The sequence below is a fragment of the Phoxinus phoxinus genome (assembly GCF_949152265.1).
Source record: "Phoxinus phoxinus genome assembly, chromosome: 4".
Classification (NCBI taxonomy): domain Eukaryota; kingdom Metazoa; phylum Chordata; class Actinopteri; order Cypriniformes; family Leuciscidae; genus Phoxinus; species Phoxinus phoxinus.
Genome location: NC_136879.1, coordinates 6204215 through 6348393, shown reverse-complemented (window position 1 = coordinate 6348393; position 144179 = coordinate 6204215). Strand labels below are relative to the sequence as shown.

The window sequence follows — 144179 nt, the reverse complement described above, 5'->3', positions numbered from 1 at the left end:
CGCGTTCAGTCTGTGTTCACAGCGGTGTTTAAAATCTGCTGCATTCATTCACAGTCAGAGAATGTTTCTAGTCGTTAAGTGTGTCCCCAGCATTACTCTGCTATCAGCGGCTCAGACCTCCGTTACTAACTCTAAAATGACGTTTTGGAATTAGCAACGGAGGATGGGTTTAGATGCGCAAGGAATTAGTCCTACATACAAGAGCGTTTTAATGACAAAAACTTTACAAACGTCTTGAAATACATCATCTGAACAATATTTCGAGGTGTGGTAACTGTAGTATAAGCGGAATAATTGACTCCAGGCCGTTGAATTATTAGAAAAATAATGCACACCCGAGGTGTAACGGCCACTCCGCTTCGCGTCGTGACCGCATTACCACCTCGGGTGTGCATTATTTTTATAATAATTCAACGGCCTGTCGTCAATTATTCCTTACCTATTCTATTGAGGAATGAGACAAACAAACAAACAAACAAACAAATAGGATAGCTTATATATACATTTTTCTTTTTTGGGGGGTGAGAGTGATTCCCACCCCTTGTTTTTCCCATGTGCTCCTTTGTTTTGCTTTTTATATTATCATTGTTTTCACTTGCCTCATTATTGATATAGTTATTGTTTGTCATCCTCTGATATACAGTATAGTTCTTCTAACGCCTCACCTGTCATTTTTTTTCTTTTTTCTCAGCAAGAATACCAAAGCCATTGGGCAGCATTGAAAGTCCTCAACCTTTTATTACTCAGCATCACAATAAACATCTAAGTTGCATAATTCTAAGGTTATTTTAACAATAGTTATACAGTGACAGAAAATAAAACATCAAATGAAAGAATGAAAATAACTCAAAGAACGTAAGGAATAAGCTACTAAATGATTTGTGTGCCAATTAACAAAAATGTCTTAAAATGTCCCTGACCTGTCAATAAATAAATAAAGATTATAAAAAAACTAAATTAAATAGAATTTCATCAATTTTACAAAGAACAGCAATACCTTATAAAAGATAAAATTGTATTTGCTTACTCACGGTTGAGAACAAGGAGCAGTATGATGCAAAGAACAGCCGTAATCAAAAACACACCGGTTGACACCATTATTGTTCCATGGCCACCCAACTGTTCTCTTAAAGTCATCCAACAGTCATTCACCACACTGTGACCTTTATAAAGAACAAGACATTAAGACAAAAATATAGTAAATGGAATACATTTGATTCCCTGCAACACTGAAAGGCGCTTAAATATGTACATATTACAAGTTTGGGTAACACTTTAAAATACGGATCCTTCGTTAATGAATAACTACACAGGAACAAATGAGTAACACAATGTTAACAATCTAGTAACTACAGTTAACTAACAAGTAACTCTGATTAACAAATTAGTAATTAATAGCACACAGATTTAAGTGGTAGTTCACTAATAACTAATCAATAACTACTATTTTTCAATACTTCCCAGAGAAATAATGAAAAAAATTCACAATTCATGCAAAACTTAATAACTAATGCAGAAAAAATTACTAGCACTAGATTAACATTACTGCTAGATACTGTACACTAATTATAAATATGTAATAGCGTAGCAGACTTATGATTTGGGAAAGCTGTCAATAATTAGCCTATGCACTGCTGTCTTTTAGAGAACTATTCATAAACTAAATAATTTTTAAGAATTGTTTTTATAAATGCACTTGTCTGGAACACTTACCCTGTGGCCGATTTTCCGGCATTCCTCTGGACTGGCTTTGAATAACTAGACTCATCATGGTGAGTACTGAACATACTGAGTCATCAGCCATCCAAATACCAGTTATTTTATTATTTAACCTACTTCTCAAAGATGTTTTTATGTATGTCTCTTTGCTCATATGTAGATTTATATATAAATATGTGTGTGTATATATATCCTGTGAATGATTCTACCCTTTCGGGCTGGCTCTTCATTAGTAACTACAGCATGGAATCATGATAACTAGTAATGACTCAAGTGTTACTACATACTTCTATAGGAATTATTAATTATTTGGATCCGTATTCTAAAGTGAAGATCATGTTAACTAACTAGTAATGACTCAAGTGTTACTACATACTTCTATAGGAATACCAAACACAAGTCATTTCAAGCGTATGAGATATAGGGCCCTATTTTAACGATCTGAAACGCAAGTGTCAAAGTGCAAAGCGCACGTAACTTTGTGGGCGGATCCCGGCGCTGTTGCTATTTTCCCGGCGGGATAAATGACTCTTGCGCCCGACGCAAATCTAAAAGGGGTTGGTCTGAAGTAGCTTCATTACTCATAGGTGTGGTTTGGGCGTACCGTGAAATAAACCAATCAGAGCGTCCTCTCACATTCCCTTTAAGAGCCGGCGCACTTGTTCCATGGCGGATCGCTATTATAACGGCGGATTTGCCAGCGCACGCCAGAAGCGGTTCACAGCCGAGGAGACCGACGTTCTTGTCAGGGCCGTAAAACACAGAGAAGTGACATTGGGGATGATGGGAGAAACCCACCCAAATTAGCTTCGGTTAAACAGGCGTATAATTTGGGTAGTAGGCCTAAATGTGTAGCCTAATCTAGATTTTTATTTTATTTTATCTAGATAGATCTTTTTCACATCTTCACGGACACAACAGTGATTTCCATCGTGTGTTAATATTTTTCAAAAATGAAAACTGCTGCATCTGTTTATATTAGAGAATCAAAGTGGATGCGCGTTAACATTATGGCCAAGCACGCGCCCTTAAAACACCATATCACTAACGCGCCACTGTCTTTAGACTGTTTTTTTCCCTGGTCAATGGCGCAATTGCTTTCTAAAACTGGAAAATAGCACCAGGGCAGTTTTGCGCCGGAACACGCCTCCTCTTTGCGCTGAACCGCCCCCGCGAGCGCAAGTTCATTTCCTAATTTACCGACGTGCGTCTGTGGAGGGAAAAGTCCGCTGTGCGCGGGTGCAAAATAGGAATGATACATGCGTCGGTGTTCAAAGTCAATTGCGCTGGGTGCATTGTTTGTGAACTTTTAAATACTATACTTTTAGAAAATTTCTTTAGAAGTATGCATTAACACTTGAGTCATTACTAGTTAGTTAACATGATCTTCACTTTAGAATACGGATCCAAATAATTAGTAATTCCTATAGAGGTATGTAGTAACACTTGAGTCATTACTAGTTAGTTAACATGATCTTTACTTTAGAATACGGATCCAAATAATTAATAATTCCTATAGAAGTATGCATTAACACTTGAGTCATTACTAGTTATCATGATTCCATGCTGTTGTTACTAATGAAGAGCCAGCCCGAAAGGGTAGAATCATCTAATCATTCACAGGATATATATACACACACATATTTATATATAAATCTACATATGAGCAAAGAGACACACATAAAAACATCTTTGAGAAGTAGGTTAAATAATAAAATAACTGGTATTTGGATGGCTGATGACTCAGTATGTTCAGTACTCACCATGATGAGTCTAGTTATTCAAAGCCAGTCCAGAGGAATGCCGGAAAATCGGCCACAGGGTAAGTGTTCCAGACAAGTGCATTTATAAAAACAATTCTTAAAAATTATTTAGTTTATGAATAGTTCTCTAAAAGACAGCAGTGCATAGGCTAATTATTGACAGCTTTCCCAAATCATAAGTCTGCTACGCTATTACATATTTATAATTAGTGTACAGTATCTAGCAGTAATGTTAATCTAGTGCTAGTAATTTTTCCTGAATTAGTTATTAAGTTTTGCATGAATTGTGAATTCTTTTCATTATTTCTCTGGGAAGTATTGAAAAATAGTAGTTATTGATTTGTTATTAGTGAACTACCACTTAAATCTGTAAAAAAATCAGTAGTTATCTGGGAAGTTTTCAAAAAATAGTAGTTATTGATTAGTTAATAGTGAACTACCACTTAAATCTGTGTGCTATTAATTACTAATTCGTTAATCAGAGTTACTTGTTAGTTAACTGTAGTTACTAGATTGTTAACATTGTGTTACTCATTTGTTCCTGTGTAGTTATTCATTAGCGAAGGATCCGTATTTTAAAGTGTTACCCAAGTGTGTTATAAAATGTTGTATTTATACAAAGAATATCCTATAGAAATATATCAAAATGATTGGGGGTCAAGGTATGCACACTTACCTGCAGCTGGCTTTTTAGTAGATTCGAGGTATATGTCAATTCTGAAATTTTCTTTGTTTTCCTCATTTTCTTCATCAGGCTCGAAAACTGGGTTGCAGAAAACATTCTGTGAAAGTTAAAACAAAGTTTAGAACCTAAACTGAACGTTGTATAAAAAACAAATAAATTCTACCATGGCTACAACTACTACTTACAATAACATTAATAATTTACCTCATATCCACCTCGGTTCCCAGTTGAAATGTCAGAGTCCATCATCTTTGCATTTTGAGAAACCATTTATATACGTTTAGTTATCAGAAATCTTGAGGTATATTACTTTAAGCCATTTGGTTGTGAAAATGAGTGGTTTAAGAATGTATCCATAAAAGAAAATGCCTGAACATGTTTTAAAAGGAGAACAAAAGTTGTTGTTTTTTAATCCATTGAGTGTGTGCATAGATTAGAATGTTGTTTTTATCAAATATATTTATTTTTGTTTCTTTGTAATGCTGTAATATTATGGTCCAACATCTTGTGTTGTTAAAAGAAAGTGGCTGGTATTCAGAACGTTCTTCCCAACTATTCCCAAAGCCAAGTCAGCTGAGAGGATTGAGCTCCGTAATAATCCTCTGCTTTATACACACATCTACACACATACCCCCTCCCCAAAACCCAACACGCACGCACACACACACACACACACACACACACACACACACACACACACACACACACACTCTCACACACATAGGCATGTGTGTGTTTTGTGAGGGCTCTTCATAGACATGATTTTTATACGGTAGGCTACAAATGTTACACTCTGTCCCCTATTCAAATCCATAAACAAAACTATTACAGGAAATATTTTGCATTTTTACATTTACAAAAAATAAATCAATAAATAAAATACAGCAATCAAACAAAAACCATCTGGTATGATTTATAACAGGGGTTTATCAAGCCTAATTTGAGACTTTTGCTCCAACCCTAATCAAACACACCTGAAAAAGCTAATTAAAGTCTTCAAGATTACTAGAAAGCTACAGACAGGTGAGTTTGTTCAGGGTTGAACAATATACTGAAAATGCAAAAGGTATATAAACATAATGACGGGATATTCCCAGTGTTTTGTGTTGAGCACATCACTGCATTGTTGGTTGATAGACATAATACTCTTCATTTGATTTTTGGGACAATTGGGGGAAAAAACTTTTTTTTAGTCCCCTTTCTATTGACAAAGTGATGAGCTGAATCAATACAGTATACTTTTAATGACCGCAACACAGTATAAAGAAACAATTACCTGTTATCTTAATGTAATCCACACAGACCCACATAGCAAGCAAGCTTGGCCTGAATGTGGCATCAAGCTTGCACTACTGACCTTCTGTCAGCCAGAGCTGGGCCATGTGGCAATGATGAGGGCCGATTGTTGATGGGAGGAGTGTGGCCCAGATCAATCCAGTGATCATCTGGTCCAAATCAGGATTATGAATTTATACTTATTTATACTTGATTTGAAATTATAAAATTTAATTATGTTATGATTTGGCATTTCAAAAGATACATTTTAAACAATACTACAGTTTAAAATATTGAATTCACAAACAATTCTGTGATCATTTCAATAAATAAAATACAGCAATCAAACAAAAACCAGATCGCTGGGCAATCTGTTGACCATGAAGTGCTTACTCCGGTGCCCAGGTCAGATTTCATACCTTCTGCACCACTCTGTTTTACTCTCTTTAATGTTCGATCACTCAACAACAAAGCATCTATTATCCATGAACTTATTCAAGACCAAAACATTGATTTTATGACTCTATAACTGAGACTTGGCAGAAGCCTAACGACTTTTTTCATTTAAATCTAACAATACCAGCTGGATATGCTTACACATGCAAGCCTCGCTGTACTGGTAAAGGAGGCGGTCTTGCACTTATTCATCGTGACAGTTATAAAGTTTGTCCAATTTCTATATCGGAGGAGCCATCATCTTTTGAAATATTGGCTGTACAGCTTAAAGGTTCAACTCCCACTATTGTTGTCTCGATTTATAGACCACCAAAAGCATCTGCTATGGACATATTTTTTACTGAATTTTCTACCATTTTAACACATCTGTGTACCCTGTCTCCGAACATCATGTTGATGGGGGATTTCAATATTCATTTTGACAATACTACTAACACACAGTATAATGAATTTAAATCAATTCTGGATAGTGCTGACCTTGTGCAGTTTGTTAAATTTCCAACACACAACAAGGGACATATTTTGGATCTTGTATGCTGTTCAGGTGTTAAGCCTTTTAATTTTATTCCTATTGAATCTCAGATCATAAGCCTATATTATTTAATATTTCTCTTCCGCTGGCAAAAGTTAAGTCTCAACGCTCTGTTTCATTTCGTAATATCAAGAATATTGATTTTAATGTCTTGGATGGAATGATCGACGATCACTCTGTAAACAAGTGTTGTTTTAATTCTTCTACATCTGACTTGGTAAATTTCTATAACAATAGTTTTTCTCAAATTCTTGATAATGTTGCTCCTATGAAAACTCGTATTGTATCCTATGTCAATTCATCTCCATGGTATACCCCTGAACTCCGACATCAAAAGGCTTTAGGTCGCCGACTGGAGAGACTATGCAAACGAACTGGTCTGGAAGTACACAAACAGATGTACTCTGAGCATCTGGTTTCTTACAAAGCTGAGCTGGAAAGCGCAAAATCATCTTTTTATGCAAATATCATTGCCAATGGACAAAGTAATACAAGGACTTTATTCAGTACTTTTAACAAACTGTTGAAACGTCACAAAACTGTTTCACTTTCTCCCAATCAATGTGTATCTGTTTCCAATTTTTTTTTATCTAAGATTGACAATATTCATCAAGAACTACTTAATTCTGACTTAATGTCTAGTGATTATCAAATTGGACATTATCATATTTTTGCCCCTGCTAAAACTTTCTCTAACTTTGAGCTGCCTTCAGTTGATTCCATCACTAAGTTGATCTCAAAGTCTAAGTCTTCTACTTGCTCACTCGATCCTTTACCTACTGTTTTGGTTAAGTCTTGTACTTATTCGATCTCTCCTATTATTACAGCTATAGTAAGTTCTTCATTATCTTCTGCTACTGTTCCTTCATCATTAAAAATGGCTTCTATCTCTCCAATTCTCAAAAAACCTGGTGCTGATCCTAATGATCTAAATAATTATAGGCCCATTTCTAACCTGCCTTTTATATCAAAAATCCTTGAAAGAACAGTAGCAACTCAACTAGAATCACATCTGCAAGATAACGACATTTATGAGCATTTTTAATCGGGTTTTAGATCCAATCATAGTACAGAAACAGCTTTGGTCAAGGTTACAAATGATCTTCTCTTGGCTGCTGATTCTGGTTTCCTGTCTATTCTTATTCTCTTAGATATTAGTGCTGCTTTTGACACTATTAGTCATTCAGTATTACTCGAAAGACTTGCCTGCATTGGAGTAGCTAATAATGTTTTACTTTGGTTTTCGTCTTATTTATGTGACAGAAAACAGTTTGTGATGATTAAGACTGCTCAATCAGAGCCTGTCTCGGTCACTCACGGCGTTCCGCAGGGGTCTGTTTTGGGTCCGCTTTTATTTATTATTTATATCCTGCCCCTCGGTTATATTTTTCGTTCCTATGGTATTTATTTTCATTTCTACGCCGACGACACACAAGTATACATATCCACAAGACCAAATGCTTCTCATCCCCCTTCGAACCTTACTAAATGCTTGCAGGATGTTAATACATGGATGACTAATAATTTTTTTTTAAGTTAAATACAGGTAAAACTGAAGCCCTTCTTGTTGGATCTAGGTCTGTTTTATCTAAAGCTCAATCTTTCCCCTTGCTCATTGATAATTGCCCAGTTAACTTCCCTAGCCAGGTGAAAAGTCTTGGCGTTATTTTTGATGGTTTGCTTTCTTTTAGTTCCCACATCAATAATATTTCACGTACTGCATCTTTTCATTTACGTAATATTACAAGACTTCGCTCTTCACTTTCTCAACACTGTACTGAAGTTCTCATTCATGCATTGGTTACATCTAGGCTGGATTATTGTAATTCCCTTCTATGTGAGATTCCGAAAAAACAACTTCACAGACTACAGTTAATACAGAATTCAGCAGCCAGAATTGTAACTCGTACACGTTCTTTTGAACACATAACTCCAATTCTTTACCATCTACATTGGCTTCCTGTTCATTTTCGTGTACATTATAAAATATTACTCCTTACATTTAAAGCACTTCATAATCTGGCTCCTCAATATCTTACAGATCTTCTTCATTTGTATACACCTCTTAGATCTTTGAGATCATCTTCGGCAGACTTATTGTCTGTGCCAAACTTCAGGATGAGTTCCTTTGGTGGTAAAGCTTTTAGTTGTGTGGCGCCTAAGCTGTGGAATGCACTACCCTTGCACATTCGCCAAATGGATTCAATTTCCTGTTTTAAAGTTCAGATAAAAACCTATCTTTTTAGAATAGCTTTTAATGAAATTACTGTATGATCTGTATGATGTGATTGCATCGATCTGTTTGTGTGTTTTATATTTATTGCTTTGTTCTATATTGTAAGGTGTCCTTGAGTGCCTTGAAAGGCGCCCATAAATAAAAGGTATTATTATTATCATTTAACCATAATCATGCAATATTTCTGTAATGCATGAACTGTTGTAGAGTGAGATTTAAAAGTTGTATGTGAATATTTATGACAGTCTAATGCAGTTCGACTTACCTTAAAAAGCAGCAAAGAACCTGTTATTTGTGCATGTGGAGTCCACCTATGATGCAGCTGATTTTACGTCTTGCTGTTGAACTCACAGTAAATGATCAATCATTAATTCTCAGACCTATCTCTCAAGTTACTACAGGAACAGATCCAAATTCAAACTTTTATTCATGGATATTTATCTCCTTCCTCACTACTGATCGTAAAAAAAAAACTGTCAACTGACTTGCAGCAGCGGCTGCAAACAAAAACTGTAAAATTAACTTTAACAGAAATATTTACAGGTATTTTCTGAATTAATTAATCAGTGGCAGCAACAGAACATTAAACACTAACAGATCTCTCAAGATCACAGAATCTTCATTACAATCCAGTTTGACTTTCTTTCATACAAAAGTTCTTATTGAGAGGTTTAGTTGTTGTCTTATTGTAAAAAATAAGTTTTTTTTTTTTGCAGTATTTGCTTTAGTTGGGCTCTTGACCATTGACTTTTTAACATTAGTTTTTCCTTTTTCTGCTTTAACTGTCTTTCTGATACATATTTGTTATGCCAAAAAGTGCAGGAGAAAATCTCATCAGATGAAGTTGGTCATGTATTGGTGATAATGTGGCATTAACCCTCTGGGGTCGACAAACGCGCCGGCGCATTATGCTGGATTTTTTTCACATAGCAGCAAAATAGACTTAAAATACAGTTAAATGTCTACTTTTTTATGTGTGCACTTACAATCGAAACAAAACATTGTGCTTTTGTAAAATAAAGAAAATAAACGGGTGTGCTTTCTGCCTCTCCGTTTCAGTGCTTAAACAAAACTCAGCAAATGCTATTCACCCAGACATGAGCAATATATCTTTATAATCATTTAAGTGTCTACTTTTAAATGATCTGATTCAAAATGAAATTTTGCAAATTCTGTTTATGTAATCTGTATAAATAGAGAGAGATGTCAGTCATTCTCATTGCAACTCATTATCTGCTAATGTGACCACGCCCACGGAGAGTGTGCGCTATTCAAACGCAAATGATCTGAGGCGATCCATGCAAACCTGTCAACGCCCACATCAGCTCGATAAAACGCATCAAGTTTAATCAGATTCATGTACTTTACGGCGCCTTGAGACCCTGTAAGGAATAATAATAGCGTAGTAGTAATATAATCCTTGAAAAATGTGCCGCAGAAGTGCTGGTTTCGGTTTCATTTCGAGGAGCAACGGATCCAACTGAGGATTGTGAATAGTAAGTGCTTAAGTGCTTTGTTCTTATCGCGATATATGTATGTAAACCGCAAAAACACTGTTTAAATATGTCTATGTGTGAAAGAACGGCACAGATGCTCGCTGTTGTTTACTACAGGCACTTACAACATGCTATTTTTACATTAACACATCTACTTTAGCTTTTCCCAAACTATATTGCTATACTGTGTACTGTTCTCCTTGCATGTACAGATGCAATTTAACAGCCAGCCAAACTCCATCCATAAAGTACAGATGAGTCAGGATTCATCTTAGTCTTTGCCGTTTAATAAGATGCCAGGTACATTACGATTTATTTAATGTTTAGACAGTAGTCTTTTTTACAGTAAAAACAAAATATTGTCACATCAAATAAGCTTTTGTTCACCAATTTCTGCTCATATGTTAAATATATAGTATGGGATGTTTTGTCAAAAATAATGTAGGTATTTTGAATTGTCAACTAAGATGTTATTATTGTCACAATCACAGACTCTGTAACCTCCCTCTCCAGCCATCAGAGGGCACCCTCGCCTGAATATTGACTCTTTCACCACACACTACATTTCCCAACAGCCCCAGCTCAGGCTCTAATCACTATGCCCAGCTGTGTCTCATTGACTAGGCTTTTTAGCTGCACTGCATGCAGCTCTCAGTGCGAAGTCTTGTTTTGCTACTGTGAACACTACTGAGCGTTTATTCCTGTGACTGCCTGTTCGTTTTGTGACCCTTCCGTTTTGATATCTCCCTGTCTGCTGCCTGCCTACGTTACCTCTGCTTTGTCCTCTGACTCTGACTGTTTGCTGCCTGCCCTGATCCTCTGCCTGGTATTGTACTACTATTTAGCCCTGTCTTCACTGCTGTATTTGCTGGTTCTGACCCTTGCCTGTTTGACTACTCTGCTCAATAAATTAAGCTGCAAATGGATCACTCTGACTCAGATGCTTCACAACAGAAGACTTCGCCACCTCAAGATCCAGCAGCTATATCAACCTTGACCGCCGCCTTCTCTGCCCAAGCAAGTCAACTCACTGCCCATCATCATCAGTTGAGTCGTCTCACCTCTTTAACGGAGGAGTTGGTCAAAGCAGTACGAGGGCTTCAAGAGTCATCATCAGAGCAATCACCCCCGCAAGCCGCAGCCGCTGTGGCCCATCCTGCAGTGATCTCTCCCATCACGGGTCCTCGTCTCGCGCATCCAGAAAAGTTTGACGGAGATCCTGGCAAATGTAAGGGGTTCATTCTCCAATGCTCTTTATTCATTGTGCAACAACCCATGCTGTATTCCACCGAAGCTGGTAAGATCGCTTTTGTTTGCTCGTTACTCATTGGGAGGGCATTGGATTGGATAACGGCAGTGTGGAGGGATGATGGAACTGCATTCCCATCATTCAATGTGTTTCTTCAACGCTTTCGTGAGGTCTTTGAACATTCTAAAGAGAGGAAGGGTGCTGGCGATCGCCTGCTGGAACTCACGCAGGGCAAATTTACTGCGGCTGAATATGCTCTTACTTTCCGCACCCTCGCTGCGCAGACTTCCTGGAATAACGACACTCTTAAAGTGGTCTTCCGAAGAGGCTTGAATCATGAACTACAGTCCGAGTTAGCCTGTCGTGATGAAGGTAAAGACCTCGACCAGTTCATGAACCTCACCATTCAAATTGATAACCTCGTAAGATCTCGCCGAGCGAGCCACCGCTCTATTCCTGCTCCCCGCAACGTCCAAATTCCCAGAGCTTCAATCCCCGCTCGCACTGAAGAACCCGAGCCCATGCAGATCAACACTTACCATCTGTCCGCAGAGGAGAGAGAGCGAAGGGTCCTTCATCACCTGTGTTTGTACTGTGGCGAGGCCGGTCATCTTCGTATTGCCTGTCCATCCAGACCACGTTTAACAGCATCGCGACTGGTGAGTCTCAATGTCGATGCATTAAACCCCAACTCATGTGTATCCGTGCCCGTTGTGATCACGGCCAACGGCCGGTCGATTACCACCAATGCTTTAGTAGACTCCTGAGCCGCTGGGAATTTCATATCTGCAGATTTTGCTCGACAACATAACATAACATTAATCCGTTGTCCATCTTCTCTCACAGTCGAAGCCATCGATGGACGGCCACTAGGCTCAGGTCAAGTTTCTCACATCACCCAGGAACTCCATCTACAAACTGGGGCGCTCCACCGTGAGATCATACAATTTTACGTCTTCCACACTCCACACACACCTGTGATCCTAGGCCTGCCCTGGCTTCGCAAACACAATCCACAAATCTTCTGGAGAACCAACCAAATTGCTCGCTGGAGCGATTCATGCCGCTCCAAATGCCTCGTTCAAGTCGCTCCATCACCCGTCCGAGTGATAACTTTACCCATGGGGAAATCCAGCACGAACAACCTCCCTTCCGAATATCATGACCTATCAGAAGCCTTCAGCAAAATAAATGCCTCTAAATTCCTACCTCATCGCGCCAGTGACTGTGCCATTGACCTACTACCAGGGTCCACACCTCCCAAGGGTCGTATATTTCCTCTCTCCCAACCTGAATCTGAGTCCATGAGGAAATATATTGAGGAGGAACTTGCAAAGGGCTTCATTCGACCTTCCACGTCTCCGGTGTCTGCCGGTTTCTTCTTTGTCCAGAAGAAGGACGGAGGACTCCGACCCTGCATTGACTACCGTGCCCTGAATAACATTACTGTCAAGTTCCGCTATCCACTCCCCTTGGTACCAGCTGCTCTGGAATTGCTCCGCACCGCGAGGTACTACACCAAGCTTGATTTACGCTGTGCATACAACCTCATCCGTATCAGGGAGGGGGACGAGTGGAAGACGGCCTTCTCCACCAGCACAGGGCACTACGAATATTTGGTCATGCCTTTCGGCCTGGCGAACAGTCCTTCCATTTTTCAGTCGTTCATAAATGATGTGTTCAGAGACATGCTTCAAAGAACAGTGATAGTATACATCGACGACATCTTGATTTACTCTGACACCCTGTCTGATCATGTACAGCACGTTCGAGCCGTCCTCCAGAGGCTCATCCAGCACCAGCTATATGCGAAATTGGAGAAGTGTGAGTTTCATCAGACGTCCACCACAGTCTTGGGATATGTCATCAGCCCAGAAGGAGTCGCCATGGACGAGGGCAAGGTCAGAGCAGTCCTAGAATGGCCACAACCTACCACCCTGAAAGAACTGCAGCGATTCCTCGGATTTGCCAACTTCTATCGCCGCTTCATAAGAAACTTCAGTTCAGTGGCAAGCCCACTCACATCCCTGGTGAAGAAAGGAACACATCGTCTTCCATGGAATGAGTCGGCCACCCAAGCCTTTAATCAGCTCAAGCAGCGTTTCACCACAGCACCCATCCTGCACCATCCTGACCCTGAATTACCATTCGTGGTTGAAGTGGACGCTTCCAACAGCGGCTTAGGAGCCGTTCTCTCTCAACGTCGGGAATCACCGCCCAAACTGCATCCCTGTGCGTTTTACTCCCGCAAACTAAATACTGCCGAAAGGAATTACGATGTGGGAGATCGAGAGCTTCTAGCCATGAAGGCCGCCTTTGAAGAGTGACGGCATTGGTTAGAGGGTGCTATTCACTCCTTTACCGTTTACACCGACCACAAGAACCTGGAGTATCTACGCACCGCGAAGAGACTGAACCCCAGACAAGCACGCTGGTCGCTGTTCTTTACCCGATTCCACTTCACAGTCACCTATCGTCCAGGGTCCAAGAATACCAAGGCGGATGCTCTATCACGTCAATGTGACCACGAGCTCACATCACAAGATCCCAAGACAAAACCGAGATCGAGCAGATCAACTCCCGATCTGAAATCCCGTCTGCCTGTCCACCCAACCGGATTTATGTCCCCGATACGCTCCGGAACCAGGTCCTGGAGCACGTTCATGCTCTTCCCAGCTCTGGACATCCGGGAATTACCACCACCATCCAGCTGCTCCAAAATCGCTACTGGTGGCCCTCTTTAGCTCAAGACACCACTACCTTCGTTCGACATTGCCAAATCTGTAATACCCAGAAATCATCACGCCAACTACCTGCCGGTCTGTTACATCCTCTTCCCATTCCACAACGCCCTTGGTCGCATATAGCCGTCGATTTTATTACCGATCTGCCTGTCTCCGAGGGTAACACCACCATCCTTACCGTTGTGGACAGGTTCTAGTGGAGGGTGAGGAGGCCTATCGAGTCCAGGAACTTTTAGACTCCAGGCGTCGGGGCAACACCCTACAGTACCTGGTCGATTGGGAGGGATACGGACCAGAGGAGCGTTCATGGGTTAATGCCACAGACATTCTGGACCCCAGTCTAATCACTGACTTCCATCGCGCTCTTCCCAACAAACCTGCTCCCCGACCACGTGGGAGACCCCAACGTCGTCAGCCACCTCATGCCAGGAGTCGCTCGCAGGAAGGGGGCTCTGTCACAATCACAGACTCTGTAACCTCCCTCTCCAGCCATCAGAGGGCACCCTCGCCTGAATATTGACTCTTTCACCACACACTACATTTCCCAACAGCCCCAGCTCAGGCTCTAATCACTCAGCCCAGCTGTGTCTCATTGACTAGGCTTTTTAGCTGCACTGCATGCAGCTCTCAGTGCGAAGTCTTGTTTTGCTACTGTGAACACTACTGAGCGTTTATTCCTGTGACTGCCTGTTCGTTTTGTGACCCTTCCGTTTTGATATCTCCCTGTCTGCTGCCTGCCTACGTTACCTCTGCTTTGTCCTCTGACTCTGACTGTTTGCTGCCTGCCCTGATCCTCTGCCTGGTATTGTACTACTATTTAGCCCTGTCTTCACTGCTGTATTTGCTGGTTCTGACCCTTGCCTGTTTGACTACTCTGCTCAATAAATTAAGCTGCAAATGGATCACTGACTCAGATGCTTCACAACAATTATAGTGTTTGTTCCAATTCAAACTAATGAATCCTTAACTTTGAAATAGATATGATAGAATTTATGCTTTTTACAAAGAAATATTACACTTAAAATATTGTTAAAATTTTAATTGTTGTTGATTTACATGTGAAAACTATTTAATAAAATAGCAAAGGTAGATGTGAACAAAATCTTAATAGGTCAATATAAACATTCTCATTAAATTATTAGGGCCCAAGCCTTGAAAAGGCGAAGGCCCTATTGTTTTTCTTAGGATTCTTCTTCTTCTTTATTATTATTATTATTATTATTATTTTACTACCTTTTGGGGGCCTTAACGTGCTCAAAAACTCTTGAAACTTTGCACAAATGTCAGAACCGCGGCCATCAGGGCCGGACTGAAGCTGGTACCCGGGCGTGGCAGGGGGGCTCGGCAGCGCCCCCTGGAATGGGATTCAAAAACATGTCCATATATCAAACACGCTTGCATGTAATAATATGAAACTCGGTACACATATAGATCTCATCGGGCCGAAAGGCATGTTCTGGCATTTGAAACACTTCTCCTAGAGAATTCATCCGATGACCACGAAACTCGGTCAGCATGAAGTCAAGACATGGAGGATGATAAATTGCCAGGGGATTTTTGATATCTCGAACGGTTTGGCCGTGGCGAGAAAACGAATTTATGGCGAATATTGGAAACAGGAAGTGTGTTATAACATTCTCATACATTAATTGATCTTGATGAAACTTCAGCAGTGTGTTTGTTGTAAGAGGCCGATCACATGGATGTGACTATTGTGAGTCAAAGTTATAGCGCCACCAACTGGTAGCAGGAAGTGTGTCACTTTCAAAATGCTTTGAAATCACCCTCTTATTTTTACAGATTTGCTTCAAACTTCATCTGTATAATGTAAACACACGGCAGATGTAGACCTGTGAAAGGATTATTGATATCTTAAATACTGTTGCCATGGCAACGCATCAAACTTTAATATTCTTGAAATGCTTGAAATTGCATGAAACTCGACAGACACTTTACATTTATTGCCTAGTACACTTGTGCAAAGTTTCAGAAACGGACGTGGTAAGGGGCTCAGTAGCGCCACCTTTAGTCAAAAATGGGGTATTAGTTTTACCTACAGTAACAAAAATCGGTATCTATATTTATCTCCCCGAGCCGGACAACTTTCTAATTTACAGTCATTAGCTCCGACCAACAGAAAGTCAGATATTTTGGTTTGAATGTGTACTTTTTGGAGCATTTTCCCTCTGCGTCTCTGTGTGTGTGTGTGAGGAGGGGGGCTAGTTTAGTTTAACCCTTTCTCTGCTGTGTGCAAATTCTCTGGCACTTTTGGGGCCCTTAACATGCTTGAAAACTCTTGAAATTTTGCACACAGGTCAGAACCCGCGGCCATCAGGGCCGGGCTGAAGCTGGTACCCGGGCGTGGCAGGGGGGCTCGACAGCGCCCCCTGGAATGGGATTCGAACACTTGTCCGTATATCAAAAACGCTTGCATGTAATAATATGAAACTCGGTACACATTTAGATCTCATCGGTCCGAACAACTTTCGTGCTCTAAGTTTTACGCCAGCCCAACAGGAAGTCTGCTATTATGGGTTGTTTTAAAATATATGGTCTGGAATTCCTCCTAGAGAATTAATCCGATCGCCACCAAACTCATTCAGCATAAAGTCAAGACATTGAGGATACTAAATTGCGGACGGATTTTTGATATCTCGAACGGTTTGGCCGTGGCGAGGAAATTCATTTATGATTAAAAAAGAATGCATAAAGTGTGTTATAACTTAGTTATAGTTTTACCTACAGTTACAAAACTCAGCGTGTATATTGATCTTATCAAGACAAACAACTTTCTAATTTACAGTCATTAGCTCCGACCAACAGAAAGTAGGGATGGGAATTGATAAGGATTTAACGATTCCGATTCCATTATCGATATTGTTTATCGATCCGATTCCTTATCGATTCTCTTATCGATTCTCATTGGGTGAGGGAATAAGAACAAATTTGTTTGACACAGACTGAAAACAGTCAAGGAAGAGCTTGTGCCTTTTGGAATATTAACAGTGCTCATTTGGATTCAACCTGAAACAAAACGTGTGTAAGCTAGTGAGTGAGTGAGCGAGAGTGAGTGAGCGAGAGTGTGTGCGCTAGTGAGTGAGCGAGAGTGTGTGCACGCGCGCGTGTGTGAGTGAGCACGAGATAGTGTTTGAATGAGCATGTTTGTGTGAGTGAGTGAGCGTGAGAGAGTGCGTGTGTGAGCGCGAGAGAGTGTGTATGTGCGCTTATGAGTGAGCGAGAGTGTGTGCGTGAGCGCGAGATAGCGTGTGAGCGCTAGTGAGTGAGTGTATATGTGCGCGCGCGTGTGTGTGTGAGTGAACGTGTGCGTTTGTGTGTGTGAGTGCGTATGTGTGCGAGTGAATGTGTGTGAGACGGCACGCGATGGCTGGTCGGAAAGCAACATGGCGTCCCGTTAAATGCCTCATTATACTTCTGTGTCGAACTTCTGCCTCTGCCATGTTTGCCGCGTTCTAAATCAAAACAACGCAGCGCGTGTGTGACGTGATGACACATTTGCAACGAGCGGAACCGATACGCGGAATCGATACGCAGGCATGCTAACGGTTCCAAGGAATCGATTCACTGGGCACCGGTTCTGAAGAAGAATCGGTTCTCGGTTCCCATCCCTAACAGAAAGTCAGATAGTGTGGTTTGAATGTGGATTGTGTCTCTCTCTGTCTCTCTGCCATTCAAAGTGTGTGTCTGTCTGTGTGGGGAGGGGAGGGGAGGGGAGGGGGGGATCTGTGTATGTGTGTGTGTGGGGAAGGGGGCAGAAAGAGTCTATTAAAAATAGTTATATTGTGCCATCAAGTGTTTTATACTATGTATACATGTGTTTTCTTCTTTTAAACAGTTTATTAAACTACACTCATTTCAGTTAATTCAACACGGCATTTTGATGTATATTTAAACATAATCAAAGTCTACTTTCTGTCACAATTAGGATATTATTATTATTTTTTTTAATTTTCTCTGTCTCCCTCTGTCTGTCCTTCCCCTCCCCCTCACTCCACCAGTCTCTCTCTCTCTCTCTCTCTCTCTCTCTCTCTGTGTGTGTGTGTGTGTGGTGCTGGGTGTCTGTTACAGTGACAAGATTTTAACTAGGGATGTCCAGATCCGATCACATGATCGGAAATCGGGCCCGATCACGTGGTTTCAGACTCGATCAGAATCGGACGTTACCTCCCGATCAAGACTCAGATATATATGTATATATATTCTCATTATTTTTTAACACATCTATAGTTATGCGGTGGCACAGAGTTAGACCCTTTTGACTCCACACAGAAACAGCAACGCATGCGGCATGACATCACTTTGTTGACATCACCAAAAGAATTTATGTTATTTATTACTTGATTGTTCAAGCTACCTCACAGAAGTGCTCAACAGAGTTGTTGAATAATAAAATAAGGTGAATTCAATAAAAAATAAGGAACATCCTGGATCTGTTTTTTCGCTCTTCTTTTTTAAAAATGTATTATAGAAGTATCGGATCGGGACTCGGTATCGGTAGATACTCAAAATCAAATGACTCGGACTCGGATTCGAGGGCAAAAAAACCTGATCGGGACATCCCTAATTTTAACCTTTTCATTGCTGCGTGCAAATTTCTGCCTGCATCAAAAGATAAAGAAATCTCTTGGCTTGTCTTTTACACACACACACACACGTGCATTGAAATCTTGACATTGCAGTATGTTCATTATAGCCTTAATAAAATAGTCAACCTAACATATAAGAATGACACTGCTCTGTTTAAATAGTCAGTTGTACAGTTCGTGCCGTTCACAGTAAGCACCACTCCACTGTGATGTTTCAAAGCACATTTTTGCGCATTTGAAGAGGATCATTTTTCAATATTGGAACGTGAGTGAAATACAAAGCCTATAATAAAGAATAGTTTAGCATCCAAAAATTTTAATAACATGTATATTATTATTCTATATATAATAATAATAATAATATATATGTTAAAAATAGGGAGGGGAAAAAAAATACACACACATACGGTATATAATTATTTTTCTTATATGTGCCCTCGATGCGCACTTTTGCAGAACCCACACTGATGCAAGCTCTAAAGCAGACTTCTTCTCGACAGTCAAAGCGGAGTTACGTTATTGCCCGTTGTGCACAGGAACCCTAAAGGCACCGGGGTGGCGGATTTTTATATATATATATATATATATATATATAAATATAGCTGCAAGCAGTGATGGAGGGCCCAAGCCGGTGGCACCGCCTTCCTGGTGCCTTTAGTGCAACTACGTGAACCGTTTCTGGATCGGCAGACGTGGACGGGACCGGCTTGACGGGCTCTGGCGCAGGATCAGCGGGCTCTGGCGCAGGATCAGCGGGCTCTGGCGCAGGATCAGCGGGCTCTGGGCGGATTAAGATCAGCACATTATGGGACTCGGAACTGGACATCCCGTTTCTGGTAACATGGGGCTGGACTCATTGACCAGAACTGATGCGTGTGTAGCCCACACACACAGAATCGCTGCAGACATCACCATCAGCGCAGTGTCATCTTGGATGTACTCGCATGCTGCGTTTTCAGTCACTGGCGGACAGGTGACGGGCTCAGCTTTGGATGGGAAGACTATGGGTTCTGGTTCTGGCAGATTGACGACGGGCTCAGGACATACCGGACTTGAAATCGGCTGAAGGGGAAGATCCTCTACCACGTAGTTCGATCCACACACCCATAGCGTGTGATCAACAAACTCCAGAAATGACAGATGGAGATCTTTTACCAGAGTCAGCTGGGCAAGCGGGTCCTTTAACCCTTCAAAGTCTAAGGGGTTTTAAGTCCGCCTGGCACTATGTTGACATTTTGGCTTCTGGAATGGTCAATATTCATAGCAGAGTGAAGAGAGACATATTTCTGGATTCTATAGATTCTCAGCTACAATGTGGATGCATTGACAACACACTTCTTGAGACACTTGTATGTGTTCTAATGTGATATATCATCAAGAAATACAAAAACAGAAGTTAAATATTTTTGTTTTTATTATATAAAAATATAAAAAATAAATTAATAAAGGATTTTACAACAAATATTTATTCCTCAAAGGCTTTAGAACACCTGCAAAAAAAATTGGGTGAAAAAAAATATTGGTATAAAAATATAAGCGGTGCTGGGTGGAAAAGGGCGAGCGGTCGGGGTCCTGGGTTCAGCAGATGTACTCGGCTGCTCTGTGGTTTCCGGATTTAGACTAAAACACACAGATTTTGTCATTAGTTTAGATTACCACATATCAAAAGTTGTACAGCCTTTCTTATAATGAAATAAAGATTAGCTAGTCATCATCATGTGTGCATTTTTTACATCCAAGTCATAGGACTTCTAACTACAAAATTATTACTGGAGCCTTCATCATAGTATTATATGCACAGAGTAAATACAATGTCTAAACCAACCAAACCCCCTCCCATGTAGACACATAGTACAGGCCTTAGATAAGGCTTACTGCACCATTATTTCTAAAAAGCTACAATAAAATTTTACCTAAAAAACATTACAATAAAATGCACAGAGTAAATACAATGTCTAAACCAACCAAACCCCCTCCCATGTAGACAAATAGTACAGGCCTTAGATAAGGATTACTGCACCATTATTTCTGAAAAACTACAATAAAATTTCCCTAAAAAACATTACAATAAAATAGACAAGCAAAGTAAACGAAATAGCTTATAAATGAAGATGGACTAACGTTACATGCGGCCAAAACGCACACATTATTTGATGGCACTCATTATTTGATTACTGCTCCGTTATTTCTGAAAAGCTAAAATAAAATAATTCTACTAAAAAAACGATACAATATATAGGCTATTAGACAATATATTATCAGCAATATAGCATTCATAATACTTACTCCTCAAATGGATCGATTCCGTCCAAGATTTGATCCTCTTCCTCCGAATCAAACCGATCTGGATCAGATCCATTCTCACTCTCATCGCTGTCGGCAAAAAGCATTTCAGCAACTTGCTCGGCAGAGAATCTTCGTTGTGCCATGTTTTCTTTGAAAATAATCTTGCCAAGTACAAATAAGCGTATCTGATATATCTCCAAATGTGCGCGTCCAAAGACCGTGTATAAAAAAGTTGCGTCAGCAAACAATCCGGCTATCACAGGTGGAATTGATTTCAAACCCCTCCCCTTTTTTACGTTCCTGGCCCATCTGACAACGTCATTTTTTGTTTTTGGTCTGTGATTGGTTCACACACAGATCTGTGATTGGTTCACACACACCAACAGCATTTTATATCATTAGATAGAATAAAGTACAATTTCCTTGTTTTGCGGTAAAATGCTATAGATTAACTCTCAGGAACAAAGGGAAACACGCAAGAACTTCAAAACACACAACCTTACAATGACGACGACCAACACACACTGAGGGAAAACACAGGGCTTAAAAGAACTGGGGTAAATGGGAAAATTAACAAGACACAGGTGTCAGGAATTTCTAATTAAACAGACAGGGAAAAACTAACAGGACTAAACCAAAAATAACAAAGACAGGGGGAAACAAGATCAAAACACAGAACAGAACACATTAACAATGTGACAGCAGTGAGCCAGTGGACCCTATAATACCGAGCGCATCCTTTCTCAATGATCTCCACCAGCGCCTGGTTCTCATGAAAACATGAGGACCTTTGTAAGTACCTGGGACAATGTGGCTTTCCATCATTCTCAAGCAATAACAACATGGTTTGAAGTCCACCCAAGACTGGTAAGTCTCTTCCTTCCACCCGATTCACCTTTCCTCAACCCCATAGAGGAGTTCGTTTCTGCATGGAGGTGGAAGGTTTATGACCATCAGCCACATGACCAGATGTCCGTCCTTGAAGCCATGGATGCTGGTGCAGGGACATCACAGTTCTTGATTGCATCGCCTTGGATAATATCAGATGTGATGTTGATGAAAACATGTGGCCTAACCCTGAAGATTGCAGAGATTAGATACAGTAATTTTGTGCTTTTTTAGTACAAAAAAAAAAGTACTAAAAAAAGTTGTTTTTTTTTTGGGTTCAGAATGCTCTTGTGTGTTTCATGGATATTTTGTTCACTGTAAGCAATACTGTAAAACTTTTTCTGTTCTATCATACCGTGTTTCTACTGTACCTCTGTAGTAAACAGTAAATTATTTGCTTTTTACTGGAATGCTTTTGAATGTGAACATTACTACATGTGGACATACAGTTCCCAACCAAGAAACATAAAAGTCTATGCAGTTTTTGTAATGTCAAGAATAGCCAGTTTTTTTAAACCTGGTGTACTTTGTTTGACTGCATGTACCTTGTGAAGTGAAAACAAGTGTTATTCTTTGACAGAATTATTTAATTGAGTCAGATTTCCAGTGTTCTGGTAAAGTTAGTGTGTGCAGAGAAAGATGTGTTCTATTTTGAAATGAAGAGTTAGTATGTATTTAACAAAATGTGTTTTTGAGAAGAAAATTATCCATTTGGCCAATTGTGTTTTGTAGGTGTGAGTCTGTGTTAAGAGTTTAGAAAAAGTATCTGAAGTATGGGTAGGCGCTTACTAGCGATTGAAAAAAACTGTAAGTCCTATTTGTACCGAATTTTGGTTGTAGTTCCACCAGAGTTCCCCTGGGGGCAATCGCCCAAGTGCGAAATGAATGGGAGTCTATGGAGCTAGATGGCTAAATTTGTCTCTTTCACCCGATTGCCGTTGAGAAATCTCAGTGTGTACATGGGTTATAGGTCGAAAGTTGAATGAGCGAGTACTTATGTCCTTTCGCTTTCTTACAGGTTGAGTTGTTGTTGCCCACAACACGCTAGCATTCTGCTAATGAACGCTGGTCAGTGAAGGACTGATTACGACCAGAGATACCGCTTGATGGCATCGTGGCATCCGAAGCGGGACCAGAATGTCTTCAAGCTAAAACTCTTCTAGCACGTGTGTTTACCTCTGTCCGCTGTGTTGTTGATGCCTCAAGAGAAAAGAAAGTGACTGAAGGATTGCCGTAAAGCAGTATCTCTGGTCGTACGATGTCATTGACATTTTAAAAGACTTTAAAGTGACTCAAAAAAATTTAACACCAAGCAATGTGTAATTTCTTTGCATCTCCTTTCGAATACAACATTCAAATTACTAGACTTCAAATTACTAGAATTATATCCTGAGAAAAGTGGATTTTGAGGGGTATAGCTCCATAGACCTCCATTCATTCTGCACTCGTCGTGTGAGCGCTACACTGGATCAAATAGCCTGTCAAGTTGTCAAAGTTAGACAAAGTTAGACATTCTGCTGGATCTGTCTGCTGCCTTTGATACAGTTAACCACCAGATCCTCCTGTCAATCCTAAAGATGAAGGGCATCTCGGGAACTGCACTCCTGTGGTTCAGATCTTATCTCTCGGGCAGGTCCTTTAGGGTGTCGTGGAGGGGTGAGGTGTCTAAGACCCAACATCTAGATACTGGTGTACCTCAGGACTCAGTGCTTGGACCACTTCTATTCTCCATCTACATGACATCACTAGGATCTGTTATTCAGAAACATAGCCTTTCCTATCACTGCTACGCTGATGACACACAAGTCTACCTCTCATTCGAGCCTGATGATCCGACGGTAGCCGCTCGCATCTCAGCCTGCCTGACAGACATTTCTGGCTGGATGAAGGAACACCACCTTCAAGTTGTAATTGATGACCAATTGAACTTCACAGTCCACATTGCTAGCACTGCCCGGCCATGCAGATTTGCCTTGTACAACATCAGAAGGATCAGGCCCTTCCTATCAGAGCATGCTACACAACTCCTTGTTCAGGCGCTTGTTCTATCTAGACTGGACAATTGTAATGCTCTCTAGGCTGGTCTCCCAGCTTGCACTGTCAAACCTCTGCAACTGATCCAGAAGCTGCAGCTAGAGTGGTCTTCAACGAGCCGAAGAGAGATTGCACTGGTTGCCGGTTGCCGCTCGCATCAAATTCAAGTCACTGACGTTTGCCTACAGAACCAACACTGGCACTGCTCCCTTGTACCTTAACTCATTACTTCAGACTTATGTGCCATCCAGAAACTTGCACTCTGCAAGCGAGCGGCGTCTTGTGGTGCCATCTCAAAGAGGCACAAAATCTCTTTCTCGGACCTTTACCATGACTGTTCCCTGCTGGTGGAATGATCTACCTAACTCAGCCAGAGCTGCGGAGTCCGTAGCCATTTTTAAGAAACTGCTGAAGACGTATCTTTTTTCGGCAGCACTTGATTCAGTAATACTAACACTTATACTAACACTCCTCTATTCTATCTTAAAAAAAATAAATAAAAATAAATAAATTATATATATATATATATATATATATTGTGTTAGATTGAACAGCGAAGGATCATAGCACTTATATACTGTTGTCCTACTGCTAGTTTAATTGCTTCTATTGTTCTCATTTGTAAGTCGCTTTGGATAAAAGTGTCTGCTAAATGAATAAAAGCTCGATCATGCAGGTTTGCACTGCACAACATCAGGAAGACCAGGCCCTTCCTAACGAAGCATGCAACACAATTTCTCGCCCAGGCCTTGGTTATCTTTAGGCTTGATTACTGCAATGGCTGGTCTTTCATCATGTGCAACTAAACCTCTACAAATGATCCAGAATGCTGCAGCCCGTCTTGTCTTCAACAAGCCCAAAAGGGCCCACGTCACTCCTCTGTTCATCTCTCTGCACTGGCTACCACTCGCTGCTCGCATCAAGTTCAAGGCATTGACGCTTGCTTACAGATCAACCACAGGCTCAGCTCCCTCCTACTTTCACTCGCTCCTACGAGTCTACATCCCTACCAGAAGCCTGCAATCGGTCAATGAGCGACGGCTCGTGGTACCATCACAGAGAGCCACAAAATCACTCTCCAGAACATTCTCATTCACGGTTCCATGCTGGTGGAATGATCTCCCTACCCTCGTCAGGAATGCAGAATCCCTGACTAAGTTCAAAAGACAACTGAAAACTCATCTCTTCCGTGAGCACTTGACATAAAAAAAATAAGAAAAAAATAATAATATATATTGGCACCCTTACACAGCCATTACATATTTAAAACAGTAATATCCTACACTAAACCTAAACTAATCTTGACAAACTAAAGGCACCAAGGTGGCGGTGCCACCGGCTTGGGCCCTCCATCGCTGCTTGCAGCTATATATATATATATATATATATATATATATATATATAAAACGCCACCCCGGTGCCTTTAGGGTTCCTGTGCACGACGGGCAATAACGTAACTCCGCTTTGACTGTCGAGAAGAAGTCTGCTTTAGAGCTTGCATCAGTGTGGGTTCTGCAAAAGTGCGCATCGAGGGCACATATCAACCACAAAGTATGTGTGAGCACCCTTCTGAAACCTAAAATGAAAAATTAGACACCCTACAGTCTCATGGACTTAACGGACATGAAATCAGCAGCCATTGTAAGTACACAACACCGTAAATTCCTATGAAGTGTGGTATATATATTCATTGAAATTACTGTAATTTAAAACACTTGTTTAAAAGAAAAAACACATGTATACATAGTATAAAACACTAGATGGCACAATATACCTATTTTTAATAGAGTCTTTCTGCCCCCCTCCCCACACACACAGACAGGGGGGGCTGTCTGTGTGTGTGCCCTCCCTCCCCTCCCCTCCCCACACAGACACACAAAGGGGGGGCTGTCACACACCCACACACACACACAGAATGGCAGGGGGAACTCTGTCAGAGAGAGACAAAACCACATTCAAACCAAAATATCTGACTTCCTGTTGGTCGGAGCTAATGATTGTAAATGAGAAAGTTGTCCGGCTCAATGTGTGCAATATACATACCGAGTTTTGTGACTGTAGGTAAAACTAACCCCCCACTTTTGTCAAAAGCATCTTGAAAGTAACACACTTCTTGCTGCCAGTTGGTGGCGCTATAACTTTGACTCACATTAGTTACATCCATGTGATCGGCCTCTTACGGCGAACACAATGCTGAAGTTTCATCAAGATCAATTAATGTATGAAGACGTTATAACACATCGTGTTTCTCTTTTCTCGCCATAAATTTGTTTCCTCGCCACGGCCAAACCGTTCGAGATATCAAAAAGCTTTCCGCAATTTAGCATCCTCAATGTCTTGACTTCATGCTGACCGAGTTTGGTCAAGATCAAATTAAATTTCTTGGAGGAGTATATCAAATTCCAGGGGCATGCGTTTTCATACAACCCATAATAGCCGACTTCCTGTTGGGCTGGCGTAAAACTTAGAGTACGAAAGTTGTTCGGCACGATGAGATCTATATGTGTACCAAGGTTCATACTAATTCATGCAAGCGTGTTTGATTTATGGACCAAGTTTTCGGATCCCATTCAAGGGGGCGCTGTTCAGCCCCCCTGCCACGCCCGGGTACCAGCTTCAGCCCGGCCCTGATCGCCGTGGGTTCTGACCTGTGTGCAAAGTTTCAAAAGTTTTCGAGCACGTTAAGGGCCCCAAAAATGCCAGAGAAGTAGCACACAGCAGAGAAAGGGTTAAAATAAAGCCCCCCTCCTCACACACACTCACAGACACTGAGAGAGACTGGCAAAATTCTGAGATTTTCTCCCATCAAATCACATTCAAACCAAACCAAAATATCTGACTTCCTGTTGGTCGGAGCTAATGACTGTAAATTAGAAAGTTGTCCGGCTCGGGGAGATAAATATAGATACCGATTTTTGTTACTGTAGGTAAAACTAATACCCAATTTTTGACTAAAGGTGGCGCTACTGAGCCCCTTACCACGCCCATTTCTGAAACTTTGCACAAGTGTACTAGGCAATAAATATAAAGTGTCTGTCGAGTTTCATGCAATTTCAAGCATGCTAAGAGTCTCAAAAACATCAAAAAAGAATATTAAAGTTTGATGCGTTGCCATGGCAACAGTATTTAAGATATCAATAATCCTTTCACAGGTCTACATCTGCCGTGTGTTTACATTATACAGATGAAGTTTGAAGCAAATCGGGTAAAAATAAGAGGGTGATTTCAAAGCATTTTGAAAGTGACACACTTCCTGCTGCCAGTTGGTGGCGCTATAACTTTGACTCACAATACTCACATCCATGTGATCGGCCTCTTACAGCGAACACACTGCTGAAGTTTCATCAAGATCAATTAATGTATGAGGATGTTATAACTAGGGGTGCACCGATCCGACTTTTTCAGTCCCGATACCGATACCGATGCCTGGGCTTTGTGTATCTGTCGATACCCGATACCGATCCGATACTATTGTTGAATTAATAATAAACTGTATACCTTCCTTGAAAAGACTAAAGGCACCAGAATTTACCAACTAAACATAACTAAGACAAAATAACAGATGTATGTAATGTGTTGAATTCTTATTTATTTATAAAACAATTGTGCATTCAAATCGAAAATAGAATGTAATCAAGCTTCTTTAAATAAATGTAAATAAATAAAATATAGCAGTGGAAACACAAAACAGTGTATTGGTCAAACATACAATAGTAATCTGACAGTTACCAAACATTGTAAACATGTAAAAAAAATATTTGAATTCTTATAAATTTGTTATATAACAATTGTGCATTCAAATCTAAAATATAATGTAATCAAACTCTTAAATTAAAATAAATAAAATCTAGCCACAAGAAACAAAACATTCATTGGTTGAACATACAATAGTAATCAAACAGTAACCAAACATTGTAAACATGTAAAAAATATAAAGTGCAAAGTCCTGCAAACAGGAATTTTAAATGCAACATAGCAGCTGAACCTGAGAATAAACAAATAAAAAGTTGGTCGAACAACAACTTGATCACACATACAAATAATAATAACCAAACATTGTAAACATGTAGTGCAGTGTCACACCACCATCACAAACATGGCCTGTGAATGCTCACTTAATCAGCAATGGCAAATTCTTTCTCATGAAGACAAGCATTTCTGCTCTCTCTGCTGTAAGTCTATTTCTCTTTTCATCCACAATGTTGGAAACGGTGCTGAACACTCTCTCGCTTTCTACACTAGTGCAGGGGGCACAGAGGTATTTTGTGGCAGTGGCAGCAAGACAAGGTAATCTGGATTTGTTGACTCCCCAGTACTGGTATGGGTTGTCTGAGGCAGCGACAGTTTTCTCTGCAAGATATCCATGCAGTTGGACTGCAGGGCTCGAGCTGCTTGCTGCACCGGGATCTTCACACTCCTCCACAATTTGGTCAAACTCCTGCATAAAGCTGCTCGGTGCTGCTGCTGCTGCTGCTTCCACCCGAGGGAACTTTTCCTGTGGTTCTGCGGCCTGTGATGCTCTAGCTGTGCTGCTCCTCAGGTCTTCCTCTAGTTCCCCTGTCAGTGCATCTTTTGCACGCTTTGCAAATTGTGCACTTGTAAAGTATCTGAAACAGAAATAAAACATAGGCTAAATATGAAACACTTGATGACACTAAAAAACCTGAGGCTGATTTAAGTAATACATATATTAATTTGTATAAATTATTTAAAGAATGTAAGCCTATATAATTTATATTCTAAATGTTTAAATTTACAGCATCGCATCTCATCAAATACAGTAGAAGTGTTATTGTGGAGAGTAAAAAATAATATTATATATAATTTTATTTTTATATAAAATTATTATTATAATAATAATATATATAATAATATAGACCTAATGTAATTAGGCTACACAATCTTACCTGTCTTTATATCTCGGGTCCAGCAGGGTGGCAAGGGCATATAGGGGTTCATCTTCCACAGTGCCGAAGCGTTTGTTGTGAGCTTGAAGCAGGGTTTTTTTCATTGTTTTGATGCCAGTATCTGCATCGTCTTCTTTAGCAAGGATGCGTTTGAGGACGGTGACAGCTGGAATGACGTCAGCGGTGGAGGCAGTCGATGAGCTTACTTTCCTTGTTAGCTCTTCAAATGGTGCTAGAACAATGCTCGTTTTTTCTAGCAAAGCCCACTGGTTGGAGGTCAGTGTACTGGGCAGGTCATGGTCAGCAATATAAGCACAGAGGACTCGCTTCTGTTCCAGCAGACTCTGTATCATCAAGTATGTTGAATTCCACCTTGTTTTGACGTCTTGTTGCAGGCGTTTAGGTTGCATTTGCATCTGGAGCTGGATATCTTGCAGCCTTGAATACGCAAGTGGAGAATGTTTAAAATGCCCCACAATTTGTCTACCGATTGCAATGGCATCGCTCACACTCTACGCCTCTACACACTCTACACTCTAGAGTTCACGCGCCTAGCCTAATGAACTCTTTACATGAGTCGGTTCCGGCTGAAGTAGAGCCCGTGCAGCAGGGCAGATGGGTGACAGTGAGAGATCGCTCTAGTCGCGGATCAAAAAAACACTTTTCCGTTCCGATAACAAATCGATTTGCCCCGCTCAGTGAAACACCCACTGAGATTTATTCTGATTGTGCCCTAGTTATTGGCGATTCTATTACACGGAACGTGAAAATAGAGACACCAGCCACCATAGTCACATGTTTGCCGGGAGCCAGAGCGCCTGACATCAAAGCAAATTTGAAAGTGCTGGCTAATGCTAAACGTAAATTCTCTAAGATTATTATTCACGTCGGCACTAATGATGTTCGACTCCGCCAGTCGGAGATCACCAAAATTAATATTAAAGAGGTGTGTGAACTCGCAAGTACGATGTCAAGCACTGTAATTTGCTCTGGCCCCCTTCCTGTTCGCCGGAGTGATGAGATAGTTAGTAGATTGTGTTCACTCAATGGCTGGCTGTCTGGGTGGTGTCCGCAGAATAATATAGAATTCATAGACAATTGGAAAAGTTTTTGGGGCAAACCTGACCTGTTGAAAAGAGATGGTATTCATCCCTCCTGGGATGGTGCTGCTCTTCTCTCTAGTAATTTGGCTCATAGTCTTAGAGATAAAACATGACAATCTGGGCCTCAGGTCAGGAAGCAGACAGACTGGCTTAACCGACCGTCTGCTAGCGGCCTCACGTCACCAAGGTCAGATAAATCCCATCACATAGAGCCTCTTTCACCTAGATATCATCATATAGAGACTGTGTCTGTTCCCCGAACTTGGAAATCAAAAATACGTTCAAACCCATCTAAGGTTAAAAATTTAATTGATCTTCAACAAATAAAAAACAGATATAATACAAATGAGCAAATGATAAAGCTTGGGTTGCTGAATATTCGATCTCTTACTTCAAAAGCGCTAATAGTTAATGATATGATTACAGATTATAACCTAGATGTGCTGTGTTTAACAGAAACCTGGCTAAAACCAAACGATTACATTGCTTTAAATGAGTCAACCCCACAAGATTACGGTTATAAACATGAACCTCGTCTGAAACGCAAAGGAGGAGGTGTTGCTGTAATTTATAGTAATATTTTCAAAACCACTAAGAAATCTAGTTGTAAATATAATTCTTTTGAAGTGTTGGTGCTTAATGTAAAAATATATAGTGTAAACGATAAATCACGTTTGAAAATTCTGCTGGCTACTGTATACAGGCCACCAGGGCACCATACAGACTTTATCAAAGAATTTGCGGACTTTCTATCAGAATTAGTATTGGCTGCAGATAAAGTACTAATTGTTGGTGACTTTAATATACACATAGATAATGAAAAAGATGCATTGGGATTGGCATTTAAAGACATTATAAACTCAATTGGAGTTAGACAACACGTGTCAGGACCGACTCATTGTCGTAATCATACTCTAGATCTAATACTATCACATGGAATAGATGTTGATGCCGTTGAAATACTGCAACAGAGCGATGACATCTCAGATCACTATCTAGTCTCGTGTAAATTACATTTAGCCAAGGCTGCAAAGCCGACTCCGTGTTATAAATATGTTAGACCGATTACTTCTGCTACTAAAGATTGCTTTATCAATAATCTTCCTAATCAGTTTCATCATCTCAGCATCCCGGATAGCTTAGAAGAACTTGATATTGCAACAGAAACTTTTAACTCTCTCTTTTCCAGCACTTTAGACACAGTTGCTCCACTGCGCTTAAAGAAGATTAAAGAACATAGTCCAACGCCGTGGCACAACGAGCACACTCAGGCCCTTAAGAGAGCAGCCAGAAAAATGGAGCGCAACTGGAAGAAAACAAAACTAGAGGTGTTTCGGATTTCATGGAAGGAGAGCTCGATTGCTTACAGAGAGGCTTTAAAAGCTGCTAGATCTGCTTATTTTTCAACCCTATTAGAAGAAAATAAACATAATCCTAGGTATTTATTTGAAACAGTGGCTAAACTAACGAAAAAGAAAGCTTCAAGCCCAGAAGCTTCCAAGAAACATAGCAGTAATGACTTTATGAACTTCTTCACTTATAAGATCGATAATATCAGGGACAAAATTATAACTATGCAACCGTCTAATACAGTATCGCATCAGGAAGTGCATTGTAGTCTCCCTGAGGGAAAATTTGATTCATTCATTGCTATAGGAGAGGAAGAATTTTGCAAACTCGTCAAATCATCTAAATCGACAACGTGTATGTTAGACCCTATACCGACTAAGCTGCTGAAAGAGATGCTTCCTGATGTCATAGATCCTCTTCTTAATATCATTAATTCATCTTTGTCTCTAGGATACGTACCAAAAACCTTTAAGCTAGCTATGATTAAACCGCTTGTTAAAAAACAGCAACTTGATCCTACAAAACTAGTCAATTACAGGCCGATCTCTAATCTGCCATTTCTGTCAAAGATATTAGAAAAAGCAGTATCCTCACAACTGTGTTCCTTTCTTGAAAGAAATGATATCTGCGAGGATTTTCAGTCCGGATTTAGACCGTACCATAGTACCGAGACAGCTCTCGTTAGAGTCACAAATGATTTGCTCTTATCATCTGATTGTGGTTGTATCTCTCTATTAGTATTACTGGATCTTAGTGCTGCATTTGACACCATTGACCACAACATCCTTTTAAATAGACTCGAACATTATGTTGGCATTAGTGGAATTGCACTAGCATGGTTTAAATCATACTTATCTGACCGTTATCAGTTTGTAGCAGTAAATGAAGAGATGTCTTATCGATCACAAGTTCAGTATGGCGTACCACAAGGCTCAGTACTAGGACCGCTGCTGTTCACTCTGTATATGCTACCATTAGGAGATATCATTAGGAAACATGGAATTAGCTTTCACTGTTATGCCGACGATACTCAGCTGTATATTTCTTCAAAACCTAACGAAACCTACCAATTCACAAAATTAACGGAATGCATAGCTGATATAAAAAATTGGATGACTAGTAATTTCCTACTACTAAATTCAGAAAAAACAGAGATTCTAATTATTGGACAAAAAACTTCCACACGTAATAACCTAGAGTACTGTCTAACACTTGATGGCTGCTCTGTTAAGTCTTCGTCGTCGGTTAGGAACCTGGGTGTGCTCTTTGATACCAATCTTTCATTTGAAAGTCATGTGTCTAGTATCTGTAAAACCGCTTTCTTCCATCTTAAAAATATATCTAAATTACGTCATATGCTCTCAATGAATAATGCAGAACAATTAGTTCATGCGTTTATGACCTCAAGGCTAGATTATTGTAATGCTCTACTGGGTGGTTGCCCTGCACGCATAACAAACAAACTACAGCTAGTTCAAAACGCAGCAGCTCGAGTTCTTACTAGAACCAGGAAGTATGACCATATTAGCCCCGTTCTGTCAACACTGCATTGGCTGCCTATTAAACATCGTATACATTTTAAAATATTGCTGATCACTTACAAAGCACTAAATGGTTTAGCTCCGCAGTACTTGAGCGAGCTCTTAACGCATTATCGTCCTTCGCGTCTACTGCGATCTCAAAATTCCGGCCAGTTAATAATACCTAGAATATCAAAATCGACTGCTGGCGGTAGATCCTTTTCCTACTTAGCACCAAAACTTTGGAACAGTCTTCCTACCATTGTCCGGGAAGCAGACACACTCTGTCAGTTCAAATCTAGACTAAAAACACATCTCTTCGGCCTAGCATACACATAACACATTATAGACTTATATAATTAGGCTGCATAGTTTAGAACAGCCGGGACCGGGAACACTTCCCGTAAATCCTGATGTACTTGGTACATCATAAGAAGGATGGCGTCTACGCTAATATTAGTCTCTCTGTCTATCCCGAGGTTTACTGCTGTCCACCGGAACCAGGCCGTATCCAGATCTAATGAAGGACCAGCGCCAGGACACGACGACGACGCCGCTGACCTGAAGTGTCAACCAGTCTCTCCTCCTCTCCACTCCGACTTCAACCAACCGGAACTGGACAAATACTCTGATTCATTCTGAACTTCATACACTGTTCACTCATTGGCCAGAGGAGAACTGGCCCCCGACTGAGCCTGGGTTCTCCCAAGGTTTTTTTCTCCCTTCTGTCACCTGATGGAGTTTTGGTTCCTTGCCACTGTTGCCTTACCTTCTGGCTTGCTTAGTTGGGGACATTTAATATTCAATAATATTATAGATCTGCCTTAAAGGTGGATGAGGATGAAATTGTTTTTTTTTGTATTATTTTCATGTTATCACTGTGAAGCTGCTTTGATACAATCTGTATTGTAAAAAGCGCTATATAAATAAAGATGACTTGACTTGACTTGACACTCCGTTGTGACAGTAGTCCCTCATTGACTTCAAGCTGCAATGAGTGAGCAAAGCAGCCTAAGCTCCGCACCCCCATGTTGTCCATGGCCTTTTTCATGTTGCTTGCATTGTCCCGGAGTATGACATGCACTTTATTCAAAGGAATGTGCCACTGGTCTAGTATATCTTTAATTGCAGCCGAAATGGTATCGCTGGTGTGTGAACCATGAAAGTTTTTAGCTTGAAGCATTGCACCGTGTGGTGTACAGCTCGTGTCCAACCAGTGGACTGTTAAACTTAATAGCGACATTGGACACACAGCAGAGCTCCATATATCTGTAGTAAAGCTCATAGCTTTTATATCTTGAATCTCTTTCGAGACGTGTTCGCAAACTTTTTTGTACAGTTGTGGCAGTGCGGTCTCGGAAAAATACTTGCGTGATGGAAGAGAGTACCTCGGCTCTAAGTGTTCCAGTAGGCGACGGAAGCCCTCATCTTCAACAACTGACATTGGCTGAGCATCTAAAACAATGAATTCAACAACTTTCTGTGTAATTGCCGATGCTTTCAAGCTTTCCATCGGAAACTTTTCGCGTCGTTGAAATGCATCCTGCAAAGTTAGTTGCTGGGCTGTATTGTCCGCTCCTTTTGTTTTGCTGAGCTGCAGGAATTCAGCGTGCTCCTTAACATGGTGTTTCTGGATGTGCTTGATTAAATTGGTAGTATTGTACTTTGCAGTTATACCACCTCCCCTCGAAACATTTACTTTGCAGACATTGCAAACAGCCGACGAACTAGTTGGCGTGGCAAGCGTGAAATATCTCCACACAGCCGACTCTCTGGCTCGCTCCATGTTGCTTCTAGCATGCGACACACGTGAAGCAGACAAATGACGTAGGTTCTGCTGCGACAAAAAAATAATAATAAAAAAACTGGATCGGCCCTTGGATCTGTTCATTTTTCCGATCCCCGATCCAGCTATTTTGTCAGTATCGCGGCCGATATCCGATCCTAATATCGGATCGGTGCACCCCTAGTTATAACACACTTCCTGTTTCCAATATTCGCCATAAATTTTTTCCTCGCCACGGCCAAACCGTTCGAGATATCAAAAATCCCCTGGCAATTTATCATCCTCCATGTCTTGACTTCATGCTGACCGAGTTTCGTGGTCATCGGATGAATTCTCTGGGAGAAGTGTTTCAAATGCCAGAACATGCGTTCCCTTTCGTTGTCACTTCGAGTTACGTCGAATGACGACGAATGGGGTTCGCTTAGAAGCCTATCATCTTCGAACAGTAATAAAACAAGCCAATGGCAAGCAAATGCCATGGGTCTGCTGAATTTGCATAGCATAACTCCGCCCCACCTTGTGGGTATAAAGGAAGTGAGCTGGCAACATGCAGATATGTTTTCGCTTTCGGAGCCAAGAGCATTCTTCACTCCACAAGCCATTCTGAGATCATCTCTCTTCACTCTTCGAGACGAGCTACTCTTCAGAAGTGTTGGTGTGACGGCGAATTCCAGCGAGCTTCATATTGCCTGCCGATCTGCGCAGTGGTCTGCCAGTCGTGTGTCTCTCCCTGGGCGCTTCAACACTGCTGTTTGAGTTTTATCTCTCTAAAAGAGCTTCACGCGGCGCGTCTTTTTAAAGACGGTTCGCCCGTGTGTTTCTGGGTGCGATACACAGATTAAATCAGCTGATGGGCACGGACGCTGTCTGATGTGTTTGGGCAAACGCACAGACAGCGTTCGTGGATGCGTCATGTTCTCATTGCGGGGACATGACCATCGCAATGTAACGATCGAGACTCGATGACCTCCTCGAGAGAGAGTCCCCTCATCCACACCCCGATCTATTCTCTCCGCAAGAGGGAATACGGCTGGTGGCCAGGGTGATCAGAGGCTGCTGTGTGGAACCAACCCGACGATCTATCCTCGGTCCACACACTCCTCTTCACATTGCAACCCGTTTGGTATCCGGATGAGATCGCTGACCAGTCCCGGCCAGAGGTCGCGGGCTGGTCCAGCATTTCATTCGATGCCCCGGCAGATGAAATCTTGTCTATCGCCGCATCACAAGGTGGGCGTGAGTACGCTGGAGAAGACTCGGCTGTGCTGCCTCCTCCGGGTGTGCCAGCATTGCCCGAGTCTGAACCAGAACTCTGCCATGCTTCCCCGGGCAGTCGCGAGCATTTGGGCTTGTGTGGAACCCTCCGCCATGTCCCAAGTGCTTAAAGCTGATGATAGGTTTTTGGGGACGCACCGGCACACGTCGGCCCGCCCCCAATTCCTTTCTTCCTGGACGTGCATGAAGAGGTCATGAGATTACTCAGCGGCCTCTTCCGCCTTCTCTGCCCTCGATGAGGTCGCGGCCAGTGGGTACACTGGGGTTCCCCCTATGGAGTGTTCTGTGGCAACACAACTGTGTCCCCACAGCGCCTCCACTGGCGTGGCGGCCCTAAGCACCCACCCACCCCAAAGCATGTAGGTTTTTGTCTACTCCGGTGGCAGAGATCTATAGAGCTGCGGGGCTGGCTGCCACCTCACTGCATGCTATGCCCATCCTTCAGGTCTACCAGGCCAGGGGTGCTCATTGCTAATACACGAGGGTAGGGCTGGTCCGGGGCTCTTGCAAGAGCTGCGTGCCGCCACCGACCTCGCTCTACGAGCGACGAAGGTGACCACACGCTCCCTGGGTCAGGTGATGTCCACATATGTGGTCCAGAGACAAAAACTGGCTTAGTCTGGTTGATATGGGCGAGGCTGAGCGAAGCCGCTTCCTCAACTCCCCATATCCCAGACTGGCCTCCTCGGCGGCGCAGTCGAGGACTCTGCCCAGAGTTCTCGGCTGCCCAGAGCGGACTGAGGCTCTGATCCCGCGGCCAGCTGCTCAGCCGCCGGCTCAGCTGCCTCATTCTGCTCGCCGCCGAGGGCGCCCTCCTGCGACACTCCCTGCCGGCCCTAGCAGCACCCTTCACCCAGGCCGTGCCGTGGAGGTAGTCGCAGGAAGGCGCCCCAGCCCGTACCAGCCCCGCAGCAATGCGGTGCTCCCGTTACGGGCAGCTCAGAGATGGGTTGCAGTTCTTTCTAGGAGGTGGTTGCAGGGCCACTCCTTCCCCCGGTGGAGGGCCGGGGGAAAACCTCTTTTTCCAAAGAACTGTCTCTCCCATCTCTGAGCACACAGAGTTCTCGGACGACAGTGCGCGCCACCCTCGGGTCCCGCCACTCTCGCCCTCCTCTGTCACAGAGTTCTCGGATGACAGTGCGCACGCTCACGGGCCTCGCCACTCTCGTCCCCCTCTGTCGCCAGACCCCTGCCAGAGCACGCCCCTGTGGAACGCTGGTCCTTCCCTGGCCTCCTCTGGCAGGACGCGGCTAATGACCGTGCCCCCACACCGGGCCGCTATGCCACCCACGTCTGGGCCGGTCATTCCGCTTCGCTGCACCCCCGGGGGGACGTCTGTCGTTCGTATGACCCCGCTGGCACAGTCCGTGGGAGCCTGGTTAGAGCTTCCCCCCTGTCCCGCTGGCTTGCGCGAACCATCAGGCTCGGCTATGCGATTCAGTTCGCACGGTCTCCTCCCCGCTTCCGGGGAGTCCGCTTCACTATGGTCGGTGGCTATGCCCCTGTCATGAGAGCGGAGGTCGCCACCCTGCTGGCGAAGGGTGTGATCGAGACTGTCCCTCCAGCCGCAATGAGGTCCGGCTTCTACAGCCCCTACTTCATTGTCCCCAGGAAATCCGGTGGGTTACGGCCAATCCTGGATCTGCGCGTCTTGAACCGTTCCCTTCACAGGCTTCCGTTCAAGAGGCTCATGGCCTAGCGCATTTTCGAATGTGTGCAGCCACAGGATTGGTTTGCAGCGATCGACCTGAAGGACGCCTACTTCATGTCTCCATTTTTTCTCGACACAGACCGTTCTTGCGGGTTGCTTTCGAGGGGCAGGCATTCCAGTACGCTGTTCTCCCATTCGGGTTGGCCCTGTCTCCTCGCGTCTTCACGAAGGTCGTCGAGGCAGCCCTTGTGCCGCTACGGCAGCACGGGGTTCGCATCCTGAATTATCCCGATGACTGGCTAATCCTAGCTCACTCTCGGACCAGGGTTGCGAACACAGGGACCTAGTGCTCCGGCACCTAGCCCGTCTGGGCCTTCGGGTCAACTGGGAGAAGAGCAAACTTTGCCCCGTGCAGAGGATCTCTTTTCTCGGTAGGAAATTCGACTCGGTCGCCATGTGCGCGCAGCTTACGAGCGAGCGCGCGCAGTCACTGCCGACTTGCCTGAGACAATTTGAGGGCAAGAGTGCGGTTCCACTGAAACTTTTTCAGAGGCTCCTGGGGCATATGGCATCTGCAGCCGCGGCAACGCCGCTCGGATTGCTTCATATGAGACCGCTTCAGCACTGGCTTTGCGATCGAGTCCCGAGGTGGGCATGGCGTCAGGGCACGTTCCGAGTACCAGTTACTCCGACCTGCCATCAGACCTTCTCCCCGTGGACGAATCTCAGCTTTCTCGGGCCGGAGTGCCCTTAGAACGAGTTTCCAGGCATGTTGTTGTCTCAACGGATGCCTCCTCCACGGGCTGGGCCGCCATGTGCAATGGACATGCTGCCGTGGGCTCCTGGACAGGTCCCCACCGCCTATGGCATGTCAATTGCCTCGAGTTGCTGGCAGTACGTCTCGCTCTGCACCGCTTCCGGGCGCTGCTCAAGAACCAGCACATACTAGTCCCATCAGACAATACCGCGACAGTAGCGTACATCAACCGACAAGGTGGTCTACGCTCCCGCCGTATGTCGCAACTCGCCCGCCACCTCCTCATATGGAGTCAGAAGCATCTGAGGTCGCTTCGAGCCATTATATGTGTATATGTGCCCAATGTATGTGTATATGTTATATATATGTGTATATGTTATATATACGAGCCATTATATGTGTATATGTTATATATATGTGCCCAAGGTTCCCACCACTCCATTCCGGGACCAGGTGGTGAACCTGCAAGCGCTGCCCCTGGAGGAGGCAGACCCAGCCTTGGCATTGCTCTGTCCAGTACGCGCCCTCCGTGCTTACGTAGACAGAACGCAGTGTTTCAGGACCTCAGACCAGCTCTTTGTCTGTTATGGTGGGAAGCTGAAGGGAAAGGCTCTCTCCAAGCAAAGGTTGTCTCACTGGATAGTGGACGCCATTGCTTTGGCTTACCAGCAGCAAGGTCGACCGTGCCCCCTTGGTGTGACGGCCCACTCCACCCGGAGTGTGGCCTCCTCTTGGGCTCTAGCGCATGGCGCCTCGCTAACAGACATCTGCAGAGCTGCAGGCTGGGCGACACCCAACACATTCGCCAGATTCTATAATCTCCGAGTGGAGCCAGTGTCCTCCTGTGTACTCGCTTCAACCAGCCGGTACTAGGACCCGCTCAGGTGTCTTCGCTTGCTCGCCATTCCACTCCACGGACTGGATACGTGCGATATTCCTCAGGTGAGCCTGATAAGCCCTGAGTTCCTCCAGCGCTGTTGACGTCAACGCCAGAGTTATGCCTCCGGCAGCTTTCGCGTTGGCTAGGTGCCACCATGTGCATGGTTCCCCCTCTGGGCGACCCCCACGTGTGTATTTCCACTGTAAGCCTCTCTCGAGCATGTGTCTTTCCCTTGGCAAGCCAGTCTGCCACCCCTGGGGTTGAAATACTCCACCCTACGGGCTGGACACCCCAGTGTTTCCGTATGCACCCCCCTCCGGGTCATATGTTATTCTTAAGTCCCCCCTTCGGGCGGGCACTGATTGCATATTCCACTGAGATATGCTCCCAGTGTACCTTGGTATTCCTGTGTTAAGTAGGAGTCCTTCGTCCGTGCTAGCACGACAGGGAGCTCAGACTTACGCAGGGCACTGGAAGACAGCCGAGGTGGCGTGATTGGACTGGTAACCCCATTCGTCGTCATTCGACGTAACTCGAAGTGACAACGAAAGGGAACGTCTCGGTTACGGATGTAACCCTCGTTCCCTGAGTAGGGAACGGAGACGTTACGTCTTCCTGCCACTTCCGCTGTACCGCTGGAACAGCCGAGTTCAGCCTTGGCTCCTTCAGCGAAGAAACATATCTGCATGTTGCCAGCTCACTTCCTTTATACCCACAAGGTGGGGCGGAGTTATGCTATGCAAATTCAGCAGACCCATGGCATTTGCTTGCCATTGGCTCGTTTTATTACTGTTCGAAGATCATAGGCTTCTAAGCGAACCCCATTCGTCGTCATTCGACGTAACGTCTCCGTTCCCTACTCAGGGAACGAGGGTTACATCCGTAACCGAGACGTTTCCATACAACCCATAATAGCCGACTTCCTGTTGGACTGGCGTAAAACTTAGAGCACGAAAGTTGTTCGGCCCGATGAGATCTATATGTGTACCGAGTTTCATATTATTACATGCAAGCGTGTTTGATATATGGACATGTTTTTGAATCCCATTCCAGGGGGCGCTGTCGAGCCCCCCTGCCACGCCCGGGTACCAGCTTCAGCGCGGCCATTTGTGCAAAGTTTCAAGAGTTTTTGAGCACGTTAAGGCCCCCAAAAATGCCCTAAAGGTAGTAAAATAATAATAATAACTAGAACGTACATTTCCAGAAGAAAATGTGAATGGTGCTTGCAGTGGCAAAAAACACCACCCGGTAGGTGCAGTGGCAAAAAACACCACCAGCTAGGGTTGCTAGGGTCTTGTACATGATTGTATACGAGCAAACAACCATGAGATACGGCTTATGTGTTTGTATGGTTAGTAGGGAACTCTATATGGTTGCTATGGTGTGCTTACAGTTTATGGGATGATATTTAAAGACTAGTTGACAGTCAAAAAAGCCAAACTCCATGTTTGTACTATTTTCTGGAGCTGAAAATATGGCTTGTAAATGTTGCTTCTAGGTGGCTCTAAACGGTCGCTATGGTGTTTTGAGTGAACACTATATATTGATATATTTTTAACTAAGTTCCAATTTTATTTATTTATTTATTAAAAAGTCATAACTAGATTTCCTATCATTGTTTTAAATTAGATGCACCAGTATAGTCATACATTATATTAGTGCTGAGAATAAAGAATAATCCTAAGAAAAACAATAGGGCCTTCGCCTTTTCAAGGCTTGGGCCCTAAAAAAAAAACCCTTGGTCAACCATAATTGCCATGCCATAAGTGTGTGTAGGTTTGCGATGCCAGACAGCTTGAAGATCTCACAGTCACTCATGGATCCTGCATACAGACCAGACACAAATGTAATCGCACCATGGGGTGCCATGCCGATCATGGCCTTGAATGTAGCATGAGATTTGTATGTGGAAAACACCTCACTCTGCAACAGGTCTGGCAGAATATTTCAGTGCAGTCAAGCACCACTTGTGCGTCAGTGAAAGCTGAAAACTCTGGTGGTAGTTGAGCTCTGACAGTTTCACGTGGAATCCACAGACGTTGGCTTCCAAGCAGGTTGTATAGGAAGTGCGTCCAGGTGGCAATAATCCTGCTGGCTGTGGTGCGGTGAATGTCAAACCGTTCTGCTAGATCCTTGAGAGGCAGCCCCACTGACAGATGCATGAGGAACAGCAGCAGCTCATCTATGGGTTGAAGTTTCTGTGATAATAAAACAAGTGTTAGGTACTGTTATTCACAGTGGTGGAATGTAACTCAGTACATTTACTACAGTGTGGTATTACGACTTTTATTAAAGTAAAAGATCTGGATTATAATTATTGTACACATGCATGCATGCATATATATATATATATATATATATATATATATATATATATATATATATATATATATATATATATATTGCTTTCATTTATATTTGGATTATAATACTAAATATATTCAAAATAAATTAAAAGTCAAAAGCACATTTTGAGTACACAGTCATACCTGGAAACAAACCCTGTTCAAATAGGCTATATGTAGCCTAGAAATCTAGACGCACCCTAGTGGCAGCAAATTTTATTGGTTCCCTGCTACTACAAAGAATGGCTGCTGCTGCTGACGGACAGCTGTCTTTCGAAACGGCTTTGGCCGCTACTGGAGGACTTGGAGTTAAGCTTTTCTTTGAGATAAGAAAAAAGAATGCCACTGAAGTCATTCTTTTCTCTGACTACGTCACCTTCTTCATTACTCTGGTTGGTTGTAGCGCTATCCTATTGCGTGCAGAGGGAATTTGAAAGACAACCGTTTATCCCGCCCCCTCGGATTGAGCCCTGCCAATGTTGAGTTCCCAGACCCAACATCTTGATGTGGGTCTGGCTTGCCAGGCTAGGCTATATGTGCAATTCTAGAGAATAGACTCCGTGCACAAGATGGCGCCTATCAACTTCTGGTATATGAGAGTGCGCATCAGTACTTCCGTTTTAAGCTTTTCCGGACTGCTAATAAAAGTTTTGAAATCGACGCATCTAACTAGTTACGTAATAATGAGTGGATTCAGGATCAAAGAAAGGCGATTGGCCTTCCAACGGGTAAAAAAGTCGGCATTACATTGTTGTGTACCACTTTGTAGTAATTCATCACGGTATAACTCGGAGATAAGTTTTCACTCGTTTCCTGTAGATACTGCGGTACGGGCTCAGTGGCTTATCAAGATCCGAAGGGACAGATTCAGCCCTACAAAAAGCACTCATGTTTGTAGCAGGCTTTTTCAGCCGTGAGACTTCGTAGTGACTGCTGGGGGGTTAAGGAGATTACAAAAAGGAGCTACGCCGGTTCTCTTTTCTTTTATGCTCTACCCACACCAAGACATAATATAAAGGGAGCGTAAGCCGAGGGCAGAGAGCCCTATCCAGTTCTTGACTGCAAGCTCAAAGTCCGAGATGGAAACAGCAGCCCCTGACCATGATTACTGTGTGACTCCAGTGACGGCAATGATGGCAAATGAGATGGCCAACGAGAATGAAGCCTTACATCGGAAGGTTAGGTATCCCCAGCACCAACTGGAAGTGTTACAGCTGCGTTTCCGTTTCGGCATACAACGCTTCGCAGGGTCGGACGAGCACATTCGTTTTTACACCAGGTTGGTTTATAAATTGTTAATCAATGTGCTATGTGGGTCAAAAGACTTTGAATGTTTTCAAAGTAGCAAAAGATTGTATATTAATGACAAGTTGACACTTTAGAGCTCAGTAACTCCCTTAATTTAATAGTTTGCATCACACATATTTCTGGGTCAAAAGAAGGGTAAGAATTGAGTGATTTAATATTATACATTATACATATTATATGACACATATTTATCTTTTATGTTAAATTAATGGCCTTTGGACACCAAATGTACGTCTCGTCTTTGACCCATGTATGAGTTATGTTTAATTTTGAGGAAGCTAAATAAAATAAAATAAAACCTAACATGAACAACATTACATTATTATATTTGCCTCATACAGACATTTCCAGGCCTTTTGGAAACTAGTGGAGCCTGCAGTTAACACCAAGATGTTGCGGATCACCAAAGCCAAGGCTGCATATGCCAACAGCTTCTGAGTTCTCTCAACCAACAACGGTATGCACTAGGGGTGTAACGGTACGCAAAAATCACGGTTCGGTACGTACCTCGGTTTTAAAGTCACGGTTCGGTTCATTTTCGGTTCATTTTCATTTTTACAGTAAGGGAAAGAAATGCAAAACATTAAACTGCTGGTTGTTTACTATAAACTTTTTTTTAACAATTTGTTTACACTTTTTTTAACACACTTTTTAATAAAATATAATAAATAAAATACATGTAAAATAAAAAAAGAATAAGAAATAAAATACTGCTGCAAAGTTCTCCACTAAATCAAATACTCTCAAACCAATATTGGCCATGACGCTAGCTAGCGAGAGGCTGGGCTAAAGCGTGCCGTGTATGTGGTGATCGGGCCGAATTTTTCTGTACGAGCCCGGCCCGCGTCAACAGATGAGCACATCAGCGCGCACAGAGCAACAAGCGCTCTTAACACAGGCATGCATGCACGTGTTTCATTGTCACAGCAACACAAACAAATTTTACCCCTTATAGGAAAATTATGGGGGATATAAAACAGACCAAATTGACCACTTATAACATGTTTCTTCAGTTGTTTTTGAAATAAATCCCCTCCTTGTCAAAGATTTGTAATGTTACATATATGTCATATTGGGCGTTTATGATACATTTTTTTATGTTACATATATGTCACATTGGGCTTTTACTTCTTGGTTGAAAAAAAAAGATTTAGTCTTCTTTGTCTTTGTTTTCTTGCTAAATAACAGTTTTTTTCTGTTTATTTTCTTTTCCCCAACATGTATCAAAATTATTACTTTTCTGGGAAGATAAATCAAAAAACTTTTTCAGAAGTAATCCAGTTTTTGATAGCCAGGCATTGTTTGCGAAACAAATCAAGCCATGAACGGATTTTCCAACACTTATCCCCTGCTTGCCGATTTGACAAATCATCGTTGTCAGTGAAATGTAGACATGCTAGCAGGGTCTGAAAACGGTTGCGTGACATGTTGTCAGCCACCATGGGACACCTTGTGTCATTTTCCCAGTATGCACGATTTCCTGGCATTTGGTGCAGACCCATGCGCAGATAGATACCAATCAGTATTTCGATTTCTTTAACAGTGGTGTTAACATTCTTTTGAGTTCCAGATTTTTGCACACTGTACAAATTTGTTTGTTCCTTTAGTAACTCAAGCATTTCTGATGTTATGAACTTTCTGAAATACTCCAGGGGTGTTTGAAGATTGTCTGGAGGTGTGACACTCGGCCCTTTGAATGTGCACTCAGGGGTTTCAAAATGTTTCCTTCTCCAAGAAAATGTTTTTTTACCCTGGCTGGTTGTATTTTGCTTCCCAGAGTTTATGTTTGGTTGTGCAGCTTCTAAATCCAAATCACTTGATCCGCTAATATCTGAATCAGACCCACTTGATTCATCATCCTCCATGTCTTTCCTGGCAGGAGTGTAATCAGGGTCATCAATGTCTTCTTCCGAATCACTGTCACATCCCTCATACTCACTGTCATCTCTCTGGATAATCTTCAGTACATTCTGAACATCAAAATGTTTCCTGTATCTATTCATGTTATTCTCACTACAAAAAAAGATAAAATAACCTTAAAATAGTACCAACATATGATATCAACATCTTAGTAGTTATAGGTATGCAAAATATATTTCATTAACATTGTTATTAATTTGATTTTTTTTTTTTACATTTGTTAAAATATGCTTTGAAATGAGCAGCAGAAAATATATAACACTAAAATAATTGAATCAGCTAAATTATGAGTGTTAATGCATACTTCCAAAGAAATTTTCTAAAATTATAGTATTTAAAAGTTCACAAACAATATCTCATACGCTTGAAATGACTTGTGTTTGGTATTCCTATAGAAGTATGTAGTAACACTTGAGTCATTACTAGTTAGTTAACATGATCTTCACTTTAGAATACGGATCCAAATAATTAATAATTCCTATAGAAGTATGCATTAACACTTGAGTCATTACTAGTTATCATGATTCCATGCTGTAGTTACTAATGAAGAGCCAGCCCAAAAGGGTAGAATCATCTAATCATTCACAGGATATATATACACACACATATTTATATATAAATCTACATATGAGCAAAGAGACATACATAAAAACATCTTTGAGAAGTAGGTTAAATAATAAAATAACTGGTATTTGGATGGCTGATGACTCAGTATGTTCAGTACTCACCATGATGAGTCTAGTTATTCAAAGCCAGTCCAGAGGAATGCCGGAAAATCGGCCACAGGGTAAGTGTTCCAGACAAGTGCATTTATAAAAACAATTCTTAAATAGTGATGGGTCGTTCGGCTCTTTTAGGTGAACGACGGGAGCTGGCTCGCATATCTGAAGAGCCGACTCTATTTAAAAATATATAGCCTATAGAAATTAAATCATTACGTAATAAAGAAATAATGAATTATTTTAATTTTATTTAAAATAATTGACTAATTCAAAGAAACACAACAAAATAATTAGGCTATCGGCCTAAAGGCGCACACACATTCGTTTCGACTGTCTGATCAGCCTCACATTCTGTTCCTGTCAATCAAACACGCGATGTCAACCAATTATACTGCATGAGGGAGGGCCGAGCACGCACGCACGCACACACACACACTATATGCGGATAAACCGCTGATCGGGCTGATGGCGTGACAAAAAATAATATTTTAATTCAATTTGGGCGGGTGGCGGTTAAACCAATCAAATGAAGAAAGTTTGCCACTAAGCAAACTTGCAAGCTATGAGCCGAGCTGTCAGGAGGAGGCCTAAACATCTCGTAGATGAGACTGACTGGGTTATTTTGTTTCGATATTAGTTATATTTTAAAACAACCAGTCATTGCTGTAGCCTACCACTTGTGGAACATTTAAAAGAGAGGCAGATTATGGATATGACTCAGAAATGACATCGGGCAATGGCAGCGCAAGATGTTCAGAAGAACGTAAGAGCTAACTTCTACAAGCTCAAAAACATCCACATAAAAAAAGAAGGTAGGCCTAAGAAAAATTGTCGGAAAACTTTGCACATTAATTAGATGTGCAAGGCAAGCAGGCAATTTTTCGGGTTGTTATGGACAATAAAAAATGTGAATATTCACGTTGCACTGTTGTGCGGTGGACTTTCATTGGAGTTAAAACGTTTATTTTTTAAAGAGCCGTTTGTGAGTCAAAAGAGCCGGCTCATTTCAGTGAGCTGAGTCAAATGAGCCGGCTCACGAAAAAGAGCCGGATTGCCCATCACTATTCTTAAAAATTATTTAGTTTATGAATAGTTCTCTAAAAGACAGCAGTGCATAGGCTAATTATTGACAGCTTTCCCAAATCATAAGTCTGCTACGCTATTACATATTTATAATTAGTGTACAGTATCTAGCAGTAATGTTAATCTAGTGCTAGTAATTTTTCCTGCATTAGTTATTAAGTTTTGCATGAATTGTGAATTTTTTTCATTATTTCTCTGGGAAGTATTGAAAAATAGTAGTTATTGATTAGTTATTAGTGAACTACCACTTAAATATGTAAAAAATTCAGTAGTTCTCTGGGAAGTATAAAAAAAATAGTAGTTATTGATTAGTTAATAGTGAACTACCACTTAAATCTGTGTGCTATTAATTACTAATTCGTTAATCAGTTACTTGCTAGTTAACTGTAGTTACTAGATTGTTAACATTGTGTTACTCATTTGTTCCTGTGTAGTTATTCATTAAAGCAGCACCAGGTAACTTTTCAACCTTAATAATATATTTCCAAGTCTCTTGTGATGGTACATCGACTTACAATAGGTTGAATGACACGTCTGCCATAGCCTGACGGGGTCTGTAGCGTTTTTAATCGTACTTTTAAACTTCGGGTTTCGGGTAGTAACCGGCGAACAAAGAGAACTACAAAATTCGACTGCTTTACGGCATATACGTCACTTCCACCACCACCCCCACTTCCTTAAAATCGGACGTGCGAGCCAAACTAGCGTTTGTTTGCCAAATGTTATAGTCATGGCCAAAGCAGCACAGAAAAGCAAGAAAGCAAAGGTTTTGTCGGAGGAAAGCAACAAGAGGAAACGAGAAAGTGATCGTATTAAAGGCAGAACGAGGATCAACATTGGGCCAGCGTTTCCTCGCTGGCGTGAGCTGAAGGAGGAGGAGGGGTGCCCGATGTTTTCCAGGGATTATTCTCTTTTTTGAGCGACAGTCCCAGAAAATTCATATTCTTTCGCCGGGACACGAATTGTCCCGTTTTTTTGTGAAAATATACGTTAGCTGCTACTTCTAAAGTAGAATTTCCTGGTTTCAAATTAAACTGTTTCCGTCTACCGCTACTGTGTTTTCTTCATAGTTGTGTACAGTACATCCAATCCTGTGTCCGTAAACGGGTAAAAACCATGGTAAAAATGGGTAAAACCGTGGATTGGCCAATGCCAGGCGTTTACTTTTATTTGATTAGAAGCTCAACTTATCGCCTAGCAACTGCCTGTGCTGTCGGTCGGTCGCGCGCGCGCATCAACACACATCCAAGATGATACAGTGTGAGTTTAGTTGCTAGCTTTTTAAAAACTGTCTATTTACATCTATTGTGTGAAATGGGGAGAGAGACGGACGAGGAGGATAACCACTGTCTATGAGGATAACACAACAAAGTCGGATGAGCCACCAGTGTCAAAGAAAATACTATTTACAACCTACAACTCAGACTCAGACCCCAAAAAATAATAATAATCTGAATGTCCCGGTTTTTCACAAATCAAAGGTGGCAACCCTATGCCCGACCGATGCGAACGTTCAAATATCAAATGAAAGCCTATGTCTAAAGGGCGTGTACACGTTTGATAGGGGCTACATTCTTGCAAGTAAATATATAAGATGTACAAAATAATATTTTAGGATACCTAACATGTCTGTGATATTTGTTTATTTGCAAATCGATTTGTAAAATTTGCAGAATCATCTATGGTAGCTTGATATTATAATATTGACGATATATGGTTATTATATCTACCACTCAAACATTGCATTGAAGTATTATATAGATTCAGTAAAACGGTAACCAATAGACTAGGCTACTATAATGACGCTGGCTTGTAAACGTGAGCATCGCGATCATTTGTCGTTTGAAAAAAAAAAAAAAAACCCATGAAATTATATTCATATCATGACATGCTGAAATATATGCCACTGTACCTGGATGAAGACATTTCACACGCGACGCAAGCAGAGCACCTGCATGTGAACTCCTCCTACAGTGTTCAGGGCTATCATGGTTGTCAACAAATGCACGTGCATGTAGGATGACAGAGTTTACGACAGTAGTAGAGGACAATACTGTTTCCCAACTGTAGGGGGACCCCGAGAGCAAAAAAAAGAAAAGTAACCTAGTGCTGCTTTAACGAAGGATCCGTATTTTAAAGTGTTACCACACTTTCTATAAATAACGGTCACTTTGAAACACTCACGCTGGGGAGTCACCCGAAATGTTTTAAATTTACGTGTGAAATTAATAATGAGTGGATCAAAGAAAGAAAAGTGGACAGTGAATGCCGAGTTTTTAATAACACACACACGCACGCACGCACGCACGCGTCCCCAGCACTTTTAGAAACAGGTGATTCTGTCCCCCGCATTTTTTTTTGACCCAGCACCAATATTTCCGCCTGTGTTCTCTGATTTGTTACTTAGACTTGAGTGAACTAACATTCAGCCAATCACAGCGCGAATCATCTCTTGGATGTGTCTGCCATGAGCTTCAAATCTTGCGTAGCTGTTACTACGGCGTTCAAGTGCGTGAAAACGGTTAGGGCTCTGCCTTTATAAAGCGAGAAAGCGGCAACGAACGTCAATTACACTGAATCGTTCTTCTTCACACCGTTGGAACAAGCCAACATAGAAGTTGCTCGCCATAGAAAAACACCTCTTCAGCGGACCGAATCACAAGCTGCTATTGTGAACGCGGCACTCCGCTGCTGAAGATTTTTTTAAAGGTTTAAAGGGGGGCGCGACCAAAAACGTTTGAGAACCACTGGGCTATATGGATTTTTCGTCATAGGAATAATAGGAATAGTAGTAATAGTAGTAATAGTAAAGGAATAGTAGTATAATAAATGTTTGGCATTCTAAAACACCAGTGATAATGTGATGTACAATGTGCACAGTTCATGGGTTGAAGCCGGTTCAAACTCTTAATTTTGAGCTCTTAAAGTGCACCAGATTGATGCATTTAACCTTAAAATGTACAAAATTTTCTGGGGTTGGGGCCCTCGGAATTCTTTAGTTGGCCCTGCACATCCGTCCCCCGCACTTTTGAAAAGCTTGCTATACGCCCCTGAAGTGAGTATACCACACATTGTATTTGTGGTGCTTATGATACGCAGTTTTCGTGCGCATATGATACGCACTTTATGGCGTGTAATAGGCACGCACTTCACACCCCTAATCCTAACAAAGGGGTTTACACTGCATAGCATATGCACACAAAAAAAAATTTTTGTCGTTTAAATGGCATGAGAAATACAACTCGTGGAAGGCCTATAGGCACTTTCGTGAGATCGTGTTGCATAGTCTGCTACTGGGCCGGCCCTCTTTCATATTTTAAAACCCAGTGTGGCCCTTGAGCCAAAAAGTTTGCCCACCCCTGCCATAGACTGTTGTCACATGACTGAACCTGGGTGTTCCTTAACCCTTTAGAACCGAATGTGTCGTCGCCGACACAGATCAGCGAGCTGTATTCATTGTACCGTAACTCTTCAACCGTTTGCACTATCAAAACCATTCAAATTGCCCCTGACAGTAGACAACATGCGCTTTTCGGCAATATACGGCTTATTACGGTAACGTCATGCTTTCAGTCAACAAATGAAAGCCGGCTTTCTGGCAGAGCGGGAAGGAAGGATTTGAACCGAGAGACGCAAATCGCGGCGGATTAGAGTGTTTTGGATTGCATAAAATAATAAAAGACACGAACAAATACATGGTGAAAGAAGTGGTAGACAGCAGAAGAGGGGATTGGGATGATTTTTAATGAAACTTGGGAGGCGGATGGCCGTTACTTTTTCACGTATCTTTACATGTGGTGTGTGTGTGTGCGTGCCTAATATGAATGGACGCATTTGTATGTGTGCGTGTATGAAAAAAAGTGTCCTAAATGAAAACTGTGCAACCCAATGTCACAAAAAAGACGTGTATAGTTGTATTATACTTCACTCTTCAACTTTAAAGTGTTAGTTTCTTTCGTTCGTGATTTTTCTGTTTTTTTCTAAATAAAAGAAAAATAATTATTCTCGTTTTTTTTATTTTTGTCTATTTAAATTCTATTTACAAACTCACCACACACAATAATGGTCAATAACTGTAATTTGTTGAAAGCTAATCTTTTTCTGAAAAAGATGACACCTTGCACATGAAGATAGCACATTGTTTAAGAATTTTACAGTCAAAAAATCAAAATATGTGAAAAACACCCATTTTAGCTTCAGGTTCTAAAGGGTTAAATATCACCTAGGGACCTCCTGGGTTGAAAGTGATGGATAATGCTTTGAAAAGACCTTTCCAGATAATCACCAGTGTTTGTGACACCCGTGTGACAGTGGGTTCTTATGGATTAATCAGTGCAACGCGGAGACTTCCGACACTTAATATGTTCGTGTGGAAACTCGGAATGGATGTATGTTCCGGATACAAAACTACCCTAATTTACGTGAAAGATTGTATTCAGTGCACATGTGCACCGTACCGAAAGTCCTGTACCGAAACGGTCCGGTACGAATACATGTACCGTTACACCCCTATTGGTTACCCATTCGCTATCGCATTCAGTACAAGATACTTCTTATTACATTCAAAGCACTCCATGGTCTTGCCCCCAACTATATTTCTGATCTCATCCATACATACTCCCCTGTTCGCACACTTATATCTTCTGATACCGGTCTGTTGACGATCCCACGGCACAAACTAGCATCGTTTGGTGGAAGGGCATTTTGCACAGCTGCCCCAACTCTCTGGAATTCCATTCCACAACATGATGTTTTATTAACAAAGTTCGGGAGGAGCACGTTCAGATAATTAACGCAAGTGGAGAGCACTCAGCAATCAATGGTAAGAGGTATATATACACTCAGCAGTCTCACCTCATTCCATTGACAGTTTTGCACCACCCCTTTTCCACGCTTCTAGTCCTAAGCACTTACATAGGGGGGAGTACTCTGGGTTCGGGCCGAACTCCGAGCTCGGGGCCCTCCCTCCGGACAGCACGCCAAATACGCATCAAACTTTACCCCCTCAAATTATATGTAAGTGTGAACTCGTGAAATATCCGTAATCTCTCATCACTACTTATTTATTATTATTCACTACTTACACAATATTATTCATATTAAACAATTTAATCAGAGACTCTGATATCAGTGAATCAGGCCACTAAAGATAACTATACAGTTACAACAGCCAGAGACAAACTAATGAAAAGACGTCAAGAGTCGAGAGCCCAATTAAGATCACTTTAGAATGAAAGAAGTATAGATTGTAATAAGTGAATATGCTGATATCTTGAGAGATCTGTTAGTGTTTAATGTTCTGTTGGGATTTAAAGGGTTTCAGTATCGTCTGTTTTGTGTGAAATAAAATAGCTGTAAAATAATAGTGTTTTCAATAAAAAGTTTAATAAACATTTCTATAAATGGTTTATTTTTTTCACTTTATTTAAAATAGGACACTTTAATTTTACAGTGTTTGTTTGGCAGCTGTAGCAGCCATTGACCGGTTGTGTAAGATTTTTTTTTTTTTTTTACAGTGTAGATGAGGCTCAGGTGTGGCTAAGTTTTGGGGTTTCTGGTTTACTTAAAGGGATACTTCAGGATTTAGCATTAAGCTTTGTATCAGTAGAAAACCTGTAGTATTTTAAAATTACTGTGTTTCCCTCCGTCATATCCCCGTGATCCAAGAGATATGTATTTTTTGTCTGTAAAAAATCCTCAGATGATGCAAAAATCATCATTTTGCGTCATCTGAGGCTTTTTTGGCCAAAAAATTACAGCCAGTAGAAGGAGCAAGATTTGCATGTTTTCAACCCGCCCATAGGGGGGGATCTCACTCACAGAATGTACAAATAGTGTCAGCCATCTTTTTTTGGAAGCTAAGCTAACAGGCTTTTGTTCTGTGGAGAAAGCTGAGTAGTAGGGGTTACCATACATCCTCTTTTTCCCAGACATGTCCGGCCGTTGAGATCGCCCAAAATGTCCGGGATTCGGCTTTTGCTTTCTGCAGTTGCCATTCATTGTTCACATGCACACCTTTTGTTTCCATCTAACTGAATTCATTCCGATTGGTGAATCTAAATGTAGTGTTTACATGAACGCTAAGCAAGTGATGGGTTAATGTGCGTTTTAACATTGCTAAGAAAATTCCCGCTCTTCCGTGAGAGATACGAGACCAGTGCGTCTCACAGGTGCCACTCATCAGTAATCCCGGCACCGGCCTCGCTTCGTTCTCCCGCGGCCGTCAGTCTCGTCTTGCTCGCCACAGGAAACATAATGAATGGCGACTGTAGAACACAAAAGCCGAATCCCAGACATTTTGGGCGGTCTCGAAATTCCGGGCAGACTTGTCACAGAGACTCACTTATAGCCTAGCCTTGTTGTTTAGCTGCGCTCTTACCGGTAGGCGTGGCCTCCTAGGGCAGCGAAGCAAGTGCATTCTGGGAGTTGTCTTTCATCCACATGAGCCACAAATACAGTTTCTGGCTTTTCTCAGTCTAGAAGGCTCCAAATTAAAAAATAATTTCACATTTCTACTACATAAATGACCCATTTTAAATACACATTCATCTTTACAGAGGTGAAGTATCCCTTTAAGGCTGATCATCGGTACCAACACTAAAACCTATTCAGGCCCAGTGCAGGGCCATTTAAGGGTTAATAATTGGCTGAGACTCAGGTGACTTATGGCCCATCTGTGGCCCTTGTCTTTAATCCAGATCTGGAAAAACATTGATGTGGGGAATCTCCTCAAATAGGGTTGTACTCTTTGTCCTGCTTCCCTCATTGTATTTCTATGAACAAGAACAGTCTATCACAGTTTGCCAAATTTCATCTTCCACCATGAAATTACTGTTTTGGAAAACCAGTTTGAAAACCTTTTTTATTTCAGAAATTCTGTTCTTTAGGACAGAAATTACACACTTCACCTTTAAGACTCACCAAAATTGATTACTTTATAGAATTGACCGGAATTGCATTAAAATGTTAATGTTTAATCACTCCTCAAATACACGTTACAAAGGTTCATATTGGTATTTCACCCAAAGCGGAGAGGTAAAAGAAGCCAGCACTGATCATGTCAGCTATGCACTACACTATTGCATGTATCATCACTTTTTTCTTGTACATCTCAGTATCTGAAGGTAAGTCCCCAATGAGACAATTTTTCTCGCAAAGTATGAGAATGATAATGTATTCATCCATGTTAGAAATATTAAGAAGGTCTGTAGCTGAAACTTCTGTTTTTGTATCATTATGTGGCTGTTATTATGCATTACAGTTTTTCTCAGTCGCTTTGGTAATTTTTTTTAATCACCCTTAAGATTTGCCAACCAGTAAGTGCATTTCTCAAAACAATTGAATCAGAATTTATAACCCTGTGTTGCGCTCTGTCTATATACGCTTGCCAAATTAAGCTTCATGAGAAGCACTCTAAGATATTTTAGAGAACTTTATAGAAGATTTTTAGAGAATTATATTTTAGAGAATTTTAAAAAAAAGTTTATCTAGCCCTTTACATTTTCCTTCGTTACATTAATCTATGCAATTCATCAATTCAGGACACATTTACAAAATAATTCTAATAGCAATGTATAGAAAATATGCTTGACAGTTTATGACAACTAGTTAAACCATTTAGCATTTATTGACTTATGCAAGGAACTAATTCCTAGATGTTTTGTTTTGAGGTTTAATATTATTAACAAGATCCATTCCTCAGCTTTTTTAGGGTCATCCGTGTCTCCATATTTGTGCAAACAAACACATGAATCTTCCTTCTTAGCTTTTTGTGTTTTTTGTTTTCCTTTTCCTTTGGACTAGCTTGTCACATATTAAAAGTGTATCACGCTTGTGAGATGGAAGCTTGGGGGAAACAGGGTTGAAGCAGGCTGCTCGAGCAGAAGAGTGCCCCCGGCTTCCTCATACTGAGGCCTGGGTTTCTCTGTAGAAAGCCTTGAAACCAATAGTGACCTGCCCTTCTAGAGGCGAGGCCTTTTATTCCACTGGTTTCTGAAAATTGGGCTGCAATAACTTGTGTCTTTGGTTTTCTCATGGGGAACCCTCTCTTGCTCATATCTTTGATTAGCTCTGCAAGCTGGACCTCATCTTTTTTGGGAATGCGGGAGTTACTTCCAACTATTGCATTACAATAAAGTAACTAAGAACATCACCCAGGGTAACGATGTAAAAGTACAGCTTTTTCATTAGTAAAAGTACCGGTACTTCGGTACCAAGTCGGTTCTGAAAATGTGACGAAACCAGCATTTCTGTAGTACCAGGTATATTTGGTACCCACTAATAGGCGCTGCTTTCAGTCGCTTCCATGTTTATCTAAGGGGCTCCAGACTAACTTTTTTACTCAGAGCACGGTAGCCGATATATACCACAATATATATAGTGTCTGTGTATATTAAACTGCAAAAATACTATTTAAATATTAACCCTCTGGGGTCTAAGGTGTTTTTGGGGTCCTTGAGATGTTTTGACATGACCTGATATTTGTATTTTTTTCAGTTGCTTATAAACATATTAATGGCAAAGGTGTAATTACACTATTTAGCACGAACATGGCTATATGTGAGCAACATGTATGTACATGTTTGCATTTTTGAGAGAATATTATTTATGCATGGTTATTCAAATACTCAAACTTAAATTGTCTGATATAAGACCACAAACGACCAACTTCACATATTCCCACAATACTTTTGACTAATGGATGTTGTCGGCTAAAGTGTTTACTTTAAAATGATCTGAAAATCATCCGGGCTAATCGTTCACATTAAACAATAGATTGATTTAAATTTTGAAAGACACTTTTTGTTTGGAAAGGCAATATGCAGGTGGGCGTGAATGATCCAACAAGGTCATGAATAATGTCCTCATTCCCACCTGAAGACAAAGACCTGCTAATGCTGCATACTAATGAGCCTTTCATAGGTGTCACTGAGCCACAAGATAGAATGTAAAGACAACACACACACACATATATATATATATATATGTAACCTTTGGCTAAATTATTAACCCCGACTACGCCACCTAGGTAGCCTCCCAACCTAGGAAAGTAAATAAAACTAATTCCACAAAAAGAAAGTTAAACCAAATGAATTACAACAGGAAGGACCCTGCTGGTTCGGTTTGCATCAAAGACAGAGACGTGACTTGCAAAAGTACAGTATTTATTTCTCACAGGAAAATCATTCAATTAAAAAACATCTAAAATAGTCTCATTTACAGTTTACCAATTAAATGCCCACATTAATCAAGAGACCACAATTAGCTCGCTTTCACAGAAAGGACAACCCACACAGCAAACCTGTGAGTAAACAATATTTAAAGCATGTGACCCAAAAGAAAGCAAATTCCAAAAGAAAGCAAATACACTCCCCCCTTCTGTTAAGCTTCACTATCGCAGTTCTTGCGGTGGTCAAATGGGGGCAAACTGACAATTAGATTTCTAAAAAGCAAACAAACAAGAAAAGGATAAGAAATGACAAACAGTCACAATGATATTTCACTAAGTATGCTACTGGCAATTAGATTTACAAAAGCAAACAATCAAAACAAAAAACAAAAGAAAAAGAAAATTACAGTCACAATGACGCTACCTCATTAAAACTAATATTTAAGATAGTTCGAGCTGCTCTAAATAGACCCAGCTACCAGCATAGTAATTGGATATAGCTCCCAGAGCGCAATAGCAAAACCTTTCATATACGAGCAGAGCTCGCAACAAGCTCGGTCGGAACCGTAGTTCTAAACAGCAACGTCCGCGTTAGTCGTGCGAACCGGACAGTGAATCAATTTCACCAATGGTAGTATTAAAAGAGAACAGCAGCTAGCGCTCCTGGGCCGCACCTATAATAAAAACATGAATAGGCTACATTATTTTCAATCGAGTAACCCCTCCCCAAAGAAGAAACCGATCATAATGTTTCTTACCTCATCGGGGAATTAAGTTAAGGTGAACGTTACTCCCTGCGCTTGCCACTTCACACACACACCTTCCTGATGACAAACATGGGCTATATTTAGATCATAATAATCTGCGACTGAAAAGGGCAATACAGCAACCAACTCACCAGAAGATGCAAAGCAAAATACACCGGTCTCCTATTACTGGGCACCACACAGAGAGGAATCACAATGCTTCACTTTGACAGGCTTTTTATCATGCCACTAGAACCTAACGCACCATCTATAATTGTGCCGCACAGGTGTTCTCACTATCAGGCTGCAGTTCAACGCTAGTGGGCGTGTCTTGCCAATTAAAATACACGCAACCATTAAGAGTTACCCCATTCCAATGAACCAAAACAAACACTCCAGATTATCAACCTGTCACATATATACACACACACACACACACACACACGCACACGCACACGCACACATACACATACACATACATATATATATATCTACAGAATTGGTTCAGAGTTGGAAACATCTTGAAAAAAAGTGTATTTTTCCACAAACTGTGTATGCTTGTGTGGCATTCGAGATATGAACAGACAAAACACCGACTACGCCACCCTGGGAATTTCACCCAGGGAATGATTTTACTCCCTTATTGAAATTATATTAATTCAATTAAGGACACACAGGTACACGTACAATACAGCCTAAGACGGGTTCAAATTTGAAGAAACTACTTTTATTTCAATAATTTAAAACACTGTAAAACCATCTCTCGGGGAAGAGAACACAGAAAAAAACAAAATAACAAACGTATAAATGCTGAGGCTTACCGATGGAGGAGAAAGGAGTCAGAGGCAGTAATAAATCCCAGGGAAAGTTCCCCAGTAAACACACAACCACACCACAGTGAACACAAAAGAAAATGAGAAAGTCAACAGCACACCGGAAGGGGACACTACCACCACCCAGACACCAACACCACCATCGGCTCTCAGTCACTGTAACAAAAACAAAGAATGAAACAAGCACACACACACTCCTTTAACAAGGATTCACCAAAAATAATAGAAAATACAGAAAATCTAAATCTTTAAATGAAAGGAACACTTATCAGAGAGTACAGACAATGACTGCCAAAACCAGCAATGGTTATAAAAGGGCAGTATAAAGAAAACTATATATATCTAAAGATATATAAATCCAGTAATCAGAAAAGAAAAGAAAAAAAGGAATCAAACAAAATATAAACACACTTATTAATCCAAATTGGAATGAACAAACAACAAGAAAACAAACTTCGTAATCAGCAAAATTATAATATAAAGCCCCAACCCCTTGAGCTATATTCAAACGTCATAAAAACAATAGCCCACATGAAACAAACGGCACATACTTTTAGCCATGCAGGCGTAATGGCCCCGTAACGTTAGTATTAAATGGCAAGACGAGCGCACAGCAATATGCTCCAATTGCTGGTACAAGGTTCAATAAATACGTATAAAACAGTAGTTCAGGGAAACCAATGGTCCAGGAAAGACAGCCGTACAGGGAAAAATAAGTGTCTTAAAGACAACCGTACAAGAAACAAACAGTGTCTGCAAAACAGCCGTGAAGGCAAAACAGCAGCTAGCGAATCAGTGTTGCTGGCGACGATCTCCAGCTAAACCGGCCTCATTCCTGTTGTTTACACACAAATATTACCATTAACCCCAATTTAAAAAATGAAATGAATAATCACACATCATAGCATACATACCGATCAAGCAGCATTCATTTACACCCGAGGGAGACGGCTCAACGCGTGCCGACGTCACCGATAATGCAGTAGCGTTTATTGAATGTGCTGACTGACGAGATGGAAAACTGGGCCCCGAAACGGAGATCTATGAGCGTCCAACACATAATAACCATCACTGCAGATAAGAACAATATATTCACATGGAGGCAACAACGCCGCTACCCTACCTGTTGCACAGCAGAGCACACGGAGAGAGCGACCCGGAAGCACAACACAACTTCCGTCACTGACGAGCAAGAGAGAGCGTTAGAAAGACTACTCGCGATATTTATAGGACGGAGCCTCACATGGGGATTGGCCAAAAGCACGCCAGTTACACATTACGTATTAATTAATACTGCTACACTTGCAAATTGTATAATATCCAAGGTAAACATTTCTAGTAATTGTGCAGTTAATTCTCATTCGTATTTTCAGAAAGTTTTGGATGTAGGCTATCCTCTCCCCAAATTTGTCACTAATAAAACACAAAAATAATTTAAAGAGAAGGCTTATATTGATATTTTAAGATTTTGTTTGCACCTTGTAAATTAGGTTTTGATGTGGAAGTAAAAACTTTATAATCTATCCAAAACGAAATGTTGTCTTTCATATTTAGTCTGTAACATATTGTCTTTTATAGGCTAATATATATTAGGGCATAAATGTTAATTTGAAGTTTAATATGTTGCTTATACAAAGACAAATTTTATTTCAACGTATTCAGTCGATTTTTACTCATCTCAGTAGGCAATATAGATAGTTTCATTCACACACAGACACGCGCGAGCTGTAGTAGCTAAACAGCAACATGCGTCTGTGCCGTTCATTCATTCAAACACAGAAACGCGATTCAAATTTAAACAGTCTTTTGCGGTTTACAGACACCATTTCATATCACGATTAGAACAAAGCACTTACTGATGATCTGCAGCTGGATCCGTTGTTAGGCTACTCCAGCACGTTTGAGGTAAAATTTCCAGGATTATCACGATATTATTATTCCTCACAGCGAGTGTGTTGTCCAGCTGTTGTGGGCGTTGACTGGTTTGCATGTGTTCTTCTTCTTCTTCTTGTAAGATTCCGGCAGTGTAGACGCTGCAAAGCGTAATACTGCCCTCCACAGGTCAAAGTTTATACTAAATTCTCACATACAATCCTGTGTCATGCATGCAAGAATTGTAGAACTGCCTTGGAGATCAGTCTATGCTCGTCACTGTGTCCAAACAAAGATAAAACAGAAAAAGCCTTTACTCCAAGTCCTGACAGTTTAATAAATAATATCTTTCTTTCTGCCCTATACCCTCTGCATTCCAAGAAAACATGCTCTACTGTTTCAGGACTCCCACATTCACACAAGCCAGAAACATGCTTTCCTACAATGCACAGAGAATAATTTAACCCACAGTGCCCCAACCTCCATCTACACATTTTAACTGAGTCCCTACGAAATAAAATGTTACATGAACATCTTTTCCTAACTTCAGGTTGAATAGAAAAGTAGTGTCTACCCCTAATTTCCTTTTCCCACCCTCTCTGCCATTCTTTTATTAAACCCTCTTTTATTCTTTCTCTCAGTTCCACTCTCCCTAATAATACATGGACATCTACTTCTCTTCCTAAGCTCTCCTTTGCAATGCTATCCACCTGCTCATCCCCCCTCACCCCAGCGTGTCCAGGGACCCAGCAAAAACTGATATTACAAGTAAAACTAATTCTAAAAAACACAATCAAAATGTAATTGACAATGTCAGGGCGAGCTTTAGATTTTCCTACTTTTAACATTTCTAAAGCAGCTGCAGAATCAGAGCAGATAATTACTTCTCTAGGTTTGACTTCCTCAATCCACCATAGAGCCCACAAAATTGCCATTAATTCAGCAGTTAGAACCGAGCTTCCATTAGAGATACGCCGGCCAATTTCCAACCCTAGCTGCTCCACATACACCCCAAATCCAGCTCTCCCACTAACTGGATCTCTAGATCCATCTGTAAAAACAATCATTGTGCTCTCATTAATTGAATTAAGATATTCCTCTATTTGGTCCCACCTCCCACCTATTTTTTTCCCGAAGAAAAGCAAGCTCAATATTTAGTTCAGGCAGCACCCAATAGGGCATAGGTAACCAACTTGTGTGCTCTACAATACATCCCTGATCCATGCTCATCTTCCCTGCCCACTGATTTATTATGACAAAAAAATTATTGTATCTATTAGCTCCAGCAACCTCTTGCAACAGACACCTTGCTGGGAAGGTATGATTACACCCACTAAGTTTTACCCAGTACTGTAACCCTAACTTAATACGTCTTAACCATAAGGGCATTTCTCCCATTTCAATAAGCAGGGCAGGGACTGGGGAAGATCTGAAGGCCCCACAGCAAAGCCTCAAAGCCCTTGCCTGCACCACATCTAACCTAGCCAAAACAGTTCTGGAAGCAGATCCATACACAAAACACCCATAATCAAGAGCAGATCTGATCATGGCCTGAAAAATTAATAGCATCGTCTCCCTATTAGCCCCCCACTCACACCCAGCCAAACTTCTCATTACATTCAAAACTTTTTCACACTTCAGCACAATTTTACCTACATGCACAGCCCAAGTCATACGCTCTTCAAACCAAACACCCAAAAATGTAAAAACCTTTACCTTCTCCAATGGAGACCCATACATATATAGCCCCAGATTAGGTAACTTTCTTTTAAAACCAAATATCACATATCTAGTCTTAGAAGCAGATATTTTGAAGCCCCATGTATTCCCCCATTCCTCCACAGATACTAACACTCTTTGAATCTGTTTTAAAATAAACTCTACATTACGCCCTCTTTTCCAAATGGCCCCGTCATCTGCAAATAAAGATAACCCGAATCCTCGCTCTATTTTACCAAAGATATCATTTATCATTATATTAAATAGAACTGGACTAATTACACTACCCTGTGGGGTTCCATTCTCTACATCCACAGTCTTTGAACTAACACTACCAACCTTTACTTGAATTGTCCTTTTCCTTAAAAAATCCTTTATCCAACTAAACATTCGTTCCCTAACTCCCAAGTCAAATTTTTTTATCATCAATCCTTCCTTCCACAAAGAATCATACGCCTTCTCAATATCCAGAAATACACTCACTACTATTTCCTTATTGCTAAATGCCCTTTTAATATCTTGATCCAAAACTGCAACTGACTCCATTGTAGACCTTCCATTTCTAAAGCCATTCTGTACATCAACAAAGAGTCCTCTTGTTTCTAAAAAATATACTAATCTGTTAGTTACCATCCTCTCCATAATCTAACAAATCACTGCTGTTAGCGCTATAGGACGGTATGAGCCAGGGTCAGATGCCTCTTTCCCTGGTTTCAAGACCGGAACCACAACTGCATGTTTCCACTCCTTGGGCAAATAACCCTCTGCCCACACAGTATTAAACAAAGCTAAGATTTCTTCAAGTACAAAATCATCCAGATATTTAAATAACTCATAAGACAGCCTATCTCTCCCTGGGGTAGTATTTGCCCCAGACATAATTGCATCCTTCAGCTCTTTTAAAGAAAAAAAAACAGATTAATAGGATTTTCATTTTCTAAACTCCAGCTTCCACTGATTAACTTCCATCAATTCAGCCCTCTTCCTACACCTCTCAACCCCCATTCTCTCTGATCTATGCACAGCTTGAAAACTCTCAACAAACATGTCTGCTTTTTCCTTATTGGAAACTGCTACCACCTCTCCCTTCTGTAACACTGGTATCGATCTTCTTTTATATACCCCTGACATTCTATGTATCGCTGACCACAAATGCCTTACTGGAGTCTCAGGACCTAACGTACCACAAAACTTCCTCCAACTATTTATTTTTGCATCCTTTATAACTCGTCTTGCTACTGCCCTTAGACGCTTGTACTCCATTGCATTCACCAACATTGGATATTTTCTTAATCTTCTATATGCTTTATTCCTACTCCTTACAGCATCATCACATTCTTTATTCCACCAAGGAACTAGCATACGTGACCTAAATTCCTGCTTCACAGGAATGGTATAGCAAGCGGCCTTATGCATCATGAGACTAATTGAAGTATTCCAGTCATCTACAGAACCCTCACTATCAACATATCCTACTAAGCTTTGAGCTTTCTCCTGGTATTTATCCCATTTGGCCTGAGAAAAATGATATCTAGGGACATTCTTTTCCACTTCTCTTTTAAAATCCCTACCAAACCTGCATAAAATTGGGTAATGATCACTACCCAATGTGTAGGATTCCATAACATCCCATTCACCAATTCTAGCTAAATTTGATGAGACAATTGATAAATCTATATGGCTGCAGGTATTCCTCCCAATATTATACCTAGTCGGCCTTCCATCATTTAACACTACCAACTCATACTTATCTAAAAATTCTTCTACTATATAACCATTTTTATCCCTATGATCACTCCCCCATATTGGATTGTGCGCATTGAAATCCCCAATCCATATAACAGGACACCTTACCTTCTCCATTATCTCATCAAAATCTAACAATACCAAAGGTTGACAGGGGTTATAATAATTTATCACAGTTATAGAACTGAGATTACTCCAAACCTCTACAGCCAAACACTCAATATTAGAGTTAATGTCAACTTTTCTATATTGCAGCCCAGACTTAACAAAGGTTGCACAGCCCCCTCCTGATCTATCCAGCCTATCAACTCTCAAACATTCATAACCTGGAATTACTAAATCTAGACAGGGCTTTAACCATGTCTCTTGAATACATATCAAAGCTGGTGCTTCTTTAAAATCATCTACAAACCTTTTTAACTCCTGACCATTTCCAATCAGACTCCGGGCATTCCATTGAAGAATATACCACATTAAAATACTAATGAGGATCCTCATCATCCACCTCACTTACGTCCTCCATACTGCTAACCTTCAACAACTGTGACCTGTCTATACACTGACTCTCCATCATGTATTGATGTAACTTTTCTGGCAACTGCTTTATATCCAGGTACCTTTCAGCTGCATCCACCACTAACCTAATGACATCCGACCGTTTGGCTGCTTTCTTAGCTCCCACCAACACATCAGAAACAAAAGACAAAAATGACTCCTTACTAAAAATTAGCATGTTAGATGGAGATGCAGATTGTAGATTTGGCACAGAAACCTGGCAACCTATCACCGCTCTTTCCCCAGAGCTTCCATTTCCGCGTTCGCTAACCACTCTTTGAACCGCCTCTGCATACGTTACCTTGTTCTGATCCTTCACATCCTGCACCTGCTTAGCTTGAATAAATCACTCACAACCGTGAAACCCTGCTGCATGACCCCCATCACAGTTAGGGCACTTCGGAGTCTCTGTCTTACAATTTTGTATTATATGATCTCCACCACACTTTGCACACTTTCTTTTGCCCCGACAAGACCCAGCAACATGTCCAAACTTCTGACAATTATAGCAGCGTAGCGGTGGTTTAATGTACTCCCTCACCTGATACGCCATACTCCCTAGGAACACTCTCTGCGGCAGTACACCATCTTTAAATGTTAATAGGATGGGCGGATCCCCGGCTCCATCTCTACGCTTAACCCTTTCACACGTACGATCACACCGGTGTGATCAGTCTTGGCTGGTCCCTGGAGCGTACGATCACACCGGTGTGATTAGAACGGTCAGCGCATCACGTGATCAACTGCTAAATTCAAATGTGCTTTCGCGCATTGGCTGGCGCTGAGCCAGAGATGGACGTGCTCGCGCTTGTCATATATCACAACTATTCAGTGTTTTCAACCACATAATGTTTATTTTAGGTTTCAGGCATTTAAAATCACATAAGTACTAGCAAACCAATGAATTTGAGTTTGTAAAATACACACAGATGTCTATGGAAGCACCAATAATAATCCTTTCCATTATAATAAGACGACATGTTTTATTCATATCAGATACACAATGTGTAAGTAGCTTTACATTTTACCCTATTCTTCTCCCTGTTAACCTGCCACTTACTTTCATGTATTTCGTGAGAAGTGGAGGAATTGACGTGTTGTAAATCCAGCACAAACTAACATGGCGCCGCCCATCGCGCATACAGCTCAACTAACGCGATCGTTATAAAAGTGTTTAAACAACCAAACACATCCACATGCACATATTTGACAATCGGAATATCTGTGTTTCATGCTATATCTAACATATTTTTGAATATTTTAATTCAAAAAGAGAAAATTACATAAAAGCAGATCATCATTCATTCAGCGCTGTGTTGTGTTTGCGCTGTGTCACGTGACAAGCAATGACGCGTCACCATGGAAACGATAAAGTGACAGGTTCTAAATAACGGTCACCTTAAAAAACTCACGCTGGGGGGTCAGTTAGAATATTTTAAACTTACGTGTGAAAGGGTTAAATCTTACCACATCAGTTACCTGTTTCCCTTTAACATTTTCTAAGATTTCCTTCTCAGTCAAGCCAGCATAAATTCCATATACTACTCCCTTGACACCCTGCTTGCTTCCTCTAGGGACTGAAGTCTCCACCTTAACCACCAACTTCCCTACACCTCTAGCTTCATCACACTGTTTCCTATTTTTGCAACAAACTCTTAACATTCCATTATATAATATCTTGGCCTGAAAATCCTTGCCTATCTGACTTTCCAAAGCATTAGTAACCTTTAAAGGGTTAATTGCTCTAAATCCTGCATCTCCTTGATTAGCTCCCTTGATTTTAAACAGCACAACTAACTCTTCAGAACTTCCAGTTCTCCTAACTTTATTTCCTTCATCTCCTGACATTTCAGGTCTTTCACTTGATGCTTCCCTCTTAGAGCCACCCCTTTCCTTAACCACCGTATGCCACCCACCCCCCTCGTCCTCCCCTCCACTCCCTGAAGCCATGTGCCTCCAAAAACCACCTCCTTATCCAACACTAATCTAATATTATTATTACTTCTACTACTGATAAAAGAAAATGAAAAAACAAGGACCTTCCAGCAGCGAACACCTACTGATCTCCCCTGTCTGTAAAATGCCAAGCCACGCCCCAATTTCTAATCTGACGTTTGCATGTGTTGCTTCAGATCTGCGTCTGAATAGCGCGCGCTCTCCATGGGCGTGTCAAATTAGCAGAGTAATGGGCTGCCAGAACGATAATGAGAACGGCTGATCTCTCGCTCTTTATATATAGATTACATAAACAGAGAATATTTCTTTTAGTTTTGAATTAGATAATTTAAAACTACACACTTAAATGATTATAGATATATAATTCTGAGTGAATAGTATTCGCTGAGTTTTGTTTGAGTTTAGAAACGTGCTTCAGGAAAAAAGGTCACAAAGACGGAGAGGCAGAAAGCACACCGTATACTTTCTTTATTTTACAAAAGCACAATGTTTTATTTCGATTGTAAGTGGACACATAAAAAAGTAGACATTTAACAGCTTATTTTTTCATATTTCTTAAGGCTGTATGTCCAAAACTGATGGAGTATTTTAGGTCTATTTTGCTGCTATGTAAACAAAAAACGAGCAAAACGCGCCCGCGCGTTTGCCGACCCCAGAGGGTTAATATGTTTATAAGCAACTGAAAAAAATACAAATATCAGGGCATGTCAAAACATCTCAAGGACCCCAAAAACTCCTTGGTCCCCAGAGGGTTCATTTTTATTTCAAGACATAATATCTTATCTAATTTTACTTATCTAGTAAATGCATCTTGATTTAAGAATTTATTGACATATAAAAGTAGTTAAAATAGTATGTTCTTTAAAAAAGGGCACCCAGCGCTACAGGTACAAAACAAATAATGGCAATTGGCAAGAGAGGTAATCGCAGAGGGCAGTATGAACACCAACACATCTACCCACAAGGGTAGGAGTTTCAAGAAAAATCTGTATATCTAACTCACAGGTCAGACCAAAAGAATTATACCAAACAACCAGGCTGAGTCTACCGGCGGAAAGACCACTTAAGGGCTTTTCCAAAAGCGCAATCCTACTCACACACACACACACACACACAAGTCACCGTGCACTTGGATCACACATGCAGGCACTCCAAAAGTGTCACCCACTGCACCACCACCACAATGCAAGAGATGGTCCTTCCGCCTGGCCACCTCAGTTCCTGGGAGAAAACAGAATAAACAGCTGAGTTTGGTAAAACCCCAAAATAAATAGCCAAAAGAAAGTATCAAAAACCAAAATACAAATAAACAATAATCAAGGTCGGCAACGACACACACACTTAGATAACAAAAACCAAAGTCTAAACAAAATACACACGGCTGAACTAAGGAAAAAGAAAGAATAACAGAAGATAGAGCTGATGCAGCACACACACACTGGTTCTCGTACAACTAACAGTCAGTTTATAACTTTTTCTATCACTCTAAAAGGAAGGAGACGATACAAATCCTGTTAATTTGTTTGCTGGCCCACAGCGCGGAGGACAGCGCAAACACCGTAGTTATCAAGGTGGACTCAGGTTCATAGAAAGCACAATCACTGAAGAAACGAGAGGGATTCACTATTTCACTATTATTTCCTATTATCTTATACCTTGGGCCATCACAAGTTGATAATGACCAGACCAAACTCAGCCCCGTTTGGTCTCAGGGGCCAAAAAACTCATTTTTTGGGAAAAGCTTTTGACGGAATAATGTAGTTGTGAATATTAAGGTACTGCAGCTACATAAATGGTCATATAACCCTAACATTTTGCATGGTGTATCCTGACACATAGGGGAAACTAGCAGAAAAAGATTCTGGGGATTTCTGCCTTTTTTCTGTCAAATATCACCCTCAACATACCCCAAAAGACCAACAAATGCCTGTCCGCCTGACAAATTGTCATCAAAAGTGATAATTTTCAAGCATTTTATTATACATATCACTGCCTCAAATGTACAAATGTTTTCTGCTAGTTTCCCCTATGTGTCAGGATACACCATGCAAAATGTTAGGGTTATATAACCATTTATGTAGCTGCAGTACCTTAATATATCCTTAATATATTAATAAGAGTTTTTTGGCCCCTGAGACCAAACAGGGCCGAATTTGCGGTGGTCATTATCGACTTGTGATGGCCCAAGGTATAAGATAATAGGAAATAATAGTGAAAAAAGGTAGCAAAAAACATCCTGAGGAGTGGACCTGGCTCCCGTCCAATAATTCCCGCAGGACTGTTTACAGCAGTCATCAAAACGCTGTTTGACTGAAGGGTGTGCAGACACCTACTCTGAGCTGATGAAATGCACCGTCGGAAAATTACTGATGGAAACGCTTAGGCGCTAATGGATGACGCAGGAGGGGGAGGACAACACGTGACGCATCTCAGGGTACAGCTAACCAGCATTCAATAGCCCATACTCTTCCCTGATAGGATGCCACAACTGTCACTCACTTAACTAATTCTGTCACACATGCAAGTTATTACACAGAAAAAAAAATGGTTTGCCTTTGTAATCTTTAATCAAAATCTGAAAAGTTACTTCCGGTCTGAAAGGGCGTTCCTTTTGTCAGTTTGACGGCTTGGGTTGAAAACGCTTAACCACTCCCCTCAAACCGTTAGTCTGCTGTGAGCAGAGATGGAGAGGAGGAGCGCTAAAGTAAAGTCCTGCCCTCTGTTCAATATTCTCTTTCACTTGGAAATACGTCACAACACTGGAGAAAAGTTGTTTGCAACTTCCGGTTCACGCAGACTTTAAGTAAAAGTACAGAAGTACTTGTTGGCTACTTGAGTATCAAAAGTAAAAAGTAAATATCAATGCATTGTTTTATTATTGTTTCATTGTAAGTACCTTATGACTCTGAAGCAGTGAATACATTGACCAGTTTGTAGTATCTGTGGAATTAAGAGCTTTTAGAATGTTACAAAACCTATAGAAATTAAACAACTGAATTGACAAAAAAAGACAGCCATAGTCATATTTATTTTGTATTTATTTGTATTTATAACACTCCTACCACCCCCACAAAAGAAATGCATTGAATACTGCACATTTGAATCAAGTGGTCTGTAAATAGACTGAGAAAAAAAAAACCCCAGAAACACAACCATAGCTGTATAACTCCCTAACAGAATAATGGAAATACATTTTCCATTTAGAACATTTCTTACCAGTTTTGAGGATGGCTTCATCAGTGGTCCAGGATGTTTTGAACTTTGGGTGAATAATTGTTGCAGGATCTGTGGATGAATAATGGCTGTTGTGTAACTAACTCTGGATCAGCCATCATGTTCCCAAACCGTTTTTTTCATACCATCTAGAAGGGCATCAACTAGCGGCTTGCAGAATCTCAACGATACTCTTGTCTTCTCAAACTTGGCGATGAGCATGGTAATAGTGTGGATAAGCCATCCCATACAAATTTTGGAATCTCCTTGTAATGTGTTTGTCACCTTCCTAATGCAAGCAAAAGAAAACCAATGGTAAACTTTTTTTCCACTATGGAAACAGAACCACTATGCATTTAAGCACATTTATTCACACAAGTCTTTTTATACATCATCTGAAAGCTGAATCAAATCTTCCATTGTCATTCCTATCCCCAAAATCAATAGAGCTAGGGAATTACAAGATTTCAGACCTGTGGCGCTCACTTCTCTTGTAGTAAAAAACCTAGAGAAAATTCTAAAAGAAGAGGTTCTCACAGTGGTCGAGGGCAAACTTGATTCTTTTCAATTTGCCTATCAGAGGAATAAAGGTGTGGATGATGCCAAGCTTTTTATTCTGGACACACTTTATAAGCATCTGGAGAAACCCCAATCTCATGCCAGGCTCTTATTGGCTGACTTTTCATCAGCTTTTAACAAAATGCAGCCTCTCATTTTGATTGAGAGGCTTGCTTCTTATTTTAATTTGCCCGACCAGCTTTTAACCTTATTCTTAAATTTTCTGACTGACAGGACACAGAGGGTTTTAGTAAATGGGGTTACTTCAAAAACCCAGGTTCCCCACAAGGCTGTGTACTTTCCCCGCTACTGTTCATTTTATATACGGATAGTTGTAGGTCTTTTAAAGAGGATAGTTTTCTTGTCAAATTTTCGGATGATACTGCTCTGTTGTCACTTCTCCTTGGCACAGAGTCAGATCACGGTCGTGCACTTCCTGATTTCGTTAAGTGGTGTGATGATAGCCTTTTAGACCTTAATGTTTCTAAAACTAAGGAACTCATTATCGATTTTAGGAAAAAAGGGACAAATACCTCAGTATGCAGGATTCATGGTGAGGATGTAGAGATCGTAAATCATTATACATATCTGGGTACGATTTTCGATTCTCAACTGAAGTTCGAAAGGAACTCTGAATCAGTGGTCAAACGGGCCCAGCAGAAAGTACATTTATTGCGTAGGATAAATTCCTTCGGGGTTTCTAAACCTATACTGTGCACTGTGTATGTGTCGTATATTGAGAGCCTTCTTACTTTTTCTTTCATTTGTTGGTTTGGTAACATTTCAGTGAAGGATCGAAACTGTTTAAATAATATTGTGAAAGTCTGCTCCAAAATAATTGGAATTCAAATTTGCGACCTAAATTCTCTCTGGGAGAAACGTGTTCTTCAAAAAGTAAAAAGCCTGGTGAATCAACATCATATTCTGGGGGATGAATTTGTTCTTATGCCATCAGGTCGGCGTTACTTGCAGCCCCCTAGAAAGACTAACCGCTATGGAAGATAATTTATTCCCTCAGGAATCAGTCTGTTAAATATACAGCTGAGGAGATAATTATGGACTGATCTGTTCTTGGCACTATGCACTTTATGAGCTACGGATTCTGAACTTTTTGAAGTTTTTTATTTATAAACTGTCCTTGGACCCGGACCCTATCATGAAACCCTTGTTATACACTACATGTTATGGCTGTGTGAATGGTTGTATGTCTAGACGGTGTACTGTAGAAACTGAATTGCCCTTTGGGGATTAATAAAGCTATCTGTATCTGTATAATAGGCTTTCCATGTATCGTTTGTTAGGATAGGATAGGATATTTGGCCGAGATACAACTATTTTGTTAAAATCTGGAATCTGAGGGTGCAAAAAAATTTAAACATTGAGAAATTCGCCTTTAAAGGGCACCTATTATGCAAAATATACTTTTTCATGGCATTTAAACATAAATGTGTGTTGGCAGTGTGTGTACATAACCACCCTATAATGATAAAAATCCACCCAGTGCTTTTTTTTAAATCCCATAAATCAAAAGCACTGTCTCAGAACAAACCGTTCTCAGATTCAGGGTAATGTGACGTACTTTTGCACAAGCCCCATCCACGGACACTGCAGTATTAGCATAGACCAGCCCTGAGTGAACAAAACACAGTCAGCCATTGTTTCTACGCCGGAGCAGCTGTAGACAAGAATGTCTCCTAAGCGTCACTAAGTCGTCAGTACCGTGATCCAGCTTACAGTCTCCGGAGCGATATGCCTAACGTTACTGATGACGGCAGAAATGAAAGTGAAAGCGCGCACTTTATGACAGCCCATCGAGTCGTTTTACAGATATAAAGTTTACCAGTTTATTAAGCCCCCCCTGAAAATGTCTGTATATATTTGTTTACTGTTATTTGTAATGAGTGTTTTGTGTAATTCTGTGTATGTTGATGATAATGAAAGGGAGAGAGTTATGGATAAGACTTAAATGTGCACTTATTATACGGTGTTTATTCAGCTCTTACAGTGATTTTCTGCAGTAAAACTAACGCTTCCTCTTTTGTGTGGTGTACAATTAACTTCATTGAACTCATCAGTATATTTTTGGCCATCATTCGGACGCGGTCCGCTAAAACAGGTATTAATAGTGGATAAAAGCAGATGACAAATACGTTATAACCGTAATTAAACTAAACTATACCTGTTCTATCTCCGTACAGCATACATTATCTGGCTCTATTGTCATTATTGAATTAGAACATTGGCAGGTATTGAGAGGAAAGATATCAAGAGGATTAAATTAGACGGTTTTAACTCAGATATGGTTTTTGCTGATAAATTGAACGAGTATAATCATGATTTTAGTCAAAAGTTGTCCTAACTTTCAGATCTAAAAGGATAACAATATTCAATATTTCTCTGTTTCAGTGCAATCAGGATATGACTATGATTATGACTTAGTGGAGAATGAGCCCAAAAACTGCACCACATCTGAATCCATCATAGGAGGCACGGTGGAGTATTCAAATGGCGGTGTTGTGGGTAGTCGGCTAATTTATCACTGCAGCGATGGATTTGAACCTTATCCAATCAGCCAAAAAGTCTGCAGCTCTGATGGAGAATGGGAGCCAAGAGTATCCAGGGTCAAATGTGAAGGTAAACTTTAAAGAAAGATCATATTTGTTTACTATATCCCATATAAGTAAAGTCTTGGATACCACCACAGGCTTCATGAAATATGTATGGGCTGGAAACATGAGGCTAGTTACTTTCATACCTACTTTTGCCCAAATCACATCAGACTTTACATGCAAAAGAATTGTGACCAAAAATAGCACAAATGCTTTTTACATTTTTCTTTTGTTTTCTTTACACATCACATATCTCTTATTTCATATTTAAAGCATGCTTTTCACTGACACTTTTGTCTTTTTGGTAGCAAAGTATAGTAACTTTGGAAAACTTTCAAATAAAATTGTATTTTTTGGAAATAATGCCACACCTATGGATCTTTTATCATTAATAATCACTTACATTCCTCCATTGCTGTGGCCAGAGTACAAGGAACAGTATCCTCATTTGTACACTGTTAGACCTTACCAGTTTTTTTTTACAGTACAATTATACATTTCTTTACTGTAAACTATAGTATGTTACTGTAAAAATTCACTAAATAAAACTCGAGTTAACTAATTTCACTTGCAGAAACCGACTGCCTTAAACTGACCAACAGTCGTTTTAAACTAAAATGTATAATGCACTGATATTGTGAGCAAAGTATTACCGTGAACTTTCATTTAAGACCACTAAAGAAAATATTAAATAAAGCAAAATGCAGCATATCATCAATGTTTCTAGATCTTCTCCTGGACTGAAGCACAGGCTCTATCCTTTAGCACAACGGTGACCCACAAAATTAAATTTTATAGTAAACTACTGGCAACAGTGTTGCCAGTATATACCTGTTTTATAACTTACAATGTATTACTGTTAAAATACATTCCGTCTTTTTATCTTACACTGTTAACCCTTTCAACCCCACAGGAAAAGCCACACTACAAAGAGTAAAAAGTAACATTGACGCAGTGAGATCATTGAGGGAATATGTAAGTGATTGTTGAGTATTACTGATGAACACCTGCTGTTAACAAGCAGAATCACTGAAGGAAAGGGGAACACAAGAACTACAACTGACTTCCAGCCATGAACCATGATTACACTTATTATTAACCAGTATGACTTTATTTCTGTCATACATCTACAGAAGATGTTGTTGAGATGTTCAATTGAAAATATTTGGTTTGGAGATCAGTATTTGCTTTAGTTGGGTTCTGGACTCTTGACTTTCTTTAACATAAGTTTTTCTCTTGCTTAAATATTTTTTTGCCAGCCACACTTCTGCACACACAAACACACACACACACACACACACACGGTTTGTGAATGCAATTTGTTGAATTTAATATTTTGACAAAATCATCATATTGTTATGATTTTCAGGATGAACCCAATCGCAGACAGCTTGCAGAACACACATGGTTTATTGGTGACAAAAACAGGGAAAACAAAACCCACGAGGGGGCAAAACATAGACTGGACAAGGGTGACTAAACTTGACTAGGACTATACAGATTACAAGACAACAAACAAACAGCAAATACAGAAACAGAACTTTCACTAGACAATAAGCTTGACAGAATACTCACTAGCTTTCACAACGTCAAATAATGAACCGGCACAGGACAGCAAACACATGGGCTGCATTCCAAACCGCATACTCAATGAGTAGGTACTTAATTTCAATAAGTACTTACTTAACGAGCGCTAAAAGAGTAGGTACTTTATAGCCAAATCTCGTTAAGTATGAATGCGAACCGGACATCTGCCATGTTGACGTTATCATGTGACCTGCTACGACACGTTATCACAAGTGCAACAACTTAAAAGATTTGAACGACACGTTTAATTCATCTATCTGTAAATATCTTGATATTGATTAAACTTGCTCATTTTATGGTCTTTTTAAAGAAACTGCTGCCCATTTATTTTGAGAATACATTTAGGGTTGATTTAAGTTCTTATATTTAACCCTACATGTGACCCACCGTTTTATCCTTAACGATATTATTTATTTTTATTACGAAATCCCAAAATTGTCATCTCTTGAATATGTTGTTAATTTCTTTATATCCAAACATTTTCATCCACAAGCAAAAGTGGCTTACCGTGACAAATACTGACCGATACTTAATTATATTACTTTTTACTGAAAAAAAATCAATAAAACAAACAAAATGTAATGTAGCCTATGTCATATGACATAGCTATGCATGAATACACTCTAGATGTGTATATTGTGAACATATCTACATTTTCATTCAAACAATTAATTAAATAATGATATTTTATTTACTGACAACAATGATAAATATTAATAAAGGAGTAAATGAATGAATGAAAGTCACCATCACACAATAAACAAATGCAAGTCAACACATGAAACAAAGCTTTATTCAAACTACAATAATGTATGTAGACTACAGGCGCTGAACCACATCTACTGCCATCTCAACACAGCGGTTCCCATTCTGCGGCTTTATTCTGATGAACCAGCGGACCGCCAGAGGTGAGCCGTGCCGGAGTGCCGGAGGTTGTTGCGTGATGTTTTGTGCTTCACAATCTGAGGCAATAAGGGCCGGTGGAGTGATGGAGGGTCTCGTCCATGGCACGATCTCCAGGATTCAGCTCTGTGCTCCTCATCCTCAGTGCTCACACCAGTCTGCTGACATTTCAGATCCTACAAAAATGCACAAACATAACACAAAAGCAGTAGTTTTAACAGCACAATGTCATTTGATTTCAGTATTATTTAGCAGACAAGAACGCTTTTTTTCACAAATGCCGCCATCCTCTTTCCTTGCAGGTCCTGCTCCACCACAACAGCTGTGCAGCAAATGCACAGAAATCAAGAATAAGAAAGGTGCTGTAATAGCTCTGTTTGAAATTACAATAATTAAAATAAACTACAACTTAATATTTAAATTATTATTCATTTCTGTAGTATACTCACTCAAAGCCTTTGATGTCAGCCTTCAGCTTCATGAGCCTCTCTCCACCGGATACACACACATCTGTTCATCTGTCCCTGTAACATCCAGACAAGACTCCCATAACCTCTGTGATTTATGAGCTCAACACTACATTTACATGTTGAGGTTGTTTTAACTTTTTATCCAACATACATGTTCCTCAATTTATCAACAGTACTATTGGACAAATAAAATAGATAACTTATGTTTAGTTACTTTATAGATATGTTCTACATAATAGCACACATATCACTCAGATGTATATTTCATGTTGTGATGTGCTCTTCTGCAATACTTATAAAAGATGTTCCTGTCAGATGTAAATAGACGTTTAAAATAAGCGTCTTTAAGATGTTTATGGTTTATGTAAATCCACGTTAGAGACGTAACTTACGTGTCCTTACTGGAGCTCCTGTCAGCTAGAGCTAACGTTATACATAACAGCCAAATCACAATCATACTATACTGTCTAACTCCTTTACACCTTCAACAGTTAAAACGTTTACTCTATAGTTTAACACATGTAATTTTAACACAGGGAACCGTGTTTACTCACATTTGAAACCCCGCGCGTCGCTGATCTCCGTGATGTTTGATAATGACGTATCCTCTCGCGTGGCCTCCTGGGATAGAAGAGTATCCACCGGTTGAGCACTCAAAAATCTGGCTGGAAGCAGTAAGCCATCCGGGAACTTCTCGCCTACTCTTTTATGAATACTGATGTTTGGAACGTACTGCTTCCTTCACGTACTGTTTTCGCCTACTATATAGTAGGAAAGTAGGCATATTGGAACGCACTTAAGTCCGAATCTCGCGATAATTAGTACGTCACCCAGGTAATTCTCGCCTACTCTTTTGGATTCATACATACTTTTTCGCTCGCCTACTCTTTTTCCCATACTAAATAGTAGGGAAGTATGCGGTTTGGAATGCAGCCATGGGGATAATATAGGGAACACTAATGACGAAGACAGGTGAAACTGACTAGACAATAATCACAAAACGAGGATAACAAGGGGGTGGGGTTACGTAACGAGACAACACAAGCACATGGCCCAAACAGGCCATGTGCTTGCACACAAAACATGGGTCTGTCATGATCCTGCCTCAAGACTAGAGAAAATCAAGGACACAAGGGAAGAATCATGACACATATAGTCTGTTCATTCACTAATCTCGTCCAGAATTTAATTATGTTAATTCAAAATTGTTGCGTTACCACCACTGTGAATCTACAGCAATGGATTACAATGATTTTTTTAACACCTCATGCACAACCATAGAAACAGAGTTACAGTGTGTCTTGTAGGAGATATCAAAAATCAGCACGTCTCTCAACAATGGTGGCAATATTTGTTTATTTATTTATTCTGCAGTGCATGCTGGGAGTTTTATACTACCCTGGAACCCAGCATGCATTGCGACATGAAACCTTTGATTGTCACCATTGTTGAGATTCATATGCTGTTTTTTGATGTCTGTGTGTGTCTAAATCAAGGAGGAGTTCAACAGTTTTAAATAAGCTATATTATTTCAATATCCTCCATAATAAATGTTTACAGAAATATTGCTGGATATAATGTTGTATCACATATATATGAATAATAAATATGAAATATCAACAACTAAATATATGTTAATTCTCAAAAAGCACTTTTGTACATGTATGAAAGAAATGATCGTTTTATAATGAGTTATTGTGTTTCTATTTTTTCTGTTCTTGTTTCTCTGTCCTTCAGTGATTCTGCGTATCAGGTGTTCATCAGAGTCTCAATTCACTCACTTGTTTTCATTCACTCTGTCAAGTGGACTATATTAGTGAACTGATGTAGGGAATAGTGAATGAGGGTATAGGGTGTGATTGGGCAAAAAGCCTCTGAGTGTCGACTTTGAGCGTTGGTAATTCACAGTATATTCCTGTAGACTATTTTTGTTTTCTACGGTATATTACTGTTTTAATGGAAAATGGTGTGATATTGTCAGAAATTGGGCTATTTTTACAGCAAGGGTTAACAGTGTATGGTAAACTTGAAATGTAACATGCTATCTACAGGATAATTAGGCTGACATTGACAATGGTAAAGGGAACGATGTTATGACTATATTTTAGTTAATATAGTCATTAGACTTAGTCTACACTGTAAAAAGTTACTAAGTATACCTTCAACAAAAATAAATAAATAAATAAATAAAAATTCACTGTCATTTAATTAAAGAATTACTATTAACCAAATCTGTGTATTTTAGAAACCAGTGATTATGGAGATTATGAGGAACCACAGAAGAACTGCTCTTTGGAAGTGTCCATAAAGGGAGGTAGTGTGGCCTACTCCAATGAGGGATTGGAGGGGAGCGTGCTGACCTATCACTGCAAGGCAGGACACTACCCTTTTCCAGCAACACAAAGAGTCTGTGACAGAGATGGCCAATGGTCAGCCATGAGACTCCCAAATGGAAAGAGAACACTCAGTGCTGTGTGCAAGGGTACCTTCTTCCTATCTCCACATGACCTTTTCACTCCATGTGTTATCATCCTTTTTAACATACTCTGGTGTTTAACCATGAGTTAAAACACATTTTCAGACTTTTATTATGTATTTTGTATGGGGATTAGCACCACAAATGCTATTAAGATGGGGTATAAAGCCAAGCTCCAGGATCAGAAATATATAAATCCCACTGATGTGCAAGAGTTATTAATTAAATAGACTGCATGCTCTCTTTGTCCAATCAATAATATTGAAGAAATAACAACCAGAATACATACCAGAATTTACAAATGTAAAATGTTAAAACACAGCAAAAACACTAGTATTACATGAACACCTCTAGGGCTGCGTTTACACTTGGCATTAACATGCGCCCTGTATCCGGATGTTGTCCACATACACATTGAAAAGACAAATGTATACGCGGTTCTAATCGTAATGTTATGCGATCAGCGTATCCAGGTTCGGAGGTAGTCGAGGACGCATTGTGATCGGATCTCAGTGTAATGTAAACGCAATCCAGCCATCGTGTCTGCATTCACAGGTGGACGTCACACACACCCCACTGTCATTATCCCCAATCCTCTCTCCGGAGCTGAGAGCTGTGTGGTTTTGCGATACAGTCGAGTGCGAAGTACATCACAAATACACTGAAATGTTTGCCTTCGCACCCGAAAGTTGCAGAACCATTCATTTTCTGTAAAGAACGTGCATTTTTTACTTGCTAATTATTAATTACTTGCACATTATTAGTACCTCATCCTCCTCATTTTGCGAGATTTGTAAAATGTCCCCCGACTGGAAACTGTTTTTAAAAGACAACCCACTTCAGGTTGACTTTGCACCGGAGCCATCCTTTGCAAATGTTAATGCGAGTGTGACGAGCAGGTCAAGGCAGAGGGCCGTGAGAGAGTGACCAGGCCGGTGGCGTGATTGATAATGAATGAGCGACACCTGCGCGACGCACCAGCCTCGTATCTCTCACGGAGTAGCGGAGGCATAAAAGGAGGAGCGACGACGGTGAAGGACGAGAGAGGTCAGGCCTGGACTATTTTATGTAATATTTTGTTTTATTATGTGTGGTTACAGTACAATACTTGTTATTTGGTTAATGGCAAGTGTAAACGCAGCCTAGGTGTATGAATCTCACCCACAGGTGTTAAAATCTAACAAATTAAGTTTACAAAGTGATAACAATTTACAAGTGATGACTGGCCTTTAGTGATGACACCTACTGTTAACAAGAACAGAAAAAGAGAACAAGACTGAAGCAGATTTATAGCCTCAACTGAAAAAAAAAAAAAAACTTTTTTAGATGTAACTAATTAAAACTTAATTTATATGAATATGATTAGTATAGGTTTAGCTTTATTGAGTGTTGGGTGTTGTTTCAATGAATGTTTCATTGGAAGTCACCATTATGGTGATTAGTGTCCCATTTGGTTGGGTACCTTGACTTTGATTAATATTTAATTAATTGTATTTCTGCCTGTGCAACAGTATTGAATTAAGTAAGAGGATTAAAATATGGTGTAATTAAGTAAATTAGACCAATTGTAACATTGAGATGAATAAGTGGCTTAATTAGTTGCTGCCATCCTGTTGTGATTAGTGATTAGCATTTCAAAACATTCTTAATGAAGCTTCAAAACCTTTGTGAATCATTTATTTCAAACCAGTGATTTGGAGCTTGTATCAAATGTTATGCCATAACTATTTTCAAAACATTTAAAGATTTAAAGATATAACATTTCACCAGATTTTTGCTTAGACATCAGAACTTGTCATACAAAAACCTAACATTGTTTGAAGTCAAACATTTTCAAATCAAAAGACCCAAGCCACAATGCATGCTTGATGGCATTGTTGAGTTTGGCACTATGCTAGTACCCAACATGCACTGCGGCATGAATCTTGTGTTGACTGTCACCATTGCTGAGTTTTGATGTGACCGTTAAAATTTTCCCATGCAAACTCATTTTCAGAGACAATATTTGCTTATTATGTTTACTACAACACTATTGATTAACACAATTTGATTTCAGGGGAAGTCTACATGTTTTACTCTTCTTCTTTGCCACAGTGCAAGCAAATGAGTTTGTTCAAAACTCTGTTGCAATGAATGGACTAATAATAATTCATCGAAGTGGCCAACAGAAGGACACACTGATCATCATATTTTAAATGTTTCAAACTAACTGTAACTAGTGTTAAACTTCTAACTCTAAACAACTTTTACATCCAAACTTGCTTTTAGTAAGAGTCATCTCGTCACTAATGGCCAATCATCACTTGTAAAGTAAACTTAAAGGATTAGTTCACTTTTAAAATTAAAATTCTGTCATCATATACTCACCCTTAAGTTGTTTCAAACCTGTATGAATTTCTTTCCTCTGCTGAACACAAAGGAAGATATTTAGAAGAATGTCAGTAACCAGACAGTTTCTGGTTCCCATTGACTTCCATAGTAGGAAAAAATATATACTATGGAAGTCAATGGGAACCAGAAACTGTCTGGTTACTGACATTCTTCTAAATATCTTCCTTTGTGTTCAGCAGAGGAAAGAAATTCATACAGGTTTGAAACAACTTAAGAGTGAGTATATGATGACAGAATTTTTACTTTAAAAGTGAACTAATCCTTTTATTGATTGCCTGGATAATTGAACATTTAACACTACAGAGTAGATCCTACACTGCATCAGTGTACCTGTGGGTGAGACTCATATTTATCATATCATATGTATACCATTGGTGTTCATTTAACACCGCTGATTTTACTTTGCATGAATCCTGAAAACCTACGATTAATTCACACAAGGTAAAGTTTGAACAGTGTGAAACATAGAAAAAGGTAACCCAAGATTCTGTTAACCCAGGTTTAACTATTTTAAGCATGAAAAGCCCTATAGACTACTTGTTTGGCTTCCACTTTGACCATGTTTCTGTCTCTCTATTAGAGATTCTTTGCCCTGCTCAACTTCAGCTTGACAACGGGCAGTTCTGGCCAAGGAAACAGTGGTTGAAGTTTGGAGAAAAACAGACCTTTTCATGCCATGAAGGGTTTGATCTGACTGGATCTGCTGAGCGGAACTGCACTCAGTGGGGTGGATGGACTGGTGCAACACCAGTGTGTGATGACCAGTGTAAGCATTTATATTCCCTTGTATCCAAACTAATGCAGAACATACAAATTAAGTTGTGATTTGTTTTCTCTTACTATCTTTTAAAATGTGCTACTCCCTCATTACTCTTAATTGAAACATTAAATGTCGGCTATTATGCTTATTTGGCGGTTCATAATTTTGTTAAGAGGGTCTACTTGAATACTTTTACTTGAGTTAATGTTAAAAAAATCTTAATTTCTTAAACTCCTGCTGGTCTTATAACTACCTTTGTCAGAGGACGAGCCAAAGTAGCAGCACATGGAAATTATGCAAATATGCATGTAGTAGCCTACACTGTAAAAAATTGCGCTGTAAAATAACAGTAATCTACTGGCAGCTGTGGTTGCCAGCAAAGTACTGTTAATTTACAGGCCTCTACCGTTATTATACAGCTCTCCTTTTTTACAGCATGTTACTGTAAAAATACAATGGAAGGTAACTTGTATCATTTGGGAAACCGATTGCTTCAAACATTTCAAGTTTAAAAACGAGTATTTAAACTGATAGTATTGAGAACTTCATTTGAGTCCACTGAAAATGAATATCTCTTAATATAATACTGCAAACATCTAATGTGTAATCGTGAATGAATTAAAAACATGACATTAACTAAAATCTTTGCAGTTAGCATTTAGCAAACAGTAGCACACATGTATGTGCTAAAGTATTTAGCAACGAGATTGTCACTGCATCAGCAACTACACAGTTCCTGCGTTTAAATGTTTAAATGCAACGGGCAGCAAAACATCAGTGTTACTCTGCTCATCTTTGACTGAAGCACAGGCTCTACTCTCCAGCACAATGGTGACCCACAAAACTCATTAATTAAACTAAAAGATCTCTCCTGAATCATCTTGTGCAAAACACATAAAACACTTCAGTTTAATATTTACTCTCTTTATCAGTTATTGACTTCGCAAAACTTTTTTCTATGAACTTTTACTAATATTTCAGTGAAATTAACTTCTTTTGTTTAGTAAACCTGACTGTTAAATTTTACAGAATATTGCTGTTTTTCCTTGATTTTACAGTAATCTAAAATGCTGTTTTTCTACAGTTTTATGCCGTAAATTAATTTACAGTTGATTACCGTTAAATTACACTTCACTCTGTTTTTCTTTATTTGACACATTTAACCCTTTAAACCCCACTGCAAAATCTTCAGTTTTAAATGAACACTTGTATGTCCACACTACAGGGTGTTGGAGTAACACTGAAGCAGTGTTGAAGTTAATTATATAATTCAGTGATTAATTAACTGATGATTGAGCATTAGTGATGAACACCTGACAAGGACAGAGAAACAACAAGAAGATAAAAAAGTGAAACACAAGAACTACAACTTACTTCAGCCACAGAAGACATGAAATCTCTGAAGATCTCAGCAGAGAATGATTAAACAACTCTAAAAAATAGCATTACCAGCTTCACTTATTATTAACCAGATTGACTTAATTAATTTTTTCGTCTACTGAAATTCCTATTGAGAATTAACAGAGGTTTAGATGTTGTTTTGTTTCATTTGACATTACCATTATGGAGATCAGTGTTTGCTTTAGTTGGGCTCCTGACCCTTGACTTTAACATTAGTTTTTATTTGGCTGCTTTAACTGTGTATGTATAAAACACATTTGTTGTGGCACATCACATAATGTTTGTCTCTCTGATCTCAATCAGTTTCTAATTACTTATCAAAAAATGTGTTTTTTAACACAATTTAATTTAATATTACTACACTGTGAAACTAACGCAAAAGACCAAGCAGTGCTATGCAATCGGTTGTGAAGGATTTTTTAACTCATCATTCATTAAAAAATGTTGAACTATGGTTTCAGTTAGACAAACACAGACATCAAGAATCAGCCAATGAATCTCAACAATGGTGACAATCAACAAAAAAGATAACATAAAATCTGAACTTCACAGAATACGCTACTAACTTCTGATTGTCACCATTGTTGAGATTCATACTCCGATTATTGATGTCTGTGTGTGTGTCTAGCTGATCTGAAAATTCTAAATGTTCTTAGTATAAACTTTTTAAAATCCGTCATATTTTCTAAATGCCAAATTTCAGAAAAATATCATTCTGTAAAATCACAATAACACCAAAATCAAAACTACAAAACATCGATAATATTATTATACAACAAATGAGATCAGTGAATTGGGCCACCATATGATGATTGAGACCATTATCAAACAGCCATAGTCATATGATACTGTATTCTTTCAGCTTTTTCGCCATAGCAAATGTATTTTTAAGACACATCTACCGCAGCCAAAGAAAAACTAATGTTCAAAGGTCAAGAGCCCAACTAAAGCAAACACTGATCACCATCATGGTAACATGAAATGAAAATAAAATGACATTAAACCTCTGCCACCTTTCAATAAGTCCTTCTGTAGATGTAAATAAAGTCAGGTTAGTAATAAGTGAATCTGGTAATGCTTTTTGTGGAGTTGTTTAATCCTCCTCTGCTAAGATCTTTTGCTAAGATTTTTCTGTTCCTCTTGTTCTGATAGAGGAGTGATTCTGATTGTTAACAGCAGGTGTTCCTCAGTGTCTCAATTAACTTCGAAAATTAACTGAATTAACTATGAAATTATTCACTCAGTCAAGTAGACTGTATTAGTGAACTAGGCAATAGTGAATGAGGGTATAGGGTGTGATTTTGGAACACAGCCTCTTAGTGTCGACTTTGAGCGCTGTTAATTCACAGTATATTCCTGTAGGCTAGTTTCTCGAAAACGACAAATATCACCCAGAAGGCATATTTTACGGTATATTACTGTTTTAATGAAAAACAGCATGTTACTGTAAAATTTGGCTGTTTTTTTACAGAATTTGTTTACAGTGTATGCTTTTATGACCAATTAACAGTAGGTTGTGGCTAGGTGACACTTAGGATAACTTGAAAGTATTTCATAGACGTACAGAAAAAAACCTGTTTATACTTTTATGCAGGCTTTTGCGGGTGTGAGCAGGAGAAGGTAACATATTTTTGCAGGAGCGGGACAGAATCCTGTGGGAGAAAAATCTGTCCTGCGCAAGGTCTCTATTTCAAAGTGCAAGTTTTTAATGAATTTCTGAAAACAGTGACGTCATGCTCATGCGTGTTACGTGTTTAGTCTATATAGGCCTGTAGTGTTTCTTTACTAAGTGACCGCTAACTACACTGTTAGCCCTTACTGTAGAAAAAGCCCACATTCTTACAATATCATACCATTTTCCATTAAAACAGTAATATACAGGAATATACCTACAGGAGTATACTGTGAATTAACAGCGCTCAAAGTTGACACTCAGAGGCTGTTTTCCCAATCTCACCCTATACCCTCATTCACTATTCCCTACACTAGTTCACTGATATAGTCCACTTGAATGAAAAGAAGTGAGTGAATTGAGACACTGATGAACACCTGATAAGCAGAATCACTGAAGGACAGAGAAACAAGAACAGAAAAAAGGGAAACACAAGAACTACAACTGACTTCCAGCCACACTGAGTGTGAAACCAGTTTACAAACCAGTTTAACATTATTTATTTCACACATGTACAAAAGTTCTTGTTGAGAATGAACAGGGATTTAGTTAATAATAAAGTTTGATGTCACCATGATGGAGATCAGTATTTGCTTTAGTTGGTCTCTTGTACCTTAACTCAAAGATTTCGTTCATTCATCTATCTCTCTTCGGCTGCTGTATCAGTGAGTTTATAAAGCACATTTGTTACAGCAAGAAAAGGCAAGGGGAAGTTGATCAGGAGTTTTTGGTTTTGTGATTTCAAAATCATACATGATTTATTACTTTTTAATATATGTGAGCTGTGAACTTCTGGTTTAATACCATATATCTGATAATCTACAACATGAAATACAGCAATATTTCTTTAATCAGATCAACTGAAAATTGTTGTTATCATATAGTGCATTAAAATTGTATTAACTCCTGCTTGACTCTGACACACACAGACATCAACAATCATCATATGAATCTCAACAATGGTGATGATCAAAAGTTTCATGTCGCAATGCATGCTGGGTACCAGGATAGTATAAAACTCCCAGCATGCTCTGCTGCATGAATAACAATTAAAAATATATATATTCCCACCATTGTTGAGATGCGTGTTCTAATTTGTGATATTTCTGTGTTTCTACAAGACAGTGTAGCTCATTTATTTTTGGTTATGCATGTGTTACAAATAAATTAGTCATTGTTGCTGATGTTTCACAGTGGTGGTCACGTAACACTTTTGATTGAGAATTAAACTCTGAATGAGTGAGAACTAACTTCTTAGTGAATGGACAGGCCACATAATGATTTTGTCATGATAGTGAATATAACCACAATCATTCACGAACTGTGTGTGTGCACAAGTGTGACTTGCAAAAACACAGAGAAAAACAGAGAAAAAAATGTGTTGGCATCAGCGACCCAACTAAAGCAAACACTGATCTCTATAATGGTAACTTCAAATCAAACATTTTCAATTAAACATCTCAATAACAACTTCAGTAGATGGATGACAGAAATAAAGTCAAACTGGTTAATAATACGTGTAATAATGTGTTATGGCTGGAAGTCAGTTGTAGTTCTTGTGTTTCTCTATTTTCTGTTCTTGTGTTCCTCTTTCCTTCAGTGATTCTGCTTGTTAACAGCAGGTGTTCATCACTAATGCTCAAACATCACTTACATATTCACTTTATTATCTCACTGCAACACTGCGTCAATGTTACTTTTTACTCTTTGTAGTGCGGATGTTCCTGTGGGGTTGAAAGGGTTAACAGTGTAAGATAAAAAGACACACCCACGAAATGTATTTTAACAGTAATAAACTGTAAGTTATAAAACAGGTTTATACTGGCAACACTGTTGCCAGTAGTTTACTGTAAAATTTTGTTTTTTGGGTCACCATTGTGCTGAAGAGTAGAGCCTGTGCTTCAGTCCAGCAGAAGATGTAGAAACATCGATGATATGCTGCATGTTGCTTTATTTAACAGAATGTAATTCCTGGTCAAGTGGAAATCTTTTTATGTACTTAAGTTTTTTAATGGTTTCCAATGGAAGTTCTTAACTCTTTTCTCACATAATTAATGCATTACACATTTTAGTTTTACACATTTCAATTGCAGTTGGTCAATTTAAGGCAGTTGGTTTCTGCAAGTGAAATTAGTTTTAAGTCAAATTTTAATTTAGTGCATTTTACAGTAACAAACTGTATAATACAGTAAATAACTGTACAAATAACAGTAAATTACTGGCAACAGTGTTGCCAGTATTTTACTGTAAAAAAACCCGGTAAGGTCTAACAGTGTACTGGACTGGCATGCATAATGAATACATTTAAATAGGTCTCATTTGTGATTTTTCATCATTATTGAACAATGCATCATTTACCAAAAAATGCATAGTATATAAATGATAAGTGTATCATGTGTTTCTTATTCCAGCTGAGGACTGTAAAAACCCAGGGGCTCCTCCAGGGGCCTTGCGTTCTGGGGGACGCTTCCGTATTGGAGACCGAGTGCTGTATCTCTGTCAGTTCGGTCTGGATTTGCTCGGCCCCTCTGAGAGGCAATGTTTGGATTCAAGGGAATGGAGTGGGGCAGAACCACGCTGCTACGGTCAGTCAAGGAAACAGACGTTTATTTACACAGTGTAGTGGGGCTGCGGTGTATTCCAGAAAGCAGGTTATGTGACAAGGTTTTAAGGGTAAGCGGATAACCTCAACTTCGGTTAACTTTCAGGGTCTGTAAGTAGCCATAGCAGCTCACTCTCTGAACATAACCTGCTCAGGAGCAGCTCATGATCAAGGGTCAGTTTACTTCAGCGCATGCGTGCCCTATTGATGAGGCTCCAGTGGGCCTAACAGATTGTACACAATATTATAGGTATATTGATACATAACGCGTTATTAAAACAAGGTAATGTTATTTAAATAAATAATATATATATATATATATATATATATATATATATATAGCTATATCATTTTCATCTCACACATCGTTGATCTGCATTCCGACGTTTTTTATTTATTTTTGCAACAGGACGTTTTCTATAATGTTTTTCTATATAAAAAAGACATATATGATATGATATATGATATCCCAGTCAACACTTTGATCTCACAGTGATCTCTCCATATGATCACAATGTGAGGTCACAGTGAGTTAAAAGTGTAACCGCACTGTGCACTCACTGTGTGCTAGGGGTGGGCGATACTGAAAATTTCGGTATCGATCCGATACCAAGTAAATACAGGGTCAGTATCGCCGATACCGATACCAATACCAATACTTTTTCATTTTAAAAGCCTGCACTTGAACTTGTAGCAATTTCCTGTGCTAGAGCAGTGTGTCATGATTTATGAGCTGAATGCATCATTAATATGCTAAATCTGAATACGATTGCATGACTACTAAATATTTTTTTATTAAATAAATGCGCTCAACCCACCTGTAATTAGTCAGTGACTTTTACCAAACTACCATAATTATAGTAAATGTACTATTGTACACTAGCCTGCTGTTCAAAAGTGTGTGGTCTGTAAGATTTTTAATTCTCTTCTGCATTTATTTGATCAAAAATACAGTAAAAACTGTAATATTACAATTTAACATGGGCTATCAGTTTTTTACGTCATAGTAAACTGTAATTTATTCATGTGAATAAAGCTGAATTTTCAGCACCAGTACTTCAGTCATGATGAGAATTTTAATATGCTGATTTGCTGCTCAGGAAACTTTCTTATTATTATCAATGTTGAAAACAGTTTCATATTTTTGTGAAAACCATGATACATTTTATGCAGAATTATTTGATGAATAAAGTTGAAAGAACAGCATTTATATGAAGTAAAACATTTTTAACAGTGTAAAACCCTTGAGTGTCACTTTTGATCAATTTAATGCATCGATCCTTGTTGAATAAAAATATTAATTTCATTAAAAAAATCTTACTGACGTCAACATTTTGAACCGTTATGTACACTTTTGGTTTTGTTTATTGCCAAATTTATTTAAAAATAAATGTTTCTCTGTCATCTAAGCAAGGCTTTGTTTCCCAAACGCACTGGGCTGTGAGCTCAGCGAAGCACCAGCATCGAACGCTCTCTGTGATTGATTGGTTTCGTCTTGTATCCAGATGACTAGGAGAAATAGTTCTATCCTACACAGTTATCCACTAACATTCGCTTATTTTTCCACTTAGAAGCTTATTTTTCGCTCTGAATTGCGTGCTAAATTAATAAAACTTACTGGTAAAAAAACACTCACTTGGATCGATATTTTTATGTGAGGATCGATCCTTTTCGATACCAGTCAGTATCGAAAGTATCGATACTTCAGGATCGATCCGCCCACCCCTACTGTGTGCTCATATTATGGTCACAATATGAGCTCCTCCCAGCTAAAAATGTTATTGGACGTGGACTCCAACATCACTCAGATGTCAAATTTTGGTTGAAAATTAAAATTGGGTTGACGTCTAAACATTTTTCTGATGTCAGGATCCAACTTTATTAAACAACTCCACAAATAGCATGACTAGCTTCACTTATTACAAAAAAAGAAAAGAAAATTTGAGAAAATCTCAAATTGTAAGCCACCATTATGGAGATCAGTGTTTGCTTTAGTTGGGCTCTTGACCCTTATATTATTAACTTTAGATTTTACTTGTCTGCTGTTACTGAGTAATAACAATCAGACGGACAAAGAGAAATTGTGATCTGATGGTGTCGGTTATGTTATGGCATAATCATATTGTGATCTGACATGATCAAAACATATTTAGATAGTTTGGTTCAACTTGTTAATACAGCAGCTCTATGTTTCTAGACATAGTCTAGTAATAATCAGCCTGTAAATCTCAACAATGGTGACAAGAATAAATCATGTTGCAGCGGCTGCCACCAATCAACTCATTAATGGCTCCCATCATGCATTGCGGAATTAATAAATTATGATCTGATTTGTCGAAGTAATTTCCTTTTCCTAATTGAATATTTTGCTCATCACCATTGTTGAGACGCATAGACTGAATCTTCATGTCTGTGTGTGCCTAAAAGGAAAGTTTTTTTTTTTTTCAAAACAACTTTATAATAAATTATTCAGTATTTATTTATCAAAAATTCTGGATATTTATGTAGAATCACAGTTATGCTGTAATAAACAACTTAAAACTAAATCAGAAATAAGGGTTCATGATCAAGTTCAAATTATGATTGTCATAACATAACCAATAGATCAATTTTTTTCTTTGTTCATCTGTCTGTTATAATAACAGCAGGCACACAATATCTAAAGTTAATAATATACGGGTCAAGAGCCCAACTAAAGCAAACACTGATCTCCATAATGGTGGCTTACAATTTGTGATTTTCTCCTTCTGTGATTCTGCTTGTTAACATCAGGTGTTCATCACTAATGCTCAATCATCACTCAATTAATAACTTAATTATCTCATTAACTTTAACACTCTTGAGTGTTCATTTAACACTCATATTTTAACACTTTACACTCTTGCGTGTGGACTCATATAAACTCCCAGGAGTGTTAATTTAACACTGGAGTGTTTGCTGTGAACACAGTTTTTGCTGTGTATATACTTCACATTTTCTCTTTCTTTAACAAACACAACAGCCAGAGAAAAACTAACATCAAATATTCAAGGCCAAAGAGCCCAACTAAAGCAAACACTGACCTCCATAATGGTGACCAAACCAAACAACTACTTTCAAACCAACTTCGACATCTAAACCTCTTTTAAGAGGATCAGTCCTGTGTCTGCTGGGAAACTTCCCGCTAAACCCTTATAATAATGTTAGGGGATAATGTTCTATCAATGTAATCACTAAACATTTTTAAAATGTTTTTAGAGACTGTTATCCTACTTTTTAAGAGAACATTCTGGCAACAAAAATAAAATTAGCTACAGAAACCATAACATAATATAATGCTCTCAAAACATTCATAGAACAATAACATTTCTAGCTGGGATGAGCTCATATTGCGGCCATGAGCACACAGTGAGTGCGCTGTGAGGTTACACTTTTAGCTCACTGTGAACTCACATTGCTCACGTTGTGACCACATGATGAGATCACTGTGAGATCAACGTGTTGACTGGGATCTTATCTTTCAAGCAACGTGGAAGCAAAATGACTGTTTCTAGTTTATTCAGTCTTTCTTTTTATTGCATAATTAGCATCAAACAAGTGATATAGTTCTTATTCACAGTGATTAAAGATCTTTAAATGAAAAGATTGAAAAATGATTGCACAACCACCAAGTATGTGGCAATAAGTATGTAAATCAGCATTTAAAGAAGAAGAAAGAAATAGTAGTATGACACGCTTTTTCTTAGCATCCGTTTCCATGGTGACTCGTCGATTCGTCGCTCTGTTGAGAATGTCTGGTGTGTTAGCCATGAACATACTCTTACTTACACCCAGCACACCTCGAGTTATCAAGGTTTGGTTTAATCAACGAGAGTTTTTAAGATAAGATAACCTTGCTTTCTGGAATACACCCCTGATTCAATGTAAACATTCAATTCGATTCAAATTTTTTTTTTTAGCCCAGTACTCATTTGATCAACCAGCTATTGTTGCTCAGGCCTTTGGAGGATCTCTGACCGCAGTTATGGATGTGTCACAACCCAACTTTAAAAAGAAAGGTGAAAAGATAACTTTTCTTGTACACAAGTAATGAACATTAACCTTTAACTTTACTACATTAACTTAACTACATGGCTGTTTAATTGTTTTTATTGCACAATCACTAGGGCACTATTTGGGTAGGACTGTCAGGGTTGAAGAAGGTCGGCTGAATGTCTTCATCCTTTTGGACACATCAGGAAGCATTTCCAAGGAGAATTTTCAGACCGCAAAAACTGCCATTATTGAACTTGTCCGTAAGGTTTGTGTTTGTATAATTGGAAAAATTAAAAGGCAAAGCGAAATACAAAAATGTAGTAAACATGTTTTTACAATACAAAAAGCTGTCAATTAAACACACTGTTAACCCTTGCTGTAAAAAAAAGGCCAAATTCTGACAATATCATACCATTTTCCATTAAAACAGTAATATACCGTAGAAAACAAAAATAGTCTACAGGAATATACTGTGAATTACCAACGCTCAAAGTCGACACTTAGAGGCTGTTTGCCCAATCACACCCTATACCCTCATTCACTATTCCCTACATCAGTTCACTAATATAGTCCACTTGACAGAGTGAATGAAAACAAGTGAGTGAAAAAGAATCCATGAAGCTAGATTATTATTTATTTATTTATTTATTTATTTATTTTAAGCAGAGGGTCTGTTCTTTCCTTTGATATATTGTATGTTTAGATATTCATACAACTAAACATTCTGGAGGCCATGAAAGTTTTTAAAAATTATTTAAAAAAATACTGGTGCTGGCTGGCAACTTTTAAAATAAATCACTAAATATTATTAAATAACTCAATAAAGGATAATTTTAATCTGAACTTGAACTAAATGAGTGCAGCAGAGCTCTAGTTCCCAGCATGCCTAGCGTCAAACTGCATAGGGAGAATACATGATGAAATGAAGTGTTATTGTACGCGTTTTTGCACAAAATGAATATAGGGAGAGTTGTGTTAGGATTTAATCTTCTGTTATGTTGAGATTTACATGGGTTTCTGTTGTTGCAGTTTTGAAGGTTATTATTGTGGTGAACAGAAGAGCATGTGGTTAGGTTAGGATGGACTGCAGAATTTGAATAGTGTGTATGATATGGTAACGTGCAAATATGTAGAGATAGTCTCTTTGTTAGCTATGCTTCAATATATAATATATAATACAATATATAAGTTGCCTGATAATTCCTTCCCAATCGAGTTTTCTTCTATGAAGGAAAGGTTCGTTTTTTTGCGTTTATCTTTTATGTCTAGATTTCTGTTGTTTATTATCAATTAAATAACAAGGAGAGCAGTCAGCGACACATAACTTGGCAAGAACAATAAAAGAGCTCTTGTCATAGAACCGCTCGTGAAATCAATGTTACATAAAAAAACAACTGTCACACTATTATGATACTTTTTTGTTTATAGAGTGACAAAATGCACTGATTTTAATAAAAATGCATAACTGACAGTTGACACTCACATTTGTCATAGTGTGTTTGAACTGTAAATAATAGTGTAATTAGATTGCAATTCACACTATAGGAATAATAGTCCAAGAGAAATAAGTGCCAATTTTACATGGGCCACAAAATTATTAATAGGCCTGCTCTACAGCACTGCTCCTCATACTCATATATATATATATATATATAATTATTTAATTTCCCACCTCTAATACTAAAGCATAAAACAGCCATCATGTGTTTGAATCAAAATAAATTATTGTGCAAAAATTAATTGCTGTGCAATTTTGTTCATCTTCCAGCTGGATAGCTATGAAGTCCACATGAAGTTTGAGATCATCTCATATGCCAGTGAGCCCAAAGAAATAGTGTCCATTACAAGCATCGAGAGTCAAGATGTGCATTATATCTTGAGGAAATTAGAGGAGTTTAGCGATGAAAGTATGTTCATTGTACAACTGTTTGTTTTACTACCTCTTTATTGTAGCTTTCTAACTCCAGTTTCCAGTTTTATGTAATTAATTAAAATTTCATTTCAGGCCATGGAGGTAAGAAAGGCACCAATCTGTATAAAGCCCTAGAAAGGGTGTACGATCAGCTTGCTTTCCTCAGGCAGACCAAAAGAAATCAGTTCAATGAGACTCAGAACGTCATAATCATCGCAACTGATGGTAAGACACACACACACACACACACACACACACACACACACACACACACACACACACACACGGACCAGGGCTCATACTTTTGTCGGCTACATACTGTCATAAAGGATGCCTCATTTCAGAAATATAACCATTTCATTCAAACGTAAGAAAGAAATTAAAGAAATGTACGTCTCACAAGGAATAACAATCAGTTTATAATGGTATTTTTTCTGAAATGAGACCTCAATAATGTATGTGGCTGACATATGAGGATATGTTAAGGATATGTTTTAACCGCCGTATGCAGAGCCTACAGCATCTGATGCAGAAGTGTATATCTGCCTTAATGCTGCACTGTGTCACGTTTAACAGCATCTAGTGGTGAGGTTGCAAATTGCGACCAAAAGAAGTTACGGTGGCCGACGGGAAAATATGTGGTCGTCAGAGACGGCAGAAAGGAGCCAGTTAAACAATTAGGTTTCTTTACAAAGATAAATTAAGAAATAAGGTATACTTAATTATTCAGTAAAACCATACGTTATTGCGAATAAAGTTTGTTACTTGTTCATCATTGTGTCAGTGTTTTATTCGCTGACTTTAGCACGCTTCTTTGCACGAAGAACAACATAGTGACGAAACGCGTTTGTCCATTCAGGGCCACTGTCTATCAGTGATGCGCGGGTTGATCCAAAATGAGCGGGTGCCTGCGGTCACCCGCGGTTACGAGTCATCCAAAAATATTTGTAATGATATTCGGGTCGCGGTCGGTCGGGTCGTTTGAAATAAAGATGCCAATTCAACCTTTGTAATTTATATGACACAATGTTCTATGAAATACATAGGTCTGCACTTTATTGTCTGAATAACTGCGCGAGGATGACGCACGAGCTCAGTCTGCTGGAGGAGATGAAAGTGGGAAATCCTTATTTACCTTTTGAATGTTGAGCGCGTTATTAACTTTTGAATAAAAGCTGACGCGGGACAAAATGCCCGATTTCCCAACACGTTGAACTGAGCAATGCCATTGTGCCATTTTAATAGGCTACTTTTAAACGCATATAGCTCAGTAATGTCAGTTTATGTATTTGCTGAGAGGGGGGGGGGGGATTTTGTTGGGAAAGTCGGGGGAGAGACGCACACGTCAATTAGGCTGGATAAACACATGCAGCATCTGCATTAACTTAATTGTTAAGAAAATGTAATGAAATAAATGAATAAATCAAGCCTTTATTAAAAAACACTAGGCGATCATACAGCATTCAGAAAAATGCGCACCCCTAGTTCCTCCGTCTTTGGCCCATGACGCTACGATGAGCATTTACAAGCTACTTTTAAAAAATGCGGGTCAGGAAGCGGGTCGGGTACAATATTTTCTATCTTTTTTTTTGCGGTCCGAGCTGCGGGCGGGTTAGTTGAAAACGTCGGTCGGGTGCGGGTTGTTTATACATTGACCCGCGCATCTGATGTCTAAGGAGACCCGCGGTGTGTGTAGATAGAAATGGCTCATTCTAAGTTAATAAAAACATAACGGTTCATTAAGTAATGGTTTTATACACTCTGTGACTTTCCTACTTATGGGGGAAATAAAAAAGGGGGATTTCCAAAAATGTTTTAATATATGCTCCTTTTTTTGTTCCACAAATTATTCATAAAATATATTTTGTGTTGTGAGTAAATGACAATAGAATTTTCATTTTAAATAAACTGTATAACGTTACATATTTAACAACTGTACAAGCCCTCAATATTCCTAATTATAAGCTCATCATTATTGCAGACACTGTATGTTAAAAAAGTAATAGCCAGCATTTTAAGCTCAAAAGTTGTGAATAATTGTAAAGCTCATTTAATGATGTACTAATTTTGCTTTTGTTTCTGTGTATATCCAGGCTACTCAAATATGGGACCCAACCCAAAAAACATGTTAGCTAAGGTCCGGAACTTATTCGGCTACAAACCCAGCAGTGTAGACCACACACAAGAGGAGCTCCTGGGTTCGTCTCAAGTTTACATGTCTTACCCTATCAGACTCATTTTGATATTAACCCTGTTTTTCCTCTCATAACTGCTCAAATTTCTGTTTATTTCAAATCATTATAACTGTACACAAATCTTGTTGTCTGAGGAGGGGTGTATTTTTCAGCCCCACTCCCACAAAATTCTGTCCATCTCCAAACGAATGTTAGAATTTGTCCACTCACACCTGCAACTTTCACATTTTCCCTGCTCCCACTGTGACGCTTTGACCCCGATATCTCTCGTTAAATCTACGGAAGGAAAGAGCTTGAAGGCGAAAAGTCTGTATTCCACATGTTTAATGGCAGATACACAGGCCTCTCATGAGGGATTAACTCTTTTTTAGTGTTACAAATAAAAGTAAGAACACAATTATAGAAAGAAGGCAGAGCAAACTTATCATCTACAGTGGTTCTCATTACACAGCGACAGTACTTCGCTATGAGTGAAGTGATCAGTCTCTTAAAGGGCCCACCGCACAATAATGTGATGCATGCAAATACGTCGTTTTGGCCGTTACACCACCCAGAAAAAACATCATGTACAGGACACGGATATTCATTTCTGCTCCCGTAGGATTCGGTCTTACTCCAGTGACATATGCTTTTCTTTTTTTTTCTAAAACTCTGGGTTCATGGAAGAGATACTCACCCTGTGATATTGTCACAATGAATATTTTAAACCCTGAAGATAAAAACAGCACAAAAAAGCTAAAAATTAACAAGTTTTATCCTGCAATTAAAATGTACAGAAGCTAACATTGGTTTTGTGATGTGTAACACAAACAAGTTTAGTGTTTCATGTCCATTCATGTCCACCTTTAACCTACCCTTTTTTTTATTTCACTTTCATGTGTAGCATTTCCCTACGCATACCACAGTAGGTTAGTAGTAGGGGTGTGCAAAGCAGCCGCTATTTGTATCTGTATTTGTATTTGTTGAGGGGACAAAAGTATTTGTATTTGTATTCGATTAAAATTCAAAATAGGCGTAAAAATCGTAATCATAAAAAAAAAATTTGCGTTACACTTCTAATTTACGTTATGTGTAAGTATTCTTTAATTATATCCATTATAATAATTATCGATATGCAATATTGTTTGATGTTTTTCCATAAATCCAGCAATGAAACAAGGAATGTCATTGAAAAGAAAATAGCATAACAGCCATTACCTCATCCATGGTTAAACAACAACTAATAAAATACCATTGTGAACATTATGAAGCCTACAGCCTACATCTTGCTGTCTGCAAAAGACAGAGTAACTTACGTAGCCTACCATATAACTCCCACACGTGCGTATAATTCGACAAAACTACACAAGCATTTTTAAACTTTTTAACCAAACGTTAACGTTACTCTGTCAACAGCCTATTGTCTAAATTACCGCGCTAAACAGCTACTGTACGTAAACAGAGCGAACACGAGAGCACCCGACTGCACAGACGTCAATAATGCCGCGTAATGGAATAATCTCCCGATCGCTTCTCGAAAGTTATGAACTGCCTCAGGAACCCAGTTAAGGTACAAACATCTATTCAACAAAAATAGTGATGGAGTTAAGTGTTTTTTCGATCAGCCGAGCGTTGCTGTGGAGCAGCCTGTGTCCGTCACTCACTCACTCATCCGGGCGTGCAGTGCGGTCTCATGAGGAAACGCAGCTTTTTGAAATAAAGTTTTTCTTGTTCCCGAATACAAATATTTTTTAAAGTATTTGTTCGAAATAAGTATTTGTAAAAAACACGTTATTTGTGCCTTTCCGAATACCGTATTCGGGTTCGGCTCCACCCCTAGTTAGTAGTAATATTTTACATGCACTAATTTTCATTAATCTGAATGAATCCAATCCAATTTCTAATTCTGTTAATAAGAACCTTAAACTTTACAATCCGATTTACATTTTCATTTACATCTGAAATATATTTGCAGTATATATCCTTAACAAAACTTCAGCACATACGCAGCCCAGTCTCACGTTCAGAGGTTGCAACAGCTAATGTCACAGTTCTTATAGTTGTCGTTTTTGACTTGAAGACATGCCTGATAGGAAAGCTGAAAGCTGTCAGAAGAGGTTTTTTTAGCAAACTAAAAAAACTCCTTAACTGACCAATTTGTAAGATGTAAATAAACATATGCGTGTTTGTAAGACGTAAAGCGTATGTAAACAGACATTATTATAAAAGTGCTCTAGTAAACATGCTGTGCATGTGTGCAAGCTATTTTTGAATCCGATTGAGAAGATATTCATATTCATGCAAAGTTCTAAAGATTATTTTACACCACCGAAAATCTAAATTTTATTCGGATCGATCTTAATCATATCTGTTGAGGTGTTTACATGAAGGCTTTTCAATCAGACTGAGCAATCAATCTGGGGTGCATTTCCCGTACAACAACATTACTCGCTGCTTTACCCAATTGGGGTTAAATCACATTATGAAATAAGTATATTTCTCCAAAACATGTTGGACACAACTATTGGCACTCCTAGAATGTTATAAAAAATATATAAAATATCTCTGAAGTATATTCTCATTAATATTTACATTTTTACAACACCGGGGTGGCTAGGAGCATGAAATTGTCTAGCTATGACTTCTTGTTTCACAGGAGTATATATACGAGGAAACACAAAAAAATCAAAATTCCCTTAATCATCCATCACAATGAGTAAAACCAAAGAATATAGTTCTGATGTGCAGCAAAAGATTGCTGAGCTTCATGAAATATAAAGTGGCTTTAAGAAAATAGCTAAAGCATTGAAAATTCCCATTTCCACCATCAGGGCAATTATTAAGAAGTTGTTACAAATCTGCCTGGTAGAGGATGTGTGTCTATATCGTCCTAATGCACGGTTTGGACTCTTCAAGGATCACAGATGGAGAATTCCAGAGATTACTCGAGTCTTGGGGTCAGAAAGCCTAAAAAATGATCAAACTACCCTTACATCACCACATGTTGTTTGGGAGGGTTTCAAGAAAAATCCTCCTCGCTCATCTAAAAACAAACTCCAGCATATTCAGTTGTCAGACACGACTGTAACTTCAAAAGTGACCAGATTCTATGGTCAGATGAAACTAAAAAAATAGCTTTTTTGGAGCACACCCACCAGATGGGTTTGGTGAAAACAGGAATAAACAGTACCCCATGTCCATGGTTAAATATACTGCTGGATCTTTAATGTTGAGGGCCTTTTTTTTTTTGCTGGAGGTCCTGGACATCTTGTTCAGATACAGGGTATCATGGATTCTAGCAAATACCAACAGATAAAAAAAGTCTAACCTAACAGCCCCTGCTGGAAATCTTATAATGGGCCGTGGTTGGATCTTCGATCAGGATAATGATCTTAAACAAACATCAAAATCATCACAAAAATGTGTCACTGAGCACAAAATGAAGCTTCTACCATCCCAATCCCCTGTGAACCCTATAGAAAATTAGTGAGGTGAGCGGAAGAGAAGAAACAACAACATGGATCTGGGAATCTGAAGGATCTGGAGAGATTGATTATGGAGGAATGGTCTCTCTTGTCAGTTGTTCTCCAAGCTCATCAGGCATTACAGGAGAAAGAAAAGAGCAGTTATCTTGGCAAAAGGTTGTTACATAAAATAAAAAGGTTTATTGGCAACAATAAAAGGTTGCCAACAATTATGGCCAACTTGTTTTGGAGAAAATCATTTACTTCATAATGTGATTTACCCCCCACTTTCAATTCTTTTCCTGCAATGAAAGGTTAGATTTTTGCTAATTTTTTTGAATGAAATATCAAAAGGATAAAAAATGCAGATGTATTTTTACAGCCTTATTTGATCATATTTACCAGGGGTGCCAATAATTCTGACCACAACTGTAGGTAGTGTAAGCAAGCCAGTTTATCATACATTATTTACCTGTGGTTGTGAAGGCCTTGATCCAAAGTTTAAAAAAATGCAGCCTAATGATTTTTTTCTTAGTTTTACCCGTTGTGTGCATTTATATGTTCCACAGATGTGTATGTGTTTGCTGTCAGAGGAGAAGTTAACAAGAAAGATCTCACAAGCATTGCCTCTTCCAAGAAAGATGAGATGCATTTTTTTGTTTTGAAGGACTATAAACATCTGGGATCTGTGTTCAACCGAATGATCAGTAAGTAATCAGATATCAGAGAACCTCTAGGGTCCCCTAGTTGAAATCATGGTCCAGATACTGAACAATTAATATGTTTATTTTCAGTTTCAATCTGAATATATTTTTTCTACAGATATATTGTTTCAAAGCAGCTTTACTGATAATAGTGTCTCATTGATAATAGTGCCTTACTGTACAAATCAGGTGATTCTGCTGTGACTAAGTGTGGATTGGCACAAGAGCAAGAGGACCAAGACGGCCAAGAGAAGTCTGAAACCACTAACACCAGACCTTGGCATGTCAATTTAATCTGGGTTGGTAAATTCATATCAATTTAATACAACTTGAGATAAAGACTTGTATAAAAGCACTGCTTTCAGATGGAAGATCACACTTTACTTTTTCTGTCCTCCAGGGAGCTAAAATATGCAGAGGGACTCTAGTGACTAAGAGCATGGTATTGACAGCTGCACACTGCTTAATAAAGGTGAATACAGATGAATCTGTATCAATTGCCAGTGCTGCTGACATAACAGTTCAACATGGTAAGAATTGTTGCTTTTGTCAACAATGTTATGGAATAATTCAAGGTGACTCATGCTCCTTAGAGAGAATTTCAAATCGAGGAAAATGAAGTGCAGCGTTGAATTAGACCGGGAACAGTATATTGGGTCAACTTTGAATTGTTGTTGATTTTATCCTGTCATGCAAAGACGCTAAACTACATGTACTTTGCTTCAATTCTCTTACAAAGGTAATGGTGAAGTTAAAGCCATGGAGTTGATTCTTCATCCACTGTTTAATGTGAAAGGCCTTAAGGACAAGAATGTAAATGAGTTTTATGATTACGACATTGCTCTGGTTAGGATGAGAGAAAACATTACGCTATCTTTGAAGGCAAGGTAAGATTCAACTAGCCTTTCCCATGTATGTATATTTAGATGCTTGAAAACCTATTCTGTTTTTTTTATTTATTATTATTTGTGTGCTATAAATAAATAAATAAATAAATACTACTTATAAACAGCTGTTGATATTCTAAGGTGAAACAGAGTAAAGACTTGGACCAGAAACAGTATTCAATATGTCATGGCTTAAAGGAGAACTCCGGTCAATTTTAACATTGAGCTCAATTTTTAGTAAATTTGGAGTGCTGTCAATACAGAGAACAACGACAAAAATCGGTGTTGCCTACACTGTGTTATCCTCTTTTTAAAATTTGCACCCTATTGACTTGAATGGGGCAAGTTTTAAACCTGCTTTTATCCTCTTAACATCTTTGATGTGTCATACAAGTGCCCAGCCATGTTGAGTGATTCCTTAAGAGTGAACACGAGTGAATCTGACTGCAGTAGATGTGAAAGATATGAATAAAAATGATGTTAATTCAGCCAGTGCAAATACCTGTATTTAGTTCCTGTTTTTGGTGGAAGTCCAAAGTAGTCAATTGTCGAGTTCACGCGCGTGATCATAGTAACTAAACCTATGCGCGTGAACTCGGCAATCGACTACTTTTATTTGTTTTATACACAAATGAATGTCAAAGCCATCATGAACGGCACCACATTATTAAATTTGCGGATGATTCGGTCATTGTGTCCCTCCTTAATAGTGATGACCCTGAACACGGTCCTGTAGTGAATAATTTTATTGATTGGTGCAAATCCTCCTTTTTAAATATTAATGTGGCAAAAACGAAAGAGATGTGCATCGACTTTAGAAGGAGGAGTCCTACTGTCATTTCCCCTGCTGTGTTGGACAATCAGCCAGTTGAATTAGTGCAGCAGTACAAATATCTTGGGACTGTAATTGACAGTAAACTGTGCTTTGAGTCCCAAGTTGATGCTGTGTGTAAAAAAGCACACCAGCGCATGCATTTTCTTCGTAAGCTTCGCAGTTTTAATGTTGACACTGTTTTTATGGAAATGTTTTATTCCTGTTTTATTGAATCTGTTCTTACTTTCTCTTTTATCTGTTGGCACGGGTCACTTTCTATTAAACAGAAAAATCGCATGCAAGGTATCGTGAAGGTATGCAGCAAAATTGTTGGCACACCCTTAAATGACCTACATGACCTGTATAAGCAGGGGTGCACATAACTTTTTCAGTGAGTTACTCAGGTGAGTACCAGGAGATGGTGTTTGGTACTCACCCCATATGTAGCGTGGCCACAGCTGTCAATCATGACGTCACATTCCCGTTTTTATAGCATAAAAATAACTAACTAAAACCAAAGTTTTTTTTTTTTTTTAACGAACACATAAATTTACATCAGAGTGGAAAAAACGACCTAAAATGATAGAATTTTTATTTATTTTAAGTGTTATTGTTCAGATATATTTATTTGTATAAATTAAATATAATTAATCCTTATTAAAGATATTAAAGAGCAGTGGATTTTCTCTTTTTATTTTGTTGTTTGATCAATATTAAGTGTACAGAGGGCATTAGGTTTATTGCGCACTGTCACTTTAAGACCGAGTGTGCAGATCCAATTGCACTGATGCACTGTACGTTCTGTAAAGACATAACCGACTGTGTTTACGTGAATACTCTCCAAAACGGAAATTTAGACATAATGTTGTGTGTATTTGTCCATTCAGAAGCGAAAGAGAGATCAATTCAGTCCTTGCGCGCAGCGCGCTTTAGCTGTGTGCAGGGCTGCACGCTTCGGTAGAGCGCGCGCGCGGTGTGTGTGTGTGTGTTAGCACAAAAAAATATACTGAATAAAGCTCTCTTTCGCGTCGTCACTCTTATTCAGATCTATCCATATGTCTGCCCTTCTCTTTCTCCCAGACGTTTACATTTTTTTACGATTTATGAGATGCATTAAGCGCATGCCAACTCGTGTGCCGCTGGGTAGCGCATCTTCCACAAACGCAAATCAGTTCTGACTGGATCTCTTCCCCAATCGTCCCTCCCTAACATTTCCGTTTGTATTCGTTGACGAAAATGTCAATACATTTTCGTCATAGTGCTCGTCATTTAAAACGGGTTTTTATTTAGTTATCGTCTCGTTTTCTGTAAAAAAATGAAATGTAGGCTACACTGCCTAGGTTGCATTTTGGCGACAGTACGCAAAGGCGCGTAGTAACACAAGTGGCATTACGCATTCCTGATTTTTGTCGCGCATGCGTACCTGCGTACCAGTTATGTGCACCCCTGTGTATAAGGTCAGATCCTTGAAGAAGGCGAGAGCCATCTTGGCTGACCCTAGTCATCCCTTGTGGGATGAATTTATGCTGCTGCCATCCGGGCGCAGATATAGTCTGCCGCGATGCAGAGCAAATAGATTAAAAAGGTCATTTATCCCGACGGTTATCACAATTGTTAACAATACCCGGTGAATTCAAGTATAATTTATGTTTTTCTGTGATTGTGTTTATTGTTGTTGTGTGATTAATATATTTGTTGTTACTGCTGGCTGTAATCTAAATTGCCCCTCGGGGATAATAAAGTTACCTTGACCTTGACTTTGGACTTCCACCGAAAACAGGAACTAAATACAGGTATGTGCGCTGGCTGATATAACATAATTTTTATTCATATCTTTCACATCTACTGCAGTCAGATTAACTCGTGTTCACTCTGAAGGAATCACTCAACATGGCTGGGCACTTGTAATGACACATCAAGGATGATAAGACTAAGAACTGGTTAAGTTAAAAACTTGCCCCATTCAAGTCAATAGGGTGTACATTTTAAAAAGAGGATAACACTGTGTAGGCAACACCGATTTTTGTCGTTGTTCTCTGTATTGACAGCACTCCAAATTTACTAAAAATTTAGCTCAATGTTAAAATTGACCGGAGTTCTCCTTTAACAAGCAGACTGCCTTGGAGTTCTGTCTTGCCAATTAATGCATTACATCTATAACTTTCTACACAGGCCCATTTGTTTACCTTGTACCAAATCATCAAACCGGGCTCTCAGAATGGATCCAGACTCTACGTGTGACGAGCATAGTGAGTATTTCTAAAATTCAATTAATACATTGTTATGAAGATTTATAGTGAATAACATCAAAGTTCAAAGCATACTAAAACTCATAATCTTTAGCTAAAAGAGAAAATAATTCTATGATGAAATGAATGTTTGTGTGCATGACCAGAGAGATCCCTGCTCCACCTGGAAGAGACTCCAGCTCACTTCATCAGACAGGGAACTCAACGAACAGACACCCACATACATAGTGGTGCAAAAGTGAGTTATGTCCTTACAAAATTTGTTGTGGGTTTATTAGATAATGCAGTGTATATGAGTCAGAAAACAACAGGGAGGAGGAGAGAGGGTGGAAACCCTTGAGGCGGGACTTTGACTTACACTCACCGGCAACTTCATTAAGTACACTTTACTAGTACTAGGTTACCCGTTTTTTTCCCTTCAGAACTTAATCCTTGGTTGCATAGATGCTGGAAAGATTCCTCAGAGATTTTGGTCCATATTGACATGATCGCATCACACAGTTGCTGATTCGTTGGCTGCATAATATCCATGATGCGAATCTTCCGTTTCAGCACATGCCAAAAGGGCTCTTTTGGATTGAGATCTGGTGACTGTGGGGGCCATTCGAGTTTAGTGAACTAGTTTTTGTGTTCAAGAAACCAGTTTCCCTCACACCACAGCCTCTATGCTTTCATGTTGACACCGAATTCTTACCCTACCATCTAAATGTTGCAGCAGAAATCTGATTTTCCAATCTTCTATTCTTAGCTTTTATTGAGCCGGTGTGAATTGTAGCCTCAGTTTCCTGTTCTCATCTAACAGGAGTGGCACCAGTTTGCCTTCTGCTGCTTTAGTCCATCTGCTTCAAGGTTCCAAGTGTTGTGCGTTCAGAGAGGATCTTATGCAGACCTTAGTTGTAACGAGAGGTAATTTGAGTTACTATTGCTTTTCTATCAGCTCAAACCAGTCAGGCCATTCACCTCTGACATCAACGAAGCATTTTCACCCACAGAACTGCCGCTCCGTGGATATTTTCTCTCTCTGAAAACCCTAGAGATGGTTGTCCCAGTTGATCAGCAGTTTCTGAAATAGAAAAGAGTAGGGGTATAACCCCGGCATCCTGGCCAAAATGTACCCAGTGGCCCCTAAAAACTTTAATGCACAACATTGCGTTTGGAAAGCACTCTCTCCCCAATACCCAATAACACAATACACAAATTCATCAATCTTTATTTGTATAAAGAATGATATCACTTTGTGTGTGTGTGTGTGTGTGTACTAGTAGATTTTTTTCACTCGTCTAAAAGCCTCCTGTCCACTATCTAGTCGGGATAATTTAGATGCAGCCTTGGCAGTTCACCAGGTGAGGTCGCTGTTACTGAAGCTTCAAGTAATGAACCCATTTTCAAAACAATTCTTCAGTGCTTCACCAAAGCTTAATTTGCCCATTACTAGCCCGGGTTTTTTGTTGCATTTACACTGTTCTGGCCACTTGGGGTCATCGTGGAGACAGGTGTTGGATTGTTTCGAAGCCTCGACACAATACGGCACATTTGCTTCAAATGTTTTAGTGTTTCACGAAGCCTCTATCTGCCCACCACTAGCAAAACACAATCCAATACCTTCAATTCAGGTAATATTAGGTAATATTATCAGGTAACTGCCAATGGTTTTACGACAGTTTTCTCAAATATCTATTCCGAAACTGTAGGGGGAGCTCTAAAAAGAAACCTGCGAGAAAACAGCGAAGAAATTTCCAAACCTACTGAGTGCTGTTTTAAAGGAAAACATTATTTCTGAATGTTTTCTTGACGTTCACATTACCCTGAACGGTTGGCCTGTCTATCACCAGGCTCACACACAGACACTTGAGTATCGCTCACAACACCAGGAGTTAGAACCTGCTAACTCCTGGCTCAGTCGGGACTCGACCCGGGGACCTTCTTGCTGTGAGGTGATAGTGCTACCCACTGAGCCCTGTTTCTATTTATGTTTTATTGAATTCAGTTGATAAAAATATATCAAATGTATGCAATTAATTTCTTACAGCTACAGATCTGGATGTCAAAGTAACATGATTTTTAAGTATCAAAAACAAAACACATTTGTCTAGAGTATAAAGTTTTGAAGTGCATTAAATATTTGAATTACAAAAATAACAGATAAGACTTTACTTTAAGATTAACATTTTACTGTAGTAGTACACCGCATTTTGTAAGAGTCTTTGGGAAGAGAAGAAAGAGCAAAGATTACATTTTCTAAACCAAAAACACAACCCAAAGCACAAAAGAACACAAACTCAAACACACAACTAAAGTCAAATCTAACAAGACATGTGGAAAACAACACAAAATTGTGTTCTTTGTATATGAATTGTTTCAGAGTTTCAAACACTGTCATTTTACAGTGATGCTTCAGGCTGAAGAGAGACGAGTGTAACGGTTGTCTCTGGATGTTTGGTTTAAAGATGCGGTGTGGAATGGAGCGCATGCACAGAGTTGAGAGTGATAGAAAGACAATGAGAGAATTTAGTTCAGAATCAGATGAAATGCTGTTACTGAAGGGAAGTTCAAAGTCCTGATTGATTAGTGTAATGCATTAGGTTCAATCCCAGCTAACAAGGAACCCAACAAACAGAACTTTCCCCTAATGTTCCCATTTGGTTATTTTTTGGGAACCAAATAAGAATGTTCTAGGAACGTTCTCTGTAGTTTATTATTTTATAACCTAAAGATACATTTCCAGAACATTCCCTGCAGGTTATTTTTAGCTTTTATATTTTAAAGAGAGCTTTCCAGAACATTCCTCATACATGTTCCTCAGAACATGCCTCATACATAATATCGATCAATAAGTGTTTTTCAACCGCGGAAAGAGGTCAATAAAACAGCTGGAGAACAATGTCACATAACGTTACATTTACCTCAGGAAAGCCATTTAATGACCATAGCACGTAAGTTGGTTAGAATTTTATTTATATATATATATATATATATATATATATATATATATATATATATATATATATATAATTTAGTATTCGTATAAATTAGTATTTTGCTGAATATGTGCACTATATTACAGATCTATTATATTTTTACTTATATCATTAAAAAAATTGTATGATATTTTTTTATACGCATTAGGCCTATATTTAATTTGAATTATTTTTAACCTTTAATAATACCAGCTAACTTGAGTCTATGTTTACAGCATTAGGTGAGATTTTACTGGACCTAATATGTATCCAAATTGAATCAAGATCGGAATAAAACCACAAGAATTAAATTGAAATTGTAAAATTTGTATCAAGCTATAATAAAAGCAGTAGCCTATACCATTTATTGCACCATGCTGTCACTAAACTTAATACAATTGTGTAGTTTGGCTACCAAATGTTTTTACAATCACAATAGCCTACACTTATTGTTGGCAGCCCTGTAGACCAACAATTAAAACAGGAAGACAGGAAGTAAGAACACATCGGGTGTTTCTCAAAAGCAAGAATGCAAAGAACGGGTCAAGCTAAATTAGAACTGGTATTGCTCAATAATAGCCCCGCACAGACGCCGTCTGCAGTACCCAAACATAACGAGAATTATTGACGATAACAGCCAGGCTTTATCGTCCAAGCCTACCTTCAGCTCAAGGGATTACTCCTTTCATTCTGCTTCTGTTGTTTGTTTGTGTACATCACTAGCCAACGGCGGGGGAAAAACGCCAGTAAAAGGCAATGGTCTCTTGACTGTGGGGTAAAACGAGTCTGTGAGCAGACTGGCCGGTAACTTAACACCCGCAGGCGCTTATGGAGATTCTCACTTCCGAAAACGTTTGAGCACATTTTTGATTCGGCATACATTTTCGTAAAAATGCCAGTATTTGAAATCTACACAGTTGATTTCTTGCATCAAATGTTCTCAGAAGTGAATTTAGTGAAATAGCGTACCTAGTGTAGAAAAAGGACTTCCGAATGAATGCTGGGATATTTCTGCCGTCAAGTTCACACAAGTTACCAACCGATGCATCCTCGGTAAAATGGACGTGTCAAGAACACTTCTGGGATTTTTAACCGTTCTTGCCAAAATGCAAACTTGTGTATTGGGACAGTACTCTGGCCACAAAAGATGACGTTTCACAAGTACAGTCAAGAACACAGATTGAGAAAGGCCCATCCTTTGTGAATATAGATATGTAGGACTAAAGGACAGTGATATACTTGTGTTTAATAAAGTGTAACTAAAACAAACAATAATTCACTTGTAATGTTAATCAGTAATGAATTATTCAGTGTATCCTATAATTTAGTCGATTATGTGTATCACAATATAAATCTTTCTTCCACAGAGAGGTGAATGCTTAAAGAAAGCAAGATCCACCTTCCCTGCAAACAGCAGCGCATCTCTGTCAGAAGTGATCACAGAGAGGTTCATGTGCACTGGAGGAACAGAGACAATCAGACATGAAATGACTTGCAAAGGTTTGATTGTAAAAAAAAAGAAGGAAAATTTTATATATATATATATATATATATATATATATATATATATATATATATATATATATTTATATCTGAGATGACACATAATGAGTGCAATTATTTGCAGGGGATTCTGGAGGAGCTCTCTTTCTACGTAAGAGGATGCGATATTTTCAAGTGAGTGCTTTGTAGTTTATTTTCAAATTTCTTTCGCCATGATAAAGAGAACAAAAATTATATATATTTTTTGGCTTAATATTACTTTTACTTAAGTCACAATAATGAAAGATAATATTACATGTTTTTAAAGAATATATCTTGATATCACTGGCAAATAATAAGAAATGTATTGGATGAATTTCCACTTCATATTACAATATACACAATATTTATCACCAGGATAAGTGAATTAGAGAGATCAGTGTCCATAAGTGTGAATATGTACAGTAGTGGTAAAAAGTGATGTCTGGAGCGGAAATTAGTTTTTAATGACCCTACAAGTGTCACGGGTATGTGACAACTGTGACAAGACTGTGACAACAAGTTTGTTTAAACCATCACAATATGAAAAAAAATGAAAAAAAAAAAAAAAAAAATATATATATATATATATATATATATATCCGCCATGTTATCATTATCATGTGACCTACCAGCATCAGTTGCGTCGTTTTGGCCTCAATCTCATCGGAAGTAGTAGGTCATCAGGGTACTTTTTGCCTAATCTTTTATGAGTACTGTGAATTCGGACATAGGCTACTTCTTTTGTCAAACACAATTTTTTGCCTACTTTAAAAAGGGAAGTAGCCTATGCTATTTCGGATGCAGCACTGGTTTTACTCGTGGAGCTAAGTTGGCTATTACAGTTCAGTACAGGCGTCTTGCAGTATATCTTTGTTTGTGTGACGGCCTCTGTTTTGACTCTTTTGCACATTTTCTAAGCTCTTCACGAGTTTCAGCTAGAAAAATACCATCATATGCACATACATACGATGAGCGCATTAAGCCCAGCACACAGCATTGTTTTGAATGTTCGGTATGTTCAGTCGCAAAATGTCATAAAAGCTGTTCCTTTTTGTTGTGTCTTTAAGTTTGGCGTTAAAAATTACACTGTGCACGCTAAGAGAACAAGGACTAAATGTATAATTTTCTTTTTTTCGTTCAGACCAAAAGTTCAAAGAGAACCAAACTACATTTGCGAACAAACCCTAAAACTAAACAGGGGTGCGTTTCCTGAAAGTATGAACTATGGTCGCAAGCTCCGTCGTTATCAGCATAGTTTAACGAGTCTGTGTTTCCCGAAACCATATTTTAAATGACATGTGGACTCCACAAATCCTTATCTTGAGCAAAATAAGCAAGCTGACATTCAGTATATATATTTTTTAGTTTGTCGAGACAATTTAAAGCGTCGTTGTTGAAGAGTCAGCATGTACGTGCTCTAGTACGTAAGAACGAGCCTATGGTTGAGTCTGGAAATAAAGCAAAATAACTAAGGGAAATTCCTTAGATACAATGTTCATAATTTATAGCAAAACATTTAGGATTCATTTGATCTCAAACGGATTCATTAAAATAAGTTATTACTGAACAACAAATTTACGACAATACGGTTTCGGGACTAGCTAGTTGATGTCTTCAACGATGCATCGCTATGGTAAGTTAAGCAGAGAGTTACATCATTGTTCAGGAAACACACCCCAGAGAAAAACTTTTGACTTCTCAAATCGTTTGACTTCAGTTATTCTCCCACAGGTGGCAGTCATTAGTTGGGGCACTAAGAAGACATGTGACTCAAGGACAGCTGTCAGAGATAACCGGCCTCTAGACGCCCGGGACTTCCACATCAGTGTGTTCTCAGTGATGCCCTGGCTCCAGCAGCACCTTTACAGGGAGCTGGAATTTCGTCCTTAGCATAGCGGAGCCAACTGAAACACAGCAACGCATACGAAACTATGCAGATTTGACAGGTTCCTGAATGTTTTCAGAGTGCATGGTCTATGAGTGAGCTGACATTGCAGACATGCTTTTGTCAAAGGATTTTATCGGTTCAAGATAATAAACAAAAACAGATTATTATCTCATTTATGATACATTTTTTTTGTGTTTTATATTCCCAATTGGAAGATTGTTTGTATTAGGTAATTGGTTTACAGGAGATAATACTAATCTAATGTTCAGTCAGGATCATTACCATCAAAGATCATTGACATTTAGCATAGAGTTTGGGTTGGTGATATAGATCTGTTCTAGGCAAGAACTCCCTGTCCATCAATTCAGGGCAGAAAGGATAAGAGCTAGATAAGGATAAGACCTGTTAAACAGAACCCAAACAACAAAAGTGTTACAGAGAGCATTAGTGCTATTGATGACAATAATGTAAAGGCATTAAGATCTGTCAGAGGACAGGTACTGACTGCGCACAAGAGGAAGGGCTGGGGATGGTGGAGGGTAAGAATAACTGAAAAGGTAACTTAAATGTAAATGCTGTGATAGGCGTTGTGTTCCTACAGATTTATTAAACTGACTTTAGGCCATGTTCAGTACAGTATAGAACCATACGACTCTTATTGTTTCTTTAGTGTACAGTATGCATACAAGTATGTATGTAAAGAATATCTGAATTATTTAATTTGCAGTACTTTATCCCACAATGCAACAGACTCAATATGGGCCATCCATTTGCAATGTAATGAGCAAACCATAAGTAATATCATAAGCCATGATTTTAAATATCTCGTCCTTTACCCCCAATTTCCACCAGATGCGGAACGGCTGCGTTACGGCTCCGGCACGGCGGCGGAGTCAATCGGTTTCCATTAAAGTCAATGTGTGTATTTCCACTGAATGCAGAACAGCTGCGTTCCGACTCCGGCGATCCGCAGCCCTCCGGAGCTGATACGCAGAGCTTCTATTTTTGCCGGATGCTGGAGAGCTCCGCAGCACTACAGGGCAGAGTGCGCAGGACAGGAAGTCGAGCAAAAAACAGAAAAAACCAAAACAAAATAAAATATCCGTTTAATTTTCAAAATAAAATACACCGTGATCATGGCGGATCATATTTGGCGGAAAATATGATATATGAATATGATGATCATTGCGGAAAACTGTTCCTGGTTTGGTGGTTCTGTTTATCGAAACTACATATCGCGAGATCTCGTTGGTCCTCGGCCGCAGCCGTTCTGCAACAAATCCGGACCTGGTGGGTATTGACGGACGACGGAACACGGAGCTGTCACGCAGCTGAGCCGTTCCGCAGCCGTTCCGCATCTGGTGGAAATTGGGGGTTACTCTTTCTTTAAATCTGCCTAGAGTTGGTAGATTTTTACACAAAATGGATTCATAGAAAATGTTTAATTCTGAGATAACTGAACAACACTTGTTGAATTCAACATGCAACGTAACAAGGTCCTGTGACAGTTATGTAGCATAACTAACACAGACAAAGGGGAAGATAACAAATCACTATGTAGTCCCAACACTATGAATTGACAATGTATATCAGAACATACGGCAACAAGAAGAGAGAATTGAATTGAATTTAAATGCTCTTTATTACAAATCTACATAAAACAATTCAGAGGGTATAAATTGTCACAGAAAATTGTTTTTACAGAAAATGTGTGAAAAATAATTCATCTTCAAACATAGAACACTTTGCTCCTTTGCTACACCATTTTAGTTCAAAAGAAATAAGATCATCCATTGATTTATAAACATTTTAATCAATCAACACTCTAGACTTTATAAGAGTTAAATCCACTGATCTCTATTTAGTGACTGGATAGCTCATGACGTTCTAAACTGCCACCAGGCAGTGAAGCCACCGGAAGTGTTCGAGCGGCCATCTTACGATTCCCTACCAGCAGAGGGCACCGACGGCCGTTATACAGAGATCGTAGCTCCGACGGCACTTTTAAGATGACCCGCTGTGCAGCATACGTGTAAAGCGACGTTCACAAAAGGATGTAGAAAATTGCCGACAGGTTGTAATACAAGCCCTATAAGTAGCCTACTTATTTATATGCACAATTGTCGCTATTCCCGTGTTGTTTTCTCCGAGGCAAGAGCTTCTTCAAAAAAACAAAAACGATAAACAGTTAACAGTAGCCTATAAGAAACCTCAGAGCAGCAATAATCACAATTAAGTGTCCAATAGCAACACCATTTGACAGCTTCAAAAGAGCTTCGTGCAGTCCGTTTACCGTTACATTACCCATACAATTTGTATTATGCATTTCCTGAACATGTAGGCTACTTGCTAACTAATCAAACACTTTATTTGAACAAACTACTGATCTATAAAACACAAACGGTCTTCCTACCTTTTATTATCGTATATTGATCTGCGCGAGGGAGAGAGAGCATAGGGGATTATCACGCTTCCGGGTTTCATGGGCGGGATTTTTCAACTTTGTGCATGTCCACTTCCGGCGCAGTTCAACAATGGCTGAAACGAAAGCTAGATTTCACTGCTCTGTTCCACTTTGTCAATCAAACAAACAACGCCAACCTTATTTAAGTTTCCATGGATTCCCGACTGAACTGAGTCTAAGGAAGAAGTGGATTAAAGCGGTTCGCCGGGATGTAGTGGAGGCTAAACGCACGTAAACGCCGTTTGCGCACCTCCCAAAATTCTGAAATAGCGTTTACCTACCTCCAAAGTGCGTTTATCCACCTCTTAATAGCCTAATCCATTTTAAATTAAGCTTATTTCATTCTAGTTTAATATTGTTCATTATTAGTTTCATAGGTTGTTAAACCTAGACGCTGCATTACTGTCAGTAGCTGCGTTTCCATTCAAATTGCGCAAATTGAAATTGCGAATTAAAAATACGCACAATGGAAACACGCAAATTTCGCATGAGGTGGTTTTTCAGGCAATTCGAAAAAGGAATATTTGGAAAGAGTTTTTTGCACATTTACTTGACTTAGAAGACGTGGCGTGTTTGGGGTCCGTGTAGCCTACACAAATAATAATAATAATTATTATCATTATTATAACATTTATTAGGCGACATATTTAGAAGACGCTTTTATCCAAAAAAGGAACAAAGCAATTCATCAAATGTCATTCATAATACGGGTTAGACAATAATATTACAGGGCTAAGAATATCACAAATAAACACAAGATTTTGACGCATATCCAAGGGTTTGTGGAGCGGAGTGTGAGCGCGCACTGCATGGCACGGAGGCGCGGGCGAGAACACTTGCATTTTCCTATCAATAGTGGAAACAACTTAAAATACTCTATAATTATTGGTCATACAGAATATAATAATACATTATTCGCAACTACTTTTATTTGTGTAAACTCACAATAACAAGAAAACGTTGTGCTTTTGTAAAATAAAATAAAACAATCAGGCGCGCTTTCATGATCTCCGTGAACTGGACCGCGAGAACTGAAACTAAATATAGCCTATGTAGGCCAGTGATGCACGAGTCAATGTATAAACAACCCGCACCCGACCGACGTTTTCAACTAACCCGCGCATCACTGATGTAGGCTAAAGCTTGAAATGTCCACTTTAAAACGAACAAATTCGAATCGAAAGCTAATTGTTACGACCCCTGATAGTCCAGGAATTCAGGGGTCCGACATTTTACAATTTGCATTGAAGAGGAATGTATAATAGTATATCTGCTGAACTAAAACCACCAGTCCAAGTCACTGTACAAAAAGCCAATACCTTTATTTGAAACAAGAAATAAGGTTTTAGGCAAGATTGAAGGAAGACAACATGTAGGCTATATATATAGCCTATATATATGTACAGTGAATACAGTCGTACTGTATTATCAATAAAGAGAAAGAGGGGACGTGGGCGTCGCCAAATAAAATAAAGTAATAAAACCAAACGAAATCTAACTTTTGAATAACCTCTAATCCTAACTAAGAAATGAGGAAGGAAAACAAATATCTTCAGCGTCCGTGACGCCCTAACTAAGCTATCCTGACTACCGTAAACAAAAAGTACATGGAGTGGCACTCGCCCCTAACCTACTGTACTAGACAACCCAAAACGCTACGTGTTGCAATGTATGTCACGTGACATTCTTACCTGTCCGCCTCTTTCAGGACTAGTAACAATGAGAACACTATCTCATGTTTACACAAAAACGAAAAGAAACGAAGACTATAAGAACGTACCCATACACTCAAAGCAAGGAACAACATAGACATAATGGTTATAACAAAACGGCAGATAGTCTGTACAATGAAGACAAGACAACACAAAAAAAAGCCGCGCGGGCTGGAGAACGTCTGGCGTTCTCTTTTGACGGAGGTGGTCTCTTCCCATTGGCGACAGGAATGATTGATGACGTCAGCGCTGATGATGAGTGACAGGCGGTTGAACCAATCATGGGTGCCTGCAAAAATGAAAGTAAACAAGAGAAACAGGGAGATAAACATAGAAAACACACACGCACTACAGAGACGTAACACCCCCACCCATAAGAACAAACATATGATAGAGTTTGTTACAAAAAAAACCCCCACAAATACATATAAACTAACCACACCTAGAGAGGGCATCAGCCACAACATTTTCTGCTCCTTTCTTGTGACGGATTTCCAAATTATAGTTCTGCACAATCAGAGACCAGTGCATGAGCCGCTGATTCTGATTGTACATACGAGAGAGGAAAACTAACGGATTGTGATCCGTATAAACAATCACAGGGAGAGAACTGGAGCCTACATAAACTTCAAAGTATTGAAGCGCCAACAGTAATGCCAGAGCCTCCTTCTCAATGGTCGAATAGTTAACCTGGTGTTTATTAAATTTTCGAGAAAAATAACACACAGGATGTTCGACGCTATTTTTGTCCTCTTGAAGGAGTACCGCACCAGCACCTACGGCACTTGCATCTACCTCAAGTTTAAAAGGCACGGCAAAGTCTGGAGCTGCCAAAACAGGAGTACTGCACAGCAAAGCCTTCACACACTCAAATGCATGTTGACACTCAATTGACCAAACAAATTGTTTGGATGGACTCAGTAAACTAGTGAGCGGGTGAACCACGCTGGAAAAATTTCGACAGAAACTGCGGTAGTATCCAGCCATGCCCAAAAATCGGCGCAACTCGCGTCTAGTGGTGGGAATGGAAAATTCGCCTATAGCGGAAACCTTAGCTGCTACGGGTCGAACTTGACCTTGTCCAACCTCCTTGCCAAGATAAGTGATCGTTGCTTGGGCAAAGTCACATTTGGCTAGATTGAGTGTTAATGTGGCTTTGGCTAGCCGTTCAAAAACAGTTTGTAACAACGAGACATGTTCTGACCATTCTGAAGAGTACACTACCAAGTCATCCAAATATGCATTACAATTTGGCACACCTGCCAACACCAGATTAACCAACCTTTGAAATGTTGCGGGTGCGTTGCGCAGCCCGAACGCCACAACCTTGTATTGCATAAGGTGATCAGGTGTTACAAATGCAGAAATATGCGATGCACGAGGAGTTAACGGCACCTGCTAGTATCCATTTAACAAATCCAACTTGGTAACGAAACGTGCTGAACCAAGGTTATCAATGCAATCCTCCATACGAGGAAGAGGAAAGCAATCTGGCATAGTAACAGCGTTGACTTTACGATAATCCATGCAAAAACTAAACGTTCCGTCTGATTTAGGAACAAGCACACACGAACTCCACGGACTATAACTAGGAATGGCTAAACCATTTTCTACTAAATACTCGACTTCTTCCTTCATAATAGCTCGCTTGTATGCATTAACACGATAGGCATGTTGTTTGATGGGAGGAGAATTGTTAACATTTATGTCATGTTGTAACACCGAAGTTCTAGTAGGTGTGTCATTGAAAAGAGTGGGAAAATTTCGAATTAGCTGTATAATGTCCTGCCTTTGAGATTCAGATAGATGAGTAAGATATGAAGACAGTTCCTTCAACATTTCTGAATTACTCAGTCTAGCACATTGCTGAGGGGCATTACGCAGCACGAGACCATCTTCATCAGCCCCAGCGTTTCCGACTGAAGATGAAACCTTGCCAACTACTGCAACAGACGACACAACAGATACTGATGTTTCCTCATCAGGTTTTTCCTGTGGATCCTCCCTACAATGATATGCCTTCAACATATTGATGTGACAGACCCGCGACTTGCGTTTCCTATCAGGAGTGCAAACTACATAATCTGTCTCACTCAACTTCTTCTGAAATACATAGGGACCAGAAAACCGGGCAGACAAAGCTGACCCTGAAGTGGGCAGTAACACGAGCACCTGTTCACCAACATGAAAAGAACGAGGGACGGCTTTTACGTCATACAGACGCTTCATGACATTTTGTGCGGCTGTGAGGGACTCCTTTGCCCGTGCCCAAACATCATGCAAGCGCTCTCGGAAACGACTAACGCAATTCAACACATTAGTCTTAGGACTTGCATCAATCTCCAACATGTTTTCTTTTAGGAGCTTAAGTGGCCCCCTAACATTGTGCCCAAAAACGAGCTCAGCTGGACTGAAACCAAGCGACTCCTGAACAGTTTCGCGCACCGCAAACAACATCAGCGGAACGCCCTCATCCCAATCTTTACTAGTCTCAGCGCAATATTTCCGTTACATAGACTTAAGCGTCTGGTGGAACCGCTCAAGGGAACCCTGACTCTCCGGATGATATGCACTTGAAACTCTGTGGGTTATGGAAAGTGATTGCAAGACGTGATTAAAAATCTTAGACATGAAATTTGTCCCTTGGTCAGTTTGTACAACTTTCGGTAAGCCAAATGTAGCAAAGAATTTAACCAATGCTTTGATGATAACAGACGCAGTAATTTTGCGAAGTGGTACTGCCTCCGGAAACCGGGTGGCCGTACACATTATCGTTAACAGGAACTGATTTCCCGACTTTGTTTTAGGCAGTGGCCCGACACAATCGATAATTACATGTTCAAAAGGTTCTCCAATAACCGGAATAGGACAGAGCGGAGCCGGGGGAATTACCTGATTCGGTTTCCCTATGCACTGGCACGTATGACAGGTGCGGCAAAATTGCACAACATCTTTCTTTAACCCAGGCCAAAAGAAATGTTTGAGAATCCTATTGTAGGTCTTTGTGATGCCTAAATGACCTGACAACACATGATCGTGCGCTAAACATAATACATGCTTACGGTAACCAGAGGGAATAACGACCTGGTACACAACATTCCAGTCACCATCTTTTTCCACATTAGGACACCATTTGCGCATCAACAAATTATCCTCCACAAAATAAATAACTTTTCCCTCGCTGCTCTTGTCTCAAGAAACAACAGAGGTAAAGCATTTAACCAAAGACTCATCCTCTTTTTGCGCAGCAATGATCTGCCTACGAGACACAGGCAAATTTAACGTATTACTGTCTAACCTCAAGATTTCTGATTTCATAAGTTCGTTAGAAGGGCTGATATTTTCCATAGGTTGTGGAAACACATTTTCAGCAAATACAGGAGCAATAAACGACTCTGATAAGTCGGCAACATCATCCACTTTCTTTGACTGAGCGCGCGTCAGAACGCACGCAGGGAAAGTATCAGGGTAGCTCAGAGACAGCTCATCGCAAGAGACAAAGTTAGGCTGATCAATAACCTCCAACACAGGCATCACTTTACCGCCAGCCAGATCATTCCCACGAATAAAGGAAACACCTTTAATAGGAAGAGAAGGACGAACACCGACCGACACAAAGCCGGTTACTAGGTCACTCTTTAAATGTACGCGATGTAACGGTGCCTTTACGAACCCCATTTCAATGCCCTGAACTAAAATACTAGAGCCACAAAATGAGTATTCCGACAAAGGTAAAACAGTTTCTACCATAAATGAGTGAGCAGCACCGGTATCACGCAACATATTAATTTCCTGCTGATCTTCAAGTTTACCGGTCAGCGAAATTAATCCCTTAAGCACAAATGGACTATAGCCAGACTCAATACAGCCCATTCCAGATAAAATCTCAGTATTCGCCCTAACAGAATTTACAAACCCCACACTTTTAGAATTAGACGGCTGTTGCTTGCGTTTCAGCGTGAGACAATCTGCAATTACATGCCCTGGCTTATGACAGTAAAAACATTCCCTTACCTCTTTAGATCGTGGGGAATTAGACATCGCACGAGGAAGCTGCAAATGGGTAGACTGAACCGTAGAATTTTTCTCAGAACGTGCTGAACTGAACACGGTTTTATGTGTAAGCACGAACTCATCTGCAAACACAGCTGCTTGCGACAACGAAATTACTTTCTGTTCGTTCAAGTATACAACAACACGTTCTGGCAAACAGTCTTTAAACTCTTCCAACAAAATTAACTCTCTTAAGGAATTAAAATCTGTCAGTTTACTCGCAGTACACCATTTGTCAAAAAGATTGCTCTTTTCTCGAGCAAACTCAACGAAAGTCTGACTGGGAAGTTTTTTGTGGTTTCTAAACCGCTGTCTGTACGCTTCGGGTACTAGCTCATATGCGCGAAGAATGGCAGATTTAACAATGTCATATTGTAAGCTTTCTTCTAATGACAGCGTTGAACAAACCTCCTGAGCCTTACCAATTAGTTTACACTGAAGTAAGAGGGACCATACATCTTTGGGCCAACGGAGGGAAGATGCGATACGCTCGAAGGCACTAAAATACGTATCTACCTCCGTTTCTCTAAATGGAGGCACTAAAGCAATATGCTTGCTAACGTCGAAGGTCGGAGATGGATCTACCATCGGAGCCGCAACGGAAACCTCAGCACGGGCTGGCCGCACAGCTGATCCAGGGGCCGCTTTTAAAGGATTAGTTCACTTTTAAAATGAAAATTCTGTCATCATATACTCACCCTTAAGTTGTTTCAAACCTGTATGAATTTCTTTCCTCTGCTGAACACAAAGGAAGATATTTAGAAGAATGTCAGTAACCAGACAGTTTTTGGTTCCCATTGACTTCCATAGTATATTTTTTTCCTACTATGGAAGTCAATGGGAACCAAAAACTGTTTGGTTACTGACATTCTTCTAAATATATTCCTTTGTGTTCAGCAGAGGAAAGAAATTCATACAGGTTTGAAACAACTTAAGGGTGAGTATATGATGACAGAATTTTCATTTTAAAAGTGAACTAATCCTTTAATGCCTCTAGCTCAATCTGTCGCAGCTTCACCTCTTTATCGGCTTCAACTTCAAGCCTGCGTATCTCGAGCTTCAGGTCAAACTCAGCCTGACGCGCCTGCGCCCTTTCCTGTGCCTCATACTGCAAACGGGCCAGGCGGATTTTCAAACGCCCATCCCCAGACCCAATAGAAGCAGGGGAAGACTGATCAAAAGGCGGCAAGCATGTCCTATATGGCATACTTTAGTTATCAATAATTGAATTGCATCCTCTCTCTGGCATAAGCTGGCATGTATAGATCCACCTGTGAAAATGATGACTGAAATTCAAGCCTTACTGGACTTTTTCTGGGATAAATTACACTGGATTACTAAGAGCATTTTATTTTTGTCTAAGAAGAAGGTGGACAAGGACTGATAAACTTGCAAAGCAGAACAGCAGCTTTCCGTTTACAAATACAAAGACTTCTTTCTGGGTCAAGTGACTTTGGTTGGAGAGTGGCTGCATGTGCTATTTTACGGTGGCCTACAGATGGACAAATCTCTCTTTTTGTTAGACCCCCTAAAACGGGATGCCAGTTTTATATCTTCCACTTTATAATTGCGACTCACGGATTCACTCTGTGAAAGAGAGAGGCTACAATCTGATTCACTGTCACTCTCTGTGTCTGCCTGGTCTTCAAATTCACCTACATCTGTTCCCTTTCAAGGGAACTCGGGCTGCGTCGAGACGAGGTGGGAACGCGTTGCGTGATTGCGTCGTGAAGCACGTGTAAAATCAGTCTAATGGAAAAATGAGACGTCTTAGGCGGGTGACTTTATCAACCAGGAAGCTATAAAGCACCCTTGCGATCATACCACATTAGCTTTTTTTCCTTCAGCAAGTGCGATCTGTGTTACTGTCCTTTGTCTATTTATTGTTGTCTGTCTCAGTATCTAGATTTATATTATGGAGAAACAAGAATTCAAAACGTTGTGTTGTTCCCTACCCTCGTGTTATCTCGGGTGGGGACGCGCATCAGCTTTGCGTTGCTTGTTTGGGAGTAGAGCATACCCAGTCAGTTCTCGAGGGGGCTGACTGAGTTGCGAGATGTTGTCTGTTTCGCCTCGCTCCCGCCGGGCGTTCTTCGAGGAGGATGGTTCGGGGAGCGCGAGTCCCGCTGTTGCCGAGGCACAGCGGCGACGCGCATCTTGGGGATTGCAAATGGATCTAACAGCGAGGTTTGAGACGGGCGCGCCCTATCTCTGCCTTCACGTGTTAGATCCAGTGCCTATATCTCAGGGAGAAGCACGTGCTGGGGTTTCTTCTCCCCACGATGAGACACTCGTGCTGCGATCTCCAGTTCCAAGGAATTGGTGATCGTTAGTGTTTAAAAAAAGGAAGGTTATATGTATATATATATATATATAAATAAAGCAGATGTTTGTGAGTTTTCAATGAATAAATAAATAAGTCAGCTCATAACTCTGTTGTATAAAGAGGAGCTTATAAAGGGAGGTTTTATTTTGTGCTGTTTGCCAAGTTAAATGTTTTCTGGCCAGCTGAACATTATGAGAGTGAGAATATAAGTAAATGTCTATATCTCAGTCTCCTCGTCGGGGATTGCCGTTCTTTCCTATCTCCACACTGAGGAGTTGAGATCTTGGAATAAACCGGTTTCTATTTTATGTGTTTATCCCCAAAACTTCTACTAAAGTAATGTTTTGGGTATTAAATATCATAGTATGACAGTGCCTCGGGTTAAAGAGACGCTTACTAGCTATCTCTCTCCCGAGTCGGCGTCATCATTACCCCGACGTTATCCACCAGCCATCATAAATAATAGATACATATTTTTAGGCAGCATTGGTGGGTAAACTATATAAGGACATGGATGATTGTGGAGACTGCTGGGCGGGAGCAGTCTCAGCCTACTAAAGCTCCTCGCAGCATAAAGTGCTGCAAAACAGAGCGTCACCATTCAGACTTATCCACAATCGAGGGGACCTGGGTGGCGGTCACAATCTAGCCAGTTAGAGATATGCAAGATCTGAGGACTGTTTTATCTCTAAAATAGCTTGAAAGAAGAAGCCCTGACGCCGAGGCTGAAGGCTTCTGAGGGTGGTCCCCTCCGGGGTAGGGACGCTTTTGAGAAATTGTTTCTCCTCGGCGCCCACTGGGGTGCGACTCTCTGAGGAGGGTGGCAATGCTGCCAGTTCGGAACAAGACAATGCGCAGCCCCGACCCAACACGGGAGAGAACGGCGCCCAACCACCCACACCTCTTTTCTCTTCTCCCCACTCTGCTTTCATCTGTCTCTCAAAGCTACGTGTCCCAATCATCAGACAGCCGCTTAATCCGCTGCACCTGCTGTCACTTTGCCATCAGCGGCGGCCGTTACCATGGTAGTGACGCACCCGAGGCTGGCTTGGTGTTCGGTTAAAGTCGCTCCGGGTGGGAACGTCTCTCCGCGAACATTTTGGTTCCGCCTCTATTTCGTCACCTTGTGACACATGCAAATTTTTTTTTAAACATTAACATTTAGTATGATATCCTATTTTGTTGCATAGCTTGTTTTCTTGACAAAATGCCTTCAAATGTCAACTATTCAGCTATAGGTTATTAAAATCCCTCCATGCCTCATCTACTTCTGCATGATCAGTGTCTTCATATTCAAACCCTGTATAGATTCCACTTGGTTCAGAGTAGACGTTTCTTATTTTGTTAACTGCAAATGATGGAATGACTCTGCGGACTCTTCTCCCTAGCCAGCCATGCATCCACCATGTAAACTGACGATATGAGGCATATCTGTAAGAACTAAAAGGCAGAATTTTTAAAACAATTATACTATTATGTTATGAAAAAATGATTTAAGCTGTTCGTCTTAACCAATAAAACAGCTGAAGCCTTCACTGGAAGCGCACAGTCCAGTTAACTTTTTTTCCAATATTTGTAGGCTACAGTGTAGGTAGGCTACCATGTACATACATGTAGATAGGTTACATTTACATTAAATCCAGGATTTACAACACTATTGTTATCTGTATCATTTTACCTCAACAGCAATTAAAAATGAATTAAAAGTAATGAATTAAAAGTAATCCTTTTACCATACACTTCAACATTATTTCTACATCTGTTGAACCAAGTTCCAACTCCTTATTTTTTCTTATTTTCCACATTGCAAGCTTTGCTGTCTGTACCAATCAAATAATTTAATAAACACAGTTTTCCTCTATCAAGCACTTTGTATTTGAGTCCCCCAATAAAAACTTTGTGGGAAAACTCCTCACCAAAACCCTGAAACCAAGCATCAAGCAGCCTAAAAAGACCTCCAAGTCTCAAACATCTTAAAAACAAAGGTTCTATAGTTTCTTCAACACTACAACCCCCCCCCCCACCCCCCACCCCCCACTAACAGGAAGTACTTTCTTTTTAAAACATTCTAGTACAACTTCATAAAAATCTTCCCCTAATATTCCCCAGAAATGTTTATAAAACTCAGCTGTTAATCCATCTATTCCTGGAGAATGCCCCATAGACAACTGCTTCACTGCTTCTGTTAATTCTCCATATGTATTATTATAGTATCCAAAGCTTTTCTGTTTTCCTGCTCCAACTGTGGTAAATCTTTAAGTAAATCAGGATCACATTCCTCAGCACTATACAACACAGAATAAAAGTCCATTGCCAACTTCCTCATTTCAACCGGATTTGTTGTTATATTTCCATCTTGGCAAGATGATGCATCTGTTTATATTGAACTGTCTATTTTTCCAGGTTAAAGGCACACCGCGGAACTTTTGGCCACAAGGGGCGCTAGACCTGTAACTTTCATGTCTAGCGCCCCTAGAGGCCACAAGCGCCGCAGCACTGTCGCAAAAGTCTAGAAGACATCCACTTAATAAATTAATTGGACAAAAAGTGAACAGAAAATAATGTCTGATCAGGTAAGTCGTCGCATATACCAGGGGTGCACAACCCTGCTCCTGCCGATCGTCTGTCCTGCACAGTTCATCTCCAATCAAACACACGTCTTTAATTTTCAAGCGATCCTGAAGACGATAATTGGTTGCTTCAGGTGTGTTTGATTAGGGTTGGAGATAAACTGTGCATGACAGTCGATCGGCGGGAGCAGGTTATAGACGTTTTGTACCTAAAACTAAGTTGTTATTGTGCTTGTTTTGGAGTCATTTTATCTTTAGATCAGACTTACATCGTTTTATTTGTGTTTTAACCAGTAGTAACCTATGAATTTGAATCTAAAATCATATAAGCCTCTAATAATACATACACATTTGTATCTAAAATCATATAAGCCACTTATAATAATACACACATATATGAATGTGTAAAAGGACAAAGAAACTGAAGCCTACAAATAACGGCAGTAGGCTATGTTGTGACATATATCAGTTTTGTTACACAATTTCCCGACTTCGCAGTAAATATTACATTATATATCCATTTTAATGCCTATGTTGGTTTTATTTTCAGTCATTTTCTTCACCGCTTGAAGAATCTTTAACAGAGGAGGAGAGCTGACATGCAGGTATGTGTACACTATTTATCTATTATTTGTACTGTAATTTATTAGACTACTATGTTGACAAATTTGTTTTATGCATCTTAGGCACGACTACAATCACTTGAAGCAGACCAAAGAGATGCTCTGCTCCAATTAGTGCTAGACAGATTACCTGGACTGTTTTTTGATCTCCTTGCACTGCAGGACAATCCTCAAACTCCTCCTGTAGCTGGACGTATGCATTGGTGTGTGTGTTCAAATTGTAGAGACATGCCTACAGATACTGAGAGACTATGCTGTGGTCAGCCTCCAGACCACTGCATTAGTAAACTGCCACACATGGACTTCTACATCCTGGATGAGGGAGTTCTGCGTCTAGCTCGTGCTGCGTGGAATGACATCTTTGCAGTCGATGACGTCCAGGAACCAGGCGAAGAGCAGCGCTCTTACAGACATGCAGCTTATAGGAATTTCGTGCTCTGGCAACATGGGCGTTTAGGGGAGGGCAATAGAGTGGTCATAGCAAGCTGTGTTGTGTGGCGCATTCGGGACAAGTATCCAGACACTAATGGACAATACACAGGCTTTAGAGTGCGCCGGCTTCCATAACTTATTAATGTCAATAAAAGGATTACATAAGAAAATACGTGTTATATTTCTTTGGAAGTAAATTTTACAGTTACTCAAACTACCCATTCACTTACAGTACATAAGAAAACTAATAATAAAATAAATAATATTATGCACAGCGTAAAAGTTATCAAAATTTGTATTAAAATCAAGAATGAACAAAAACTGTTACAAAGCAAAACAACAAAACAAAAGTTCTGTTTTAGTCTTCCATTGCTAGTGCCATTGCTCCCCGGGAAATGTGTCTTGCCACAAGTTCAGCAGTGGGGTGTGGTGTGTCTGCTGTGCCAACCAGCCCAAGACGCTCAGGGTCATCTTCTGAAAGAGTCCTTCTTCAAGGAAGGCCTGACCCACTCTCTAATCTTCTCTTAAGAATTGCCTTCTGAAGGTCGGGAATGTAGGCATAAGTCTTGGCCTCCTTTGTAACATGCACACTCCAGTTTTTCGACTTCTTGTTGTAGTACCTTCTGTAATTGTAAACACATAGAATACCACATAGTATTCCCCTTTCAACAATAAATTAAAAAGTGTATACAGTAAAAATACATACATTTTTTCTCCTCTTCTGTTGCGTCTATGCTCGCGGCCATTGTGGTAGTTGTAGTCAATTGCAGCAAGAAAAACCCTGGTCCTGTACACTTTATACTTGTATGCAAAGCGCTTCCCTGCATACATCAGAATATGGTTCTGAAAACTCTCCAAATCTGATGTTGTCCTGTAAAAATTAGATTGAAATTGTAAGTGTGGTCTATGGCATTTACAGTATCCATAACAACAAAAAGATAAAGATAAAACGTAGATAAACTACACAAACATACCTGAATGTGATGTACTTTTTCACATTTTTCAGCCAGCGTTTATTCAAAACAATGGCAGTTAAGGTCTGATGAGCAGCAGAACCTGCAAGCCAATAAAGTAATGATACAGTTATATCAACATGCAGTTGTACTAAATTAAATTATGTAAATGTGTGAAACAAAATGCTCCATGTTACCTTGCTGAATCCATGGCTTATCTTGACTGCTGTCATCCAATGGCTCATGCTCACAGAACCCTGTGGCCCATGTGTGTTCATTGCGTACATGATGTAGTACACCATGCCACAGCATCTGTAAAGTAAAAGCATTGATAGATTACAATTGACAATAGCACACACTTTGAGTATCTGTTGTTATTCACATACCTTAAACTGCTCTACAGTTTTTGCATGCTGACAGCAATACCAGAAGTGGTTTACTATATCCTTGACCCAATGCATCAGCACAGAATGTTCCTTGCCTTTTGCTGCCTACAATACAAAATAATGAGAATGACTTTGTACAAATGTTCTATTCCTATTTGAGATTAAATAATTCAACATATAACCGTGGTAATTGTGGCAAATTTACTTCGCGGAGCTTCCTTCCAAGATTTTTGGAAGCATGCCAAACATCCAGCGAATGGGTTAAACTCCAATCCTTGTATTTTCCACGTACTGGATCTGAAGATATTATATTTCATAAGATAAATAATTTAAGGATGAAAAGTGAGATTGAGTGTGGATTACTTACCGAGCAAGGCAGATATTTGTATGTGAGCATCTGTCACTACTTCTTTGATCGGGATTTCGTTGAGAAGGCAGTCCATTGTACTTTCAAAACAGACTTTCTCCAAGATGACCGAATTCCTGCCAAACTTCCTTTTGTCCTCGCTCACAATGTGCACAATATCACGAGTCTCGAGCTTCATCATAGTGTATGTACAAAATTGTGCACAGTGGCCTACAAATAACATTGGTTGAGTAACAGTTTTTTCAACACGTCAAGATTTTTCTTTTAGCACAACATACCTGGGGAGTCCATTCTGCCATCACCTGATAAAAAGAAGAGAAATAAGATTACAACTGAAATATAGCAATGTAATCATCTTCCCAACAATGAAACATTTATTGACATACAAAACATTGAAAATGACACTTACCAAGTACAACAACTTCAGTGTTTTGTCGAACCCTGTTCAACACCCTCTCTCTACTCTCTTTCCAAAACTCCTCTACAGGCTTTAGGCAGTATTCAGACTGTATGGCAAAAAATGTAGTCTCAGCCACCATTCCCATACACATAAACTTGAAGAGGTTTTTCTGTAATTGTTGCCAGAGAGAAGAATGTTTGTTGACAGCATGAAATCGCCTCCTTGCATGCCAAATTTTAGGAGTGGCTGAGAATTCCAATGCCAAATTGTGTGTCCGTGAGGGCAAACCTAAGAAAAGATTAACAGAGCAATTTGAAATTCAATACATTCTCTCCCAACCTTTACCAACACCCCCACATCAGGTGTTTATTCAAAGTGAAACCTTTTACCAGCCTCTCCAGGCAGTCGTTCTCAAAACAATAGTGGTGCTGCACTTACACTTACCTATTCAAGAGTGACACCAGTCCCTCTGGATTTCAATTGCACGTGAAAAGGTTTTAAGTTTTGGCATTTCATTGAATCGGTAGTCTGTTCGCAAATGATCACTATAACTGTAACTTACCTTTCATACAATATAAGGCGATAAGTTGCATCCTTGTTTCGTTTCTGAATCAGAGGAGAAAGTGTTTGCTAAATGCAAACCTTTCCCAATATTCAGAAAATACCGTTAGCATTCGCTAATAGCAGCCTGTTAGCTTATTAGCTCTACGCAGGCAAAAACAGCCGCTGTACCAAACAATTACATGCCCAAAAAAAAGCATGTTTGCTTCATCTGCCCATATTTAGCTTCTACTAAACTGCGAAAATAATGACAAAGACATATGGCTGTATACTAGGAGTAAAGAATGAACTTACCAGTCTAATAATAAAGTTGAGAGAAGAGAATCGGTTTTACATCCAGCTTCTTCTTTCAAACTGCGCCAACGAGCAAACTCCTTTCCAAGATCGACTCTTGTTTTCCCTCGAGCCCGATCCTTCTCACGTTTTCTTTTCTTTGCCTCCTCAGAAGCAGTTTTAAACTTTTTTATTGCCTCAGCCATGACCGGGAGCCGAGCAGGCGGGAAAATAGTAGCAAAAGCCTTAGCTCCATGAGTATATCAGAGCTTATAGTCACGTGACGGCCGTAAAGCGATACGTTCTCCAGGTCACATGACCTGACCAACGACGGTCCGTCTCCTCCAAACTTACATAGGTGGTATTTCAAGAGGGCAGCCCCGCTCGGAGCATTAATAGTGTCAAACACTGTATATTGACCTGAGGAATAATTTAAAATAACTCGTATGCGTCAACTCTTTAGGTCAAAAGTTCCACGGTGTGCCTTTAAAGAAATATGAAGTTGGGGCATCCATGTCTTTAATGGAACAAATCCTTGATCTTACAAGTGCCCCTTTCACTTGTTCTTGTAACAAAGTTCCAAGTTCTTTCCTTTTCTTGTTTAAAAGTGTACCATTGTCCTGTGATCTTTTGTTATTTGTCAAGTCCTCTTCCAAACACTCAATTTCTTTTTGCAAACTTTGTATAGTTTTTTTTACATTCGTAAAATTACAAGTAGAAATATTTTGACAAAACTCTTTAATTTGCACCTTGCCTACATCCCACCATTGACTAAGGTTTTCAAAATCACTTTTTCTTTCTTTCCATTTCTCCCAAAACAGCTTAAAACTATCACAAAAGGACATGTCTTTTAGCATTTTTTCATTAAAATGCCAATAATACCTAGGTCTTGAAGTCAAACACGATCAAATGATGATCAGAAAAAACATTCAGCAATATTGATGCACTCATTACCCTATTTTCCACCATCTTACTTAAATAAAACCTGTCCAGTCTAGCCCCCCTAACCATATTTTCTACTACTTTAATCCATGCATACTGTCTCACTCCAATATTCCTCCTTCTCCACACATCTATTAAATCATATTTTCCCATTATATTAGACAGTAATTTACTAGAATGACTATGTGGCTCTTCACCATTCCTATCAATTAAAAAAATCTTAGTACAGTTCCAGTCCCCTCCTAACACTAAGTATAATCATCAAATTTTTTAAGCATACACATTCACTAGAACAAAAACATATTCCCCATACTGTATTTTTTAGTAATAGTAGCCTACCCTTCATTTTTCAATTTCTTCAGTATATAAAATATTGACATTCAACCCTTTTTTAAATAATATAGCTACTCCCGCACTATTGTTTGTCCCATGACTTTATACCAATTTCCCTTCCCACCATCTATTCCAGTCAATTTCATTTTCATCACTGCTATGAGTCTCTTGCAAAAACACAATATTAACCCGATTTATATTTAAAAACTCAGATATTACTGCCAATTTACCCATATCTCTTCCTCCATTTATATTTAAAGAACCCACTTTTAAGTTCTCCATAAAGAGGTTAAAATATAAAGTGGACAGAGACAGAAGGAAAGAAGGACAACACATCATAAGAGTCACCCAGTGCATTTTAGCCATTATTTTTTCCTCACTTTCGAAACAAGTTAAGTGCACCCTTCATTTGATTACCCTTTGAGAAAACCACATGTGAAGCTTGTCCATCACCAGTGCGTGGCTAACCTGTGTTGCGGGCAGTGTGTGTTATCCTGTTGATAGAGCGAAACGTAGTAACTGGAACAGCTGGGAGGATCGCTGATGTGCTCACGTCAATCTTCTGAAAACACTATTCCTTGAGTCATTCACCCTACAGCGAGAAGAGAAACGGGTCGATTAATCACTGTGGAGATGAAGTGAGTTTGCAGTGTCTGAAAGAGTGAGATGCACACGTGTGAGGATTTATAAGAGTGATTTATGCACAAGTGTGGTGAGATCAAACGACTGTGTTTCCTCTGAAACTGTGATTAATGAAAATTGACGTCTGAATATGAAGATCCCTTCAAATTGATCTGTCTAAAGCTGTGTCCAGGTTTCCCTTTGTGCACGGTGTGGCGAGGAGCTCAATACACCCTGAGCACCACAATTCACGAGCACTATCTCTCGCGTCAACGAAAGCCCAGTCTCACGAACTCTCCAACGACGCCGTTCTGCTGTACCCGGAATGAGAGCGCAGGCGGGTAAAGTACCGCGATCCGGCCACACAAGCCGAGCCTGAGCGCTGTCACTGTCTGTCCCTCGGAGAAGAGAAGTTGCTGTCCTTCCATCGACTGTTCTACGAACATACACACCAGCCGAGTCTGAGCACTGTCATTTGCCTGTCTCACGAGCACATCTGACGGGTCGAAGAGACGAAGAAAGCCACTGTCTCACCCACGAACCAGTGAGAAGAGGAACCCCCGAAGAACCACTTACCTGCACCCCCCGTTCCTTTTCCCACGCCGGGTCCCAGCCACGAACATTCGCATCACTGCTTTTATTATTTTAAATTAATAAAATACTTACCTTTTAAAATTCACTTCTTGTTGTCCGTCTCTTGGTGTCCTCTGGTGTCTGCTCCTCCGTAATGTGATTATTGACCCTCTGCCCTAACATCGGTTACATGTATCATCATCCCTCATTTCTTCCTCTCTAACCATCTCAGGACAAGAAAACATCTTGTTCAACTCCATATTAACATCTTCATTCATCTGAACAACCTCACTTTCCTTACATTCTGATCCAAACCCCCCCCCCCCCCCCCACACTTCTAAAGTCTTGTCAAAAGTCCTTTTTTCACGTCCTACACTACTACATGACGCGACAACACTTCCATCAGTTTATTTTATTCGATTAGGAATCGTTTGGTCTCCGTTGGATTCGTTGGCCTCTGAATCAGCAGCAGGATTCGGTGTAATATTAACACCACTGCTACCAGCCTTATGTGGACATTTAGACCTTTTGTGTCCAACATCTCCATATTCAAAGCACTTTAAACTACCTGTGCTAGCATAAACCATGTATGTCTTCCCTTCATGTGCAACTCTAAAAGACACATCCAATTCAGGTTGTTTCAGAAACATTGCCACCTGTCTCCTAAACGACATTACGTGTTTTAACAAACATTCCATACCACAAAAGTGCACGCTCAATTTCGTCATCAGGGATGAACGGGGGCACGTTTGAAATTATTACCTTTCGGGTCGGGTTAACTAGCGGTGAATTAGCAACAAAAAGTCCACTTACCGATATCCCGCTGCTTACTAGACGGTTAACCAAATTCTCCTCATTTAAGAAAACTACCACAGCTTTGTTCATTCTTGACGCCGAAGAGATGTCCTCATATCCAACTTGTTCTCCAATTGATGCTAAAACTTCCTCCACCGCCACACTCGATTCAACCTCACACCTGACGCCATGACTGAGTGTTGGTGGCGCCTCTCCGCCCTCAGGCCGAGATGCCCTTCACAACTCCGCCAACAATCCTCCCGACGACGCGCCAAATAAATAATTATAACACTTTGCTTCCTAGGTTCTCACTTTTAAATAATCCCCAAAAGTTAGAAGAAAGAAAAAAGAAAAACAGTAGAAAAAAACACTTTCATTCATCCTCTGCTCGTGAACACTCTCACACGCACCCAAACACTCCAGAGAGAGAGAGAGAGAGAGAGAGGGACTTGACTTTTAAAACCCTATTAATTTACCACATTTTCCAAAACATTACAGGGCTAGTATACAAAACACACAGGGAAAAAAATAAAATACAAATTAATACAAACTACCAGAAAAGACCAGATTTCCAAAATCACCAATTGTCACTAAAGCATCTCTCATGCCCCACCTCAATGTAAAAAAGTGTGTATTATCAGTTTGTTTGTAATATGCAAATTCAATAGCAACCCTGAATTCTACCAATGATTTAAAAAGAAACAACAAATCAACATCTTGACCAGCATTTTTACATTGATGTGTTTTCAGGATTGCTAACTTGGCTTGGCACAAAATTGGCAAGCACACACTGTTCGTGCCATGCCTGTTTATACTTGCAGAAAAACAATGCATTGGCAAAAAAAAGAAAAACCCAAATTCATAATTAGTCTTTCCAAAAGTACAAAAAGTGGAACCAGCCTTGAACACTAAATGAAACAAACTTTCAAATAAATGAAATACAGTATCTGAAGCCTTACAGAACGAACATTCCACTTGTACCACTTCATTAAATTAGCCAACACACTGTGAAGTATTCTCCACACTAGATCTCCACATTTTTTTAAATAGGAGGCTTATACAACAGCCTCCATGTGGGATTCACATCTCTGGGCACTGAAAGGTACGTCCTCCATTTGGTATCTATCCTTTCCTACAACTGTCCAAAGTGTGCAGATTTAGCACAAACATGATAAAAAGTTTTCTTCCCCATACTTTGGAAATCCAAAAATTCAAACCCCTTTAACAAAAAAAAACCTTAGTGTTCTCTTCAATTTCCAAAACATTTTTGGGACAACTTTTAACGCCGGAAAAGTCTCTGATAACAAACCATTATTTTAAACAGAATCTACAAATGATGTGAGTACTGGGGGGAAACAAGCCTTAAAGCTCTTAACTACCCATTCCACTATTCTCACCGACCTCATCCCCACCTGTTCAGCAAGTGACTGAGCCGTTCGCCACTGACCTCTTGTTATATCAAGCAGATCTATAACTCTAGTTATTCCAGCATTCAAAAACATTTAAATTACAGATCCTGATACTGGAGGCTGTAGTTTAAAAAGAGGGTTTTAAAACAAAGGTTCTGCACATCCAAAGTTTTCATCACCCACTCTTGAAAATTTTAACAAACTCCATAATTGAAACATTTATTCATAGAACTTTAAAAGAGAACAATACATATTTCAACACAAGGCTTCTCAATTAAGAATAGCTCTTTTTTCAAGGTCTGTTCCTCCAAGTTATTTAAGAATATACAAACAATAATCAATCCATGGCATACCATCAGAGCAGTACAGCAGTTCTCTACGATCAGTCTTACTGTATTCCTAACCGAACAATATTTGACAACCTTTTTTTGGTTAGAGATATTATTACAGTGGCAAAAAGACACCATTTGGACATTGGTCTTCTCTCTTTGGACCAAGAAAAAGCCTTTGATAGAGTGGACCATTCTTATTTATTTAAGACTCTTGAGGCTTTTGGCTTTGGTCATAATTTTGTGTCTTTTATTAAGCTTATGTATAGTGATATTTATAGCATGAATATTTATTTATAGCTTCTTTGTTGATGGGAGATTGGCATAGTTCAGGACCTCCTAATTTGCCAATGCATTGTAAATGGGCACATGATGGTTTAAAAGTTATTGGCATTTATTTTGGAACTGACCAGTACATGGAGAAGAACTGGGAAGGTGTGGTTGACCGGGTTATGGGTAAAATTCAAAAGTGGAGATGGATTCTCCCACAGCTTTCATATAGAAATATTCATACCGCTTTCATACCGCTTCAATGCTGTGGCATAAGGTTACGGTGTTAGATCCCCCTAAATAACTGCTTTTGAAGGTTTAAAAGGCTTTTGTTAATTTCTTTTGGAATGGCCATCAATGGCTTCCTCCTGGAGTGCTTTATCTTCCTGTTGCAGAGGGAGGTCAAGGCCTTATACATGTTGAATCTAAAATTGCAGCAATAAGACTACAAACATTGCAAAAATGACAGTTTCTATGGATTTCTTCAATCTGTTGGTTAAGGCTTTTTAAAAGATTTTAAGATCAACACACAGCAATGAGACGGGGCGCCAGTTTTTTAAACAACCAAGGTCTCCATTTTTGGGAATCAAAGTTAAAACCGCTCTCCAACAGCTTAGAGGAAGCGTCTCTCTTTCAATGCTTTCCATCTAAACGTCATACATGTCCTGGCCAATTAAGTTCCAAAAAGCCTTATAAAACTTGGATGAAAGTCCGTCTAAACCAAGTGACTTTCTGGGATTCAACTCCTGGACAGCTCTCGAAAGTTCAGCCATTGTCAAAGGGCTCTCAAGATCCATCTTGTCCTCGTTTGATAATTGGGGCAAGTCACTCAGAAGAACATCAGCTTCTACTCCATTACATGGCTCTGAGCAGTATACATCTTCATAAAAAGAAATTGCAAAAGCATTCATTTATGATTGTGTTGTTAATATTCGTCCATCTGGAAGCTTCAGTTGATGAAGATGCTTATGCGCCCTTGGCTTTTTTTCAAGTCCAAAGAAAAATGCGGTGAACTTTGCCCTTAAAAGGGCAGTTTTTCCTTGTTCTTCCGCTAAACTGCGTAAAAGAAATGTATTTCTTTCAAAAGAGTCAGTGGAGATGGATCCTGTGGCACTGTGACTGCTTTCTCCAAGGATTTCTTGTTTAAGGGCTTTCGTTTTCTCCACTAGGGCACCTCTGGTATGTGCAGTAAACTGCTGACAAAATATTTTTATCTGCACCTTGCCCACATCCCACCATTGACTTATAGATGGGAAATGTACTCTCTCCTCTCTCCAAGCATCCCAAAAAAGGTGAAAAGAGTGGATAAAGCAGTGATCCTGAAGTAATCTGTTATCAAAGTGCCAAAGTGAATTATAAGATTTAGTAGTCTCAACAGAAATAGCCATACAAATATAATGATGGTCTGAGAGAAAAGTGGGCGAAATAGAATTCCTAAAAAAACTAATTCAGTATAAAAACGATCAAGTCTAGCTCCAGACATATTATTTGAGTTCACTTTCATCCAAGTATACTGTCTAAGCCCAGGAAATGTATCTCTCCACAAATCGACAGAATATAATAATCAATTACACTTTTCAGAATCTTGGCTAATGGAGTATGTGGTTCATTATGATTCCGATCCAATTGCTGATTTAAAGTGCAATTAAAATCACCCCCCAGTATGACAATATTATCCCGGAACAGTGCAATAAAGCATCTGATAGTTTTTCAAAAAAAGCAATACGTTCCCGGCCATCGCTTGGAGCATAAATATTAAACAGAGAAAAAAACGTATTACCTAAAGTAACATCTAGTCGTAATATTCTTCCTGGTAGTATCTCAAAACTCTTCAAAATACCAGCCGCGGTCTCTTGCTCTCTCTCCCTCTCTGCCGTGCACGCGCTGCGCGGTTTGGAGCACAGTCTCTGTCTCGCGGGCGCGCTCGCTCTAGATTCCGGAAATTTTAACTAATTCGCGGGCATCAGTGAGCCGCTATCAATATGCGGGAGACTCCCGGAACTTCCGGGAGACTTGGGATGTCTGTATCTATAATAATATCAGCATTAGAATTATTGATTTTTCATTAGGCTATTTTTTTGGTGCTCCCTCAGCTCTTGATGCGCGTGGTAAAGCTGCTGTTTAAATGTGTTCGGCTTTTCTGTTTACAGAAACATGTTCTCTAATCTGTTTAGAAGATTTAATACAAAATATATTAAAGTTTTATATCATTTTGTTTATTTCATATGATTATGATGACCAACACCAACACTGTTTTACTTTGGCACTTTGGCTAAGAAAAGTTGACTTAAAAGATTGTGAACCAAAATGCTTAAGTTGTTTTATAAAAAATATATTTATTTTAAGTTATATTGTTGTAAACCAATCAGGGGGTTGGTGTAAAGCTGCTGTTTTATTTAAAAATGTGTTCTGCTTTTGTGTTTACAGAAATGTTCTAATTTTGGAATAAAAAATTAAGTGACCTTTTTGAAGCTTGCTTAGTAGTGAAATTATTAATATCATGGAATGGTAATTATTGTCTTTAGCCTGGAGTTATGGCTCTCAATATCGCAATATATATCGTTGGGGAAAAAATATTTTTTCCAATATCGTGCAGCCCTAATGTAATATATTCTCATTATTTTTTAACACATCTATAGTTATGCGATGGCACAGAGTTAGACCGTTTTGACTCCACACAGAAACAGCAACGCGTGCGGCATGACATCACTTTGTTGACATCACCAAAAGTGTAGAATTTATGTTATTTATTACTTGATTGTTTAAGCTACCTCACAGAAGTGCTCTGTTTGTTAACAGAGTTGTTGAATGTTAAAATAAGGTGAATTAAATAAAAAATAAGGAACATCCTGGATCTGTTTTTTCGCTCTTCTTTATTCTTTTTTTAAGTATCGGATCGGGACTCGGTATCGGTAGATATTCAAAATCAAATGACTCGGACTCGGACTCAAGGGCAAAAAAACCTGATCGGGACATCCCTATATAGAACAATAATGTAGGAATTTAAATATAAACATACTTATAAAGCGCTATTTAGGCTTCTGGAGTCGTTTTTGTGAGAAAATTTTACTTCCGCATTTGAAAACCGCCAAACCGGAAGTGACGTAACATGAGGCAGAGCGGTCAAAGTAAACAATAGGAAAGCAATGGTTCGCAATGACAGTTTGGACGCTGAGGAAATTGTAGCCTAAATGTTTACGCGTATGACGGACATCAGCCATATAATTATGAGCCTGATATGAAGCCAAGAGAGCAGACAGGCCAGGATTAGACAAAACAACGGTGAGAGGAGACGCATTGAGCTGTGGTGTGAGGAGAACAGGGCAGGGGTCTCGGTGAGAGAGCAGTGTTAGCTTATAGATTTATTCACGTTAGCCGACAATGTGTATAACACTATGCACATTTTTTTCAAGATGGTGGTGCGATAGCAGTTCGAGTGTGTGTCGGTGTTTGTGAGTCCATGTTCTCAAGTTCTCATTTCAAGTTTTAAGCAGCTTTTAAAAGTTTTTCTGGAGAGTTGGCGAATTGTGTTTTTTTTTATTGAAGCCCATCATTGGCAAGCTTCACGGAGCGATTTCACCAGCTGAACGAACGGCCGGGGCGTCGGTGTTCGGCGCGCGCTGTTTGAGTCAGCCGGGTTCCTGTAAACAACTCGGCTGATTCTTTCATCAGTGCCCGCAGTTGGTTGTCTCTGGCGTGAGATCGGATTAAGAGTTGGTGGCCCATCGTTGGATTGATTCTTCACCAGTGCCTGCGGTTGGTTGTCTCTGGTGGTACGATCCGCATAGAGTTGGTGGCCCATCGTTGGATTCTGAGCTCGGGACCTACCGGAGCGATTGACGTTACGCCCTCTGCTCCAAGACTGGCCGTGCAACAGCCTAATTTCGACTTCGGACGAGTGGTGTTGGTGGCCTCGGCGGATCTGAATCTCAGGTGACTGCTGACGCTGGTCGTGACATTATTTAATTTCAATAATGACATTCAAATTCACGTTTGTGCTGACTTTATTTGCTTGGCTCGCGAGTATGTCACTGTCATGTCAGTACTGTTGCATACATTGCTCATCTTCTTTGGAAGTCTATGATCTTCCATCAAGTGGGCAATTTGCGAGTAACTTCACAACCTACCGTCTTCTCAACGTATTAATAATTGTTCATATAAGGACTGTTTTTCCTCATGCCTTGCTGGTGTTTGAAACAGTTATTTCTCACGGCAGCCCAAGGACTTCCTCTCATCACAAATCTTCTATTAATGTAAAAAAATCCCTCTCACGAACATTGATTTTATTGCTTTTATTTGTCTCTGGCAATGTCAATGTAAACCCGGGCCCTCTGCATAATTCAGTAAATTTACATCATCTCTCAACACCTACTGAATTTGCTAATAGACATGGAATTGGGTTTCTACACATCAATGCTAGAAGTTTACTACCCAAACTAGATTTATTGAAAACGTGGTTTATGTCTGCCAATCCAGATATCGTTGTGATTTCTGAAACTTGGCTTAAATCTTCTGTCCCTGATGAGGTAATTTTTGTCGATGGGTATAATGTTTATAGATCAGATAGGAAAGGGCGAGCAGGTGGTGTAGCAATTTATGTATCGCAAAAATTTCCTGTGTCTGTTTTACTTTCTCAGTCAATTCCAAGACAGTTTGAACTTCTTGCTCTAGATATTAGGGTTGCAAATACTCCATTTACTGTTATTGGGTGCTACAGGCCCCCCTCTGCTGTTAAAGAGACATTCTCGACTTTAACTGAAGTTTTGTCCAAGTTAAATAATTCAGAAATTGTTTTGTTTGGTGATTTAAACTGGGATTGGCTTAGTGACAAATCGGAGAATTTTAAGATGGCCTGTAATTCTCTAAACTTAATACAACTCATTGACAGTCCCACCAGACTGAATCCATCTAAGCTTAATAGTGACACCCTGCTAGATGTCATTCTTACCAATAGGGCTCATAAGTATACAGCAATAGGTGTGTTTGCAAATGACCTGAGCGATCATTGTGCAATAGGTTGTGTGAGAAATACTAAATTATCTAAATTTAATGGTCTAACTGTTTTAAGACGCTATTTTAAACACTTCTCGGAGCAGGCCTTTTTAATTGACTTGGCAAGTCTAAATTGGGAGCGTGTTGCACTAATCCCTACCGTAGATGAAGCTGTTGCTTTTTTTCAACAGCATTTTCTACTAATTGCGGACAAACACGCTCCTTTTAAAAGGCGTAGAATTAAAAATAGGGAAAACACCTGGGGCCTATACCATGAAGCCGGTTTAGGTGGCTAGCCAGCTATGTTTCAGCTTAGTTTCCGCCAACCCTGGGTTTTAGGTACTATGAAAGTAGCTCTGCTTTAATCGGTGTTCGTTGCCATGGTATCTTACGCTGCACGGCTAGCCTGCTCCGGGGGAGGTTAAGTTCTAGATTCGAGATCTCAGACTGAAGTTTGACCAATCAGCTGTGAGCAAAGAAACATATAGGTGACGTAACTAATTCCCAGTGTTTGTTGCAATGGCTTTACATTTTCTTTCAAATCCTGTGGACATCTCAGCGCAAATTGTTAGACGAGCACATCGTAGAGAAATAGTTTTTAGCCAGACAAAATCCCCTTGCCTTTCCTGATAGGTATGAAAGATACAGATTTTCTGCGGAAGGAATATCTTATCTTTGCGAACTTCTTGAGCCGCACATAAAGAATTTAACACGTCGAATTCATGCACTTACTGTACCGCAAATGGTAGCCTATTGTGTTGCGTTTTTTGCAAGTGGTAGGCTACTTCACTTGCACGATCGGTGCTGCACAGAATCTAGGGGTTTGTCGAACTATTTGCAAGGGGGTCATCGCTCTGCAGGAGTAGGCTAATAGTTTCATTAATAATGTTCCCCGGACATATATCGACCATGTCCATAAAAGAGGGCTTTTATAAAATTTCCGCTAAGATAGCCTATATTGATAGGGTGACATCACATGAACACATTTTTTTTTCTTTCAAAAAGCAAATTTCACAAATGTACTAGGCTACAGTACATGTTAATAATTATTTTAAATCTTTTTTTATTATTATTCGGTTAATCTTATGATATGATTCCTTAGAGTCATTGGAGCAATAGACTGCACACATGTTGCAATCTCCACTTCTCTAGGAGAACATATGAGCCAGATTATGTTAATAGAAAGTCCTTTCACAGCCTTCATGCTCAGGTAGAGATGATGTGAACATGTGAAATTATTATTTTCTGTGAGATGAATCTTTAAATTAATAGTAACATTAACAGATATAACAATGATCTACTGTCACGGTTCATAAATCCTATGTCTCTTTCTTGTCTCATGTTCTGTTGTTGTGTGTGTGTGTGAGTGCTAATTATGTGGGCGTGTCGGATCATTAGCGCTCATCAGCCATCAACTCATCAGTCCCATCAGCCAGCTGCAGCTCATCTCATCTTGTATATATACTCACCACACTCTCATCTCCTTTGTCAGATCGTTGTTTGTTGGTGCTCCGGTGTTCTCCCCAGTCTGCGTCCGAGTCTCGTGCTTCCAGTCTTCCTGTTCGTGTTCTTGTGGATTATTCGTTGGATTATCACTTCTGGACTCACCGCACTGCACCATCACCACCATCACCGTGTTCATCTGACCATCGGGGTCCCTGCGCTGCTAAGCCTGCTTCCTGGACTCCTTCTCTCACTAGTACTAAATAAACTGAGTTTTTTGCTTTGTGCTTCCTTCCTTTATTACGTGACAGAACGATCTGACCCACCATGGAAGCAGCAAGTGGAACCTCAAGTTCGTTGGATGCGTTTGTGAGTAGCAGCATACAGAGGATGGACTCACAAGAGAAGAACCTCAACGATACTGCTCGTGCTGTTCAGGCTTTAGTGGCGCAGGTGTCTGGGCTCACCCAGCAGATCCAACAACTTCACATTCCCGCTGCGCCCCCCGCGCCGCCGATTCCCCCACCAGCACCAGCACAGCCGTTTCAGTCGGAGCCCCGCCTACCAGTTCCTGAGGCCTATTCTGGCGAACCCAATCACTGTCGAGCTTTTCTAACCAGATGTGCCATGCACTTTTCTCTTCAGCCCAGGACGTTCCAGGAGGAACAAACCAGAGTCGCGTTTGTACTGACGCTCCTGACGGGGAGAGCGGCGCTATGGGGAACGGCGGTGTGGGAGAGCCAGGACGAATGCTGCTCCTCGTTCCAGAAGCTCTCCGACGAGATGAGACGGGTCTTCGACCGTGCTGCTGCAGGAAGAGAGGCTGCCAGAGTGCTGGCGGAATTACGTCAGGGTGAGAGATCCGTGTCGGATTTTTCAATTGAATTTCGGACCCTTGCAGCAGAGAGCCAATGGAACGAGGAGGCGCAGTGGGACATGTTCCTGCATGGGTTGGCTGACCGCGTCCAAAAGGAGATATACGCCATGGACCTTCCCACCGGGCTTAACGATCTCATTGCACTGGCCCTGCGAGTGGACGCACGTCTGTCTCGTGTTGACCGACGTTGCCAGCCTAACCGTCTTTCTGGAGGAATCGGGGGACAACGTTCAGGAGGAGGGGAAGCGGTCAGCCTAGTCCACGATCACGAACCCATGCAGGTGGGTCGAGCCCGGCTTTCCCGGGAGGAGAAGGAGAGGCGGAGATCCCTGGGCCTTTGCATGTACTGTGGAGGAACGGGACATTTCGCGTACAGCTGTCCGTTAAAAGGCCCAGCCCGACGGTAAGTATGAGGCTACTGTCGGGTGGGATCTCTGCCGAGAAGACCTCATCGACATCTACTCTCCTCCCGGTAAGACTCCGATGGTCAACTCGATTTCACGACTGTCGGGCACTTCTGGATTCAGGGGCTGAAGGTAATTTTATGGACTACACTTTTGCACTCAAGTTTCAAATTCCCCTCAGACCTCTCACACACCAGATTGCAGTACACGCCCTCAATGGTCAAGAACTTCCCACCATTTCACTGGCCACCGAAGACATCACCCTCATCACATCTGGCAATCACACCGAGACCATCTCCTTTTACATTCTGGACACTCCTCTTGCACCCGTCGTCCTTGGTCACCCCTGGCTCAACCGTCACAATCCCAAAATAGACTGGCAGTCTAAATCGGTGTCAGCGTGGAGTAATTTTTGTCATGAGTCTTGTCTTGTGTCTGCTTGTCCGTCTGTTTCTGTCCCTGTCTGTCAGGAGGAGGCACTGGATTTATCTAACGTGCCCGCGGAGTACCTGGACCTGAAGGAGGTGTTCAGTAAGTCTCGGGCTGCTTCTCTTCCCCCGCATCGTCCCTATGACTGCGCCATAGAGTTATTGTCAGGTACGTCTCCGCCTAAGGGCAAGTTATATTCGCTCTCTGTTCCAGAGAGAGAGGCCATGGAGAAATACATTTCTGATTCTCTAGCAGCAGGGTTCATACGCCCTTCCTCTTCTCCAGCGGGGGCGGGATTCTTTTTTGTGGGGAAGAAGGATGGATCGTTGCGACCTTGTATTGACTACCGGGGACTGAACAGCATCACGGTAAAGAATACTTATCCTTTGCCGTTGATGTCTTCAGCCTTCGAGAGGTTGCAGGGAGCATCTATCTTCACGAAATTGGATTTAAGGAATGCTTATCATTTGGTCCGCATCAGGGAGGGGGATGAATGGAAGACCGCTTTTAACACCCCCAGGGGGCACTTTGAATACTTGGTTATGCCTTTTGGCCTTTCCAACTCCCCAGCGGTCTTCCAGGCACTTGTCAATGATGTGTTGCGAGACATGGTTGATCAGTTCATATATGTCTACCTGGATGACATATTGATTTTTTCGTCGTCTCTCCAGGAACACGTGCAACACGTCCGACAAGTGCTTCAGAGGTTGCTAGAGAATGGGCTTTTTGTCAAGGCGGAGAAATGCGCTTTCCATGCACAGTCTGTTCCTTTTCTAGGTTACATCGTCTCGGTTGAGGGAATGCGCATGGATCCTGAGAAGATCAAGGCTGTGGTGGATTGGCCAAGTCCAGATTCCCGTAAGGCCCTACTGAGGTTTCTGGGGTTCGCCAATTTCTACCGGCGTTTCATTCGCAATTTCAGCCAACTAGCCACGCCTCTGACCGCCTTGACCTCCCCCAGAACGACGTTCAGGTGGTCAGACGCAGCCGAGGCTGCGTTTGCCAAACTGAAGGGTTGCTTCGTTTCAGCCCCCATCCTGACAACCCCTGATCCTTCACGTCAGTTCGTGGTGGAGGTCGATGCGTCAGAGGTGGGGGTAGGTGCAGTGTTATCCCAGCGTTCTCCTTCAGACGACAAGATGCATCCTTGCGCGTTTTTGTCCCATCGGTTATCCCCTGCTGAGCGTAATTATGACATTGGCAACAGAGAGTTATTGGCAGTCAAGTTAGCATTGGAGGAATGGCGCCACTGGTTAGAAGGGTCGGGGGTACCTTTTATCGTCTGGACCGATCACAAGAACTTGGAATACATTCGGACTGCTAAAAGACTTAACTCCAGACAGGCTCGGTGGGCTCTTTTTTTCGGTCGTTTAGATTTTACTCTCTCGTACCGCCCGGGTTCCAAGAACATCAAACCCGATTCATTATCGCGTATTTTTGACCGCTCCGAACGCCCGTCTACTCCCGAGTGCATTTTACCAGAGACTCTATTTATCTCTACACTCACATGGGAGGTCGAATCGAAGGTCAAGAAGGCCTTAGAAGGGGTAACGCCTCCGATCCGTTGTCCACCGAATCGTTTATTTGTGCCGGAGGGTTTACGGTCCAGCGTTATCCAGTGGGGACATTGTTCCAATGTGGCTTGCCATCCAGGAGTCAATCGCACTAAATTTCTAGTCAAGCAACGATTCTGGTGGCCTCTCATGGCTCGTGATGTTCACAGTTTTGTCTTGGCTTGCTCAGTTTGTTCCCTTGCCCAAATTACCCTCAGCCAAGGAGACAGCGTTGATTGTCGTGAACCACGTCTTTCGGCTACATGGCCTCCCGATAGACGTGCTTTCTGACAGAGGACCCCAATTTGTGTCCAAATTTTGGCGAGAGTTTTGTAGATTGCTGGGGGCGACTGTTAGTCTGTCCTCTGGATTTCATCCCCAGAGCAATGGTCAAACTGAGCGAGCCAACCAGGATTTGGAGAGAACATTGCGATGTTTAGTGTCCAAGAATCCTTCCTCTTGGAGTCAGCAACTATCAATGGTGGAGTACGCCCACAACACGTTGCCAGTGTCATCCACGGGCCTATCACCGTTTGAGTGTAGTGTAGGATACCAGCCACCAATTTTTCCTAGTCTGGAATCCGAAGTCGCGGTCCCCTCTGCCCACGCCTTCGTCCAGAGGTGTCGCCGTACTTGGACTAGAGCCCGTGAGACTCTACTCCAAGTGGGGGCGCGCACCAAGGCCAAAGCCGATCGCCACCGGCGTAGGCCTCCCGTATACGTCGTCGGTTCCAAAGTGTGGCTTTCTACCAAGGACATTCCTCTCCGCTCCGTTTCAAATAAGCTTGCACCCAAATTCATTGGCCCGTTCTCTGTCACTAAAATGACAGTCCGCCTCAATCTCCCTCCAGTGTACAGGAGAATTCATCCCGTTTTTCATGTGTCCAAAATCAAGCCCGTTTTTTTCGCTCGGATTAATCCGCCGGTCCCGGTTCCTCCCCCGCCGCGACTCGTAGATGGGGAACCCACTTATTCGGTCAATCGTGTTCTGGACTCGAGACGGAGGGGACGCGGATTCCAGTACTTGGTGGACTGGGAAGGTTACGGTCCAGAGGAGAGAAGTTGGGTACCGGCTAGAGACATCCTGGATCACTCCCTTATCGATGATTACAATCGGCAGGTAAGGGAGTCTGGGAACGCCAGGAGGCGTTCCTAGGGTGGGGGGTACTGTCACGGTTCATAAATCCTATGTCTCTTTCTTGTCTCATGTTCTGTTGTTGTGTGTGTGTGTGAGCTAATTATGTGGGCGTGTCGGATCATTAGCGCTCATCAGCCATCAACTCATCAGTCCCATCAGCCAGCTGCAGCTCATCTCATCTTGTATATATACTCACCACACTCTCATCTCCTTTGTCAGATCGTTGTTTGTTGGTGCTCCGGTGTTCTCCCCAGTCTGCGTCCGAGTCTCGTGCTTCCAGTCTTCCTGTTCGTGTTCTTGTGGATTATTCGTTGGATTATCACTTCTGGACTCACCGCACTGCACCATCACCACCATCACCGTGTTCATCTGACCATCGGGGTCCCTGCGCTGCTAAGCCTGCTTCCTGGACTCCTTCTCTCACTAGTACTAAATAAACTGAGTTACTTGCATCGTGCTTCCTTCCTTTATTACGTGACATCTACTTTCTGTGAGTGTGTTGTCGTGTCAGCACTTTGAGGAAAGCAAGTTAAATTTGGTACAGTACAATACACTGTTAATTTGCAACCTACACAATAACCCCCTATCATGACCCTCAGACAGGGCCACAGAACCGCTTCAATGTGGCCCACAGTAAAACCAAAGTGAAGTTAGAGATGACCTTTGGCATCCTACGTTTCAACTGTCTTTGGCGTTTCAACTGTCTTCAGTTACTGGAGCGAGCATCACAGATGCATGTGCCATTCTGCACAATATATCCACCATAGAAAGGAGCGAGAACCCCCACAAAGCTTCTCCCCGATGAAACTGACCCGATCACACTTGACCACCCAGCTGGTGCAGCTGTAGATGCAATCACCATACAATATTACACTTAATAAAAGCACATTGAAACTGCAGATAGGTCTCAAACTGTTTTATTGTTTTTTCTGGGATGGGGAGGAGAAAGAGAGCAAGAGAAAGCTGCATTAATAAATATTCATGCTAAAGTGTTATTTGGTTAAATAAGTTCACATACTGAGATCAGTTTAATCCAGCTGTTTGATCTCCAATTTATTTATTTTTTTAAATGTGGAGCCTCCTCAGCTCACAGTCAGGCTCCTTTAGTGTGCAGTCTAGCTCTATAGGCTCCTTGAGTGTGCAGTACAGTAGCTCTATAGGCTCCTTTAGTTTGCAGTCTAGCTCTATAGGCTCCTTTAGTGTGCAGTACAGTAGCTCTATAGGCTCCTTTAGTGTGCAGTCTCTATAGGCTCCTTGCAGTCTAGCTGAGATGTGTAAGGGCCAGTCCCTGTTTTATGCCACACATTCAAATGTTTGCCTTAATAAAAAGCCCAGTGCATTCACCTCAGCAACTGTCTCAGAACACAGACAGTGTCTTCATCATCTCCTCCACCCTAATAAATAAAATTAGGCCAATATAAAGCATAACTGTTATAAAGCAGGTTATGTTTCTGGTGTTCTGTCTGCTGCATACTGACCTCTGTGTGTGAGACTGTGTGTGTGTGCTGGCTTCAACAGGGACACTGCATTTCCCTCTACTGCGGAACATACAGTCAGCCATATTTAAAACTTAAAATAGTAATGTATCGCACACGTACCCAGTGTTACTTGCTTAGAGGAGCCAGCACCAGGGTCAGATTGTACAGCACCTGTAATCCCATCCTCCATCCATAATCGGCCGTCCCTTATTCCTGTCAGAGCCAACTCAGTGTATTCTGGAGGAGTGACCCTCCACCAGTTTTCTGAATTTCACCCTTTTTTTTCCCGGTTTGCCTCAAACAAGTGTTTGTGATCAAATGTTTACAAAAATAATAAAAGGTTGTGTGTAAATACTTACTACTTTGAATTATATTTTTATATTTTGTCTTTATCTGCTGCCAAGAACGTTGAGTTGCATCTAAAAATAAATGAATATTAATCTTTATTAGTATATACATGCGCAGTATTTATATATTTAAAAAATATAGGCTATATTTCACACACACACATACATTCATAGCCTATACATAATTTTACATGAATATAGAACGTATTTGTTTAGCTTACACATTAACGCAATCAGCAATCTTTCTCCAACAGTCTTCTCTTGCTTTGGCAGCAGAGACCGTATTGTTTCGAGCTTGTAATACATGCTTGAATTCATCGTAATTCTGAATGATTATCTCTGGCTCCTCCGCGGAAAAAATATATCGCTCTCGCTCTATCCATATCGAACGCGCGATTGGTTGTTTGGTGCCAACGTCACTTTGGTATGTGCACGCGCTCATGGATTAATCATAGCTTAAGATCAAAGCCTGAGTTGACAGAGAAAGTTGATGAGCTGCGTCATGGTACCAATAAAGCCTGATTGCATCGGTTTGGTTTTGTCAACTCAAAACTAATCCTGTAACTCCGAGTTTGTTCAGCTACCTTCATGGTACAGGCCCCTGGTTTTCTCAAGAGCTAGCCCAACTAATTAATTTAAGAAATAAACAGTGGTCTCTCGCAAGGAGGACCAATAGTAATGCAGACTGGCAACGTTTTAGATTTTTAAGAACTAAGTGTACCACAGC

General features: G+C 40.2%; 3 protein-coding genes and 1 long non-coding RNA gene across 4 annotated transcripts in view; 1 reads left to right on the top strand and 3 right to left on the bottom strand.

The window, feature by feature from the left end:
* The window catches only part of mfrp (membrane frizzled-related protein), a 129190-nt gene extending 124469 nt beyond the window's left edge, over positions 1-4721 (bottom strand). The window contains exons 1-3 of the mRNA XM_079610964.1: positions 4372-4721; positions 4159-4264; positions 1032-1163 (exon numbers count right to left, since the gene is read on the bottom strand). Of these exons, the coding sequence (XP_079467090.1) occupies positions 1032-1163; positions 4159-4264; positions 4372-4437 (304 nt within the window). The 5' untranslated portion in view covers positions 4438-4721. The remainder of the gene's footprint in view (positions 1-1031; positions 1164-4158; positions 4265-4371) is intronic.
* A 48864-nt stretch (positions 4722-53585) lies between these two features.
* Positions 53586-108571, top strand: LOC306996680 (complement C2). Its single transcript, XM_079609437.1, has 19 exons — positions 53586-53698; positions 71348-71575; positions 76756-76992; positions 79958-80143; positions 85622-85795; positions 89751-89849; positions 89958-90091; positions 91595-91733; positions 91832-91963; positions 93832-93936; positions 97946-98083; positions 98270-98379; positions 98481-98610; positions 98820-98967; positions 101954-102030; positions 102177-102268; positions 106355-106487; positions 106615-106664; positions 108243-108571. The coding sequence occupies exons 1-19, from the start codon at positions 53632-53634 to the stop codon at positions 108399-108401; spliced, it is 2538 nt and encodes an 845-aa protein (XP_079465563.1). The 5' UTR covers positions 53586-53631; the 3' UTR covers positions 108402-108571.
* On the bottom strand, positions 74078-75201 carry LOC306996681. Its single transcript, XR_013797148.1, has 3 exons — positions 75065-75201; positions 74490-74564; positions 74078-74216 (listed from the first exon to the last, which is right to left on the bottom strand). It is a non-coding gene; the product is annotated as an uncharacterized lncRNA (long non-coding RNA).
* A 14402-nt stretch (positions 108572-122973) lies between the features above and the next one.
* LOC306996635 (uncharacterized protein) lies at positions 122974-124173 on the bottom strand. The gene is made up of 5 exons (XM_079609354.1): positions 123919-124173; positions 123730-123844; positions 123554-123635; positions 123286-123450; positions 122974-123202 (listed from the first exon to the last, which is right to left on the bottom strand). The coding sequence occupies exons 1-5, from the start codon at positions 123991-123993 to the stop codon at positions 123070-123072; spliced, it is 570 nt and encodes a 189-aa protein (XP_079465480.1). The 5' UTR covers positions 123994-124173; the 3' UTR covers positions 122974-123069.
* Between the last annotated feature and the right edge of the window lie 20006 nt (positions 124174-144179).

Bases quoted from the DNA above. Each gene is read 5' to 3' on its own strand.
- LOC306996680 (XM_079609437.1), top strand. From the start codon at position 53,632: ATGTCAGCTATGCACTACACTATTGCATGTATCATCACTTTTTTCTTG. The intron at 89,850-89,957 runs GTGAAAAGATAA...CACAATCACTAG, and splicing joins ACCCAACTTTAAAAAGAAAG to GGCACTATTTGGGTAGGACT. The intron at 90,092-91,594 runs GTTTGTGTTTGT...TTCATCTTCCAG, and splicing joins TTATTGAACTTGTCCGTAAG to CTGGATAGCTATGAAGTCCA.
- LOC306996635 (XM_079609354.1), bottom strand. From the start codon at position 123,993: ATGCATTGGGTCAAGGATATAGTAAACCACTTCTGGTATTGCTGTCAG. The intron at 123,636-123,729 runs GTAACATGGAGC...ATTGGCTTGCAG, and splicing joins TAAGCCATGGATTCAGCAAG to GTTCTGCTGCTCATCAGACC. The intron at 123,451-123,553 runs GTATGTTTGTGT...TAATTTTTACAG, and splicing joins AAAAAGTACATCACATTCAG to GACAACATCAGATTTGGAGA.